This window comes from Rhipicephalus microplus, chromosome 5 (assembly GCF_043290135.1).
Source record: "Rhipicephalus microplus isolate Deutch F79 chromosome 5, USDA_Rmic, whole genome shotgun sequence".
Taxonomy (NCBI): Eukaryota; Metazoa; Arthropoda; class Arachnida; order Ixodida; family Ixodidae; genus Rhipicephalus; species Rhipicephalus microplus.
The window spans coordinates 84,815,527-84,959,705 of NC_134704.1; positions in this window are offsets into that span (position 1 = coordinate 84,815,527).

A 144,179-nucleotide genomic window follows, 5' to 3' on the forward strand; every position below is an offset into this window, starting at 1 on the left:
CGCGTAGGCTTTCGAGAACAGAGTACTGCTACGCCCACTGACACGACCATGGAAGCTAGAGCGCGTGCAGTGAAGTCCCTTGGCTTTCTCAAACAAAACGGCCAGCCTCTGTATAAAAACTCGAATGGTTACCGTTGGAAACAAGGATATCATTTTTTTCATTCAGAAAAGCGACTGTAATGACTATTTCCTGCCATTTCTTCCTGTAGCAGGAACTTATTCCTGTAGTTTTCAGCAACTTGGCTGGAATACATGAACATAAACTACGAAAATATAAAACAAGAGTGCGCTGAAATTAGAAAGGAAAACGCTGCTCTCAGGGCGTCCCAAGAGGCAATGCAATGTGAGATAGACCGTTTGAGAAAGTTGGTGCACAAAAATTCCACACGCCTAACTGCTCAGGATCAATACTCTCGAAACAAAAATATAGAAATTAAAGGGATCCCACGTACCCCTAATGAAAACCTTGTGCAATTGCTTGCCAAAGTTGGTGACGCCTTCGGGGAGCCAATAAGTGAACAAGACAAAAATATGCCACCGTTTACCAGCGAGGAGTGCCACTTCGCAAAGTAACACGGCACCAGACCCAGGTGTTGGAAAGAACAACGAGGTACGCCCTCATGCAAGCGCTGTTCCCGATCGGGGTAGCAAAGCAGGCAGTGATGCCCCCCTGAACGAAAACATCGTGGTTGTTTTCAATCGCCGAGCTAAGAGGGATGTCATCGTTAAGAAAGCAAGGAGGACTCGATTCACAGCTGAGGAACTGGGTTTCACAACTAAACAGTCTGTTTTAGTAAATGAGCACCTTTGTCCCCAACTGAAAAAATTGCTGGGTATGACGATTGCTCAGAAACGGGAAATGAACTGGCGCTTCGCGTGGGCAAGTGGTCGCAAAATATTTGCGCGTAAACGGAAACATCTCGTGCAGTTCAAATTACATGTGAAGCTGACTTGCACAAGATGCACGCGGCCACTTCAAGCAGCCGCGGGGCATCTAGCATGCCCTTAGGCTTATTTGATTAGCACTTTTCGTTTTTTCGGCGCGACCTTTTTTTTTTCTTTTTCTTTTTTTCCTTTTGTTAAGATGGCGATATTACCACGTGATGTCAATATACCTTACACTAGTGGATATTGCAGTATCATGCACTTAAATGCTCGCTCAACTCGCAACAAGCACGATGATATAACTACGTTTCTCGACGAATTCTCGTTTAAATTCGATATCATCATGATTTCTGAAACTTGGTACACGTGCAATGACGAGGTACTATGCTTGCCAACGTATAAATCGTTCTTTCTAAACAGGCTCTCTCGTCAAAGGGGAGGTGTTTTGCAACTAATTGCTGACCATTTAGTTTGCAGCCTTCTCTCAGACTTTTCAGCTATTACACCAGACTATGAGGCATTATCACTAGCATGTCACAAGTATGTATATGTGGTAGTTTATCGTCCACCTGACGGAAAAACAGAAGCGTTTTTTCAATTTCTTGAAAATCTGCTTACGTATGCGTGCACTAACAAGTTGCACATTATCATAGGGGGCGACTGCAACATAAACCTTTTACAGCAAACTGAAACCTCTGGTAACTTGCAACTACTACTTGATTCCTTTGCGTGTGCTAATATTATTACTGGACCTACACGTGTCACTTTAGATACTGAAAGCCTTATCGACTTACTTATTACAAATGACATAAGTGATTCAACCGTATCTGGAACTGTTATTGCCGATATTAGTGATCACTACCCTATATACATGTTTCAAAATCGCAACGAGTATCTTAATCGTGCAAAAGTATCAACTCCAGAATCATACAAATTACAGGAAATTAGTAACAAAACATTAGACACCTTTAGGTGTGAAATTGCGCAGATTTGCTGGGATCCTGTCTATAAATCAGTTAACGCTAATGAGGCGTATGAAATATTCATGTGCCTGTTAAGAAAAACTTACCATAAGTGTTTTAAATATAAAACTGTCGAAACCCTAAAGAAAGGTCGGAAACAATGAATGACGCGAGAATGTCTGGAAATGATTAAGAAGAAAAATCTACTGTACGCGAAATTCGTGAAAACAAGACACCATTAGGATCTTTCGGAATTCAAGCGGTATAGAAATTTTGTAACGAAGCAACTGAGAAAAACTAAGAATGATTACTATGAAGCTCTCTTCAAGAGGGTTAGCACTCGTGGCGACGTGCTTTGGCGAGAAATAAATAAGCTTCTAAATAGAAGTTGCTCTCGAGACAACGCACATGAGTTAAACATAGATAACAAGATAGTAAAGGGTCAAGAACTTGCTAATAAATTTAACGTGTACTTCACAACGCTGGTGTCCTCTGATTTATCAAACCCTTCTCGTGCCTGTAATAGTGATTACAGGGACTTTCTAGGTGTGCCAAACATGAGCACCGCATATTTTTTAAACACAACTCCTGAAGAAGTATTGTCTGTATTTATGTCACTAAAGAACACTACTGCTCGAGACATAGATGACCTACAAATTAGACCTATTAAAGCAGCACTTGATCTTTTGTTACCTGTTCTTACCCATCTGTTTAATATCTGCTTATCCACGGGAGTTTTCCCAGAAAAAATGAAGCATGCGAGAGTTAGTGTCTTATACAAATCTGGTGACCGAAATATCGTTTCTAATTATCGTCCGATCTCGATACTTCCTGTTATATCTGAAGGGCTAGAGAAAATCATATATCAACGTGTCATGTCTTTTTGTGAAAAGTACTCTATATTATCACCGCATCATTTTGCCTACCGACGGGGCATGTCCACGGAACTGGCTCTCCTCACACAAAAAGAACTCATACTTAACTCATTTGAAAAGAAACTGTTAACACTGGGTGTTTTTATAGACTATTCCAAAGCGTTCGATAGAATCAACCATGAAGTACTCTTTGCAAAATTGTGTCATTATGGTTTTCGGGGAACCCCACTTGACTTTCTGAAATCTTATTTATCACAAAGAAAGCAATCTGTAGTTATAAATGACAGCCAATCCTCCCTACTAACCATAACGTCAGGTGTACCTCAGGGCAGCATATTAGGGCCCCTACTGTTTAATATTTATATAAACGACATAACAAGTGTCAGCAAATATGTGGACTTTATAATTTATGCAGATGACACTAGTATACTTTTTCATGGTAATGATTTAGGTAAGCTTGCAGACTCAGCCAACAACATTCTTAACGACATCTTCATATGGAGTACTGCAAATTATTTAATGATCAACACAAAAAAATCCAAAGCTGTGGTATTCGCACCGGTTCAGAAGGCTGTCTGTCGTGGTTTGGATATATATCTTGGGCCCGAAAAAATTGAGGTTGTCAAAGACGTTTCATCATGAGGAGTAATTTTTAATGAAAATCTTAATTGGGACGAACACGGTAATAAAATAACTAGAAATATAGCTAGGACGTGTGGTGCTCTCTCTAAACTTCGACAGATACTTCCAGCAAACATTAAACTTTTACTCTATAATACGTTGTTTTCATCTCACATAAACTATTGTAGTCTAGTGTGGGCAGATACATCTAAAGCAAATTGGAACAAAATATTTTACTGCAGAAAAAAGCGATTCGTCATATTGCAAACGTACCATACGACGCACATACAAGTCATTTATTCAGAGAATATAGATTTTACCGATCGATCACATACACAGTTTCAACCTTATTATGAAATACAAACAAAGCTTGCTATCAAACAACGCTTGTTTTCTTAAACTGTGTAACCTCAGAAAAAATACACAATCCTATTATGACATTCGGAAAAGGCCTTCCTGGTTCGTTCCTTATTCGCGAACTAATCACGGTTTGAGAGGACTTGAACACTGTATTCCAGCTTGTTTTAACATGTTTGAAAATAAAAACATCGATTGTCCGGCTACAGTACTATATGTAAAAGAAACAACCTATAATAGTGCTCGTGTGTAACATGGCATCCTATGATGTTTGCTTTCTTTGACATTTTTTTCGTTGCTTTTTTTTACGAGTAAAACGTGCAACATTTCACTCGTCAGTGTTTCCCTTGTGCATTAAAACTTGTGCTTTTCGCATACCCAGTGTTGTAAACGTTGTATAATCATTTTGTAATACTTTGGTAGCCGTTTAGCAACGTGTGCATTGTTTCATGATTGAACGCACGCTGTTTTCTTTTGTTTTTTGTTCTTTTTCTCTCTTTGTGGTTTGCTTATCTTATGTAAACCTGAAACTGATGTAATTTTGATGCATTTTCTTTTTATTTCCTAGTTTCTTGAAGTTTTGAAAATCGACGTCAAATTGTTTTTTCATGTTTTGTGCTCTGCTGATTTTTTTGTAATGCCAAGTGAAAAGGGGTAGGAGCCTCGTCAAGCTGCTAACATAGCAGCTTTTTGCTCTTATCCTTGCGTTTTCTATTTCGCAACTCTGTGAAGAAAATGCTCAATAAAACTGAAACTGAAACTGAAACTGAAAACGACATTTGCACTATGAAGCTTTTTTCAACATCGAATACAAGCCTGCATCGAACTTCTATCATAATTTGTTTTTCAAGCTGAAAGGCATTTGGTGCTGCTCAAAATACCATTTTCTTTTTTTTTTGAACAAAGCAATGCAGGAAAGAAAATATGAAGAAAAGAGCGCCAGGGAGGTTAACCAGTCTGTAGGCAGCTGGTTTGCTACCCTGCCAACAAAGAGTGGTCACCAAACGCTAGGCATACATAGAAACCAAATCTTAACATTTTTTTTTCAAACACATGCACTAATGAAATTTTAAACCATCGCTTCTCCACTCCCGCTTCCGGCACATGTACGTTCGTGCACCAAGAAAATAAAATGCACGGGCTCAAATTTGAACCGCATACTTACGACAAATCGCAAAAAAAAAACACTGCAGAAATAGAACAAAAGCATGCGTGTAAATATTGAGGCAAAGAAAATATGTTGGCGGGTGAGCACGTGGCGGACGGAGGTTTCATTTATAATAGAGATTTCTTGTAATACGCATGGAGTTAGAGTTTGTGCCGGGTAAAAGATTGAAGCAATACCGCCGAGGATCAACAGAGAGACGCGCGCAATCCGGTATGGTAAGGCGATGCAATGAAACGCTTCTGTAGCATGACCTTCAGCGCCGTGAAAAAGAATAGGGGCGCTACAAACAGGGCAAATTTTTTAAGACAATGCAGGTTTTAAAAATGAAAACTCCTTGACGGTAAGACTTCCACCGTTATCAGACGCGTGGAAGAAATAATTCGGCGTCTCAATACTTTGCGGCAACTGAAATTGCGCTGTTGCGAATAATTGACAAAAGCTTCCTATCTTATTTAGCTTACCTATCACTGATTATAAGGCAGTTTATTTATTACAATGTAGTGCGCCGCAATTTGCTATGTAGTCTTCTCCTTAAGAATAAACAAACTGGCGCGCAAACCCAGATATTCGTAATCGAACAATAAGGTCAATTTGGAAACTGATCGCGCCCAGTGTGTACAAAACGCGACCGCTATACGTCATATACATGATACCGGCACTGCCCATGACAAGAAAGTAACGAAATTTGAATGAAGGTTCGTCGTGGCTATACCTCGCTGTTAAAAGCGGCAAATCATCTGACTTGACACGGCAGGTCGTCGTATGCCTTGACGTGTGGTGTTGGGCGCTGATCTGTTTCGTGGAGCTATCCACAAGAGTACCACGAAATCGAGCTTTTCTTTCCCTGTGAAGAATAATGTACTAGCACCTTTTGGATATCAGATGATTCTTGCGCCCATAAACACCACATATCACCGTCATCTGCCTGTGAAACATAAAACACAGGGCCGCCACTTCAGTGCTTCATTCTGTGGCAGCGGCTGAATAAGTTTTCGCGGCTATTTGCAGTTTCAGAAATAAATAAATAGCTCACATTCTACCTAGCAAATATGCTGTCTACTAACACGCTTTAGAATCTGTATGGAAAACCTCAAATGAATGTGCAATGCCTCACTGCAAGTGTCTTGGGGCAAAATATTGATTCGTTATGTCTACGATAATGATTTTATTATAGAGAGTGGTGGACTACGTCTCATTGCACAAACGTATAAACTATGTAACTAAAACATCAAAGCTGCAATAAAAATATAAAAACCATCACATGAACCGCTTTTCAAATTGCACGATATGTGACACCTACTACAAACGATCACTTGCAATGCCGAGTAGCACAAAACTGCAAAATAATCTTCAGGAAGATGAAGGAGCTATTTTATTCTGTGATCTTGCATGTTTGTGCCACGATTTGAAATAAATTAGTGTTGTTTTTCAGATCGATGTGTAGGTGGTGGTTGAGAGGTACTTTCATTAAAATCATTCATTATTTACGAATTCACCGCCTTGTGCGTTCGATCTCGGCGAGAAGTATAAAGCAACCAACATCACCGCTAATTTCACATGCGAACAAATATCATCGCTTTTCCTTCTTATGTAGCATGCTTAAGTGTATTCTGTACTTTTATTTCATCGTGTTTGCTGACAAGTTCCTTAACGAGCTAAGTCTGCTCTCTCGCTTTCTATCTCTTTCTCTTTCTTAATTTTTATTTTCAATTGTCATTTATTTTTCACAAAGAAGTGAGCAGCAGCCAGCAAGCTATATTTAAGGTCAATAACATTACCCTGTCATTTACTTTTATTTTGCTCTTCAGTTAAGGACAGCAACAACTACATACCACTAGCTCAAAAACTTAACCTGTCGACGGGAACTCGCAGAGAACCATACCACACCGAAGTCTCCAGAAATGAATGAGCTGTCCATCCAGGCTTTCAGTGTTTCGTGATCGGAACGCCCTCAACTACACCAAGAATAAAAAGAGGCAAGTTGTCTTACTGAAATGGGGTAGGTGCTTACTGAATTTTATTTGTGTAATTATTTTAATACAATCAAGGCTGCAGGGCAAGACAAAAGGCATTATACACTTAATAACCTTCTTCCTGAAGCTATTCCCCGGGCATGCTTTACTACACCAAAATAGCAGGAATGTTTAAATACCTACGATATGTACTTAACATCAGCTTCTTCAGTAGAGTCAACAGAGTGCGTCTAGTCCGCACAGGTGGACTGCCGAGTCACCGACTCAGGTGCCAGTTCAAGGTGATAACATACTTTAAACGTGGATGTTGGCGATGGATTCATGCGCAAACAAAGAGCCAATGCAGTTTTACGTGCACATGCAAAAAGATCGCTTCAGATTTCCTTCACCTACATATTCGCTGATGACTTATCCCACTGATTGCTGTACTTTCTCTTTATTTGTTTTCAGAGATTCAGAGATTGTATGGCTTAGCCAAAAGAAGTTACATCAAGGTGGAGATTACAATAGAAAAAATATATGCATCTTCACCAACAGTGCAAATCTGCTGACATGCTGATGTGACAATCAATGCCACTGAGCGATAGCCTTAACAAAAAGAAAAAAAATGACATACATATTTGTTCTGGCCCGGCTTTCCTGATTTCACAATAAATCACAAAAAAAAGATATAAGGGCTTGTTTTTCTTTGATAGAGACAACAATACCTGAACTAGCAAAAAAATCAAAGAAAGTTTGTGCGAATGTTTTTTCTCGTAATTATCATGCATATGTGAGGAATTCTTAGGGGGCGAGAAAGTAACTTGGTGCTGGTGGGGACCGAAACTGCGAGCTTCAAATATTCGAAGGTCGGGGGCTAAGACCCTGCGACCTGCAAGTTTTCCCATCCACAAGTTTACTTTATTCACATTCACATCATAATCAATGCAAATAGCATCGCCTATACTTTCGTTTACTTTTTGGTAATTTTAATTAACGCTGTACCTAATTCTGCACTGGTGGTAAGTGTGTGACAGTATATAGTTTGGTATGGAGAAAGACACACTGTTATTCAAACAATGTTTTGTATAAAAAAATTTGCAGTACACACACACTCGCATGCAAGTATAAGCGGTCAGCGTGTAATAACGAAAAAAAAAAACAATAAGAAAAATAAGGGATGAAAGGCACAATACATGGGACTCCCTATTCACAACTTCAGCTGGGCATACACGACAAAAGGCTTAACGCTGTCCGTAGCGGCTCGGAAAGGAAAATAAATGCGAACGCGGACCACGTCGCGCAAGATAAACGAGAACAAGCAGGCCGTTTGTCTTCTACAAGACGCTGCTTTGAGAATGAGGACAGAGCACCTCCTACGCACAGAACAGGGTACGCTGATTCGCGCTGGCCTGTCTCAGCCAGCTCTGTTGAGCGTACTAGAAATGTTTTCCGCCGTTTTAGTTTCGTATCATTGCAGTCGGAATGTTTCGATGGTGTTCAGTACGTTACTGCTATGGCATTGAAGCTTAGGGCGATGGAGCATCGTAATGAACAGATTAGGTTGGCTCGCGAGCGCTATAACTATTTCACGCTCAACCGGGAAGTGTATGGTGTTGTTGTCATTGGACAAGCAGTTTATTTTCTCGCCGACCTAGTCCTGGTTGGAGTTTAGCAAGAGAGATTTGTTGGGTTTTTCGCCAACTTTGAATTTTGGTGACCCCGAAAAGCATTTACCAACTCACACTACTTTGAACAAAACGCGGTTGCAACCATTTTATGGCGGTTTATGAATTGCAGTCAGCTTTTGCGAATACCACTTCCGTGTTCCACCCATGTATTTATCTCTAAAATGACAAGCCTACTTAGGTGTACATGTTTTTCAAACGATTAAATTTACACTGCAGCGCAAAACAGAACAAATTCATTTGGACGCCCGATTTCTCTGTCTTCACGGAGGTAGTGGATCTGTGAGACTCAAAAGATGTGTAAAATAATGTGCCAATTCATGGTAATGCCTGAGAGTGTACAAAAAGCAACTAATAACTAAAAAAAACGTGGGGTCCTGAAGTTTCACCATAAGGAGTTTAATTCGATAAAGTTGTCATGTCCCTGATGTGTACTTTAACCACTTTGCACATATTTCTTATTCTATGATGTTACTGGAGAAGTTTTAATTGTAACTGATAAACTAGAAAGTGCCAAGTGTCAGTGATGCTTTCGCCTAAGGCTGCATATTGTGTTATGTGTGGCATGTTTAACCCAAAAAATAATTATACGCGCGAAATGCTTTCGAACTTGCTATGCAGCCACGACGTGACCCTAGGGAAATACGCGGTTACACGCGTGCCTCTTGTAATGGGTGGCCGATATGCAAGCCATGAAATAGTCATGATAATTGCTTGTTCTGACTCCCATTCGCTAAGTACACGCTTGTACTACGCTATGATGGTAAGATATTTCATGTCGTATTGTGAAGCATGACTACAGGATGCGCGTGTTTGTAAAAGAAGCATCATTAACGTGAGAGCGTTAAAGAATTGTTTCGAAGAAATTCCAGCGTTGGTATCGGTGTCGGAATCATTGGTTGTGAGTGAAAAAGCATCAACTTATCCATCACCGAAAATTGGAAACGATGCAAATGAATTAAATAATGAAAATTCCCAGGTCTGAGTGACGATCGAACCCAATCCGTTAGCATAGCAAGCAGGGGTTTGACCACACAGCCATGCCTCTGCTTAGACATTAAGTGGAAACAGCTTTTTCTGCTTGGAAACGGGAGCTCTGTGGTCACCACATTAGGCTGGTATGAAGAAACATTGGCATGGGGCAGTATTAGAGTGTAATGAATAGGTCTAGTCACGGCATAGGTAACGCGAAAATTCTAGCTTGTGCTCATGACACGCTTTCCTGCAATCACATTTGGTGAATAGCCATACGTGATGAGTCGAAGTGTTTGGGTATACGCCACAGGTGCTTCATAGTTCATATCCACTCAGGAAAGGGCAGAACATACTTTGGTAATCTGATTAGGAGGACATAAAGAAAATGCGTTATTATCTGTATTGATCACACGAATAGAAAAAGAAAATCAGGATCACAAGAGATATCGAAGCTAGGTATTCGGCGTGGCTATCAAGTAGTCGGCCAAAAATTTACGGCAGGTCTCGAAACTGCATTCTAAAAAGACGCTATGCCAGATCCTTGTTGGTGTAACGTATATTATGGTTGCTGTGCTCGCTATCTTGTTTTATAAGCAGGTAACGACAATCGCTTATGTACTCCTGTGATACAGATGCCATAGGCTAAACGGCAATTTCGATTTCACTGGACAGGACGCACGTCTGTAGACTTACCCAGCCTTATAAGAAGATATCATCTCTCTACCTTACCATCGTCATTCATCACTCTTTCACTCCTCAGTCACCCTTCCCCAGTGTAGAGTAGCAGGCCAGAGCAAACAATAGCTCAGGGCGATCTCTCTACCTTTCTGTTAAAAATTCTCTCTCTCTCTTGATTGCAGCCTGGCTCCGCTTGTATAATACTACAAAAAACACGACAGATGTACTCCTGTCACTCAGCCCACTATATGCAAGGTTGCTCGACTCCCGGAGCAATACGCAAATGAATACCACACATGATATTCAGAAGTTGCACTGAAGCGTTACATGATCTCAATATAATACGAAGCATTCGTAAGTGTATTGCTGCAAAGCCGAGCAGCACGAAATGTGGATTGCACGATAGCATTACGATGAAACTAACGTCTGTGCTATAAAATGAGTGCGGATGTTACGACGGACAATGCGCTACCTTTGATAAGATAGATAGATAGATAGATAGATAGATAGATAGATAGATAGATAGATAGATAGATAGATAGATAGATAGATAGATAGATAGATAGATAGATAGATAGATAGATATGCGCCATATGTGCTTGCTGTATGCTTCGCATTTATTAGTCGCAAGAGGTGCACAATGACAGAATGCGCTCCATTGCGTTGCTGGAGGTGAGATAATGCCATCGTTGACACAGGCATCCCATCACCTTTATTGACGAAGTCTTTTCATTGGGCACCAACGCACTAACCAAGTAACAACATGAAGAAAGCGCGAATATTTACCAGCTGTAGACGCCTATTGTCAGCTCCTCGACAAAAAGGCCTACACACCAAATTTACTAAGAACTCACTGAGTTATACAAAGTGTGGTAAGTGTAGCAAACTTCATTAGCTCAGAAGCCTATATGTTGTATGCACGTGCTTACAAGAAACGAAACACCACAAGTTTGTCACGAAAGCAAAGTAAGAATAAAGGGGGACACAATCGTTTCCTCTACAGAAGCTTGCCTTCCATAGCATCCCGGAAATTTGCTTATGCTGCATTTCTATAGCAGCTGTGTTGGCTTGTCAGCGCTAATTGCAACGTGGCGTTAACGAACCATTGAGCAACTCCATCGAACACGCAATTCCGTAAACAGGGCGTCCTACCATATAAGAACACAGAAAAAGTTGATGGGGAACCTGTAAAAGACTGCGCTGAGTAACGGACAAGGGAAGCACAAAAGGCGGCAAAATTATCGCACAGGGCTTCCGTGCACAATGTCACCAAGAAAATTAAGTTTCGTCATCGCATGGTTGCGCAATATCCAGACCTATTTTTGTTTTCGTTCCTGCTTTGAACGCTTCTTTCGCATTAAGGAGCATGAATAAAAGTGCCTTACACAAAGTAAAAGCATTGACGGCCCAGGAAGGAAGAAAAGATTTCTGAACAGGAGTGTGATAGAGCGCAGATTTTTTTAGTGTCTCATGAAAGCTCGAGTATCCTTGCCCTGAGGAAATGTGCAAAGAAAAATTTGTTTGGGCAAACATTTTATTGGGTATGAGCTGGATTTAGTGTTGCCAATGTGGCACTGCCGTTATTAAAAAAAGTACAGCTGATGTCCTGAAAGATAGCGGACGAGAAACTCCTCAAAGTGCACGCCTAGTAACAATCACGTGTTTCTGAGGTTTACGCTGGGTCAAATAAAAGTTGTAGTTACATCATTTTTTACAGAGACCTGACCTTTAGTGAAGCCTTTCACTTTTCCATTAAAGACAATGTGTTTTTACTTGAGCTATCAGATAGTTACTTACACCTGTACCTATTCATCCTGAGCAAACATTTCAAAGCTAAGAATAACGTTTTACTACAGAACTTGACCATACCTATGCCTATTATACGTGAGAGAGGATATTGGAGTGTCCCCAGAGGCATTCTATGGTACTTTTTGGGGTGTATTTTTTCATTTCTGCCGAGTACAGCTAGCGAGTTGTGATAGTCTCTCATTCCACTCGAACCTTATACGTATCATCACGATTACGGCGATGCCTTCGGGAAGGCTGTTCTAAGTGTGCCTCTATAACTGGCATGGGAACAAAAGAAAGTTAGAGTTGCTTCACTAGCACAAAACAATGGGTGGAATAGCGACAAAATGTAGTGTTACGCGAAGTATGGCTGGCGACAAACTGCATTAGTGTCTGACCTGCCTTAACGAAATAATTGCGTTAATACAGAGTTTTAGAACTGGGGATACAAGGAGTTTGAGGGCGCAAGAAATTTTCGGGTCACCACCGCAGTTGGCACAGTAGTCATTTGGAGCAACTCCCCATTGTGCTAACTAACCTCTCAAGCCTAGACAGTGCATCTATCTTCACAGCCAAACTCGCGCGCCTTGTCAAATACGCGCCTGAAACGCGATCGCTTTCATTTTGTCGCCCTGGATTCTTTTTTTCACGCTGTGATCAGAGTGCCATTTTCACCATTTCACTTATCTGTTCTGCTCTGTTCTTTTCTGTTTTAACTGTTTTGCTGTGGAGAGGTTGAGGTGCCTATTGCCTCGGCTACTCCATATCACAAAGTTCTGCAGCGAAAAATAAAAGGATAATACAGAACGGTACCCAAAAATTAACAATACGGAAAAGAAAAAAAAAACTTAATAGCACACTGAAACCAGTTCAAATATCATGCCAATACACAGTTTTCTTCGCGCAGTTCACACAGTCATAACCTACTTACACGGACACCTTACTTATCAATGTCAGTATATACATGACCACATTTTACATAATACCCATCTCTGGCTGTCTGTCATAGCCGGTTGTCCAGTCTGGTCTCCACTAAAAAGTCTGTCAGGAAGATTTTTGCCTTTTTCTGTAGATGCATCTCAGGCCATGGTCCAAGTAGTTTCTTTATTGTGAGGGGCAGTTTGTCCAAACTTGCTAATTTGTTCTTTAATTTTTCTGTTTCATTCGCATATTTAACGCACTCCAAAAGAATATGGCGAACATTTTCTTCTGCATGACCACAATGGCATTCCGGTGAGTTGGATCGATTTATCTTGTGCAGGAAGCTGTTTGTGTATGCTACTTCCAATCTAAGTCGGTGGATCAATGTCTCTAGGTGTCGTGGGAGGTCTGTCGCTATGGAAAACTTTCTGTGCGGATCAACTTCATAAAGTACCGTTTCCTTTGATTTAGGGCTCTCAAACCGCTTCTCCATCGAACAATGGTTAGCTCCTTGCAATATAAAATGTCGAATATCCGCCCCAGACATAGGGATTGGGCCATCCCGTCCTTCCTTCAATGCTTTCTTCGCGAGGCTCTCAGCATCTTCGTTTTCCTTTATTCTAATGTGGCTGGGTATCCATTGGAATACGATGTTGTGACCCTGCGATGAGGCATATTTCACAGTTTCTGCGATACATTGTGCTATTTCACCATTTTTGTAAGGTGATCTCGGATTTCTGATTAGCTGAAGAGCAGGTTTGCTATCAGTGCATATCACCCATTTTCGTGGCTCGGGATTCTCGCAGATAAGCTTAACTGCTTCAAAGATAGCCACCAATTCTGCTGTCGTCGATGAAGATTTGTGCGATAATTTGTACATCTTCTTTTCCTGAATTTCGGGTATGAAGACCGCACAGGCTGATGCTTCTTCTGCGCATGATCCATCTGTATATACCTTCGTTTTTTCATTATGCATTACATGAAGCTGATGAAGTACCAACTGTGCCGCCACTAGAGGTGTCATGTCCGCTTTCTTCTCTATGCCGTCTATTTCACGAATAACGTTGAGAAGTGGCAGCGTCCAAGGTGGTTTTGAAGGTTATCATTGTTTAAATTCTGGTACTATTACTTGAAATGATTATATAGTATCCTGTAGTTTTGTTGCCGTCCTTTGTGTTAGTGCACCAGATAAAAAAATGACTTTCTTGTTGCATGAAAATTCTAAATAAATTTTGAGGTGTTTCTTTAGTTAGGAGTACTGCCAAAGGTGGCTCTCGAGCCTCCGCATACACTAAAGCACTGCAAGTTGACCGTGGTAAACCCAGACATACTCTCAAGCTCCTTGCCAATAACAAGTGAAGTCTCCTTTCTGTGGAGGCTGGAAGTCCGTGCAGCAGAGGGAGTGAGTAAGTTACGATGGGGCGTTTCCAGGCAACATGTAGTGCTAATAACGACTCTGTAGTACCACCCATTTGGCCCCGCAGAGAGGCCGGAGGATTCGAATGGCCTGATTCACTTTTTGTTCCAGAGACTGGACATGAGGCGACCATGTTAGTCTCCAGTCTAAAATTATTCCCAACAATTTATGAGCTTTACCATTTGAATAGGCTGATTTTGCAGAATAATCTGGAAATTTCTAGGTCTTTTTAAGGTAAACGGAAGTATGGCTGTTTTAGCCAGACTCAGTGCCATACCTCTTTTTTTAGAAAACGGTCTACATAATCCAATCCTTCTTGTAGAATTTGTTGTGCATCCAAAAACGATGGACCAGACGTCCATATACTTATATCATCAGGATATACTGAACATCTGATGTTAGGTGGAAGATTATACGGGAGCTGCGCCATGACTGCATTAAAGAGAGTAGGGCTTAGCACGCTGCCCTGTGGCACTCCTTGGTTGACGACATGTTCTGACGTTGGGCCCTCCTGCGTAACTACAAAAATTTTCCGCTGCTTCAGGAAGTCAGCGATTCAACGCAGTATCTTGCCCTTGAATCCCTGTAACGCCAGGCCTTCCAGAACGTAAACGTGACTCACTGTGTCGTATGCTCGGTGGACATCAAGGAATACAGCGACAGTGATGTTTCCTTGCGTTCGTTGGTTTTACACATCAGTGATCAAATCCAGAATGCAGTTCATTGTGCATCTACTTTTTCTGAAGCCGGCTATGCTTTCTGGTAGTAGTTTTTTCATGTCTCATAAAATTCGTTCATTGATCATTTTTCCATCGCTTTTGAAAAACAACTTGTCAAACTAACCGGCCTAAACGAGTCCAACTGCATAGGGCTCATCCCTGGCTTTAGCAACGGTACTACTTTTGATATCTTCCAACTTTCCGGAACTTTTTTTTTGCCAACTTTTAATATAGATGTCCAACAGGTGTAATTTTCCTTTCTTGCACAAATTAGCAAGAGCAGCGTATGTAACTCCATCTGTTCCTGGTGAACTTCTTCGTTTTACTGAAGACAGCACATATTGGAGCTCCTCTGGTGTGAAGCTGTCATCCAGATCTGATGAACTCATCGCAGAAAACTTTGTTACAACCGCCGAAGCTGACTCTGCTGAGTATTTATATTCGCTAGTTTGGGCGGTCTCTCAATTTCTCAGTATAAGATCACAAAATTCTTCGGCAATCACACGTTCGCTAACTCCTCGAGACAGCGCTACAGCCTGTAGTGGTCTCAAGTGGACTACTCCGTCGGCTGTCGGAGGGCACGTACCATGTTCCACAGTTGAGGCGCCGAGATAAATGGAGAAAGTGAGGCACATAAATATTGCCCCCTTTTGGTTGAAAGCTTCTGCAGTTGGTTATGCATTGCAGAATGTACTTTCTGTGTAACCTTGAAATCTTCTAAATTACCCAACCTGTGATATCTTCTTTGAGATCCGCGTTGTATTGCCCGAAGCCTCTCATACTCAGCGTCAACACCCGAATAGCCATCTGGAATGAGTTCTGCATGAGTTGCTTTTGTTAAATTTCTTTATCGTCAATGCACACGTTTCTGCGTCAGCACAAGGTTCAAGATTTTGTCTCTGTAGTTCTCGAAAGATTGCCCAATTTGTAATTCTTGTTGTGCGGTTATTTCTCGTTTTCTTCAACTTGGGGTGATATATGAATACTGGCAAGTGGTCACTTCCTCTTGTATCAGCGTCTGCAGTCCAGTCTGCTCCAGCCGCTAATTCAGAGGAGCACACAGTGATGTCTAGTACGCTGCAGTAGTTATGCCCTCGTAGAAACGTCAGAGAACCATCATTTAGTACAGTGTAACCATGGTCTTCACATATTTTCACTATAGCAGATCCCCATACACTACAACGCTCACTACCCCACAATTCATGGTGCGCGTTAAAATCACCACAAATAATTATGGGATCATGGTCAGATCTACACACTGCAGCCAACTCTGCGTATGAAACGTTTGCTTGAGGGTGCACGTAAACACTAACTACAGTTACAGTAAGGTTACCAAACTTCACCTTGCATCTAACGAATTCCGGCGCATCTGTTTTTGAAGTAGCCACAGGGTCGACGGAATATGGCGTCTCACACACAACATCACTCTGCTTTTTGCAGCAGGACGTTCTGCTTGGTACTCCACATAATTGGACAAGCGAAAGTTAGTGGATACTCTTGTTTCGGAAATACACAAAATTGGAAACGCATGCTGAGCGACGAATTTTCGAAAATCTCCACTCTTATTTTGCAAACCGTTGCAGTTCAACTGGAATATTGCACTTCTTTTGTACCAGTTAGATAGTCCGGTAGCCATGATTACGTCAAGAGAAGATGCTCAACATCTAGCAGCAATTTTACTTCTGGTAAAGAACCTGCTTGTGGCAGGGATTGTAGAATTGCTTTAAGAGCCGCAAAGATTATTGGCAAAATGACTTGATCGTTTGCGGCTGTCTCCGCCGAGATCGCATTTCTTGAAGAATGTTTCCTCAGCAAGCTGCTGTGACACTTCCCTTTGGTAGTCAGTGGCTCCTCGGCTGTGTCTGGCCCGGCAGAAAGTTCCACTTCAGCATGTTCCTGGGCCCGGACTTCTTTGCCAACGCGATGTTTTGGTGCTGAGCGCTTCAATACTTCCGAGTAAGAGTCGTGGCGCCACTGTTTTGCATTTCTTTGTGCCGCAGGAACATTTTCGACTATATCCGCATTGGGTGCTGGACCTCTTTGTATGTTATGGTACCCTTTTACAATTCTCTCTCTTTGTGCCGCTGATGCCAAATGGTTTCGAGAGCAGCCTGAAAACGACGCCGGATGTTGTTCAGCACAGTTGGCACACTTAGGTTGGCGCTTCGAGGTGCATTCTTTGTAATCATGTGCGCCCGCACATACCTTGCATCTCTTGGTTCTCCTGCAAGTCTTAGCCTTATGCCCATATCTCTTGCAGTTGTAACACCTTACCGCCGGCTCAATGTATTCCTCGACAGTGTGAACCGTAAAGCCGAGAGCAACTCTTTTTGGCAATGGCATGTTATGTCTAAACTGGAGTATTACATTACGTATGGGCTGCATTGTTGCACTTACATCTTCATTTCTTGCCCATCTCTTTTGTCGTGTGACTGAGATTACTCCAGCATCTTTACGACATTCCAGTAGGTCATAATCACTGTATTCGAATGAAACATCTCTTATCTTTGCTAGGGTCTTCATGTAAGACTGAGGTATCATCACATGTACAGGCAATCCAGCCAGACTCTTGATCAGCAGCAACTTGTTTGCCGAGTACAAAGACCGTACTCCAACACAAAAACTTCCGTCTCTGTTGATTCTTGATGATATTACTTTCTCATTGATAGCAGAGATTATCTCAGATGCTATGCTATTGGGATTCACCTTCCAGAAGGAGTCCTCGGCAGCGATTCGTCTGAACACCACCGGTATCGCCGTAGCTCGGTTCTTGTGATGGGTGACCACCGTGTAAGCTCCCTCGTCTTCCTTGGGTGCCTCTGTATCCATCTGTGTCATGTCATTAAGGGAATACGTCGATGGGGCGTCATCGTTGTCAACCTCTTCTTCCTCCTCTGTACGCATCTTCTTACACTGCGAGGCCTCGCTGTTTTCTGTATGGGACGTCTATATTGTTGCTGAGCCTGCAGCAACTTGAAGTCGAGCGGGATGGATAAGTGGTGCTCTGCTTGGCGCTAGCGGCATCTCGTTGTCCCCCATACCCGGGCTTTGCCAGGTATGAGGCACGGGCCCGCTAAGGGTCAATTCTGATCGTGATGCGTAGTGAAAATCCGACTCACCGATGTTTAGCTGCCACTCTGGAGACCGTCCACCCACCGCACACACCGTAAAAAGATCCCGAACTCAATATACTAACTGAATTAAGAGAGCGAAATGAAGCTACGGCCTTCTTCCATTCACTTCTTCTTCCTCGTTTCCTCGTTGCTCCCATTTCACTTATCCTTTGTAAAGAAACATTTTTCGGGCTTCATGACCTATTGTTGCGACTGTTCTTTTAAGTGACAATCTTGTTTAGTGTATTTAGAAGACGTAGTCGTTTTTTCTACGACCTTTGAACAGCAAATTGAGCGAGCGGATTGAAACGGTTCTTCTGGCTATTCGCACTGCCCTGTCTTTCTCTGAAACTGGAAAAGTGTTATTTTCGACATGAGGAACTCAAATTCCTTGGCCACATTGTCCACGGCAGTGGTGTGCGCCCCGATCCTGAGAAGGCTATGGCAGTTGCTTTCTTCCTGATACCGAGAACAAAGCAAGATGTACGCCGATTTCAGGGCCTTTGTGCTTATTACCACTGCTTCGTGCCGAATTTTTCGAAAATCACCGACCCTCTACAACAACTCGTCAAGGACGACGTTGCCTTCGTATGGGGCCCCAAATGATCTGGCGCTTTCCACGACCTTCAATAACGCCTATAAACGCCACCGATCCCAGGTCGCTTCGACACTGAAGCAGACACAGAAGTCCGCACTGACGTGAGTAACCTTGGCCTCAGAGCTGTTCCCGTGCAATATTAAGATGACGTGGAATGCGTCATCACCTACGCTAGCCACACGTTGTCATCGGCGGAGAAGAACTACTCGACGACTAAAAAAGAATGTCTGGCAGTTGTATGGAACATAACGAAATTCAGGCCCTACTTATACAGACGTGCCTTCCAAATCGTCAGTGACCACCACTCTCTCTGCTGGCTAGCGAATCTGAAAGATCCTTCGCGCCGTCTCGCACGATGGAGCCTTTGGTTAAAGGAGTTCGATATAACGATGGTTTACAAGTCTGAGCAGAAACACACCGACGCCGACTGTCTTGCTCGCGCACCCGTCGAGGTCGCTGCAGAAGACAAAAATGAAGACTTAAGCTACCTTGCTGTTCCCGCATCATTAAACGTGGCTGAGCAGCAACCGTAAGACATAGAACTACAACCACTGATTGAATACCTTGAGGGACGTCGCCTACAACCACCACGTCAGTTTGCGCGTGATTTGTCATCTCTCTGTATACTCCAAGACATCCTCTACAAGCGCACCTTTCAGCGAACGAAAACTGTTTACCTCTTCGTCGTTCCTGATGCTCTCCGCGGTGATATTTTGCGTGCTTGTCATAACGAGCCATCGTCAGGGCATCTCGGCTTCGTGCGTGTTCTGGCGCGGATCAAGGACGAATACTGCTGGCGGATAATTACGAAAACTGCCCCGCAGTACGTCAAGGCATGCACAGACTGCCAGCCCCACTAAAATCCAACGACGAAACCAGCCGGTCTGCTTCAGCCTTTACGACCCCCTCACGAACCTTTTGAAAAGGTCGGGATGGATTTACTTGGCCCATTTCCGAAGTATACGGCTGGTAACCACTGGATTCTGGTTGCCGCCAACTACTTGACGAGATACTGCGAAACACAAGCCACCCAGCAAGCAAGCGCTTCCAATGTGGCTGACTTTTTTTATCAAGAACACCGTTCTCAGCCACAGTACTCCCGCTGTCATCACAGATTGTGGCACTGCTTTTATGGCACTGTTGAACCAAGAGATCCTGTTGCTGGCTGGTACGACGTAACGAACAAAAACTGCGTACCACCCGCAGACTAACGAATTAACTGAACGCCTTAACAAAACGATTGCAGATATGCTTCGATGTATGTCGCCAAGAATCAGAAGAATTGGGATGAAATCTTCTCGTATATAACATTTACTGACAATACGGCCGTGCAGGAAACCACCGGCTTTGCTCCTTTCCGTTTGGTTTACGGCTGCGACGACAACACAATGCTTGATACCATGCTGCCAACTCTGCCGGACATGATTACCCCGGACGCAGATGTATTTGTTAAGCGTGCCGAAGACACCCGGCAGCTGGCGTGCTTTCGCATTTTATAGCGGCAAAATCAACATGCTTGCCGGTACAAGAGCCACCACAAAGCAGTAATACACGAATACGGTGACGTAGTCTGGGTTTGGATTCCTATACGTCCACGTAGACGCTTAGAAAAATTGTTATGTCCGTACTTCGGACCCTACCGAGTTGTTCATTGCCTCGGGGAAGGAAACTACGAAGTTGTCCCAGCAGACACGTCGCACCGTTCTCGTAGAACACGCTCCTCGGATGTGGTTCACGTCTCCAGGATGAAGCCTTACTAGTTGCGTTGACTGCAAGTCCAGGACTTGGTAATGTGGCACTTGCCTTCAAGACATTTGTACATTTCTTTCTCACGTCTTTTTTTTCATCTCGTTCTTTTCCTTTCAATAGACACAGACATTTTGACTACCTTCCATTGTTTCTCGGAGCCGCGGCATTCATGCGATGCTTCTTTTTTGGGGGGGAGAGGGTAATACCACGCTGTGTTGGTGGCAGTAGAGGAGAACAAAGAAGTGAATGGCTGCTGTGGCTGAGTAAACAGTCGCCCTCCTCTAGTTCCTGCCTATCGTTTCCTCTCGCGACAATATGTACAAGAAACCACACCCATACAGAGAACACACAAACAGATATAGTAAACACATACAGATTACATGCTCTAATGAGACACTGACAGGTCACCTGGCTATCGGAAACAGGCCAGGTGGATGACTATTCGAACACGTCTGTCAACTACGGACAGAAAGGGGCACGACCATTGTTGTAGAAATTCTTCCTCCCCAAGGAAGAACAATTCCTCCGACAGAAACGATAGAAGTTCAGAGTATAAGCGTTTCAGAATCGGAAACAAAGAGCGACGACGATGACCTGCGCAACAGCCTCGTACCTATTACGCCACAAACAAAAAGCTCCCGCAGCTGTTAGAAGGCGTGCAAAGCGACTACGCGAGAAGCGACCAAATGTGACAAAGCGATTACACCTAGGCTACGAAAACCAATGTTAACAGCTTTTCAAAACACCATCACAACGACATATTGCTGCAGCATATGGTGGTTAGACTCCTGTAACGGGCAGTTAGGACATTTGGAAGATGGGACCATGCCCCACTTCTCCAGAGTGCCCTGTGTTGGGAATACTCTCCATGCAAGACGCCACATGAAGTCACGGAGGCGAAAACGATGCCGTTATTGCGCTCTACGAGACATGTCTCGATCGTGCTAGACGGGCTGGAGGAACCAGAAGAGCCGCCGTTGTATCTACAAAGCGACTTTCGAGAATGTCCACATCGGGACAAACCTGCTGCGTTTGTCAACAAAATGCTACTGTCGTTGAGCAAAATGCAGGCACGGTAAGTATTCGCAGTACAAAATTAAGCCGTGTATCTGGTAGTAAATAGCGTATCTTGGTGCCTCAGAAATAGCAGGCCAGATCACGCGTGGGACACTGATCACCGTGCTACAACCGAAGTAAAAATCGTAGAGCAAGCAGCCGGCAGCGAACGGAGAAGGATAAAAAGGCGAATCCGCCGCAGTTTCTTGATTGCCCAAGTGCTGCTCGGCAAACAAGCTCTGTTCCACCTGACCAGAAAAATGAGACAATGAGGGATCGCAACCACCTAGGAATTCGTAATGGGGGCTGTACGACATGAGGTATGTACCATGCGCGGCCGCAAAACACTGTCTGTGCTAAATACCTTCTTTCGAGCATGGGTAAATCACACTCTTGTGCTTCCCGGACGTGTCGTTTTACATCTTCGACTACTGAATTCCACAAGGAGGCTGATATGCCGTAGCAAGTATAATCAAGCCTCAGAATGCTAATGGAGTCACTTTTTTGAAGACCGAAAAAGGGACTTAGGCAGGCGTCTGGGGAACAAATATATAAATATCGACATTTTGAAAATTATAGTGCAGCACCTGAAATCGTGCCATAAGCAGCAAAAAGTCGTAGGCTACGGGATAAACTGTCCTCATACTTTGAATACAACGTGTTGTCATCAGCAAATACTTTTACCGTCACGGTACCATTACCTGGAAAAGGAAGGCCTCGAACGTATGGATCAGCGATTAGCGAGCGAAGTAATGGTTCGAGGCTGCGTACAAACGTGCAGGGGATAAAGAACAACCCCGGTGAACACCAAGGGTAACAGAAAATGGCGCACTCTCTAAACCATCAAAAAACAACGTGCTGCGTATATTTCAGTATGCGTTTCTGAAATGCTCAATAAAGTTTTGGGAGAAGCCAAATTCTGCCACTATGCTAAATATAAAGCTATGTTCGAGGCGATCGAATGCCTTTTCCTGGTCAAGTAAAACAAAGAGTCCCCGAGGTGATCTCGCTAACGTGTACGCAGTTATGTCACCAGTAAAACCAAGACTCTCCGAGCTGATCTCGCTAACGTGTACGCAATTATGTCACACAGTAGCAAAGGAGATACTGTGGATTTCTCTTCCAGGAATAGACCACGCCTGCTGATGACCTATTAAAGAGGGCATCAGGCTTTTCAAACGCCGAGTGATAACTGCCACGAAAGTTTTATAATCAACGTTGAGGAGCGTTATTGGTCTCCACTCCTCTGGGCGAACCGACGATGGGTCATGTTTAGGTATTAAAACAATTCAACCATGGCGAAAGCTATAAGGAAAACCAAAGTTCTCAAAACAGCGTCAAATAACAGAAGTAAAAAGAGCACCAATATTGCCCCAAAATGTTAAATAAAACTTAACAGGCAACCCGTCCGGCCCGGGGGCCGAGCCATGCTTCACAGAAGACATTGCCTCTTTCACTTCGTCAGATGACGGACGCGTGCGAAGTTGTTCGGCTACTTGTGATGAAACTTGAGGGAGCCTATTTAACATTGTGGCTGTTTGGTTGTACCGCGATGGGATGACATTGTCGTGCGAGCCAAGTTGGCTAAGTGATCTAGGAAAACGGATTGATCACGTGCCGGCAGCAACGCAATTGGTAAGGATTTGGTGGCCTGAGTTCCTAATGGACTCGACGGGTTGAGATGCGAGCTTTTCGCAGAGCACAGAACCTCAGGGTGAGCACATAGATTACGTCTGAAACGCGAAGCAGCCACCGTCAATGACGACGCTGCAATGAGGCACTGAAAATGACCCCGTTAATCTTGCTGCCATTAGCGCATCAGGGGAGTTAGCCGATCAACCCGAAGAGCTATACGCAGCTTTGTGGCAGTGTCCACAAGTTCTTCGGACGTACGGCGTCTAAGGGCACGCCCTTTTACTGAGCAGTGTAAACGCCACTGTGTCTTGAGCGCGTCCCACACCTCCGGACCACATCCCAAAAGAGAGGCGCGCAAGATTTTAGGTAAACTGGAGGGGAACGCGCGTCGTGCAGAATGCGGGTATCAAGACTTCAAGGTCTCACAATCTAACCGACTAGACGACGTGCAACGCCGCGAAGTCCAGGCATACTGTGGTCCATGCACTAGTCTGCACGTATCTATCAAAGAGAAATGTTGGACCAGGCGACGCAGCTCCCACGCGTTCCAATCAGAGTGACCCCATCATGGACCTTGCACATCAGCTCGTGTGTCTAATACACAATTAAAATCTCCATTTAGTGGGACATGACGACCGTCTAGAAAATACACGTCCAGGTCACGGAAAAAATTGTTAGACATTGCTGCTTGAGCTGGCCCATAAATACACAAAAGGCACAGCTTGAAGGATAATCATATTATCTTTAGTGTAAACAGCCATCGATATGCATAGCGGCATTGCAACGCGAAATTGCTGCTTTTTACTGTATATGAACTGCGGCTTGCATTCGAATATTCCCGCACTGGATTTCTTTAAAAATGACGAGTCTGTAAAGCAATGGGCTACAGCAAATGGTGACTTTACTTTTACAGAATTTGAGAATTGGGGACCCAAGACACTGGGTTGCCAAGCTGCATTAGATAGGCTGCTCTAGCGTTCGGGTGATCAGCAGAGCTTGAGAGTAGGGTCAAACCATAGTTGGTCAAACATAGGCTACGTTGCGCCGAACGTACAGTGCACGACACGTGGTCAAAATGAACTTGTGTAAGACATACGGCACCGTGGCTCGCACAGCGTCTTCTTCATCACACTGGCGACCAAAGGCTCCTATAGCGGCCCACGTTGGTTTTCAATTTTTTGGCCTTGGATCAACACGAACACAAGAGCGCAAGATCGGCTTAGGTCCTGTGCATTCGCCCTGGCGGGTCGCAAACTCCTTGGGTTCCCAAGCTCTTTAGGTACCCATTTCACAAACTCAAGAATAATAATGACTGTTAGTGTTTAACGTTACAAAGAACGCCGTTTTGAAGGGTCCCGGAAATTTTGATCCCCTGGGGTTCTTTAAAGTGAAACTAAATCTAAGCACACGGGCCTCAAGCATTTTCACCTCCATCGACAATTTGGCCCCCGTGGCCGTGAATGCTCAATTTAGCCTTAAGATGGTATTCCTGCATAAGTATAACGGGACGATCATGTGGCCCACCAAGTAGCCATACCATAGCGCTGGCATAAAAGCTAACTGTACTGTACAGTCGGCACAATAAATAGCCACACCACAACGCCGGGGCAAGAAGTCTCAATGGTTTTCCTCCGCTGTAAATGAAAAAGGTTTGTCAGCTATATATAATCAGAAATGGCACTATGCAATACTATAATATAAAAGAAGAAGTATTAAAAACAGCTTCTAAAATGATGGTGCTTCGAAAGCATATGGCATGTCGAATGCGACTGAGTAAGCATACAACAACGACTCTTCCAAGAATTGAAGTGAAAAACGATTCGTGCTCAATGCGGTAATAAAAAGCTATAAATTAAATCTGTATACGAATCTCGTGATAGTTTTTTTCCTTATCTCAAATACCTGATTCATTTCATTCCATTAAATTGTTGAACCAGAATTATACTGCGTGATATTAGCACAAATTTAGGGCGAATGGAGAAGGCGGAATAGTCAACTACGCTCACTGATTGAGGTTTAGGTAAATAATAATGACGGAAGGAGGCACTTACCATTAACGCGTAGAAAATGTAGCATACGCACGTACAGATAGCCCCGGTTATTTGTATATCCTTGTCAAACGGTGGACATTGATGAATTCAGACGTGCCATTCCTCTGGTCCGGCGGCTGACACGCGAAAACCTTAGTTATTGGCCACAGCGCAGACCCCAACTTCCGGCGCAGTATATAGCATCTTCATAGAACTGAGACTTGCGTGGTATCGACAGCCTACCCCGTGGCAACAGCGATGATTCCCACGTGGCTGCTTTTGCTACTCGGAAGTAACCGCCTCAGGCTTTGTGCACTCTCGCCGTTGGCAGACCGCACACAGCCGATAGATGAGTTGCACGTCATCTCTACGCTTCTCCTGTGGCATCTTCTAAACAGGTTATTAAAGGTAACACGTGATAGCAGACCCGAAACCTTGTCTCGCATCCATCTTCGTATTGCTTCAGCGGTGCTACTGGACAGGTACGTGGGATGTGAATGCAGGTCTATCAGTCTTTACGACAAGATTGGTACAGTCTTCGCAGGAATCATGTGTTATTTCCAGTTAGGAACTACATTTCCACCGTGAACAATTTATTTGCCTCTAAACAACAATTGAGGAAGAAGGACTCTAACATGGCTGTGAAGGAATGGCATTTGATGTAGACCATAGAATACCCAGCCAGCTAAGAATTTTTTTTACCTGCAGTTTCTATCGCATGCGTGCATCGCTGATGTTTTACAGATATGTTTAAATGTTTTCTCTTTCAGTAGAGTTACCTGTGTTTACGCGAGTTCTGTGCGAGCTTAAGCTAAACGGAACATTTCCCGGTTGATTGTTATGAAGTGTACATTGCAATGAATTGTTCAGCTGTTGACAGAACAATAGCGCACATCTAATGAAGGCAAGAAAAATATGATGATGAGGATGACATATATTATCTTCTGGCATTAGAGCCATGGATGGCCAAAGAGCACCAGGGAAGAAAAAGTAAGTTGAAGGAATAATCAAATAGCCGAATCTTGCATATAGACTCACAATGGCAGCATAACATGCGCAAATATGTAACATTCTCGTATATAGAATGAAATATCGTAACGTGACGTTTGGTGCAAAGATTCATTAGTAACAAATGAACTGGGTACGACCAGTTTGGCCAAAAATACTGTACCCTGCATGCACAATTTTAAATAGACACTTTTCGCTACAATTCACCAGTTGAATCAATGAATTTTAGTCGACAGGCTTGGAAATTACGAGATTTCAATCACACACAGGGGTTAAAGCATTGTCTGTAGTCACTTTTCAATATTAATGAAGCCTAGGATTGTGTGTTATTGCTGAAACTACTTAGCAACTCACTGGCTCAAAAAGCAAAATAAAATTAGGGAACCCTAAAGCTTCGCATTTAGGAGTTGAACGCGACAGCGGTATTCTTTTCCTAGTACGTATTTCTAACGCTTAGTGAATGGAACTTTTTTGAATTTGCTGTGTACCCATTTACTTGGCCTTAAGGGCATAGGTGCAGTAGCATGTGTTCTTTTGTAGTGGGGTGCCGGCTTCCAACCACAAAGCTAATATGATAATCAAATCTTCTGACGCCCGTTGGCAATGGACGCTTTTACTACGCATTATTACTGCAGTATTTCATTGTGATATGTGAAGAATGTATACAGGACGCGTGTGTTTGTGAAGCATGAAAGCTACTTTCCCTGCATTTCCAAGCAGAGGAAGTTCTTTTCACTGTTTTCACAAGCAAAGGCGGGACCGTGGGGTAGAACATTCATTGCCTTTTTCAAGCACCTTACTCCACAAGAGACTTTTCAAAGCTCCAATTAATGCCATAGAGCCTTCTACCTTTCTCCGGCACATTAAAACGAATATTCTTCCCTCGGATGTTGCTACATTCATGTGCAGAAAATTTACTACTGAGAGCACAGAAAAAATGATTCCCTGACGTTCTACTGAAGTCTCCCTGGAGCGCAAGCAAGGAGGCTTCGCGTTCTCTGACGTGGCCGTCATGAGCTTCGTCTTGTGGCTCCGCAATTTGTTGTGCTTTTAGTTAACGATGGTACGCCTGTGAAAACACTAACACGTTACCACCTAGGTACGTCCATACGTGTCTTAGTGCCAGATATTACCATAAACTACAGTCCGCAGTCCTGCCATTTACCGACTGTGTATCGTGCCTTGTTGGTCTTCCATCCCTGTCCACATACTGCCTGCCTAGAATAGGTGTTGCTGAAGTAAAAGTGGTTGAATCAAATGCTGCCCTTTTGCACCAGGACATCGCCATGTTGTCATGAGTCACCGGTGGGAGAACATGGCCGCAGCGGCGTTGCCAGGTCATCTTTATGATTTTGTTTGGTGAGGGGGCCGCGGCTAGCTGCCCACTCGCGATCGGCTACAATGATGGCAGGTGGTACGCGTGTCCACTTGCCACAACTGCGTCATGGTTAAGACCAACTGGCATGTGACGATAGAATGTGTGGTTGCCAGCCTTTCTTGGCATGCGGTCCATGCTGGTTTTCGTGGGCAACGTGTCCGAGAGTTCGCGGCAGCCGGTTTACACGGGGGAATTTCGCGGCACTCTTAGTAGTAGCCGGCCTGCTCAGCCTTTGGCGTAGCCGCTGTGAAGCCGTCGCTTGCAATGGCCGTCGACGTGCCTTATGGCCAATATTGGAGCGTATGAAGCGTGAGATGCTCGCGTTGCTCTCCGAGGAGCTCTTCTTCTTCGGAGAGTGCAACTTTCTGCACCGTTGATCATGTCATTTCGTCAACGTTGAGCATGAACGGGTACAACTTGTTTTTCGGCCGACATGGTGCTAAGCCGTACCATCAGGTCAGAGTTGATGTGCTTGTCATCTTGCCCTTTTAAAATGTGTTTGCCACACTGATCACGCCCTGGTGATTCTACCACCAAGTTGATGTATACTAAAAAATATGTGCACCTATTCATTCAAACATTTGACCCATTTCGCAGATCATCAGTTGTGAGTTATATAGATTTGTTATTCTGTTTATCTGCTTTCTCCTGTTTACTGTATGAAAAATGTGATTTTTGGTGTTGTGGTGATGTTTTGTACAATTGTGAAAGTATAGATGTATTCGTGAGTTTTGTTTGTCACGCATACTAATGCTCTGCACATAGTTTAAATACATTTTGTAAACAGTGGCTGAGCATGAAAATCTTCTTATATAGACGCTGCCTTCGCCAGGCAACTAATAAGGTGAGCTGGGCGAAGTGTGCGTTCCCCACTTCTGCTATAACGGATAGCCCCAAGTACCAGAAATATTATAGCAGAGAATAGAAATTTATCTCGAGAGAACAAATAACTTTGAAATAGAAAATCACGGAACGCGAAGATTTAGAAAAAAAAATGTCACCTTTGGCAGCGAAACCCGTATCAGGCTCCAAACATTGAAAACAGCCAGATTAGCGGATAGACCTAGCGGAGTCATAGCGAAATTGACACACTCTCTTGCAGCAGTTAGTAACAAGACTAGCACGGGAACGAACTACGCAGTCACCCTCCCATGTCCTCCTTAAGATAGCGAACACGTAGTGCAACTATTACAAAGCCGAATGTAAGAGGCGCAGGCTTATGTGGTACCACTGTCTAAGAGCTTTAGTCAGATGCTAGCTGATTTCAAAGACCAAGTGTCCGCTGAGAGGCTAAACTTAAAAAGTTCGTGACGAGTAAAAAGGCAGCTAGATTACGTCTTTGATTTTATGGCAGGGATACATCGGGCAATAAACAAACGCCTGAGCACGATAACCATGAGCGGTGAACCATATAAGGCTGGCCGTGGTGGCACAGACAAACCTGGACAGCATGGGCGAAAATAATTCCCAAAGCACCGATTATAAAGGTCTGGCAGTGGATTTCTCGCACGTCTCACAAACGGGTGGCAGCACTACAGAATTACAGGAATTCGGCCCCGATCAAACCATGCGTGATATGCCTGCAGGAGATCCGACCTAATCCGGTAAAACTGCAGGGATATTACACGCCGCAAAATGCAGACTACGCGCGAGTGGCAACGTTGGCGAACAAATCAATCACGGCCAAGGCCAATTATATTGAGGAAATGCAGCTGAATTACCAAATAATCAACCTCCTGCCGCATAAAAGAGGAAAGGCAAAAACAGTAATAGTGAACATGTACAGTCCGCCTAAAGAAAAAGGCGAAAATTTCAAGGATCCTCTTTCAAAGGCTGTTAAGCTTGCGGGCTACGAAGATCGGCTGGTTGCTCTGGGAGATTTTAATGCATTCAGCACTGCTTGGAAATACGTACGAGACTCACACAAGGAAGTTGGTCGTGAGGCAATGGCCTCCGAACTAGGCCTAACTTTATTCACGCTCCCCACGACACCAACCCGACTGGGAAATAGCGTCAGAAGGGAAAGAGATCCTGACCTAACTTTTACGCTCAAGATCAAATACGCCTATGGTATGTATCGTTGCGCATACAATCAGACGAACACAGGAAGGAAAGAAGCGTTCACGCTTCTTTCTGTGTTTGTCTGATTGTATGTGCAACGATACATACCATAGCCATGCACCAACTCACCCAGCAAGAAGCTCTTGTAAAATACTCCACAAGAACATGGACAGAAACCTTGGCTGTGATTGCTATATCCTCAGCACCCCTTTATCTACACCGGGAGAAACGGCGTTGTCGAACTGGGAAATGTTCCAAAAACATGACCTTCCCGGTCATATGCCTGAGTGTATTGAGGGTCAGACTCAATTTACACGTCAGGCGCACGACGAAAACTCTTCGCGAATAGCGCAAACGGCCGAAACGCCAACAGTAGATCTGCATATTTTACACCTTTGGGAAAGCAGGTGGAGCCTACTGAAGCGGTGGAAGAGAAAGACTAAACCGGCACCTTCTCAAACGGGTACGCAAGTTTTCAGGGGAGGCAAATGAATATGTCCATACTTTAGCAGCAGAAAGTTTGGCCAAGTTGGTGAGCTCCTTATTGGGCACCTTGAGCACTGCGAGAAAATGGAAAATCCTCAAGAACATGCTGGAACCTAACAAGTCTAGTTCTACAATGCAAGGAATATTACAAGGAATAGCGAATGACTTAACGGGCTCTAATGGGGAGTGAATACGAGCAATAAAAGATAGGTACATGGAAAACATCCAAAGAACCGGAAATACAACCCAGTACACCGGAATGCCAAACATAAAATTAGACTACCCAGTGATAATGAATGAAGTATTCACAAAGATTCAGGCAGCTAAGCGAAACTCAGCCCCTGGAGCATACCAAATAACCAACGCAATGGTTCTAAATCTGAAAGGCAGCGTTATATGTAACTCCAGGTTATATGTAACGGATACCCATTGGTACATTTTGGTAAAGCTGCAGTATCATTTTTCAAAGCGCGTGGTTTCTAAGGTCAATTGGACGCCACCCGTAAAAATACAAGAAATCACATTGTTAAATATAAAATGCGGTGGGCAGTCAGGTGGTTTGCAGTGCGGAACTATCACTTTGGCAGGCTGTTCAAATAGGTCTCTGCTGTATAAAACCGGGAGACACGTATTATAAGTAAATGTTTTGGTCAAATATGATTTTTTTCACCTATTTACCCTTCAGTTACAGCAGGACACCCCTGTCACGAGAGATGGTGCGATGTGCCAATGTCCGCAAATCCTCGTCATGTACAAAAGTTGGCGATACATCAGCTCCCATGAAGATGAGAATTTTCGCTCCGTTAGTCAACGGTACTTCTAACTCAGCCACTGGCTCTACTGCAGGCTAGAACACACATTTGGAGGCTATAATTTCAGAGAAAGTGGGAACAAAGCTTTCTCACATATTTTTTATTTTTGGAGTAGAGGTAACACGAAATCACATTCGTCTAGAGCGCCCAGCCAGCTTTTCCAGCTGCCGTTTTCTGCAGAAGTATCCAAATACCGATGTCATGATGATGTAGAGGAGCCTGTGGCGAATGTGACATAGAAGCTGCGTCAACAACATTGTGGACAGCCAAACACTCTCCGCTGCTCTAGAGAAGTGTAATTCTATCTGCACTGCGCTTTCTCGTTTTGGAGCTACCAATGCCTCATTTTTGACGTCCAACAGCTAATAGCATGGTGTTGGCCAATAGCTGACATGAATGAGGAGTGGCGGTAGAATCAGTAGCACTTCTCACAAGGTGCCGTAGCGTGCGAGTGCCACGCTCAATAGTGCACTAACATCGCTCACTTGCTTCATCACGAGCTCTGGAGATTTCGACCATCTTTACTTATAGGAACAACTTTCTGTGGCAATGAAGGAAAGGCAATGAAGGGAAGGCGCGTGAAACAAATAAAAGAGAACAAAGGTATTTTCCACTGCATGCTGTTTATAAAGAGACGCTGTATGCAGCAAGGAGGTATTCGTATCTGTTGTTGCTCTCCCAAGAGTCAATTAGTATTTTTGGGAGTCTGAAAACGTCGCGCCTTCTACGTGCACCTCACAGTCAAAATGGCGCCTTCGTCTTCAGGTGAGCGCGCGTTGCCCTCCAGCTATTCCGATGACTTGCCGAAGGATCTTGTGTCGAATTTCACTCACAAATAGCTGCGTAAGCAGATGTATCAAAAAACGGCCCTAACACGGCCGTCATTCGACACTTGAGCCGAACCGGGCTACTTCGCAGAGGTGTACAGGGGCAGTAACTCCGCCCCCTTATAGCTTTCTATTCTTTGCCACAGAAAGTTGTCCCCGAAAATAGTGTTCTGCAACGTGCACTGACAAAGCACAACACAAGGGCCTCTACCAGATTGCCTCCGTCGAAATGCGACCACCGTGGCCAGCGCTCCATCTGTGAACTTTATGTCAGTAGCCGAGAGCCATAGTTGCTATTCCACAGTGGCGGACATAACCGAGTATTTGTTTCCTGCTTAGCTAAGTTGGGCACGTAACGTCAAAGTTTATCTCACATTTTCATCCCAGCACAGGGTTAAACAACGGGCATAAAGCGCAATGTTGTAATCCCCGGAATTGTCTGAAAACTGTGAGACGCACAAGTTCGGCGCGACCAATCTGCACAGTCAGCACGGGTATAAGGTCATTCGCGTGCACTGTCACTCGTCGGCCGCTGATTAACGAGCCGATGCCGGTTTCCTCACTAATTTTACCTCTGCGAGCGCGTGTGTGCGAGTGCGTAACCAGATGATTTCCCCAGAGTCAGTAGAAACTTGCGTTATCGCGGAATGACGCTTGACGTGCCCGTGAATCAGATGTGGAATAAGTAACGCTTCTTCCCTCCTTTTCTCTCTTTACCTCGATGTTGCATCATAATGGGCACTGATAGTAGTTCAGAACTCGCTTATGCAGCGTCATCACATTTTCATTCAAGCAGACCAGACTGTACCTAGTACCAACTTTTCAATAAGGTCATTTTGAGTGCGCATGCTACAGGAAGCAGTGATTGATAAACTTAGTGCTCCACGTGTACTTCGAAGAATGCCTGTTTAGGTCTCACTGACAGGAATGGTGATTTCTCGCCTTAACTTCTTTCCATTAAGTGTAAGTTTGTTAGGCTACAGTTATGGGAAAAATGTCACAGCATATTCACGGAGTGAATGATGATGAGTGGGGTGAAGCGCTGGGGGGTTTAACAGCTAAACTGTGAACCATCAGTGAATATCATCCACTACATCGTAAAAGACACGGCAAACACTGTATGTACTTATAGAAGAAATTTTATTATTCGTAAGGAATAACTATCCGTCGCTTCCGCTTCCCCTTCTTTATAACGGCTTTATGGTCGGTGGAGTTATGGTCGGTGGATGGGGCGTAGGGGGATGTTTGCAAGGACGAAGTAGTGGGAAGTTGGCGAAAGTGGAACTATAGGTGGTCACGTACGTACATTCAAGAGATGAACAGACCCACTCCTTTAAGAGCTTCGCCCCTAAAACAAGAAACAACGTCGCCATACTTTTCTTGAATTAGTTGTCTCTTTGATTGAAGGTAGAGATGGTCACTTAGCGTTACTCACTAGAAAGCATGAACGCACTACACATGGAAATATGCAACTGACAATGAGTTGACAACGCTTCGTATAAAATATGTTGACATTGCTTCGTAATACTACTTGTGCGTCCCATATTTTTTTGGCAACTCTTCTTAATGAAGACTGTAAATTGGTAAAATTTTAGAAATTTTGTAATGAAGCTTCAAATCAGCAGGATTTTTGAAGTTTTGTCTCCTGCTTTACTGATGTGAAATCAAGAAAAATGCTGTACCAGCTCCACCAGCTGGCACATTGTTCACTACGCAGTGTAACTCTGACATTTCCTTCGTGATACCAGCATTGTAATATTTACTGCTTAGAAAAAAATTAACAGTTGTTATGCCCACTATATTAGTTATATATATGTTCCCTTGGTTGTTATTCTTGTGATGACAACGACATTATGAATTTTCTTTCTGCATGAAAGTTGTAACTGACTCTCTAACACGAACGTTTTTTTTTAATTGCAGTCAACAACAACCCTCCATATTCCTCTCCTGATCTTTTTTCCTGAGACATTTGTGGTAGTGGCGTTTGCATCGACTGTCTCAAGCATCAGATAGAATACAAGAGCCATTTAAATCAGAAAAAGGTCACAGCAGACAATGAAACATTATTGGCTTGTTGTGTGAGAAGTTGGAGCGAAATTTACTGTGTTTCATGACGCTCTGCGCACCCGAGTTCCACTCAAGAAAAAGTGCTTCCGCTACTCGACAACAAAGCATATTTCATGTCTTTGAAGTTTCGCGTCATTTACTACCTAGAATAGGCTCGCTACAACTTTTCATCACCATTCGCCCGTAGGCAAAAATAAAATAAAAAAAGAGACTCAATGCAGCAAACGCAGCATTCTAGTGTCCTCCTTATGCGACTGCTCATGCGAACCGCGAGAACATTGAGGATACGAAATGCACGTTGCACACGAGTGTTTTTTCTTCACCATAGAAAGAGAAACGTTTTCCGCTAGTGTAAAATATTTGCCTTGACGTCGGAAAAGTTGACGGGAGATACAAGCAGGACTGTCGAAATGCCAGAACATTTCTTGGGCCTACTTCCTTACCGAGAACTCGCATTGCAATTACATCTTCGTACATACGCACACTGTTGATGTGTTCATCGATGTATATGCAAAGCATGACGCGGAATTCTGACGTCGTTTGCCTGAAAGTGAAAAAAAAACACGAAAGGACTTCTGGACGTGAATGTGTTTTATGCCAGGGTCCACCACGAATTAGGCGACGGATTTCTGTCAAAGAAATGACGTCGAAAAAAATCATCAATATCAGATTTTGTAGGAAATGAGATTGAAGGACGGTTTCGTAAATCACGAAGTGTGTTCGGCGAAAGCCTATGCCTACTAAGATGGGGCGGGGCCACTGAGAGGGGTCATAATCCGATGCATGCGGCTCCTTTCTTGCAAGGGTGGCCACATTATAGCCAAGCTACAGGGTTGATGCGTGCGCGTAACAGCAATCTGACTAACTCTTGACTGCTGCGAGGAGGCGTACGACGAAGACTCTAAATCATAATACTGGTTTCAGTCTTTTGTATAGTCGCCGTAACTGATTCACGTGTTTTAATCATTCACTCCTCCGTTAAGCAGCGGCGTTCGAATAACAGCGGCACGGATTTTTCAGATAATATTGATACGCAAGGTATTTTCCACAAGGTATCTCCCTGGCCGAAATTACTGCTCTACAAGACCATACGGTTGAACCCTTCAGAGTGGATGATTGCTGCACCTCAGACAATTAACCAACTCTAACACGTTCATCGGGCGTCGACGTTGACCACATGGTACCATCAGACCTCGCTCCTGATCAAGCGGAAGCCCTTCGTCACGTCCTGGAGTCCTATAGTGACATTTCCGACTTCGCCAGCACGGCTTTAAGCCGAACGAGTGTTGTTACTCATCGCATCGATACCGGTGACGCGAGTCCCATTCACCGACGTCCATACCATGTTTCCGCGTCCGAGCGCACAGTCATACAACAGGAAGTCAAAAAGATGCTTCCAAAAGACATAATCAAACCCTCTTGTAGCCCCTGGGCTTCTCCTGTCGTCCTGATCAGAAAGAAAGATGGAACATGGCGCTTTTGTGTAGCTTATAGGCATCTGAACAAAATTACGAAGAAAGATGTTTATCTGTTGCCTAGAATCGACGATGCCTTAGACTGCCTTTACAGTGCTACGTATTTTTCCGCTATCGACCTTCGATCTGGTTATTAGCAGACCGCTGTGGATGAGATGGACCGTGAGAAGACCGCATTCGTCACTCCTGACGGGCTTTATCACTTCAAAGTTATGCCCTTTGGTCTCTGCAATGCGCCGGTCACATTTGAAAGAATGATGGACTCATTGCTCCAAGGGTTTACATGGTCAACCTGCTTATGTTATTTAGACGACGTTATTGTTTTCTTGCCCACATTCGACTCCCATCTCAAGCGTTTATCGGCGATTCTTGAACTTTTTTGTCGAGCCGAACTTCAACTAAACTCGTCGAAATGCCACTTCGCTTGTTGTCAAATAACCGTACTTGGCCACATCGTCGATGCCGCAGGAGTCCACCCGGATCCCGAGAAAATTCGCACCGTCACGGACTTTCCTGTTCCGAACTCAACAAAGGACGTTCGCAGTTTGTTGGGCTTGTGCTCCTACTTTCGACGGATTGCTAAGGACTTCGCCATCATTGCACGCCCAATCATAAACCTCCTGAAGAAGGACACCCCGTTTTTCTGGGGCCCTGATCAAGCCTCATCTTTTTCCCAGTTCGCGACGCTCCTTACAGCACTGCCGATTTTAGCCCATTTCGATCCATCAGCTCCAACCAAGTTTCGCACTGACGCTAGTGGGCATGGCATCGGGGCACTGCTAATGCAACATCAACGCGGACATGACCGTGTTATAGCATATGCAAGCCACCTGCTATCTACAGCTGAGCGCCACTATTCAATCACGGAACGTGTCTCGCTCTTGTGTGGGCAGTCGCCAAGTTTCGCCCATACTTATATGGGCGTCCATTCCGGGTAGTCACTGACCACCACGCGCTCTGCTGGCTCGCCTCACTAAAGGATCCCACAGGACGCTTCGCTCGTTGGTACCTACGATTACAAGAATGCGCGTTCACCGTAACTTACAAAACAGGGCGGTCACATCAAGATGCTGGTTGTTTATCACGCTACCCTGTGGAAGAGGCTGCCCATATTGACACCTTTTCAGACCTTCTGTCTATGACGCAGCTACTCAATCTTGGCCACGAACAACGCCGGGATGCTTCCCTGCGAACCATCATTGACAAGCTTGAGTCAATGCTTCGCGATGCATCTCTACAAATGTTCCTGGTAAAAGACGGCATCCTGTATCGCCGTAACCTCGATCCATGTGGCCATGACTTGCTCCCCGTCATACGAGCACACCTTCGTGTGACTGTTCGCAACCAACTTCATGACGCTCCTTTGGCGGGCCGCTTGGGTGTCTCTCGTACATACGGCCGTGTACGTCGTCGTTGCTTTTGCCTGGTCTTGCCCGCACTGTTCGACGCTACGTCGCCGCTTGTGAGCCCTGCCAGCGGAGCAAAAAGCCATCTTTTCTACCAGCTGGATTCCTTGAGCCGATCGACGTTCCCATTCAAACTTTTTTTCGAGTTGGCCTCGACCTGCTTGGCCCTTTCCCGATCTCCAGCTCAGGCAACAAATGGATCGCTGTCGCCACTGACTATGCGACACGGTACGCTATCACACGAGCACTTGCGACGAGTTGCGCAACCGATGTGGCGGACTTTCTGGTATATGATATTATTTTATTACACGGAGCTCCACGCCAACTTCTCACTGACCAGGGCTTGACCTTCCTATCAGCTGTCGTTAAAGAAATCCTGCGCTCTTGCTCTGCCAGGAGAACCACCAGGGGGCGCCGACTAGTGCGGACGCGCTGCTTTCGGCTCCTGCTTTTTTCAATGTTTTGGTTGGTTTCTTTCGTCGAAACCGAGTATATTATGTGTTAAACGACGCAGCGTGTTGCGAGGACTTGACCAACACTGGCCTTTCTACGGTGGGTGACTTTTTCCTCTTTATGAGTGTGTGCAGCTCCGACCACGCCACGGCACAGCTAACCCTGACGCGGTAAGCCTAACCTCGGCGAGGCAGCGCAGATAGGCCTAGGCCTAACCCTGCGACCGCGGGTGCCTTAGTCCAAGATGGAGATCGTGGAGGGAGAAGAAATCTCTCAGGACGAAGCAAGCAGCCCCGGCTGGATGACGGCATATGGCCGCAAGAACAGCAAGGGAATGAGAATGGTGACTACTACCCGCGAACGCACCCCAACGCGTGCCGGACGAAAGGGCGGTGACCTCACCGCCGCCCCACGGAACGCGTACAACGCATCGTCGCCACCTCGAGGCTCCCTCAACTTCCGAGGGACACGTATCGCATCATCGTAAAACCGAGGGATGGTCTGAATGTGACTAAGGTCAGTCAAATACGTTTCGAGCAAGCCTTGGCCATAGCGGCGGCCCTGGCTCCAGCCGAAATTGAAGAGGATACCATTTGTTCCAATGGCACTCAAAACATTTATGTGGTGTGTACTCCTCATGAGAAGAATGCGTGCGCGTACGTAAAGGCGCAGCAAGTGCGATCGGGCGATTGCACGTACCGGGCCTCTGTGTACCCGGCTGCCCCCGATGACATGTGCAAAGGTGTCATAAGGGGTGTCGACGTGGATATCAGCGAGGCTCAGCTCCGAGCACAAATTGTGAACCACCGCAGCCCAGGAGCCATCGAGGTCAAAAGAATTATGAACACCACAGCTGTGGTAGTATTGTTCAAGGGTATGAGGGTGCCCAATTATGTGTCCTGTGGTGCGAGCATGTTTCGCTGCACACTATACAGGAGACACACAGAGGTCTGCTACGGCTGGGGAGGTTTGGGACACCGTGTTGACGTTTGCCCTAATCCAAACAGCAAGTGATGCCGCACGTGCGGACAGGAATCACCAACGGAGGATCATCATTGCACTCCAAAGTGTTCGCTATGCGGAGGTCCACATTCCACTGCAGACAGAGCATGCAAAGACAGATTTCAAGTCCCCTACATCGTCAGAAGATGACGCCAACGCCACCGGCGCTCCGAGAAGACGCAGATGGCCCTAGAAATGCAGTCCCGTGACTTCAGCGTCTCACCTAGCGTCTCCGGCACACCCAGGAGAGGCCGCTCCGTCACGCCAGCTGCGCAGCGGCCCAAGAGCCGCTCGCGTTTCAGAGGGCGTTCGGCGTCTAGGAGGAGAATCCAAAAGGAACTCACATGGGCGGATCGAGTCAAGGAGAAGACGACCAAGCCCAAAAAGGTAACGTGGCTGGCATCGCCGGAGCATGATGAAAAGAGTGAGATCGAACAGTTACATCAGCAGATTGCTAGTCTCAAAGCAGAGCTACACAAGCAGACAGCCGCGCAGGCCATTTCCAGCAGAGTCGAGGGCGCGAACGTGGCGGATTACGCCGTGCATAAAAGCATGCAGGAACCCAAAGTCGAGGTCAACAAGGCCAAGCGTAAGGCTCCACCTCCAAAGGATGAGAGAGACTTGGAGATGCAAGTGGAAAGCTCGCAGAACAAGATGCTAGAAGAGTTGTTTAGGATTTCCAAAGAAAACCAGTTAAGCATTAATCAACTCGCGCTGCGCATGGGAGCACTTGAGAGTAAAGTAGGAGCCATAGAAAATAAGGTAGTCGCACTTGAGAATAAAATGGCTATTAAGACCAGGCCAAAGGTTCGTACACAAGCGGCAGTTAATTATGATGCGGGGGCGACCCCGCAGGGTCAATAAAGCTAAAACTAGCAAAATGGCAGGCACTCAAAATAATCTAGTAATTTGGCATTGGAATTGCGCTAGCTTTCAAAGGCGCAAGACCTCACTGCAACAGTACGTTACGGCTCAGGCAGAAAGGCCCCAGGTAATTTTGCTACAGGAAACACTGTGCGACACACCCACCTTCGCTGGTTACAAATCGGTGGCGGCAAGGGGGGAGTCCAAGAGAGGTATAGCTACGCTGGTGAGCAAAAAGCTCGCATATGTTGTATATAACATTCAGCCAGGTCGTGGCAGAATGGAGGCGCTTTTCATTGAGGTTATTCCTAACAGGTGGCTTAAACAAAGCGTGTTCATTCTAAATGTTTACAGTCCACCATCCGATCAGGGACAGTCTTTTCACTCCCTGTTTACGAAGGCCGCTACAATCGCTAGGCAGTCACCGTTAGTAATCGCGGGAGACTTCAAAGCCCCACATAACGCATGGGGGTACAACAGGCAAACGGCTAAGGGCATAAATCTAGCGCGGGCAGTCGATGACCTAACGCTAACAGTCATCACCGATCCCCGGTTTCCCACGAGACTGGGCACGTCGGTGGCTAGAGACACAACCCCCGATCCTGCGTTTATCAAAAATTTACAGCAAACAACCTGGGATAACAAGCAAGAAAACCTGGGCAGCGATCCCTTCATTATTAGTGTTACCATTCAGGTCAGAGCCCCCAGGCCAGGGAGTTTAAAGTGACGGACTGGGATGCCTTCCGAAAGCTCAGAAACGAGGACACGGGCGAATACGACAGCTTCAGCGAACTCATTCAGACACTCAGAGCAGACGTTGAAAAGGCCACAAAAACTATTCAAACCGAGCTCGATGTCCCCAGGATGGATCGGCACCTCGCACATCTCTTGGAAGCCAAAGTTTCCATTTATAGACGATGGAAAACACAGAGGCTTAACCGACGGTTACGAAAGAAGGTTGCGGAACTTAATAGGGAGATTGAACAGTACTGCACCGAGTTAGCTCGGCTACAATGGGATGAGATCTGCTCAGCAGTCGATGGACGCATGCGTACAGGGGGCAAATGGAATCTTCTTAAACACATGCTATAGACGACACGCAAACCAAAGGCAATCAAAGACAGGCACTGTGCCGCCTGATTCACAGGCACAGACAAGAGGGTGGAACGGAAAAATGCTCTTAGACGAGGTAGCGAATAGATATCTCCCGCTAGGCGCAGGACGCTCAGAAGAGTATCCTGAAATAGGATGTGACACGGTAAAAGAGCTCGATGACCCCTTCGCGGAGTCTGAAATTAGGGCCGTCCTTCACAACTTGAATAGCAGGTCAGCCTCAGGACCAGACGGCATCTCAAACAGACTGTTAAGGAACCTGGATGATAGATCAATTGAGATGCTAACGAAAGAGGTCAACAAGACTTGGGAGAGTGGAAGCGTGCAGGCAAAGTGGACAGCGGCCTCGATTGTGCTTAATCCGAAACCGCGTAAGCCCTTAAATCTTGACAACCTAAGGCCGATATCGCTAACCTCCGGTGTAGGCAAGGTAGCGGAACATGCGATCCACAATAGGATATCGAACTACATAGAACGCAAGGAACTATTCCCATACAACATGATCGGCTTCAGACCTGGCCTTTCCACACAAGATGTAATGCTACTTCTTAAGAAGCACATTTTCGATAACAACACTAGGGATGTTAGGGGGATCTTAGCCCTTGATCTGACCAAGGCCTTTGACACCGTATCTCATCGCTTTGTCTTGCAGGCCACGGCCAGCGTAGGTCTCGGAGCAAAGTTTCAGGCCTTTGTTAGGTCAATACTGGTGAATAGAACGGCTACCATACGGATCACTCAACACACGTCAGACGAGTTCGCCTTAGGAGCCAGACGAACTCCCCAAGGGGCGGTCATCTCCCCCTTGTTATTCAGTATAGTCATGAAGGGCTTTTCGGAGAGGCTCAGATCCCTGCCCAATATAGGCCACTCGCTTTACGCGGACGATATCACGATCTGGTGCCCGGGAGGATCACTTGCAGAAGTAGAAAACGCGCTGCAATCAGCCCTAGACGAAACGGAGTCCTACCTAGAAGGCACAGGCCTCCAACTCTCTCCAAACAAATCAGAACTGTTACATTACAGGCCGGCCAGGCAATGCGTTAGGAGACTTCCACACCTCGACCAAATTCCCATCTCCCTTTTTGCAAGAAATGGGCAGCGCATTCCACGAGCAGATTCAATCAGAATCCTAAAACTACTGATTGACGCGAGAGAGTGTAACTCAAAAACCCTGACGCACATCACTGCCAAAACCGAAAGCATGCTGAGATTTGTTGCTAGAGTATCAGGACGCAGAAAGGGACTAAGTGAAGCTCTCCTACTTCGGATCCATCATGCCTTCTTGATGAGCCACATTAATTATGTAGCATCGGCGCTTACCTGGACTAGAACGGAAAAAAACATAAGCTAGACACTCTCATCCGTAAGAGCATCGAAAAGGTGCTAGGGTTACCAGTAACCACATGCTCTGACAAATTAAGACAACTCGGTGTGCACAGCGAGATTGATGAAGTGATCGAAGCGCAGGTCACCGCCCAGGTGGTCAGGCTCTCGTCAACCAGGGCAGGAAGACGCATCCTGGACGAGGCTGGCATGGCTCCCAGAATGCTTGCTGAACGGGAAATTACCTTATCCCGGGAGGTCCGGGAAACCTTTGTGGTCAAGCCCATTCCCTCGGAATATGCACCCGCAACACAATGTAGGGAGGCGAAAAGCCCGAGCACGGGCGATATTACAAAACGCCGCCGAGAATCGAGAATCGACTGTCTTTGTCGACGCGGCTCAGTACGGCAAGTTTAGCACATTCGCGCTGGCAGTCATTGACGGCAACGGGGAATTACGCTCCTCAGCCTCGGTCAGGTTAGCTACGAGCGCAGTTGCAGAACAGATCGCCATAGCCCTGGCCATGACCGACCGCTTACACACCACCGTGTTACAGACTCACGAGCGGCCATCAAAGCTTTTGAGTTGGGTAACATAGCGCGGGAGGCTGCCTCCATTCTAGAAAAAAGGAACAGACCCTGGCACTCACTCAATCTCATAGTTTTCCGCCCATATGGGTGCGGACGTTCATCAGCACTTACCTAAGCTCTACGAGCTTGCCCATGACCGTGCGTGAGATCTAACGCGCCGCGGCGGCATGGAGGCCTTATGGGGTCAGGATGAAACCCAGCATAACGATCCACTCCTTACGTTTAATGAAAACACATCTCACTATCCGCTAAGTAGAAGAGCTTATCCTCTTCCTCACCCGAAGTTAGATAGGTTTCAGTCAATTACACTTAGAATGTTCCAGACGGGCTCGTTCCCCTCGCAGAGCCTTCTTAGCCGTATCTCCACAGACGTTGACTCAAGTTGTCCGGAATGTAATGAAATTTATTGTTCCTTAGCGCACATGCTTTGGCAATGCCCCGCGTTATCTAATGGCCCTCTATTCAGCGAAGCCGACTGAGTAGAAGCTCTCTGGAACCCATCGCTTCAAGCACAAATCCAGGCAATCCAGAGGGCCTAAGAAAGAGCGGAACATCACGGTGTCCCAGCCCCGACTTGGACGCAGCCAGCGGCTTCCGCGGGTCCCCGATAAGGGTTCCCGCGAAAGTTCCTCATGATCAAGTAAAGTTCATTGTCTGTCTGTCTGTCTTGCTCTGCCAAGCACAAGTTTGCCACTTCGTACCATCCGCAAACGAACGGTCTTACGGAGCGCCTCAACCGCACCATAACCGACATGCTTTCTAAATACGTAGCGGCCTACCACTAGGACTGGGACGTTCATTTGCCATTTGTGACGTTCGCATATAATTCGTCACGTCACGACACTGCCATCTATTCACCATTTTATCTTCTATACGGCCGAGAACCCACCCTACCATTTGACACCTTGCTGCCCTCGGTCACGGAGTATGCCGGCGAAGCCATCGCGCGAGCCGACCACGCACGCCAACTCGCCCGCAGCCGTCTGCAGGCTTCACAGGAGCACCAAAGACAGCTCTACGATTCCCATTATTGAAACGTGCACTTTTCACCGGGTTCCCTTGTCCTCCTCTGGTCCCCCACTCGGCGTGTAGGGCTTTCTGAAAAACTGCTGTCATGCTACACTGGACCATACCGCGTCGTTCGCCAGGTGACTGACGTTACATACGAGATCGTTCTAGCCGATTCAACGTAATCGTCGTCACCTTCGAGTGACATCGTGCACATAGCTCGACTCAAGCCTTATCACCCTCCTTCAACCGCATCCGAGTTGCTCAAGCACCGAGACGGTGCTTCTACTGCCGGGGGGTTATGATAGGCCCCAGCCGGCACAGCCAGTCTGCAAGAAAGAGAAAAACGACGTTGGTGGCTGGTTGTTGATGAGCTGTCGACATCTTGTTCGCCGAGCAAGGTGCATCGTATTTAATTTAATAAATAAGTTACCCGAAACTGTATTAAAGCCTGGTTGGCAGTATGGTTGAATATATAAAAAAAATACCTTCACCATTACACAATCTTTAGCGTATATGGCTGCATTATCTACAATGGACAGCATGCCTAAACTATGCACGAGCATTTATTATGGTGAAATATCCTGAAACTTGCTATCAAGCAATTACGTGGCCTTAAGGAAATGGGCGCAAAAACACGTGTGCCTTTTATAGAAAGTGGCCAGCTTTAAGCCATGAAGGTTTTATGATAATCGCATGTTCTTGCGTGTGATGGTAATGTAACCACGCATAAATACTGCAATAGTACACGTTGTGTTGTGAAGCACGTATACAAGAAACGTGGCTTTGTAAAGCATTGAAGCTACTTTCATGGTATTTACAGACAGAAGAAATTACTTTCACTGCATTTCCAAGCAGGCATATGGCTGTTACATCGCAAAGATACAAGAAATGGTAAAAAAGCATTCAATGCTGTTTTTGCAGTTAAACTGTACTGCTTTCAATGCTGTGGTGTATCATAAAGCAAAGTGTTAAAGCGAGGTAAAAGCATACCTGTGTGTCTTGGGTGAAAACATTCTTCTTCAAGCTTCATGCTGATGTGTTGCCAGTTATGACGTGGATGTCTGCCAAACATTAATACGTTCCGTGGCCAGTTCTTTCTTTATCGGAAGCCATGAACAACCAAGAACGTTTTCCTTTTTTGTTGGGACGTGGTGTTTCTTGCGATGTCCTCTAAAGGGCATCAAAGAAAGATTTCCCATTAGACGCAAAGGGAATAAGGCAAGTAGCCATAAAAAACGAGGCTAGATTTCCGCATGGCATTGTCATGTTGTTACCTTCGCATAGTATTTGGAGGTCGCACATGGCCATACGTCATGCTGATGTTGATGCTCGACCAGCTTTAGAATTATTTCGAGAGTCCTTAACCTTACTTTTGCAAAAATTTGCAAACGTATATGACCGATTGGGTACCTCGCATATAATCACTACTGCGCATGAAAAAATTGCAAAAAAATTGGAGTCTTTAAAATTGAAGCACCGCAATAAAGAAAAAAGACGCGTCGCTGTAGGCTAAAATACTTGCCTGCCATGCAAACTATACCCGTGTTTGGTCCTCAATGTGATGAGAATTTTTTTCAAGTTTATTTTATTCACATCTTTTTCGATTTTTCGATCACGCAGAATGCGCTTTTTCGCTCACAACCAACGATGCCGACGCCGTTGACGATGGCGAAATTTGGCGAAACAAGATCTTTAATCCAGTCACTCCTGTTAATCATGTTAATCTTGAGGTGACACAGTGGGTTATGTCCTTCTGTGTATGTGTAAATAGAATGCCAGAAATGATCAGATTTATGATAAAATAGACTCATGATAAATTAAAGCAAGCGTGTACACAGAGATACACAAGACAGACGGACACACGGAGAAGCGCTTGTGTTGTTTTATTGTCTTCTCTCATGTCCATTATCAGGCCATCCTTCTTTTATCAGAAGTAGTGGTTTGATGAAACTTCATTCATCGTTCTCCTAATGTCCATGCATAGTAAGATTCTTCTTTAACTGGCGTCATGCTGCACAGGTCGGAAGCTGAGCCCGCACATTTGTGTTTAACATCGCTTCTTCGTATAGAGAATGAGCCATTTCAACATAAAAGCACATGCTTAACCATGTGCTCAAAATAATGAACTTAAGCAGGATGGAGCACTTGCGTTATCATTTACTGGTCGTGTTCCTGTTTCGTCTGCCCCCAAGACATACCATCCCTTCTTTTCACAGTCAGCCATACGACTGGAGCGCTTCGAGTCACTTGCACATGCACGTCGCTTATTGAAGTGCGATGTGATTAGTGTCGTTGTTCTCGCTGGCTGGATTCCTTGCCGAATGGTTGTGCCACCGTGATCTCCAACGGGAGCGCAGCTCTAGTCGACCGGCTCGCCCTCCACCATCTCCTGATGCCGTGAAGCTCTCGCTGAGTGGAACCTTGTCCTCGGGCTCCGTCGACCATGTCCCCATCTTTCTCTATCTTATCTTTACTACACACTCTATCCTTTTAAAAACGATAGTCTTTCTTCTGTCTTGAGGATATTCAACGCCAAAATATAGGTCTGTTTGTCCGTCTTTCTGTTTGTACGCTTGTTTGTTTGTCCGCCATAAGAATACACCAAACGGCACTGAAGGACACCTCAAACGGCCAACCCCATCCGCAGCACCCACCAATACTGCTCAAGTTTCAGCGTTAATACTTGTGTGATTGTGATTTTAAAAATCAAATATTGCTCATTTCTAAGGCACTATAAGAACACGTCGATATTTTGTTTGCGTGTCTTTATACTAGAGAAGGCACACATAAGTAATTCTAAGGACCGTACCGTTTATCACGCTGCGCTGACAATGCAACGCGATGCTCAATAAGGCACGTGTTTCCAACGCTTTGCTAAGACGACACGGTGGTGGCACCTGCCCGTCACTTTGCGTTCTTCACCTTATCGCCACCGAGCCAGGCCGCCATCTTTCTTCGTGGTCACGCACGCCTTCCTTCGTTTTCGAAGACAACTGCCAAATAGCGCTCGTGTCTAACGTGTCTCGATGTCTAACGTTCGCCTTAGCTGCACAGATCGAGACTCTCTAACACAGCGCTTCTAGAATACGGCTCACCAATTTCCTCGTGCAGAACATCAAACAAACGTTTTTTCACTCTCTTCACACGCAAAACAAGTTTGTGTTGCTTGCCACATTACAGCGTACTTGTCTTAAAGAAACAACCAGAAAACAGCCCATACATGTAGCGTTAACTGTTCCCAGCTAATCAATTACACTAAAGCGTAAATGTATTTTTATATTTATTTAATTTAGTTGAAAAAAACTGGACAGATTGCGGGAAAATGAGTGACATTGCTGTACTTGGCGGAACCCACGCACGTTTTCAAGAAATCCTTCACAGTAAACGATAACATTACTAACTCTCCCAGATCCGAAAAGACAGCAGTTCTCGAAATTTAGGGGAACAAAAATGTTGTCTTTCCACGAAATTTGCTGTGAAATATGCAGATACAGGGCCAATATTTCGGATATCATTTTATCTCCTTCTTTCGTGAGCCACTGTTGAGGTGTCGTACTCTAATGCAGACAGTAATGGGTTCACTTTTATCTTCTTTGCTCTTATTTAGGAGTCACTCCCCCCCCCCCCCTAGTGTTGTTGTTAAAGCGAAATTCTTCAGTATTTTCGAAAATGGTTTCTAGGACATACGTACATGCCATTTACCATCCGGGTATCTTTGAAAGGATTTCAAAGTGCTGGAAGGCTTATTAGGAACAAACGCTTCTCATAACAAACGCTTTTTACGTAAAGATGCTACTTGAAAGGATCCACCCTTAAATATCGACTTTTGTTTAGTCACTCGTAGGCACAATCATGCTTCTAAGTCAATCCTTTTCAAGTACATTCGGAGAAGTCTTCGTCCACTCTAAGTTGAAAATAGGTGCTCGAAACGAGTACTCGACGAAGTTCTGCATCTCAGGACCACCATACATCTTGATCCATTGTGTAGGTACATTGCTTTCTGATACACAAGCGCTTCTGCTAGAGCTAGGCTCACTTCTCAGCACCATGCGTTTTTATCGTGAAACAGTATTAAAGATTTTGATCTTGCCTTCCAAACGCATCTGAGTTGAGAGACCATTTGTAGAAATGGGAATGGGTCTCATATTCTAGCCTCCCTTCTGCCGAGCGTGACAGTGTTTGACTGCATGGGTCTTTTTGTGCCAGGTGTAGAAGAAAGCCGAAAACAAAAACGAGGCAGAAAAGTCGAAAAACCATCACCTTCATTTTTATCTCTCAGTTTATATTGACTGTATTTACGGCAGATTTCATCGTCACTGAAGAGATGACGATGAATGTCAAGAGTTAGATAATTAAGAGAAGGCAATTTTGAGGGATCGTTTTCGTTTGCTTGACAAAACTCTAAAGAATGCCGACAAAAAGCTAACGAAAATTCGTTGGTTTTATTAGCAATGACATAAAGCAAAATTTTTTCATTACGAGAATGATTGCTTGAGAACAGAAATTATACTCTGTAGGATTTTAAAATAATTCACCACTATAACCTTTACTAGCAGTGTTGAAACACGTAGACTGAAAAGTAATTGAACTCTTTCATATCCACAGAGGCAAGGAATGGTTCATCTTCATTCCAAGAGTGGTGACATAGTATCTTCTTAGCGTGGTGAGCGGGTAAATACGAGTAATATCGAATCACGTCAGGATACCGGTATGCTTCATACGGCTTACAAGAGAGTCAAAACTTCATGGAGTGCATAAAAATGTTGACAAAATGAGAAAAAGAAGAGTGTAATGGTTTATAGGTGGCACAACGTGCTTTAAAGGTTGAGGACGCTCGGGGCTCGCCTAAGCGTCCTCAGAGTAGAAGAGTAGAAGGCGATAGCGTATAGTCGGGCTCGGTGCGCAATGGCTTTGTAATTGCTGGCCTGCTTTGGTGTTTGGTGGATGCCCCAAGCCCCAACCGTGCCGCAAAAAACTAAGTTCAGTGTGCTAGTAACTAGGAACCGGGATCTAAAAAAATTCCCGTACTTTATGCTGTTCAAGTTTTGTGGTGCTTGCCACATTACAGAGTACTTGTGGTAAAGAAACAACCAGAAAACAGCCCATACATGTAGCGTTAACTGTTCCCAGCTAATCACATACACCACAGCGTATATGTATTTTTCTATTTGTTTAGTTTAGTTGAAGAAAACCGGACAGCTTGCGACAAAAGGAGTGACATTGCTGTACTTGGCGGAACTCACGCACGTTTTAAAGAAATCCTTCACAGTAAACGATAACATTACTAAATCTCCTTGATTCGAAAAGACAATAGTTCTCAAAAAATAGGTGAACAAAAATTTGTTGTTTTAGAGTAAACAATCTGAGAACGCCCTTTACGAAACAGCTTTCTTTGTCCTCTCGTCTTTTCGCAGCTCTTTCATAAGGCACACTGTCTCAGCACTCTCTGATTGTCTCTCGTAAAGATAGAGTTTCCCCAGGGCATTATCAAAAGGTCTAAGGTTTCATTTCACGCTTGCACCTCCACCATTTTTTGTTTATCGACTTGAAAAGCAGAAACGTGTGGTGTCAAGTTTTCCACAGTGGTGAAACAAAATTCTGCGGTAAATAGCATTCCTGAGGGTTCTCACTTGGCAGAAAGCTTTCTAGACACAGCACACGACTGAGAAAATGGACCACGTTAGAAGATCCCACCGTTTAGTTTGCCCAGTTTCTGGTTGTGTGAACGTACGCTTTATATGCGGTGATTATCGTTTCTATACTGTTTGCCTCAAGTTCTTTGAAAGTCTTAACGTGGGATATTATTTTTTCTGTGGAAGCGAAAAAGGTTTTAGTCAAGAAGCACGGTCTTCACTCTATCTTCTGTTTGTGGATGAACTTTCATGCCTATGCAATACAAACACAAAATTACGCAGTATTGGCTTATTATCTGTGAGACGGAGCAGTAGCACGTTTTGCTTATTGTCAATACCGCGAATGATGACATAAAAGAACGTTTTGTTAGAAGCCACACCGGTACCGGCAAGGTACCTATTAGCATGAAATAATGCGCTGGTTAAGGATGCTAGTTTTCGAGTTAAGTAATCTGATTACAGGATTTTTTATTGTTTTTATATCTTACAAGGAATTTCAAGACACATACAACTGTCGTAGTTTTAGTAAAATGGCCGTTTTCATTTTTCGAACCGCTACGTTGTATAAGAGACATTGTGATAATAAGAGACATAACACATGACAGACCACCTTGAAACCTACGCTTTAGCTGGAGGAATCTGTTATTATTGCGTCACTATTATCACAACGCTTCCGAGAAACACTGACACACTCCCCAGGTTTTTCGATAGCAGCAAATCAAATTTCTACATGACAAAAGATCAAAAACTACCCAAAACTTGCACAAAGCGGCATGTTTCGTCGAAGGAGACGTATCTTTCTAGCAGAGCGACAGCGTCGGAACGGTAGTGGATGGGAACCTGTGATTTGCTCGATCCCGCCGATGCTGAAAGTGCTTCAAAAGCGCAGGTTTCTCGTCCGCAAGGCGGGCAAGGATGTCGTGCGCAGGATGCCGGAGCGAAAAATGGCTGGTTGGATTTATAGCAAAAAATATGTCACCTCGTAGAAGGAAGCAACAAATGCCTCCTTTCATTAGCGTATCTTGCCCCGCCGCGGTGGTCTAGTGGCTAAGGTACTCGGCTGCTGACCCGCAGGTCGCGGGTTCGATTCCCGGCTGCGGCGGCTGCATTTCCGATGGAGGCGGAAATGTTGTAGGCCCGTGTGCTCAGATTTGGGCGCACGTTAAAGAACCCCAGGTGGTCGAAATTTCCGGAGCCCTCCACTACGGCGTCTCTCATAATCATATGGTGGTTTTGGGACGTTAAACCCCACAAATCAAATCAATCATTACCGTATCTTTCTGTTGTTATGCAGATGATAGTCTTTCTTGGGACACTGCGACGCAAAAATTTTGGTCTGTTGACTTCAGTGTTTGTTACCCGAAACGGCTAAATTCGAACCGCTTTCGCAGCGGCCACCAATATTGATCTGATTTTGACGTTATATTTGTGCCTACTTTTAAACAAAAAAAAGTATTGCGCGTATGTGTGAAGGGATTCTTCGTACTACAAAAGGCATACATATTTATAGCTAAGGAAGATAGTTCTTATTACGCTGTGCTGACAATACAATGCTATGCACGAAAATGTGGACGTTTCCTGTGCTTTGCTGAGACAATATACGGTGGTGACACTTACCCATCCTCTTGCATTCTAACAGTGCTGCGGAGTTACCACTCCGGAATCGTAATGCATCCGGAACCATTCCACATTATTGTGACCCTGGAATAGAATGGTGAGAAAGCTTGGAGGAATGGAATGGGAATTAAATTAAGCACATTTGTGACGGAATGGAATAGGAATGAAAATACGCCTTTTTGCAAAAATAGAGCACTTATTTATCGACGTGCTGTGTTTCAAGCTTCAACCATTAGTAAGTTAGACCTTCAAATTGAGCAATAAAGGAGTAACTGAAAAGGCTTGGCTCAATACAAGCATAGTGCATTTACAAGCAACGAACCTACTATACTTGTGTGCTTATATAAACTCTAATGCTCTGATTTTTTTCTTTATTCTTCGCGTAACCACGGCTATATGCCTTTGTATTCATCTTTCGAGACTATAAGATAGCAGTATGCCCCCCCCCCCCTCAGATGACTTTTGATTGCGTTCTCCCATTGTGGTGCCACAGCTGCATGCTGTCTCCCCATCTTTCACTTTGTCTTTGCTTCTGCCGCCATCCGTGACTCGGGTGCATATTCAAAGAAGTGCTTATCTAAGGTGTGATGCGTATTGACGCTGGTGCGATGCTTGCGTTTACTAAAAGCTTTTGAAACCAGCTTGCTCGAAGATTCACCACATATTACTCCCTTCCCCCTTCATCTTTTTTAGGGGGCGAAGCTCTTTATAGTCTAACATTGTAACTAGTCACGCGTAACCGAGAGAAGAAAATACGAGAAGGAAACGAAGGCGAAAGAACTGGATGACCATTTTTGGTCTCATTTCCTAGATGGCGAGGCTCTCCCACTACTCTCCGAATTGCCGCTACTCACCAATTAGACTGCTGCGCGCGCTTTGCAAACAAGTGCCTCTCTCAGTCTCGTGGATAGTCACCGCACGTGGTGGATCGTTCGTGTAGCATGAACGGAGCAGGGCAGCGGGCGCGTCGAAGACGCTCGCGCTCGGCTTTCTTGGCTCGCGTCTCGTCGGTGTTACCCGCGTGCACGGTGCAAGAATACTTTAGGTTAGCGAACTCCGGGGCTATCCGCTGCGCGATAATGTTCTGGTTCGCAAGGAGCCCGAGAAATGGTGCTACAAACTTTGCCCCGGCTTCCCCGCCCCGTCTCTCAATGTAGAAAGGCACCGTTACGTAAGAAACTAGCGGCGCTCTTTTATCGCCGCCACAAAAGTCTCGCCACACCGTCAACCTCCTTCCTTATCAGCCCCTCTTTCGTGGCGCCAATCTATGCGTGTCGCGTGGTTGTCACTTACGTTAACTCGGTTTTCTCTAATTTGGAAACCATCACTTACGTGCTGGATGTGCTTTGCAAAATTCGCCTGTAGCCTTCTACGGTCCTCAGTCTGGCGAGCCATCTATTGGCATACCGCAAACAATAAATAATCGGTCCCTCCCTACCAAACGCTAGCTCCACGGCGTTCGCTCACCTAGAGTATTCTTGCACCGTCTGCGTAGTGCGCAATCGAGTGCCTCTCTCAGTCTCCTGAATAGTCGCCGTACGTGGGCTAAGAACGGAGTAGAGCAGCGGGGGCGTTGAAGAAGCTTGCGCTCGGCTTCCTTGACTCCGCGGTGCCACCGCGGTGGACAATCGCGTTATATGGACTATCTAGAGTCCCAGCAAGTGAAGGAAGGAAGGAAAGAAGGAAGGAAGGAAAGAAGGAAGGAAAAAGGAAGGAAAGAAGGAACAAAAGGGAGAAGGCAGGGAGGTTAACCAGAAAGACATCCGGTTGGCTGCCCTACGATGGGGGACTGGGAAAGATACAAAAAGATGAGAAAGAGGGAAGAGAAGGAAGAGAAAAAAAGGCCCCGTATCTGCATGTTAATCTGCAAAAGTCGTCGATCTTGCGTGTGGAGAGAGTGAACAAAAACATTTATTTGATGTTCTCCGCAAAAAATTGATGAATGGTGTTCTGGAGACGCTGCGTTAGAGTGCCTCGAGTGTGCAGCAAAGGTGAACGAGCGCATTAGGTCACGTCATGGATGGATGGATGAATATGGCTGTACCCTTTAGATCGGGTGGTGGCTAGCGCCACCAAGCCGTAATACTTAATAAACCCAAAACTATATTAATTTTTTTTCCTTAAAAAGTGAGTTAGAGGATTCGTACTTTGCTGTGAGGAGTTTAATTTTTACTCGTGCCTTGACTTTAGCCACCAATCAGATGACCTCCTTCTAGTTAAGTCTACTTGCTTAAAGTCTATTTTGCCCTCCCGGTCCCTAAACCCCAGTGCTTTGAAAAACTCTGCGCCATCATCCTGAACTATAGGGTGAAGCCCTTTACAGAACATTATCAAGTGTTCGGCAGTTTGTTCTTCCTCTCCACACGCACTGCATACTGTGTCTACCCCTTCGTATTTGGCCCGATATGTCTTGGTTCGCAGTAATCCCGTCCTTGCCTCAAACAGTAGAGAACTACACCGAGTATGATCATAGATCCTTTCCTTGGCAATTTCCTGCTTAAAAGTTCGATAGATCTCTAGTGCGGACTTCTTAATCATGCCCATTTTTCACATGTCAGTCTCCGTTTCCTTCACTTTCTTCTTAACCAATAGTTCTTTTTGGTTTAGCCACCTGCTGTTTTCTAAGTATTTACCAGTGAACTTCCTGGTTCGCTTCCTCCATTTCGTATCGACATTCTTCATGTACAAGTAGCTGAAAACCTTCCTAGCCCAACGCTCCTCCTTCATTTCTCTCAATCGCTAAATTTTGAGCGAAATTGGTCGGCTCTGCGGATGGGGTCGGCCGTTTCAAATACCCTATGCCGTTAGGAGTGGACAATCAGACAAATGTACAGACAGACAGACAATTTTTTTTTTGCGTCGAAGGTCCCCAGGAAAGACTATCATCTTTAAAAAAGGAGAGACTGACAGTAATTTCACTGCAGCGTGTAGAACTCCACCGCATGTTAGAGGCGTTCACAGAAGCCCGTCTTTCTCAGGAAACACAGCAGGGCTTTCACTGCCTTGTGGGTGGTCAAGGGATGTGGACGTTGCTGTGTTAGCACCTATACAGAAACAGGCCAATCATCCAGTCTCCGCATTGCGTTGGCAAGTACTTGTCTGTCTGAGGAAAATCGAGGACAGTGGCACACAGAAGGTGTGCGATATATTTATTGGTGCTGCAAACATCGCATGCTGCACTATCAGTCATTCTGATTAACGTGGTATAAGCTTCGTGAAAGCAACTCTCAGCCAAAGTCGATAGTGAAGCGAAGCTTCACGTCAATGTAGGCCGGGTGGAGGCCGGAGTTGTAGAGAAGGGTCAAGCTCGTGCTGTCTTGTACGTCGTATGCTTGGTGTGTTCCACTCAATCAGTGTGAGAGTGCGGGCCAGTTGACGAATCTGCCTCACTGCATCCGTCCTTGAAAGCGGAATTGAAACGCTGTTTGTTTCTTCATGTGACGTGCGAGCAGCACAATTTGTAGAATCACTTCCGCTTACACCACACTGCCCAGGTAACCATCGAAAGACAATGTCGTGGCCTTTTTGTATTAAGATGTGGTGAAGTTTCACGGTTTGGTAGGTCAACTGGTTGTGGCATCCGCGTCGGAGAACTGACAGCAGGCACTGTAACACTGGTTTTGAGCCAGAAAACAGGGCCCATTCACTTGGTTTTTCTGCAGAGCCCAAACTTCTGCCATCGTGGACGTTGTCGCATGTGAAGTCTTAAAACACCAAGTTACTCTTGTGATGGTATGACTACTGCTCCACCTGAACAAGAAGACCTAGACGGCGTAGTCGAGCAATTCATGTAAAAGTGCACGTGGTTACTGTAGTTTTGTTCCAGTAGGAGTAGACTCACTTGTTTCAGGGCATGTGTCGGTAAGTTTGATTTTCTGCACATTCCTGGAATCATTAAGTGAACTCGCAGCCGGCTCAAGCTCCAAGGAGGAAGCAGTGACTTCGATGCAGGCGCGTACGTCTCAGTAAACGATGAACGATGCTTGCAGACAGTAGCACCGTATTTCGTGCGGGGCATTTCAGCAGCGAGGCTCACCAGGTGGTGGGAAGGGGACCTGACGTAATGCCTGAGGTGCATGCGCATTGTCTCGGTAATAATATGCGTATTTATTGAGTGATCTTGAGCGAGGGCAATGGTTTCAGCCGTTGAAGCACTGCGGGGTAACCCAAGGCATATATTAGGTGCTTGGTCTTGAATGCTCTGAATTGCACGTAGGTTGGACTTGCCAGTGTTAGACATTACAGGTAAGCTGCTGCAGAACGAGTTGGTGGTTTAACGCCACACACCCATTCCAGAAGGCATACAATACTGTGCGAGGTCTCGATTGATTGATTGATTTATTTATTTGTGTGGCTTAACGTCCCAAACTGTGCGAGTTCTCGTACACGGAATAGTCAGTACAATGTTCTTATGAAACTGCTGTGGAAGAGGCTAAAAACCTCTACATTTACTGTATGTATACCATCTGCTCGTATGTATGTGCGTTCGTGTCTGTGTTTGCGTGTGAGTTTGTGTGCATACGTGCCTGTGTGTCTGTTTGTTTGTGTGCCTGCGTATATACGGGTAAGTGAAAGTGTGTTTTAGTGTGTTTGTGAGGCAGAGGGTAATATCCCTTTCAATCGCGAAGGTTGTGTTTTGACAGCCGGCCCTCTCGTATAGCTGGACTTCTTCTTGAAGTCAGTGAACAACGCAGCAGTGTCGAGACAGTGTGAACACAGAAAATAATTTGCAATGTAAATTGTTTAGTGTTCTCTTCTCAGTGCAACGCTCTCAAGCTGTGAAAAGGACATGCATTCAACTTCATAAACTGCGTCCTATTCCTAAAGTAGCAGCTTTGTAAGTCATTTTTCATGCTAAGTACTCATGTTAAGGTTATAACGAATGTAGTGCACATACGTGGTTTTATTTCTCATCATCTTTAATGCTGCTCTGCGACTTTCTTTTTCTCTTTTGCGCAGCACAATATTTGTCAAAATACTACAAGCACGTATAGCCTAATTTTGTCGCAAGACTACTTCTTTTTGTTGACTTTTGAAGTCACCAGCGAAGGTATAGGAAACTTCAAAAATTATCATAAGGTTTTTTCTTCTCCTTCTTTGACGAGTTCTCATTATTTCTTTAGGATATAAGTATGGGATACATTATTCAAAGTTATTCAATGAGCTTGTTGCTTAGCAGAAGCAGTCAACTTCAGAACAGCAACAAAAGTCAAACGGTACAGCGCTTTTCTGCCTCTGAATATTTCAGCTCTTTTTTAGTCGTCGTTGTCACACCATAGAATTGCATGACTAGGCTGCAATGCTTCAGAACTCGAAAGTATCGGAGACCAATATCCTTGCTCCAAATGAAGCTTATTCAGGAAAGGCACATGGAGAGCCCAGACAAGAGAGCCTAAAGAGTGAACAATGCGAATGTGTCCCGCTGAGACACAAGATCCTCTTTCTCGCCTTAAAAGGAACAGTAACAATAGGAAGAAAAATAACTGTGCCTGCAGAAGGCAATGCTATACCAATGTGCAATATAAGGACTTCCCTGCCGAGATCTTGTCCTCCCAAGATAATGAACCCCTTGTCTCCAAGAACAGCAGCAAAGAATGAAAACGAGTGATACCATGACGGCAGTCACTTGGATTGGTCTAAGCTCACTTCATCGCACACTGTCTGAGCAGTGGGTGGGCTTTGAGAAAGCCAATCTTTTCTCAGACTATTCGTTTTTATCTTGTACTGTCACGTGGTCATGACGTTCATAAGGGCAGCAGTCGGCGAGTCAAGTACTAACGTTTTTATTTGGGTGAAGTTGTGCCCCGGAAATGAAAAATCAAAGTAAACCATCAATGCTAAAACTTAAAGTAACCGACAACTGCCCAGAACGTGAAGTGAGATGACTGGACGGATAGAAGTGTTTTCCCTCGCATTGGATCAAACCAAGCCTATTTTTTGTGAGGGGTAGAGTAATGATTTTATTTTTAATGGCAATAAAAAATTAGCGTGTGGCACCACCTGGTGGAAAAAAAACTTCAATTATCCATGCTGCCCTCTCACGTGACCGTAAACTTGCGTAGGGGATCAACAATTTTCCTTTTAGTAATGAAATATTGTTCACATTTTTCTAGTAAAAGGTATTTCTCCACAAATATACCTAAAGCCTGCGTTAGTAGTGCGCAATAAAATGGTGCTGCCTTCTCAGGACGTAATGATCCTAAGCTGGTCACCACGTTTTTAGCAACTTTTCTACGTGCTCAAAACCGTGCACATATCCAGTTTTTCTGGACAACAGCAGCTTGGTTTACGTGAACAACACCACGTGGTGTATCGACATTAAAGAATTCAGAAGTCCCACCATGACGTATGCAGTCACGTAGCAATGAACAAAATATAATAAAAAATGGCACACACACACACACACGCACACACACACACACACACACACATACATACACACACACACACACACGTCTTTTTTTACCTCAATGTTCCCTCATTTTCTTGAAGACTTGATAGCAGAAATTCCTGTTCACGTGTCTATGTACGCTCAACAACGTACTGTTACTAGACATTTGAACTGGTCGGCAGCACCTCACAATGATGGAAGTTTGCAGCAGCACAGTCATTTCTAGATCAACGAATTCATCGCGAAATTCTCTCTAATGACATTTGCGCTTACTTGGTTGTCTGCGCTAGCACATGCACTACAGTTGAAATACAATATAATGCAAACTGTAAAATCTGTGATTTATTTCGTCGTATGAAAGCTGTGGTAAATGGAAATTTCACACTACGAGCGACGTGTAATTGAAAACGTTTTTTTTTCGTTTGCACACGCTCTGCAGGAAGATTACTAATATGACAGCACAAAATGATTCCAATCATGCAAAAAAAATATTTGAACCAGCGACTGCGCCTTGGTGCTGTCCTAAATTGAAGATGTGGCACTTTATCAACCTCACTATGAATAATTCGCAGAAAAACAGAATTTCTAACCATGACGCTCAAGATAGACGGTGTTCTCTGAATACGAAGTTGTAGGAAATAATGTGCTACGTTACATCAAAAGTTTCGCAACCTTTAACTTTCATATATTGGGTTTTTCCTGCATATAAAAGAAAAGAAAACAGACAACGCACTTAACTCACGTCGATACAGAATGAAGAAGATAGAATAGCCATGTGGCATAACTAACACTGACCAGGCGATACCGAGGATTGAGTCGAAGGAAACATGCCTGTTGCAAATCTATGAAAACTATGCGACGCCTAACTAGAATCGCTCATATTGTGCGCAGATGAGGCTGAATATCTTAGATGCAAGAAACCGACAATTCTAGCGGCACCGATAGGTCACAACGCATTTTTTTCATTGTAACAGTGTCGATGTTGATCTGCACATGGATTTCGTCAACCCTGGCAGTGTATCGTACAGTGTATGCGGAATCGCGGAATCACAGGCGCTCATTGCGAGAACGCTTCTAGATTGATTTATATGGGGGGGGGGGGGTTAAAGTCCGAAAACCACCGTATGATTATGAGAGACGCCGTAGGGGAGGGCGAGGGCTCCAGAAATTTCGAACACATGTTGTTCTCTAACGTGCGCCCAAATCTCGGCACACGAGGCTAGAGCATTTTCGGCTCCATCAAAAGTGCAGCCACCGCAGCCGTGATTTAATTTTGTGACCTGGTGGTCAGCAGCCGAGTACCTTAGCCAATACAAGACCACAGCGGGGCAACGAGAACACTTCTTGATGCTGAGATAAGTTCTAGAACGATTTCATACGAACAAGAACCTGTGTTTACAAGCGGCATCTACAATGAAAGTAATAAATATGGCATGTGTCTCGCACTCTAACTTCTATTTCAACCTTCTCTCTCCGTTGCATGCAGTTCCTTCTCCTAAATTAAAATAGGAAAGGTTCACTATCGATCCAAACATTGCTTTCGCCGAGTGAAGTGGGTAACTAACCGATATCAATGAACTAGTATGTAATGATATGTAAATTGATTAGTGCAATCGTGAAGCACCGAGATATTAGATGGGTCTGTGCTTTGGCGGGTGATTATGCTAATGACAACGTCCCACTCGGCTGAAATGAGACGCCGCTTTATCGGCTTCTACCACAAGCAGTATCTGGTGGTTTGGCGAATGGATCGTTAGAAAGTACTCAGCGGTGGCAACGGCCACTGTTAGCCCCAAATCATGCGTTGGTCCTCTGCAGACAACGGAAGTGTCAGCCGGTAATCTAAAGCATGTTCTCTCGCGTTTATTTCATTAGGTCGAAAACTGATCGCCTGCTTCTGCATTTCATTTCCTAAACGTTCCGGTTTAACAAGGTTTTCTTGCAACGTAAGCGATAGAGAACACGTTTTCTGCCTGCGTCACACTTCTATATCGTACTCTATATGCTCGCCATGTAGTGGTACGGAGCTAGTATACACAGATCCCAAGTATCTGAAGTTTTACAGTCTTCATGGCATGGTGCAGAACACACGATATTCCACCGACCAGTTTTCTGCGTGCAAGTTTGCGCTCTGCTCGGCAACTGCGACAGCCATGGTTATACGTGGCGCCGGCTGATGTTCTCAAAACCAGTTTTATATGGGGATGCCTAATACTTAAATACTGACACTATGATAGCGTAAATCTTAAGAAGTCCCCATGCGTCAACGGGGTCTTTAGAGCCTATACTTTTTCTTGCGACTAGTAGCTGAAAATTTTTTGTCTCTTTCTCTTCCCTTTCCTCTCTCTCTAACATATACACTCCCCTTTCCCATTGCCTCAGGAGGAAGCAACAAAAAAGGGAGAAGGCAGGGAGGTTAACCAGAAAGACATCCGGTTGGCTACCCTACACTGGGGGATAAAGGAAGGGGACAAGAAAGACGAGAAAGAGGGAAGAGAGGGAAAAAAAGGGGGTGGGGGAGAGACTGACAGTAATTTCACTGCAGCGTGTAGAACTCTACCGCATGTCAGAGGCGTTCACACAAGCCTGTCTTTCTCAGGAAACGCAGCAGGGCTTTCACTGCCTTGTGGGCTGTCGAGGCATGTGTACGTTGCTGTAATAGCACCTGCACAGAAAGAGGCCGATCATCCAGTCGCCGCATTGCGTTGGCAAGTACTTGTCTCTCTGAGGCAAATCGAGGACAATGACACAGCAGGTGTTCGATGTTTTCGTCGGTGCCGCAAACATCGCACGCCGCACTGTCAGTAATTCTGATTAACGTGGTATATGCTTTCGTGAAAGCAACTCCCAGCCAAAGGCGATAGAGAAGCGAAGCTTCACGTCGATGTAGGCCGGGTGGAGGTCGGAGTTGTAGTGAAGGGTCGAGCTCGTGCAGTCGTGTACGTCGTATGCTTGGTGTGTTCCACTCAGTCAGTGTGAGACTGCGGGCCAGTTGACGAATCTGCCTCGCCGCATCCGCTCTTGAAAGCGGTATCGGAACACTGTTCGCTTCTTTATGTGACGTGCGAGCAGCATGATCTGCAGAATCATTGCCGCCTATACCACTATGCCCAGGTAACCACTGAAAGACGATGTCATGGCCTTTTTGTATTAACAGGTGGTGAAGTTTCACGGTTTGGTAGGTCAACTGGTCGTGGCATCCGCGTCGGAGAACTGATATCAGGCACTGTAACGCTGATTTTGAGTCAGAAAACACAGCCCATTTACCTGGTCTTTCTTCTGAATTGATGTGTTCCAGTGCATAGCGCAGAGCCTCGAGTTCTGCCGTCGTCGAACTTGTCACATGTGAAGTCTTAAAACACCGAGTTATCCCTTGTGATGGTATAACCACTGCTCCACCTGAACTAGACGGCGTAGTAGAGCCATCCGTGTAAATGTGCACGTGGTTACTGTAGTTTTCTTCCAGTAGGGATAGACTCAGTTGTTTTAGGGCATGTGTCGGTAAGTCCGATTTTCTCCTCATTCCTGGAATCATTAAGTGAACTCGCGGCCGGCTCAAGCTCCAAGGAGGAAGCAGTGGCTTTGATGCAGGTGCGTATGTCTCAGCAAACGATGAACGATGCTTGGAGACAATAGTGCCGTATGTCGTGCGGGGCCTTTCAGCAGCTAGGCTCGCCATGTGGTGAGAAGGGGTCCTGGCATAATGCCTGAGGTGCATGCGCATTGTCTCGGTAATAATATGCGTATTTATCGAGTGATCTTGAGCGATGGCAATAGTTTCAGCCGTTGAAGCACTGCGGGGTATTCCAAGGCATATCTTAAGTGCTTGTGCTTGAATGCTCTGAATTGCGCGCAGGTTGGTCTTGCCGGTGTTAGACATTGCAGGTAAGCTGTACCGTAAGAATCCGATAAACAGCACTCTGTACAGTTGTAGCATCGATGATATGGGCACTCCCCAATTTTTTCCTGCAAGGAATTTGAGCATGTGGCATGTTGCAATCAGCCGCTTCTTCACATAGTTCACGTGTGGAGTCCATGACAGGTTTCTATCTATTATGACTCTCAAGAACCTGTGGCTTCTGCTGAACGATATGTATTCTTCATTAATCGATATACTGTAAGCAGACATTGGTTTCCGCGTGAACGCTACCACTGCACATTTTCCGCAGGACACCTCGAGGCCTTGTTTACGAAGATAGCATGACGCCGTTGTAGCAGCCTTCTGAAGGCGGGCGCGAAGCTGAGGCCTTGTCACACCTGATGTCCAAATTCAGATGTCATCAGCATAGACAGAAAGTTGTACACTGCTAGGTAGCTGCTCGACTAGACCAATGAGAGTTAGGTTGAAAAGGGTAGGGCTTAGCACTCCTCCCTGAGGAACTCCTCGGCTGCTGTAATAATCAGGTGTTGGGCCATTCGCTGTCATCACGTAAAATGATCTCAGCTGTAAGTAGCTGCACACCCACATATATATCTTGCCACCAAGACCTACTGTTTCCAAAGCATCAAGGATGGCTTCATGGGTGACATTGTCGTAAGCCCCCTTAACGTCTAGAAACAGGGCGGCGCACAGTCTCTTACAGGCTTTCTGGTGTTGAACATATGTCACCAGATCAACAACGTTGTCGATTGACGAATGGCCGCGCCTGAATCCGGTCATGGATATTGGATAGATTTCGTAGTGCTCTAAATACCACTACATTCGTGTTAGAATCATTCGTTCCATCGTTTTCCCCACACAACTGGCAAGTGCGTTAGGACGGTATGAGGCAATATCCAAAGGAGATTTACCAGCCTTTAGAAGTGGAATGAGGCGACTTGACTTCCATGCCTGGGGAACAGTACCAGTCTGCCAGGAGTCGTTGTATAGGCGTAAGAGTGCCTTCCGAGCTTCGTCTCCAAGATTACAAAGGGCACGATAGGTAATGCCGTCAGGACCGGGTGCTGAAGAACGTCTGCACAGAGCCAGTGCCGCCTCTAGCTCATCCATAGAAAACTGGCATTCCATACGGGGATCACGTGAGGGCGGTGGGTTGTCAAAAGTTCCCGTTCTCGATACTGTGAAATGGGAATCACCGGCAATTCTTCTACAGAAAGATTCTGCGACGTCAATCTCTCTGCATCGAAGGTGAAGTGCCAGAGATGTAAACGGGTGTCGCTGACCCAAGGTTGTGCTAAGACCCCGGACAGTTCGCCATATCAGTGATAGGGGCTTTCGTGGATCCAACGACTCGCAAAAGTATGTCCAACGTCGCCTAGCCAGTTTATCCATGTGCCGCTGCATTTTCTTTTGAATGCGTCTAGCCAGCCTCAAATCATCCATGCACTTTGTCCGTCGGTACCTTCGTTCTGCACGACGGCGTATTGCGCGAAGTTTCTCAATTTCGATGTCGAAATCGGTGCGCTTGTGACTAGTCAAATGTGTATGCGTAGTATTCTGCAGGACATCCTTTATCGAGTCCTCTAGGTTATATGATGAGCCGTCAGTACAGCAGTCTTCCATTAACATTTTGAATTTCGGCCAATCGGTGTACTTGAGGCCTCTTGAGGACTTGGAGCTGGTGAAACCTTCTATACACAGGTAAGTTGGTATATGGTCGCTGCCCCGCGTTTCCAGATCCGAAAACCAGTGCACTTTCCTGATAAGTGAGCGAGAAACCAATGTAAGGTCCAGGCAGCTGCTATAGGCTGATCCGCGTAAATATGTAGGGCTTCCATCGTTACAAACGCAGAGTTCGTACTCCGAGGCTAAGGACACCAATTTTCTTCCTCTAGAGTGGTCCCTGGAGCTTCCCCATAGGAAATGGTGGGCATTGAAGTCGCCAGTGATCACCCATGGCCTTGGAGTCGATGTCAGAATACCGCGTAAGCGCTCGCAGTCAAGGCGGCTTGATGGAGATAAATAAGCTCCGATAATCGTGAAAGCAACCTTATCCTTCTTCACAGTAGGCACACATACTGATTCCCTTCATCAGGCGAGACTCTGTGGTGAACGTAAGTGAGGTCATGGCGCATGAATACAATAACTTTGCTGCATTCTCTGTGAGTGGAGGACATAAAGCACTCATATCCTGACAGCTTGATTGAAGCACACAGGTTGGGTTCACAAATCACAATAATGGGGAAGCGGTTCACAAATACAAATTGTCTAAAGTCAGACATGCGCGACTTCAGTCCTCTGGTGTTCCACTGAAAGACAGATGCATTCTTGACTTCCACTCGAAACGAAGTTGCCTCGCTGGCCATGGTTTTACCTTAGAGCTGCAAGCACTGGACTCAGGGTGTCCGGCACATGCAGTGCGGTCTGCGCAGCAGAAGTCTTCATATTACTCAGTAGGACACGCATGGTACTCATCAGCGATTGCAGCAAGCTTATCACTTGATCTTCATTCATCGCATCACTGGTTTGAGGGGTCGTCGAGGGCGGCGGGATTTGATGCAGCTCCGAAGTAGGTTGACGTCGTGGAAGAGAGGGCCACTGTTCGGAAGGCGCGACTGCTGTCCCTTTCTTCTGTTTGGCAGTATCCGTCTTCAGTGAGCTCGGTGTTTGTGGGTCAGCCTCTTTGATAGAGGATGACATCTCTCTATCGGTAGAGGCGTTTTTCCGTGATGGTCTTCGCCCACGACGCCGTCGTCGGCGTAGTGTAGCGGCAGCTTCCCTGTGCGTTGAATTGTCCCGCACCATACGCCTGAGTACCGCGTGCTCGTTTCGCACCCGCGGGCAATCTTTGGATGAGGCCTCATGAGCGCCGTGGCAGTTTGGACATCGTAGTATGGTGGCACTGCAGGCGTCTTTTGAGTGAGACTCAGCGCACCGCGGACACACAACTTTGTTCTCACAGACACCTTTTACGTGTCCCATCTTGAAGCACTTGTAGCATTGCAGTGGCTTCGGTATGTAAGGACGCACTGAGTGGCGAACATGGCCAACTTTGACATACGAGGGAAGGCTGTCTCCTTCGAACACAAGCCTCAAGCAGCGTGAGTTGCCGAGTCTGGTAATGTGCGTAATGCGGGTGCCTTCAGTCGCTGGCTTTATTAGTATTGGCAGGTCATTAGCTGAGATGGAAAGATCCACATCATAAATGACGCCAACAGCGCCATTACAACCTGTAGCGACCATTGGCCGAACTTTCACGTTGCCGATTTCTGTTATGTGCCGAAGGTTTTGCAGTGCGCTACGGTGCATAACGTCTACAGCAAGGACATTCTTTCGTGCATTGATCCTCACGTCTTTGATCTCATTCGGCGCGGTTTCCTCGAGAAGCACAGAAAGAACTTGCCTGTTGAGGAGTCGCAAGTTAGATGCAGGGTCTTCAGGCATAAACAGCATGGTGTGTGGCCACCGCTGTGGTGCAGTCTTAACGGTGGAAACACTTGCCGACGATGCCGTCCGCAGCAGTCTTCGTTTTGTAGATCGATTCATGACGACCGTGAAGTCATCATCCGATGACTCAAAGCCGTCCGAATACAAATCGGTTGCCTCACTGTCGGTGTCGCTCGACGCGTTGCTACGCTTCCTGGACGACGAAGTCCGGCGCGACGATTGCACGCCAGGAACATTCTCAGGTGTGTCCTGAAGCATCACCGCAAAGGAGGGAGCGGCAGCTCTCAGGATTTTCAGGAAAACAAATTGAAAACACTGAGACACGGGCACAAGCGTTCTGTGAGAGAATCACTTCGTCGTCGTCCCCCCCATTGCCTCAGTGTAGGGTAGCAAACCAGGCATGCGCCTGGGTAATCTACCTGCCTTCTCTCTTGTTGTTCATGTCCTAGTTGCATCCTTGCCCACTTTCGTTATTCGCCAAGATAGCAAGAGTGAACTCCTATCGAAGAGAATTATACGCATGCTTTTCTCGGCTTTCTTAGGTTTCAGCAGTTGATTATGGCCGAGGAATAATCGGAATTTAAAAAAATGAATATCGCGGAGCAACTTCTTCACTAATTTGCCCTCTTTAGAGCTCAGTAAATTGGAATTATGGCAGATAAGTAAGGAAAAGTGAAAGTAATGCGCACGAAACTAAAGTAACATTGTCACTATAGACATTGTTTAGTGCAACTGAAACAGCGTAAAAGTAAGCAGAGTACGAGCATAAGGCAACAACATAAACGCCAGACTGTCGTCTTGCTCTTCTTTCTGCATCTGGGTTCGTTTATATAAACTTAATTTGAGTTACGCTTATTATTCGAAACGTCATGGTGTGCCAAATCGCTCAGACAACTATTCTTGTAAAAGTCTCGACCTGTCCAGTTTTTCTGTACATTCAGCTCTCTTTTATTCACTGCATACATTTTGATGGCCTTCGTTTACTTAAAACTGAAGCTATTCTAAAGTTTTGTTGCTAGAGGATGTTTTTTTCCACGCAAATAATCTTGAGCAGTGTTCCCGTTGTGATTGATTTGCTGCTGCCTTTGACTACTGTAGTCATCGTGAACGAAGCTGAACGTTGGTCTTCGACAGCATGCTTACATCAGGCAAGCCACGCACTCCTTACGTAACCACAATTATTTTCAAAACTTAACTTTAATGTGCGCATTTATAGTCAGATTACCTGAACAAAGATTGAGAGTGCTTGTTTGTGATGTATTATATTTTGTTGATACAGTTTGCATTGCGTAGCCGCTGCCGTTCTCATCGATCATACCTCAATAACAGATGACAAGCTTTTACACGATTCTTTTTCACCCGAGCAATGACTAACGTAAATCTATTTATTCGTTTATTACCTCTATGGATAGGATGTGCAGTTATCCTCCCCACGCCGCATCTCCTTACTGATCTCTGCGCATCACCAAGTGAGGCCTGAAAAAGCGCCAGCTTTATTAGGCTGCATGACGATGCATTCATGGCAGCTACGAAAACGCATATTTAGGCTGACGAAAAAAAAAGCTCGTTGCAACATTGGTGCAATGAAGGCGCTCATATTAAACGCAAGAAAATCTCAACGATGAGTTTTCCTTTGTCCGAAATAAATTAAGTGCTGGACACATCGCAGAGATCTGCATTTGCCTCGTTTCGCATCATTTGCGCTGAAGAATATCATTCAGCTGGTCTTCTCATACATAGAGAACGTAGATTGCAGTTGTTCGTTTCAAAAGGAACATGCGCTTACGCATCATTTAAATCAAAACAGCTCCGCTACAGAACGTCTAAATTCAGAAGGACACAAAGAAAACAGTGAACTGTAACTGGGGCACACACTCACACAAAACATAAACAAAGCTTCTTGCGAAATATGCGACTCGCATTCATAAGCCTTTGCTTTGGGGCGCAAACTTCCCTATTTGCGATGCTCACAAATGAAATTCTGCCGAGAGGGACGATTTTCATTGTGATAAACCTGCGTTATGGTGCAGCATTTTCAGACAGAAGAAATGGATTCTGGAGAAAAAGACATCACTGGTTCTTTGCCGAAAAGCGAGCGTCGTACTTCTTTCTTCTGTGAGTAAACAGCAAAGCCATAACACTGAACATATGCGCATCTTGAATGTAAGCTTTGTAGCGTATTTGTGCTTGGAAGAGCCTTGTATCCCGACAGACGACAAAAAGCATAGAACGTCCCAGGCGCCTCATTTCTTAGGTTTGTCTCAACGAAACAACGCAGCAAGCCTGAAATTAGCACATTTTATAATGCTGTAAAATGAGGTGATATTTATTGACCATGTGCGGCGCCACGAAGTGGTTCAGGGAGTTTAACGTGTCAAGTTCAAAACCATAGAAAAACTCCGGAAGTCGCAAAGGCCAAGTCTGAGGTTACCTTAAAGCTCCAGCAGCCTCATTTGCTATATTTGGCACATCAGCAAGGCTCATGGAGCCTGGGTAGCTGTGTGTCTCATTACTACCATATTCCAGAAGAACTATTTGCATACGTGACTCGTCAGAGAAGTCGAAGAAGCTTCAACTGCAACGCCTCACATTACTATTATATTCTCGGAGAATCACTTGCATACATGAACTACCACGGCTGATATTGCTACCATAATCTAGAAGAATGATTTGCCTTACGGGAACCTACAAACCACTTCCAGAAACCTCAACTGTCATGCTTAACATTACTATCAAATACCACGCAAACTTCATTAGATAGATGAAAACATTTTAATAAATATATATAACCTCTGCATGCGGATGGAAACCCTGTAGCCTGGTTTCCTATGATTATTTCGGGGAACACCCAGGCTAGTTGAACCGAGGCCAGACGAACCTCGGCCATGCCTGACGCTAGGTCGGCAACCTAACTCATGAGTCGATTCACTCGGACTCACTCAGACTGAGATCGGGCCATGTGTCTGAGTGTGAGTGATGACGGATGAGTAACACTTGACGAGTCTGAGTGGGCCTTACGTGAAAAATATATTTCATGAGTGAATTTGAGTGAGATTCGCCGCTTATTCCCGATCCATGTGCCTGCCACGTCAAGAAGGTTCTAAGCCTACCCTAAAGATGTAGTAGGATCCACATATATGCGGTCTGTGGCGAAAGGCTGTGGCAAAGGGTATCCCAACCGACTAAACTGCTCCCTAGAGACGGTGTTTTCAGGAGGCTGACGTCGCGTGTTGTACTACAGTTGAGATCTGATGGCAGATAAAACGCTAAAACCGGCCCGAATACGCAGTGGCACTATTTCTTTTTTTTAAGGTCACCCGGTCAAGCGTTAGTGCGAGTTGTCTGGGCATCCTGATAACAAAAGAATATCAGCATATCCACAAGTCTATCGAAGGTAATGTATGCGTATGATATAGTGGGAAGTAAAGTATGCCGTTAATATTTTGTTCATAGTTGGTAGAAAAAATAAATACTGCAAGTTCCATTCACCAGTCTGCCGGATCAGGCTTACTGACGCCTTTGATAGATCGGTTCTCAACCATGCGCTTCATTCTGAGCGGCTTCGGCAGTGTGCGACATACAAAGTACACCTGAGGAATAAACGAGGTCACACGAGTGCCTAAAACGTGTATAGAAGGGGTGAAATGGGTGAATCTAAAGGTTGTATAAAATAGACTGGTCGCTGAGGTATATCATGACCTAAAATACAAAAGGTGTTCCGTAAAATGCTCTGTAAAGTATAGCTTAAGTCCACCAAGCAAGCCAGAAGTCAAAGGGGAGACCGAAGCTTGAAAAGTTGAAACCTTGAACAACCTTCAATTCTTTAGAATATTAGAAATACTTGAAACTTTTTTACAAACCTACATGTCAAATGATCGGCTCTAGCATTATTCCTTCCTCAAGGCTTTTTAAAAGCTTGGTTCTGCATTATTATACGCCCATCAACTACTTCAGCAAGTTACCCTTGGTGGCGTCAAAAGTCTGCATATGACACGACATTTAATTTTAAAGAAATATCTGCTCATATCTCAGCTTATCAATAAGGGTATTGATAAACGGTTGTAATAAATGCCTCTAATAAAGGCTTATCATAAACGCTGTATGCCTGTAACAAGTTTAAAGCGTTTTATCTATTTGCCTGCAAATACCTCCACCCCTTTTAGTTCTTTCAGTTGGCTTAGCAACTCGCTTCACGGTGGTTAAAAAAGTGATCGTGTCATCTTGAACTCTCATGAAGCTTGTCGGTAAGTCGGCTAGAAAAACACAAAATTGCATGCACTTGCTAATTTTGAAATTTGAAATTTCAAATTGCTTAATTCAAAATGATTAACATTTTTATAACAGGAGTTAAACCTTGTTATAATAAAACTCCCACGCGTGTGCAGGAAAGCACACCCGCATACGAAAAAACCCATGAGTTATTAGCTAGACCGTGTCCTCCCTTGTTTGTGTGTCACAAAAATCTGAAAATGAAAGCTATTCGGGGGGAAATCTATTTGCCAACACACCTTTTCGCATTCGGCAGACCTCGTCAACAGACGCTTAAATTTATATGGCAAAGCTTAGCCGTCAGTTTGCTTTTTTAATCAACGTCTGACGTACACCTAAGGCACTGAGACCGCAGATTGCTTGAACAAACATGCAATCTTGTGTAAACATACCATAGTGCGCAAATACTCAACTCCTTTCAGAATATCTTGAGGGCTAGCTATTGATAATTAATAAAGAGCAGGCAACGGTAGTTCGTGCATCGACTTATTATGGCAGAAGTTAAGCAGGAAATTAGGATTATTATATATGCAAATACAGAGACAAAATGTAGTCATTTATTGTTAAGAATCAAATAAAAATGCACCAAAGGACTCAAGGGCAGAAAGTGTTAACAGAACACTTAGATTGTTAATTTTGTGAGTTGTTAAAATTTTGTGAAATGTCTCCTAAATACGAATTGGAAAAGCCATTTGCGCGACCACGCAATTTTTAAATCATGCACACATTCATAGTGTTATAGTTGACTCATGGCGTCATCTTTCTTTGAACAATATCGTGAACCAAAAATAAAGTTCGTAAGTCAATGGAGATCATTGACGCTTAAACGAAACACAATTATTGACCGAAACGCAGTTCTGCACGCATACTGAGATGAAGTTCCTTATCATGCGTCGTTTTTCACTCCTTTCAGAGAACACCATTCACACGATAAGCGGTTATCTATTTTATTATCGCTTCGATGCACCCTAAACATTTTGTGAAATTCTCATGCGCGGATAAGCAGGTCGGTCTGCTTAGGTACGTCCAAGCGTGATTTCTCTCATTATCACCTTTGTGAATTCAAGTGGCCTCATGTGAAAACCCTTCTTGTAGATCGCTTCTTACTGTTTATTCAAATACTGGAGACCACGTTACGTCACTTTGAAGTCCTCTTAGCAGTGCACGACTTATATGAAATGTCAATAGGGAAATTTGTGGGAAGAGGCATGTATAAGCTTTTTTTAGTGAGTCTTTGATGGCTGCTATAAAAGATGAAATGGAGCTTATAAAAGATCTGCATAGATAGGCACAGGAATAAACCTCAACCACGGTGAGGTACTGAACAGCTTTTTGCAGTATTGATCTGTTATTATCAGCCTAGTGAAGGCGATCGCGTCACAAATCTACTGCCGCAGAAAGTACTAGTATCTTTCAAGTACGAGCGAAGTTACAGGGACTTCTCGCATCTTTAAACGCTTTCTTTAAACGCATTCTTTAAACGCTTTCTATGCTCGTTCATTCCAGCGAGTGCACCGATAGCTACACACAAGATGATGACAAGAGATTAAGAAGCACACATCCATACTTCAGAACGCAGCATTACCTTAGCCATTTTTTATTTGAGCCCGCAGATCACAATTAGTGTAATCTCGATTACGTTGATGTAATACTATAGTGTGCATAATTACAGCCCTATATAGAGAGCGATGTGGACACGTCACTTCATCTCTTGGTGGTCGCGATAAATATTCAGCTTACGGTGGTGAATTTCAGTAATGACAATTTATGGTGCTCAATTTCACTAATTGCGAAGTCTTTGTGGTTGCAGCGCATTATTAAAATAGTTTATGACACCGTTTGTCTAGAGCAAAGCACGTATTATTCACTTGCATTCGAACTTTATGCGCCGATTCCATGCTATCTGCAGTTCTTCATTGTTTGGCTACCAAGTTTGCAGGGGCCTCTACTGTACTGATTGTCAACATTTTCAAATCATTTTCAAAACAGTGTTGAGGGTCACTTTCAACACCAGGCACCTGTCACTCCACGCTAGATCACACCTGCATAAATGGCTCTGTTGGAGCTATACCCCGCAGCTTTGGTCTGTGGTGTCCGTGAAACAGAAATGGAGGGCATCATCATCTTTTTAATACTCAGTAACTGGCACGTAACTTATGGAGCCTCAGTATTAGCGATAATCTACACAGTTTTTTGTTAAAGTCGCGCAGCTGAGTTTCAAGCTCTGTTATTTTTTGCACTAGAAACCCATCGCTCTGTCACACCATCGCGTGCACTGGATGAAGTCATCATGGACATGAAATTCTGGCACATGCCAGAATGTCATGTTCATGATGACTTCGATCCAGTCACATGACATTCTGGCACATGCCAAAATGTCATGTGACTGGATCACAACGTTGGACTGGATTGCAACGTTGTATCTCAGTGTTGACACTCGCATGACCCGCACAACATAACCTTAACGCTGATTATTCTGCTTGATCAACACACAGTATATCACCAGAGGTTATCCACAGAATGTTCATAAAAAAAATTCACCGTAACTCTGTTGTGCGCATTACTTTTAAAAATGCAGACATGCCTCTGATATGACGCGAGCCGTAAAGGCAGGTGCCAGTATTCAGTAAACTCATCTTCAAACCTTTGTATACTACGAAGCCTAAGCAGGCAAGATGAATGCGTTCAGCGCATCAAACTTGGAGTTCTTAACAAAAGCTCTTCGATGCAGAATACTCAAGGGATGAACTCACGCTCTACTCTGAAGGCTTCTGAATTCTTCAAAAGGCTTGCAACACGCTCCATGAGACTACTTCTCATGTAAGAGGGACAGTGCCGGAATGCGTCGCAGCACTTGAAGGCAAGCTCGAGTTCGCAGTTTCAACACAGTTTAGGCTCTTGGCAGGGCGACATCATTTTGTTAGGTTGTCTCGGTGCATAATGTTATAATATCAGCAAACAACTTTCTCAAGTGTTACGATTATTACGAACATATTTACTGTGTCGACTGAAAAATACAACTAATTGCAACATCGTAAGCAAAATTGTATAGACTTACCACAGGATCAGTACATCCGGCAGCTTTTTGGTGAAGTCTACTAGAAAACGTGTTCCTTCATTGAGAGTTACCGATGCATGCTGCGCCTTTTTCTCCACGTTTCTATTCTACCTCGTCATTAAAATGGTGAGAAGCAGGTATACGTGCATTTTTAAATTGATAAATGGTTCTGTAGTTCCGCACATCGTACAGTAGTTCTGTTGTGTTTCGGCGCATTACTTTTAAACTGGAAGTATAATTTTTTCGTACTGCAGGCACTTTTGTATATCAGTCGGCCTGCACGTCTATCTATCTATCTATCTATCTATCTATCTATCTATCGAGCGGCCTACCTCTGGGTGCTCTCGAGATCACACTCTTGATTGATAGATATGTGGCGTTTAACCCAAAAAGAACCACCATATGATTATGAGAGACGCTGTAGTAGAGGGCTCTGGAGATTTCGACCGGCTGGGGTTCTTTAACCTGCCCCCAAATCTGAGCACACGGGCCTACAAACATTTCCGTCTCCATTAAAATCGCAGCCGCCGCAGCTGGGATTCGATCCCAGGACCTGCGAGTCAGCAGCCGTGTACATTAGCCACTAGACCACCACTGCGGGGGGTAAAACACCCTTAACTTGGGGTAAACCAATATTCGTGTAAGAGAGTAAGATAATTCCACGAGTATCGATCGCTGGTCATGACATGAATAATGTCACAATACCTCACATACGTCTTGAAACCTTTGCCGCCACACGTGTGGCACATACTCGCCCGAGAGTATGTGGCACAGGTGATTGCAAGTTTATATTTACCCAGGAACGGCGATAATTTGCATGAATAATTTTAATGCGTGATCGTTAAAAAAAAAAGATGACATCGGTAGCAGTGACTTGATAAATGCAAAGAATAAATGTCAGGCTTCCAGCAGGAATAGAACCCATGCATTCTGCGTGGCAATCAAGCAATAAAACACAGACGCTAGGAACTGCTTTTCAAATACACCTTAATGTTTGTGGAACGTCGATTTCGGTTGCGTTGCTGCATATCACATGCGATAATTATTAAATATATATATACTCGTACAATAACGCCATTGCGTCGAGTAACGTAATCTGTATTTGTACTGAAATCGTACGGTCATTTATTCATGTAGCAGTAGCGTGAAAGTTACAATACTCGTGAGCATAAGCACTACATATTAGCAAACCATTTCTTGTGTTACTAATACCCGTGATTCTGATGGCATTGTTACGCCACTGTAAGGAATTGGTTATATTAATATATGCGATTATTTAACATCTCTGTATGTAGAACAAATGTACGTATGTTTAGCGTCATTTCGTAAGGTTTCGCTATAGAAACAGTAAAAGGGCAGTTATCTTCCCTCTCGCTTTTTCGCATACCAACAATTCCCAACGTACGTCAGATCTTCCGAATTGTCTATAACGTTTTTTTACTATTATTTCCAAATACTCTTGGTTGTTATGGCCGCAACAGGGTGGGTAGAGTAAATGTTAACATAAAACAAAAGACAAGAACAACGTATTGTAATGAAAACAGAACATAAAAAATGCACAAAGGAAAAATATTTTTCTTAACACGCTGTTAATAAAAACGTACATACATATATTGTGATTGTGGTATAGTATGCAATATGAAGTAACTACACAATGTACTTTCAATTTTTGAACAACATGGCAATATATGTTCAATACTATAGCAACACTCAGTGTTCACGACGTATTTTTTAATGCACTTTTCAAAGCTTTCGATGCTTATCGAATTCCGTAACTGATTCCACTCTTTCATCGTTCGTGGAAAAAAGGAATACGCGAACACATCAAGTTTGCATTTTGGTACCGAAAACACAAATTGATTGCATGATCTGACATTGCTGGAGGGCATGGGAACAACATAAGGTTTACTTTCAATACTGAAATGTCCTTTTGATAACAAAAAAAAAAAAGAAATCTAAGTCGACCGACTTTCCGGCGTTGAGCCAGCGTAAGCGATTAAAGCAACCGAAGCTTTTCAGAAACGGAATTATTTCGTGAATAACGTGATAAAATTAGCCTTGCGGCTTTTCCCAGTATTTTTCGACTCGATTTATTAACGCCGACTGGAAGGGATCCCACACTGCACTGGCGTATTCTAACGTTGGCCTTACGTAGGTCAAATATGCAAACAGCTTAACAGATGGTGATGCTAGCTTTATTGTGTGACGAAGGAACCATCACTTTTTTTTTCTGCAGCTGCACAAATGCTGTTTACGTGGGGTTTCCAACTTAAGTCATTTGAAATGATTTGGTCTAGGTATTTTATCGAGTCAGCTTCGTTTAGAGTTGAAGAATTTATCTCATATTGACATTTATGTACATGTTTTTTCTGTTCGTAACTCTGAGCATAACTGATTTGGATTCATTGATTTTCACGTGCTATTTAGTGGCCCATCCTTCTACAGCTCTAAGAGCTTGCCTAAGTGACGCCTGATCATTCTGATTATTGATTACATGGTATATTAGGCAATCATCTGCGAACAACCTGACTGTTATGTCGTCACTTATGTCATTAGCAATATCATTTATGTAAATAAAGAAAGCAAGGTTCCCAAAACGGATCCCTGTGGTATGCCTGAACTTATGCTTAGCATATCCGATTTGTTGGCATTTATTTCGACGAATTGAGTCCTACCTGTGAAGTATGAATGGATTCATTCTACAACTTCATAATCTGCATTCATTTCCATTTGCTTATTCATTGAGTTGGTGAGCACAACCCAGATAAGAGCCTTCCATAAATCTAAACATATAGCGTCGATCTGTTTTCTCTTATTCAGTGCAGTCGAAAAGTCACAAATTGTTTCTACCAGTTGTGTAACAGTGTATAGGTTCCGTCGAAAGCCGCACTGGTTAAAAAAAATTGCCCTCCTGTTTTCAAGATAACAGTAAATTGACTTTGGTAATATGTGCTCTAGAAGCTTGCAGCGCACGCACGTCAATGAAATGAGCCGGTAGTTTTCTATGTCTTGCTTTCCACCTGATTTGTGTACTTTAACAGCTTTTGCAACTAGCCAATTATCTGGTGTTTGTTTCTGTACTAGCGATGCCTTAACTGTATTCTCAAGATAGTGGCCTACTCATTCTGAATACCTGCGGAAAAAGGCATTTGTTATACCATCAGGACCTATGGATTTCTTACATTTAATATTAGAGAAAAGTGCTACAATACCTTCATATGACACCTCTATCTCAGGCGTTTTGAAATGTAAGGGGATCGTAGCGCGAAGGGTGAAAAATCATTTGCAGAACTATCAGTAAACGAAGATTGGAAAAAAAGTAATTAAAACAAGATGCAATATGAGAGAATTCAGTCAAAAGTTCATCATTAACAACAATGTCTCTAGGACACTCGTTATCTAGTGACAAATGGTGCCAAAACGGTGTAGATCGTCCCTCATAAAACCAGTCAATGTAACATCATAGAAGGTTTTCTTAGCAGCAGTCAGCTTCGTGCGCAAGGCAGTGCTTAGTGCCGAAAGTTTATTGTGGTCTTTTCTTAACTTTTTTCCATTCACGGTTGATTTTTCATTTTAAATGTGTGATATCACGGATTATCAATGTATTCTCTTTATTTTTGTTTTTCTTTTTTTATTGCTACAAACCTGCGAATGAAGTGAAGTACGATGTTTTTAAAATCAGCCCACATTGCATTGACGTCATTTGTCTGACTGAAGTGATCTAAACATAGCAAAAGGTGATCAATAATGCTTGTGTCATCTGCTCTAACATTTCATGTCAGTCTGAAAGTTTCTTTAGGTTACTCTGCAATGTTGGCGTATGTTGAGCTTCTTCTTCACCGCAGACATGCAGGTTATTTCCCAGTGGTTACCGTAGACTAACATATTTATTTGACCTCAGCTACGGGCAACTTTCCGTGTTTACTTTTTCCTTCACTACGAGGCACTTTCTCTTACCAAGCAAAATAACGGTAAATACAAGCAACGTCTGCTACAGTGGTGCCATTCCTTAACATAACTTTAATGGAGAGCTCACCACTGTTCACTAACAAGCAGTCGCTGTCTTCGGATGACGTAGGTAGAACGTAAAGACCTTGTTTATGAAACTACTGTCTACATTGTGGCAAATCCAGGTTGTTGCGACACTCTTCTGCGTTAGCCGAGAACATCGCAGCGAAAAGGAGACTGAAAACTAGTTGGTATAGAGCGTCGAAAAGAATTGGCTGTATATATCTCACAGATAAAAAAAGAAAACCTATTTCAGCATCAGAAGCAACAAGATAGGAATTCTGTGTCAAGTCGAGTTACTGAAGTTTTTATCTTGAAAGATAACGGGTTCCATGTCAGGGTAGGCGTTAGGCGCGTTTGTTTGCTTGTGGTGTGTGTGTGTGTATGTGTGTGTGTGCGTGTGTTTGTGTGTTTGTGTGTGTGTGCGTGCGTGTGTGTGTGTGTGTGTGTGTGCGTGCCTGTGTGTGTGTGTGTGTGTGTGTGTGTGTGTGGACTGCGTCAAGGTAGTATGTTTTTCATTTTTCTGTTCATTTACAAAGGTTTTACCTAGGACTAGGGTACGAAGAAAAAGCGAAGTGTTAGCAGTCCAACATAAGATGACTGCAGTTACTCGGCCATGAGAGGGCTGTCTGGTGTCAGGAACAGTAAAAGGAACGCAAACTATGGTGACGTAGATAGTGAGTGAACTAAGCAGGCGTTCTGACATTATGAGAAAGCGAACGATAAGTGATTTAGCAAGTGAACCGAGCACCTCTACAGCTGCTTCTGATTTGCAGGCATTACTGATTTTCACGTCTAATAAAAGGACGAAAGTCGGCCCTTCATATGGGTGCAGTTACATGCCCATGGTATCTAGTGAGGCTTGATAAGGCCGGAGATAAATGAATGACAATATATAAGACCTCCAGTTATCGAAACAGATTGTGTACAAAAAGCGACTGAATTGCCTTTTTCATAGCCTCTCTAAGGGCATGTGACTTCCCTAGAGTCACAATTTTGCTTTGAACGGATGGTGAAGGTCTCTAGAAAAATCAGTCCCATCTTTTATCATTTATGAACTTCATAGAAAGGATACATATTGCACTATTACCACAACATTAATATTTCCTTTATCAGTGTCTTTTTTTAAGGAAGGCACAACAGCATGCTACATGGTGTCTGCAATGCAGTGCAACAGTGGCACAGTCTATAGAAGATGGCAGTAATGATTGCTGAAAGGGCACCCACCCATTGAAAATTGTCAATGTTCCACGTCTGGACAGGAATACACACAAAAGCTCTCTTGAACGCTCTTAAACTGCGATTGAACACACAATCCGAGTTTACTCATCCACGAAAAAAAATCACGCTATTTCCACGGACTGATTGATGATGAGTGGGGCGAAGCGTCCGCCAGTCCGCCCGTGCTTCCGTCCGCCCGTTCCTCTGTCTATCCATTCGTCTGTGCGTCCGTCCATTCATTCGTGCGTTCTTGCGGCCACCCGTCCATTCATTCGTGCAACTGTCTGTCCATCCATCCATCCGTCTATCTAGTGAACACGTCAGTACAGCTATCTCTAATATTTTCATCGTATATTTATTATAGAAGTGTCACCATTCAGCGGAAATTCCAAGGACTAAACTAGATGTGGCTATCTGAAACTATGAATACTATACTACTACTACTACTACTACTACTACTACTACCACTACAAACATCACGGATGCACGACTAACAGCATAAGGAGTTTCGCCCCTAAAATCAAAGCGCTCCCTAGCATAAGTTTAACATAATTTTTTGCTCGTTCACCAGAACATTACACCGACGCCATCTTTTTTATAACATCTGCATTGATTTATTCCACCAACAGCTATCACGTAGCGGTGATTCCTGGAACAAGGGCTACGTACTACATACATATAGGACGACCGACCCACGCCTTTAGGCGCTTCGCCCCTTGATAAACAAATTTCGCTTAGCTACTGGATGCTGGTCAAGGAGACTGAGGAGGAGCACGAGAAAAGAATTTCCTCACGAGAAACCTACAGTCACTTCTAGTTCAGCAAGCTTATTCGCTCAGTCTTATCAGTCGTATGCGGTGCAGTATTTCACTATCTCCTTGGTTTGTCTTTTGTAGTCTGTGGTTTTACTCATGCTGCTGCGTGTTGGCGAAAGGAAGTGTATGAATCAGAAATAAGAATGAAATGCACTGCCAAAGTTGTTATCGCGCATGGCTTGAAGCAGTCGTAAATTCGAACAGTCAGAACTTTTTGTCACACCGCAAGAGCGCGGACAGCATGCGTGTAGTGTTTATGTCTCTAAATCGCTAGCGTACCATAATTTTTTTAGGAAGGCGATGATACAGACTGGGGAAATCTATTATCGGCCTCATAAGTGGGGCTCACGGAGCAAGCTGCTTCGTGATCTGGCGAAGAGATTTTGTTCAATTGAAAAAAAAAAAGTACCTTTTTTTTCAGTATAATCACGCTTCATACGAGGAAAGCACGACATGCAGCGAGGCTTTTCTTGTCAACGAGAGGAGCGCCGACATCTTTTCATTCATCAGAGTGGCTGTGAAGGTTCGCCGACTTTTGAACAGGCGTGCGGGGCCTTCATTACTAACCCCACTTGAAGCTCCCACTGAGACCTGTTTCCTCGGTGACGCTGGGCGCTTCTCTTTCGAGAGCAGCAATTAGGCAAGAAGCGGTGGCACAACTCTCACGAACACGTGGAGCGCACACGCACCTATCCTAAAGCGAAGGCGACAACGTGGAGGGCTCTGCTGTTTCATCCGCCTTGAGGTCACTCTGGCTATGTTCTGTTTTTCTTCCTTATGCGCTAAGCTTTATGCACACTTCTTTTCATTTGGTGCCTTCGAGTGCAGTTTGTTTCTGTTTAGTCTTTCCTAACACTCATTTTCACAGCCTTCTAATTATTTGCCTTTAGTTAGTACTAGTTCACACACACATACACACACACACACACATATATATATATATATCTATATCTATATATATCTATATATATATATATATATATACATATATATATATATATATATATATATATATATATATATATATATATATATATATATATATATATATATATATATATATATATATATATATATATATATATATATATAGGTAGGCAGGCATGGTTGTTGAGTGGCCTAAGCGTTGCATATAGTCAAGTAGATCCTCCGTGAGCGGTCACAACGTGGTTTGTTTGGACGTTTCGGCCTAGAGTCTGGCCTTCATCCTGATGAAGGCCAGACTTTAGGCCCAAATGTCGAAATAAACCACGTTGTGACCGCTCACGGAGGATCTACTTGACTATATATATATATATATATATATATATATATATATATATATATATATATATATATATATATATATATACACACAGAAGAATACCTTCGGTTGCCGCAAGGTTATAAATATGAAACTAGATGCGCTTTAACATAACAACTGTTTATTCTGCTGACGTTTCGACGGGAACCCCTTTTTTTTCAAAGCATAATGCCTTGAAGGCATTAAAGATTCTCAGTTCTAGGGTATTTCTCCGTAGCAAATATAGTATGTCTCAGTCTCTCGTCAGGTGTTTCCTAACAACAGAAGGAGGAAAACAGGAGAAGACGTGAAACCAGCATTGCCTTTATTTTTCCCTTGAACCCACACTAGCAAACCTACCCATAACAGAGACGTATAGAATAACTAATGAAGCAAGATGGAGGGTTTTATACTGATTGACACGTACTCGCTTTTGTCATCGATAATGCTAGTTCTCTTCTGGCCAATGTGCTATCTATGGCACAGCAATGTCCCACTCCGTAAGAGCGATACTTCAGGGGCCGAACGAAGCTTCTAGTTCATAAGTGTTATTTGCCCCTGGCACTACGTGTCCACGACGAATGTGTCCAGTGGAAGAATCGGATGCTTAAAAAAACATTAGAGCATGAAACCAGACATTCACAAGAACAATAGATTCACGCGATGGGTTCTAAGATTGGATGAAATTTTCTCCTGCAGATATTTGCAGTGTGAGTAGGAACCGATGTTTGACACAATAACACGCTTACCGAGTACAGTTGGCCAGCGCAGAATTTCTGAGTACCTACTCCGATATGTTTTCTTTTTGTCATGTGTAATTTTTGAAAACCTATCATCAAACAATGCTATACAGCTAGGTGAAATTGGTATTATTCTGTCCGGGCGCAAGCACAGCTTCTCTTTTTGTTGTGCTGGCGCCGTGGTGTTTTGTAACATCCGTTTTATTTTACATTCACTGATCTGTCTTGGCTGTGTAGTGTGGTATATGATTGTTACAATTAGCTTCGTTGTAAATATATAAACATGAGTTTTACGTACGTAAATGCACAACCAAAGCCCTAAAGCAACGTTTTGCGTTTTTTTTCGCTCGCCCCACTGCGCTATTGTGAAATATCTGTGGCAGCCTGTTTAATGATATGATACGATCACACTTAGGTCACTGTAAAGCAGCAGTAGTGCCACCGCACTGCTCTGTCAACTTGTCCAACTGACTGTCCTGGCCACATCAGACACTTCCTGTAACTAAACAAATAAACGTACGAACTAGGGTTATGGGAATGGCAAGAGAGAGTGAGGAAGACAAGCATTTTTTTTTCATGTTCCTCAGCTTCTGTGCTTGGCCCCCCTTCATATGTTATTTTATGTGGTAAACTTGCCCTATACATGGCGTAATGGTACGCACTAGCCCACTTTCTTATAACAGTAGATGTGGATACTGAAGCTCACACTATTGACGCTCTTTTACCCACTCATGTCCTCTTATGAGTGGTGAAAAGCCCCTCAGCCAGTCTGCACGCTGAAAGCCTGGCTATAGCAGATCATCGTCCATCTATGTCGACTCCCACAAGCTTACCCTCACACCCTAGCATACCGAGCGTGGAAACCGATATGATCTTAGCGGAAACATTCACAGAGGCGACAACAGTGAAGATTCGATTGCGTCACCTCTATAGTTACCAGGACAAGGAATGTCTATTAGAACAGTTCTTCCCAAAACAGATTTTTCTGTAGAGTCTGCTCTGCCTCAAAGTCACTAATATTGAGGTGAAGCAAACGTCTCGCGATAAGCGACATAATTTGTATGCACACAGGTTACAAGCTCACAAATGAAAAAAAACAAAACGTACACAACGTGGCAATATATCGACGGAAAAAAATACTTCTCAGGCTGCCACAGTGCATAATTCAAGCATTCTCCTAATTTTACCGGAATTAGCCACGAATATATAACTCGACATTCTTAGTAAACTCTAGGTCGGGAGATAGGAAAACCTGCATAGCTATACCATTTTATGTTTCAGTAGTCACAGTGAGTACCAGTGATCTTGCCTAAAAATGTTTTATTGTTCTTTAGCAGCTTCGGCGAGTAGAAAGTTCCTGAAATGCTACTGCGCTTTCGGCGATCCAGGGGCCTTTCTGAACCTGTGTAGGCAGAACGCTCTTCCAACGTGTATGTGTGTGTGTGTGTGTGTGTGTGTGTGTGTGTGTGTGTGTGTGTGTGTGTGTGTGTGTGTGTGTGTGTGTGTGTGTGTGTGTGTGCGTGCGTGCGTGTTTTCGGCGTACATATGCAATTTTTCCCTCTCTCCTTAGACTTCTTCTTGTCCCTATTCTCCCACCTTTAGTGCTGTGTAGCAATCCGTATGCTATCATCTGGTTAACCTCTTGGCCTTGTTCTTCATCTCTCTCTCTCTCTTTTTTTCTTTTTTAGTGGCAGTGAACAATTGGATTCTGAGATTTTCTCACAATACTCTGCAGGCTGCGTAGCAACGTTTAAGATGTTGTGAACGCTCAATACCACTTGTCAGGTATCTGCACGACTGGGACAATACTGCCGTCTGTCTGGAAATTTATGAAACTGTTGGAGAACCACTTTAGCTTATTCAAAACCTGCTTGAATTATTCGCTTGGGATAAGTTGGCTAATTTATCACCCTCAATTAACTTTACTGAATGGTCTTGCGAGATTGTAGGATGAGAAAGAGGTCCCGCCTATGTGATGACCCAGAGCTCTTGAGTCATGACAGCTACTTCGGACCACTGGACTGCTCAAAGTTGATCTTCAAGGACAGAACTGGGCAAAACAGTTTTCTGGAGCACGCCCATCTAGGCCGCCTTCCAGCGCGTGCTTGATTAGACAATATTAGAAAACTAACTTTTAAAGCTACAAAGCAGTTCAAGTAATAACTTGAACAAGTAGAAGAATGGTTTGCAAAACGTCTGATTACATCATTTCTCACTCGCAACTTAATAAGTATTAGTGTCTTTCCGCTTACCCATTACGCTGATGAACCGCTAACCCGGAAGTTGCAGTTTCGTTCTTAACAGCGGAGGTCACAGTCGCAGTTGGATGGAAGCAAATGCTGGAGACCCAAACAGTGTGCGATGACGTCCCTCATAATTACTCCACGTACAACCCCACAACCTTTTTTTCACTGTTTCTGCTCACTACAAATGACCACAAAATACACAAATATATTACGTGACACCCTTGAACAAGCTCCTACACGAGCCGTGATTGCAAGGTATCCTAAGCTACCACGTACAAATTATGTTTCTCTCGGGACAGTTCTTGACAGTGACATGCAGAAGCAGTGATTATCGTTCGTGCTGCCGTTAGAAAACTTCGCATCAGCGCATAGATATCATTAATTAGCGTCACTGCGTTTTCGCCTTTGTGTGTGTGTGTGTGTGTGTGTGTGTGTGCGTGCGTGCATGTGTGTGTGTGCGTGTGTGCGTGTGTGTGTGTGTGTGCGTGCGTGCGTGCGTGTGTGTGTGTGTGTGTGTGTGTGTGTGTAGTTTCTTTGACAACACAGCAATGTTATTGTCAGCCTAATCAAAATCAAGAAGAATAAATGGGCATGAACACGGGTTACAGCACGTAGGCAATATAGCGTAATAGCGGAGAAGAGAGAGAATAAGGTTAATTGAAAAACAGGGAGGTTAACCAGAAGAAGATGTCCGGTTTGCTGTCCTGCACTGGGGAAATTGAGATGGCCATGAATAGGTAAGGAGAGAAAAGAAGGGAAAGGAGCTGGTAAAGAAAAAATATAGAAAACGCGCACACACTCAAGCATGGGAGTGTCAAAGTAGATTTGTGAGTCTGGTTTACTGCATAAACTTCAGCAGCGCCTTCGTCGCTTTCTGGTCGGAAGGTCGAACGTTCCCGCACTCCAAAATTTACTGTTTCGAAAGCAGCCTGTCGTCGAGCCACCTTAACGTTGCCTAAAGCTGTTGTGTAATAACTGAGCGGCTGAGCGGGCCAGCGTGCTCAGCGAATGAGCGCAACGCAAAGAGCGCATGCGAGGCAGCTAAGCGCGCCAGCGATCTTACGGAGGGAGCCGTTTGTCTTCTCATTTCGTCTCCCCTGCGAAGGGTGCGCAGTGAACTAGCGTGCGAACGTTCTCTAGGCAAAGTCTCTGCTCGATTGACAGTAGCTTCAACAGTGTTCAACAGTTGGCTCAGCAACGTGCTCCACTTCCTTCGCTGAAAGAAGTGAAGCATTCACTCAGCTATTGTTATTCTTCATTTTTGTCTTGCGCTCCGTTTGCCGCTCTGATACTCCACTGGGCCCACTGGCCCACTTGGCCACTCAGCCAATACACTTTAATAAAACCGCTCGTTATTAAACATAACAAGCTGAGTTGCAACGGACGACAAAACGTGCGAGACGAAGACAAAGTTTCGTTGGCGAGTGAGAATGAGAAGCCAGTGATTACAATGTGGCATGGGCGTCGGCAGCGGGGTGCGAAAGAGACAACGGCCTTCATCAAGACACACTAGCACTTGCCTTTCTAACATAAACTACATCAGCGCTCCGCTCCACCAGTCGCTATGCAACATAGGTTCACACCACTCAAGACATTAAAAAGGCAAGTAGGAAGCACAGGAGTTCGTGAATTATAGTGAAGCCCTTTAGAGCTTATATCAAGGGGTACATCTAGACAACAGGCAGAAAAAAAAACACCAACAGGGCAGATATGATGTTTTGGAGCTCGCAGGCGCACGCTGTGAAAGAAGTCTTGATATATTATATGAGTTCATTTTATTTACCCGAATTCAATTCCGACTGGGAGTTCATTTTATTTCAGCAGTATTGTGCGTGTGTCAGCGTCTCTCGCGTGACGTTGCATATCACAATGAAGGGCCATGCACCCAAATTACGCATAGTTTTTTAATCAGCATTTTTCTCACTCTACGTACGAGATCGAAGCAGAACGTACTTTTATTAGTGATCTGGTGCCAGTAAAATTGTTATAGAAAAGCGTTCGATATTTTTAATTTGTTTGCAAAATTGGTTTCAGCGTTGAGCACAGCATCATACTTAAACAAGTCCTGCTGCCAGAAATCAGGTACCGCGAAGCTACGGCGTTCACTTTGAGTGGCTGAAAATAAACAATGCATTGTGCATGCTTGCGATGGACACAATGTGAGTACTTTACAAATTCTGAGGTGTTTATTACTCGTTACATCTGCACAAAAGAAAACTTGAGCGTCAGTTTCGGTTTATATACAACCATAGCGCCGGTAGCATTGTTCAATTACCTGCCGTAGTGTAGAATGATAATACTTTATCACACTGTAGTATTGATTGTGCGCGCGTTTTTCTATCTACCACATTCCATCCGCGTTCCTGCATGGCCATTGTTGCCTTCGTCTTCGTGTGGCATCAGTTTCAGTGGCGTCCATGGAAACCTTAGGGCTTACTCTTTAATCCTAACAGCTCCATGGTAGGTGGGTAGGCAGGTATGTAGGTAGGAAGGTAGGTAGGTAGGTAGGTAGGTAGGTAGGTTGGTAGGTAGCAACATAGCAGCGTGTCGTTTTTTAATAGATTTACCACAGCCTGTTGACAACTCTGTTGTCAGAGGTGATAAAAAAAGAAAAACGCAGACACTGCAGTGTTAAGGATTGCCACAACAAAGAAGCAGATGTCAGCGTCATATTGTATCGCTTCCCATCGAGAAAGTGCGAAGCAACTCTGAGGCAGAAGTGGATCATCGCTGTTCGGCACGTCAAGTAAGTATCACCCTTGAGAATTTTAGGGACGAAGCTCCTTATAGCGGCACCCGTTAGTCCCTCGTAGTCGTAGTCACAGTCGTGGTGTGTAACCAGTCTTACGCTTTGACCTCCAAACTGGTGCCGGTGGAATATTTCACCCGTGCGTTGTTGAACAATAAAAAAAATTCGCAGCGTGCACGTTAACCAAGAGCCGAATTCTTCTCTCATTCTCCATTAGCAGCCATTGGCATGTTCCAGAAGAAAACGTTAGTAGAAGTAGAAATGTTAAAAGCCGACATCTGCTGTCTCTCATTCCCAGTAGCAGCCATTGTTTACCTCTAAGGTAGTGCCTGGTGAGATTTCTCCTGTGCGTGATTAAACAATAAAAAATTTTTGTTCAAAACGCCTTTGATTGATGAAATAAAAAAAACGAAAGACCCAGATGTTTTCTAAAACAAAACGAAAAGACGCCAGATGTTTCTAAAGCAAAACGAAAAGAAGGCGCCAGCTGCTTAACAAAAGACGCCAGGTGTTTTCTAAAGCAATGGTTCTATAATCAAAACCATATCGATACAGGTTTGTAGTTGCCAACGCTCGTTGTCGTCGGTGTGTGCTCGTATGGATAAGGATGCCGAAAGGCGGGCGCGCAGGACAGCAGCGGCGCTCGCTCGCAGACAGGGCACTAAAGTGAGAGCACACGAGGCAGAAGCGCGCCAGGAAGCTGTGCAATGTCGCCGCCAAGATCCTGATGTACGACAACAAGAGGCCACATCAGCAAGGCAGCGTTGGTAAGATCCAGCCGTAAGTGAAAAAGAAGCTGCAGAGGCATATCAGCGTCGGCAAGATCCTACCGTACGGGAACGAGAGGCCACATGAGCAAGGCAGCGTCGGCAAGATCCTGCTGTACGGGAACAAGAAGCAACATCAGCAAGACAGCGTCGGCAAGATCCCGTCGTACGTGAAGAAAAAGCTGCAGCGGCACGTCAGCGTCGGCAAGATCCTTCCGTACGGGAACGAGAGGCCGAGGCAGCAGGTCAACGTCACGAAGCAGATCTTGAAAACGTTCGACAATGGGGAGTGGCGAGAAAGCGCGCATATCGCCAGGTGAATCGACGGAAGACAATTTCCCGGTATTACCTCCAGGAGCTTCACCCAATCTCATCATCATTCACCTCGTGGATCAGCCATCAATTTTTGTGTTAAAGACATGAGAACCGAAAAATAACGGGAAGCATCCGTTCAACGCACGGTATCGTTACAACTGCCCACAAGCGTGTGTTAAAACACGCACAGTGGTTGTCACTCTTGAAACCTTGAAACCCAACGTCGTAAGAGCTTGGACGCATGGCGCATTTTGCCACGCATAGATTTGTCAACGTGCGGCCCCGTCGCGGTGGTCTAGTGACTAAGGTACTGGGCTGCTGACCCGCAGGTTGCGGGATCAAATCCTGGTGACGGTCGCTGCATTCCCGATGGAGGCGGAAATGTTGTAGGCCCGTGTGCTCAGATTTGGGTGCACGTTAAAGAACCCCAGGTAGTACAATTTCTGAACCCTCCACTATGGCATCTCTCATATTCATATAGTGAATTTGGGACGTTAAACCCCACATATCAGATCAAATCAATCAGGTAAAAACTTTATTATTTTTTGTAAAAAAAGGGGCAATGGGACAGAGATGAGGAGAGGTTGCTACACTCGGTAGTCCTCCGCAAACCTCTCTGGCCAATCCAGGATGGCCTCCTGGACATCGGGTTTCAAGCTGCGCAAGGCAGCCTCCCACTGCTCCTTATTACTGACTACTTTTCGAAGGGAGGGTGGGGGGGGTGCATAGGGCTCCCCCACATCATACGATTAGGATTTACTTTCCGTGCGTAGCAATATTTACCAGAGGAAGACGGGTAAAGAGAAGGGTGCCTGAGGTGAAGAATGTAGCGGGAGGGAAAGGTGCGAGTCTGCAGCTGCGGCCACACTACTTCGCTCCTTCGTGGGGATTTCGAGATTAGCGGCGGTAAGGTTGAACGGCCGAGACGGTAGTGAATGTCGTGCAATGTATGAAGGTGATCCCGTGCAGCAAACGGTACTGTTGTCGAAACGGAGCTTGGCTCTTCCAGCGCCTGCGCCCGGAACGTAAATATTCGGGCACTGGCGTGAGCCGGCACGTTACCGGCAAGGCCCACGTGCGTGGGAGCCCATATTAAAGCAGTGTCTTGTTGTGGGGAATGGCCATGAGGACGGAGAGGTCTGTTTTAGACATCCAACCCGCTCCGAAATTGTAGATGGCAGTTTTTGAATCGCTAATAATAAGTGAATAACTTGTAACTGTAACAGGAGCTCATTGTTTCTTGCGCGCTTTGACATCCCACTTGCAGACATAGAATCCTCTCCTAATGTGTGCGGCACAAAATCTGTCTAAAAAGTAGGATCCGCATGCGGTAGAAAAACCAGCCACCATGTTGAACAACATTCTAGTAGATAAAAAATTGAGTCGCATCTTGAGTGGAAGCAGCCGCAACCAGGCTAGGTGGGTGACGTTTGGAAGTGTATACGCCAGTTCCCGTCTCCTGATTTCCGGTATGCTCGTCATCTCTCTCTCGACGTTGCGATCGCCGCTCCGGTGTTATTTATGTCAATGCGAACTCATCAACGGTGAGGCCCGCGGGATGGTTTTCAGTTCGCGAACAGTAAGTATCGAGTACTGTAAATTGTTAACCCTTTCTTAGGGGCGAAGCTATTTAAGCTGTGGGTCATGTGTCCCCGATGTATGTTAGTAGTAGTAGTAGCAGTGGTAGGGTAGTAGTACTTAGCCACCTCTAGTTTAGTCCTTGAAATGTCCACTGGATGGCGGTACTTGTGCAGTATCAATTTTTGTGAAAGGTAACACGGGAGCGCGCGGCCTGCGCGCTCCGGCGGCTGCTGGCCGCGCGTTCAAGCGGAAGCGACAGCAACCACAGTCTCTTTTCGCGTCATCTCGCAGCTAGCGTAACAACTATTCATTGCTGATGTTGAACCAGCGGCAAGATTTTGACCCCCTCCCTTTTCAAGACGATTAGCGAGAGCTGGCCTTGAAGGCAAGGGGGTTGTGCAAGCTTGCCGTTCTAAATCAGCAATGAATGCTTGTTTTGCTCGCCGCGAGATGACTCGAAAAAAGACTGCGGTTGCTACCACTCCCGCGTGAACGTGCTACTAGAGGCCGCCGGAGCGCGCAGGCCACGCATCACCGTGTTCCTTTCCATGAACATTGACACTGTAAATGATCAATATGGTATGAAAATATGCGAAATGGTGGTACTTGGAGTGTTCACTAGGTGGACGGACATAGAGCCAGACAAACAGATAGACGAACGGATAGACAGACAGACAGATGGACAAACGGACGAACACACGCGGACGGAAGCACAGAAAGATGAACGGACGCATGGATGGACGCATGGACGGTCGAACGGACGGACAGATGCACGCACGTACAGACGCACGGACGGACGCAAGCAAGAACGAACGGACGGGCGGAAGCACGGACGGACTGACGGATGCTTCGCATTACTTATCATCATTCACACTGCCGATATGCTGTGAGTTTTTTTCTAAACGCCCTGCAAAAGTTTATTTCTAGAACTGTGTATGGCAAGTATTAACGTAAATGCACTCGGCATTGGTGTAATGAGCGGTCTTCTTTGCCTTTGTTATAAGTTACGCCGTTTCCAAGCTCACGTACCATTAGCTGCATTGTGAGAGACGTCTTCGCAGCCGCAGAGCCGAGCCCACGCGCAAGATTTTCTCCGGAGACCTCCCTGCCCGAGAGTTTCCTAAATATATTTAGAGGGCACACTGGGGCTGCGATCACTCAATAATCATGGGAATTACGGGTATGACTTGGATTTTCGAAATCTGTGTGCTTGCAGGTAGCGAACGCACTTGTAGCTTAATTCACTGCTATGTTTAAGTTTTGTTTCGAAGGAAAGAACTAACCACTTTTCACTTCGTGACTCGATTTGAAGTAGTAAGCCTAAAAAATTAAGGAGGAGAAGTGTGACTACCGAAGGATTGCCGACCGTCGTTTCGTGACAAAGCAGCTTCAAGCCACGCGAAGCCAGAACAGGCGTCAAGTACGAAGAGTAGGCAAATCCATGTCATATTCATTATTCCCATGCTCGCTGATGCGCTGTGCGTTGCAGCTCCCATGGACACTAAGCAACAGTGTTCCTCCAGTGTACTTTAAGAAAACTATATGCTCCTCGCAGAGTTGGCTCATGATGACAGAAGCTTGAAATAATGCGGCGTTTCGGCGTCAATGTGATGGTTCCGGGAGCTCGATAGTTTCTTCAGCGGCACTTTGGCTTCAATGCGACGTCTGTGACTACCTGTGGTTCGACAACAACCACTGTGGTTAACACATTGCGAAATGCATTTCACCAATCATTACATTCTTTCATGACTGGGATCACGTAAGACACAATGTACGGCATGTGAAAATCAACACTGTGGTAAATTACAGCGAAAGGTGTGCCTAATCTCATTCATAAGCACGAGCATGTGACAAGTAGTTGTGAAACGCTTCAGTGGCACTTCGTGTTGGACCCACTGCTAAACATCGGGGTTGCACGTTTCAGTGTCTGCTGGTTAACGGAGTGCTTGGGTGGTGATTTTTTTTCATTCACCTGTAGACGACACAAGGAGCGCGTGGCAACGTAAAACTACCTTACTGAAGTTTGGGCACAAAGCCGCTGTAAAAAGAGGTGGCTGGCGTCTGCATTCACTTCGACTTGAAATGGCGCTCCCCTAGACATAAAATTTCCTAAAATTAACTTGAGGAAACTCTGGCGATGCGGTCGTTCTGACACCACGGGAATGACGGGTAGTACACGGATTTGCCTAGTCTTCGTTCTTGCGCGCATCGAATGCAACTGTAGCTTTGTTTATTAAAGAGCTTCGGTTTCGTTTTAAACAAAAAAGACCATTTTTAACTTTATTATTTGACTTGAATTGGTGAGCCTAAAAAGGTAGAGGTGCCGAGGCATAACTGCGACGGAGGAGGAGGAGGAAGGGAAGAAATAAAAGGCAGGGAGGTCAACCAGACGCACGTCCCGTTTGCTACCCTGCACTGGGGGAAGGAATGAGGGAATTAAAGAAGAAGAAAGAGAGAAGTGAAGGGCAACGTGTGTGTAGATGTGACCTTGTCCATTGCACCCGAAACTTCTGCTAAACTTCTTGTGGTGGCAAAGCGGATTTGCGCCACATGGAGCCAAATAGAGCCGAAAGAACAAAGATTAGACCAATCCGTGTGCTACCCGCATTTTTTCCCGTGCCGTCTTAAGCAGCGTGCGTTTCAGCTCCCGGCTTAGACACTAGCACCAGGATCCCCTGTGGCTTACATATAGAAAACTCTGGGCACCTAGGCGAAATGTGTCCCTACCCTGCTCTCGGGGAAAGCGACACGCAAAGCTGGGCGACACTAACTGTGAGGTACTGTCATTCAGACTAAAGCCACTGGAACGGGAAAAGTACCGCGTTCGTTTTCTCTCGCCGCCGCACGCTCTCGACGGACTTCACCACGTGAAGAGCCCAGTTCACTCACCTCGCTAGTGTCGTGGTGCGCTCGCGGACATTCGAATTTATGGATATATGCTGAAATGAATACGACGAAATATATCTGTATGACGAATAGGAATCATAGGTGGTAGCATGAAAATCATGGCATACATTTTATGTACAACAATATTTACAAGGCACGCTCATGGTGGGTTCACAGCCGATTGTATTCTTTGGTTTTTCCAAAAACTGGTAATTTTTCTCTTCACTGTAACATGAACATCCGTCAAAGTATGAAACATGACAGGCGTGGGGTGAATTTTATGTGTAGCATGATTTGCATGCCACGCTCATGCTATGCACAAGACTGGTTCACTTTTCTTGATACTCACCGAATTTGTAATGAGTGAGGCAATCGTACGATGAACACCAATGGCAAGTGCTAACATGAAAATCCTGACACGCGTCTCAATGTTGGCGTGATTTACATGCCACACTTTTGCCAAGATCACGTCAACAGAAACGAAAATTGTGCATGGTTATTATGTAAGCGATAATTTGCATGCCGGGCTTATGCACTCGCAGGCGGATTGCTATCTTGATATAGACCAATATTGATATTGCGGGACATTACTGAATGAAATGCATACAAGATAAGATGTAACAAGAAACTACTACACCTTTGTTGTCACTACCTCTCATTCATGTTTGTCCTACAGCTACCTCCCGCAATACCAATCTTGATATACAGGGTGTCCCAGGTAACTTCAGCCAGAGTTTAAAAATATGCCAGCTCACGCAATTACGACGCGACCAGATGCACGTTGCTCATCAGTGCTTGCAGTTAGTCAGATTAGTTTTTGTGTTGTCAAATATTGTTTAATTAGATATTTTAATTAACTAATTTTCGAAGGAACGAAGATGAATAAAGAATTTAATGAAAATGTTGTAGATCGGTTAGCAAAACGTCCTAACAAATAGTTCTGAACCATGTATTTGTTAAGTATTAGTGTTTTTCTGCTAATTACAAATGCCTGCGAAATACAAAAAACTACCACGTGACCAACCCGCTCGCGCTTCAGTGCGAACGATGATTCTAGTGCTCCCTAACGTTCCAAGTACGATCAACACGCTTTCCTCGCACCGGTTCATGTCAGTGATAAGCAGTCACAGCAGTTATCATTTTTGTGGCCGATAGCAAAACGTGTTCATCGTAAAGCCACCACCACCGTTGCGGCCTGCCGAGACAGCACAATGGGTCAAATGCTATGGTCGTTCGTACGCACAACGTTAGGGAGCACTGGAATCATTGTGCGTACTAGCACGAGAGCGGGTTTGTCAAGAGATATTTTTTTGTATTTTGCGCATATTTGTAATTAGCAAAAGAACACTAATACCTGACAGTTACAAAGTTCAATACTGGCTTATCGAATGTTTTGCAAAACGATCTACAATTTTCTCAATGAAACTTTTTATCCATCTTTGTTTGTTGCAAAGTTAGTTAAATAAACAGATATAATAATCAACATTTGACAACACCAAAAACAGTCTCATTAACTACAAGCAACGGCAAGCAACATGCAGTTGGTCACATCGTAATTGAGTGTGCTGGCATATTTTTAAAATCCGGCTAAAAATACCTGGTACATAGTGTATAACAAGCTAGTGAAACGACCGCGAGCATACATTTGCAGCTTTTGTCTGTGGCGTGATCCTAATTTTTATTGCGCGAAATTTCTACGATGGTCATACGTTGCACATTGGATCGCAATGGAGCCACACTAGGGTGAAAATTTCGAGTGATAGGTTCAGTTCCAGAGCTTGTAGAAAAGGGTAATAAAGAAATGCGATCAGCCAGCCGTACCGTTTTGCGCCCCTGAGCGAGCATGCTGTGAGGTCTTGCGTATCGTGATATAAATGGCTATTTCATGTTTCAGAAAAACTGTCAGTGTCCAGTTCTTCCCCTTTTTTACAGCGTCATTCATAAGCTGTGTGATATATCACGGTAGCTCCTAAAATATGAAGGAGTTTTCAAGGATTACCGCGTTTTCGCCTGTACATCAAAACAACATTAAAAAGAAGTGACAGTCGCTATGGGCCCATTCTACAGACGTAATATGCATGCGAGAAATTCTTTGAGCTGAAGTATCGGATGGCAGAAGCGTTGGGATAAATGTTTTGCGAAGGTGGAACCACCTTGATTAGAATTGGGCCAGGGCAGACAGATGGGATAAAATGTTTATTTTGTGCGCCTTATACCACGGGAAAACCTTTGGGGTGGAGGAGGTACAACAAATGAATGTGCAAACTGTCCGGGCTTGGTGTGCCATTCCAGGCTACTCCACTGGCAGATGGAAACCCATGTGGTCGCGTACATCCATGTAAACAGGCACCTGTGCAGGAGAATGGCAGAGGCGTAGACTGCGGTAGAAGTATACTGCTAGAGAAGTGAGCTTTAGCAAAGGCTAGAGCGGTAAATGTAAGATGTAAATGAGAACGTTTCGTTGAACGCGCTGGCCGAACACGCAGAAGCAACAGGCCACGACATAGACGAGAATAGGGTTAAATTAACGAAGTAAAAAGAAAAGAACAGTACTTCAGGGTTATACTTTGGCTCTCTAACGATTAAGACAACGTCGCAAATTCTTGAATGCATTGGCGCCAACTTCCCTCACATGGTAGGTACTGACGACGTGCTAGAATCGAACACTAAAAGACACACTGAAGCACAGGTAGGACATGCACGAGAGTGAACTAACTACTGTTTATTCGATGGAAATGTGACAAACATATATAGGGTGAAAGAAAAAAAAGCGTAAACCTGCACACTGGCCACCACAACGAAGCAACCATCTGCGCGACATTAAATCTGGTCTTGTCACCTATTTAAAATATCAACCTTAAAAATCCTATTCTCTGTTGGACAAATGAATAGATGGCGCACTAACACACCTTTCTTCACTGAGCCTGCGCCTCATGAAAGCTTCTATGATTTCTCTTTACCTTGTGCCTTTGGATCTTGATAAAACAATGACGTTTTCGAAATTCGGCTTACAATGACACTGCATGCAATGGGAAGCTAAGTTACCGGGGTGACTAATGTGCTTCCAGTTGTTATCATGCTCACGTAAAGATGAATTAAGACACCTACCAGTTTGCCCAACGTACCGATTTCCGCATGGCAAAGGAGTACCATATACAACATTTTCTTTACATGTTACAAACTTGTTGACATGCTTAGCAGAACATGTATGGTTGTTCTTGTAGTTGCCGCTTACTTGGTGACAAAGTGAAATTAATTTGTGAGCTGCCGTGAAGGTCATGGGTAGGTCATGCTTGCTTACAATTTTTTCAGTCCATGCGAAATGCCGTGGACGTAGGGCATAACAATAGGCCTCTCTTTTGACTTCTCTTTTAGTACTACGTTCGTTTTATACGTGATTCCGACGGTTTTCAACGGCCTCTCAGCCAAGGCAGTGATCAAGGCTTCAGGGTACTCGCTGTCCCTGAGTTTATCAACTTGCTTCACTAAAGTTCGTGCAACTGTCTGGTCACACGACTTTTGACAGCTGTTTAACATGCGCGAACACGCGACACTTCTTTTCACAAGCTTGGAGCGACCCAAGCTTGTGAAAAGAAGCCCAACAAACTCTTGAATGAACAAACTATTGCCCAACAAACTCTTGAATGTGCCACTGGTATGCGGAAGGCTACCTACTACTACTACTACATACCTCAGAGGAAGTGCAGACCTACGCCTTAAAGAGCTTCGCCCCTACAAAAAAATATAGAGGTGACAGTGACACAGTCAGGGGCAGTGACAGTAGTAACGCGTAAGCAGTGCACTGTAACACGCTGCCGGTAACATTTACTGCAACTTTACGGATTGTGTAGTCCGCGGAATTCCGCACACATGAACTCAGAGCAACACAACGCTGTTCAAAAAATGAAACCCCGCGAAGTCACGGTAAAAGCAACGCATCCAACCACCACCTTTACTTCGCCAGAGTAAAGCAAGATCACGTGATCCAACCCTGCACGTCACAGTGATTGCAGCGACCACACCTGTTTAGGGATGGGCCTCGTGCCAAATATGGCCGCGGGTTGGGTGGTCACGGTGTCTTCCCTGTTCCAGTGACAGGTTCCGACAGATATGTAGAGCCATATCGTGGCATTGTACAAAACGTCAGCTGGTGGCAAATTTCGCAAGTACTAACGGTTTTGCTTGCATGGATGGATGGATGAGTGGATAAATGGATAGATGGATGGATGGATGGATGGATGGATGGATGGATGGATGGATGGATGGATGGATGGATGGATGGATGGATGGATGAATGGATGGATGAATGGATGGATGGATGGATGGACGGACGGACGGACGGACGGACGGATGGATGGATGGATGGATGGATGGATGGATGGATGGATGGATGGATGGATGGATGGATGAATTAATGGATGACAACTTTATTTTTACGCCAGATTAGCAGGTCCCCTACTGCTTCTCCTTTGCATCCCTGGCACACAGGCCTAGGTGACGAAGGCCGGTACCTCGGCGATTAGAAGCAGGTGTAGAGCTTCTGACTACTCGCAGTTTCTTCCGCCAGGCGGATGTCTTGTTGCTGTGAAGCAGAGTTCTCGCTCCGCAGCAGGGCTTCCAAGGCGTCTCTATACAATATATATTTAATTTAGCGCCTGGGAAGCAATCCCACTACCGTATAATGTGGTCGGGGGTACCTGTCACCCCACAGTGCTTGCATCTATTGCTTTGCCTGATGTTTTCGTGAACTTGATATGCCCCGACCGGGTTTGCAAAACTGCCAGCTTGCATGGGTCGCCATGCGACAGCCTCCCTATTGTTCAGGCTTTTATCTGGTGATGGCACCACTCTACGCAGTAGCTGATAATTTTTCAGGATGTCAGTGTAACATTGTGGCGGCTCTTCCAGGTTCGGGCAGTTGGGCGACTTCACAGTCACCCTGTAGCTCGGGCTAAATCGTGGGCGCCCCGTTGCCAGGAACGAACGTGTGTGCTGGGGTCCAAGTTAGGCAACTATTTCTGTTTAGTGGTCTACTGGACCTAACCCTTGCCACTTCAGGCAATATTCGACCTTTACTGAAATTCTGGATGGCCGCTTTGCTATCGCTGGTTATAAAATTAGCTCCCGTTGCAACGCAAAGCCAGAGCTATTGCGAGTTCTGCAGCCGTTTCTGTGCTGCGGCTTCTAATGATGCCGGCTGATATAGGGGCCCGTTGGCCGTCGACTATTGAAGCGACCGCTGCACACAATTTGCCACTTCTCGTGTCCACGTACGCAACCGACTTGTGTCCAATGATCCAAACCACTTTATTAGAGTTTCTACTCTTGTTTCCTTCCTCTCTTCGCATAATTTTAGATGCTTGTTTCGAGGCAGGGGGAAATTATAAATTTTCTCGGCAGCACTTGGGGATGTTCGATTTGCATCGGCATCCCCTATGGGTTTGCAGACCTACCATATCGAGGTTATAATGATGCCGAGCCGACTGCCTGTAGTCAGTTGGCTTAGTCGATTGAGCTGTGAAATTCCGATAGCCTTCACTCTTTCGTCTCGGTTATATATTGTGCACTCCCGTTTTGGCTTCTTGATTACATGAGCTATAGTCGTTGACAAGCTAAAGATAAGAAGAAAGTGTACCGCTGTCCATTTGTTATATACGCGTCCAACTGCAGCTGCTCTTTACAATGACGTCGCAGTAATGATGAACCAATGACAAATTCAGCATGGAGCCGTTCGCGACGAGTGGCGATGTGCCACTTGCGAGATCTGCAGGCGTCACGTCGGTTTTCCTAGGGTGTTTTCTTAATAAAAGAATGGCAGCGTATTGACGGGGTGAATGATGGAGTGTGGCGCGAAGCATCCGTCAGTTCATTCATTCTTGGTTCCGTCCGTCCATGCGTCTGTCTGTGTGACCGTCCGTGCGTCCACCCGACCGTCTGTGCGTGCGTCTGTTTGTGCGTCCGCACGTCCACCTGTGCGTCCGTCCCTGCCTTCGCCCATGCATCCGCCCCTGCGTCCGTCCATGCGTCCATCGGTCGGTGCAGCCATCCGTGAGTCCATCCATGAATCTGTCTGTGTCTCCATCTGTCCATATATTCAACACTTCAAGTACCACCATCTCGCATTTTTTTCATCACATATTCTCGATATAGGAGCACCGCCATCCAGCGGACATTCCAAGAACTAAACGAGAGGTGGCACATACACACTTTTTTACGGCTCGCGCTTCGTGTCTACTTCCCATCTTTAACCACCTCGAGTTAATGATATATACTAGTTGACTGTATTCATGGCACTACAGCCCAACGCTCGCTAAACCTTTCTAAAACCAAGGAGGTTACGCCCAGCGAGTATAACGTAGCAACACTTGTCAGATAGTGCTCAATGTACATGCCAATGGCTGCTAATTGGGAATGAGAGACAGGAGAATTCAGCTTTTAGTTAACGGGCACACTGCAAATTTTTCATAGTTCAACAACGCACACAAGAAATCTCCCCTCGGCACCACCTTGCCGGTCAAAACGTAAGACTAGTTACACACTGCTACGACTACGACTACTACGAGGGACGAACGGGTGCTGCTTTAAGGAGCTTCGCTTCTAAAAGATTCTGTTTCATCAGGTCGCACTCAGAACTATTCTCACCGGCCGTCATTTTTTGCTTACGTTTGATTTTGTATATAGCGCTCGAAGTGCACCGAAGCTACAGAGCTTCATTGCGTTCCATTGTTTCGGAAGCGTGAAGCTGCAACACGGCGCCTTTCTCAGCGTCACTCGGATGCACCAAGCATGTATCACCTCAGGATAACAACTATCGACGATTGTCGTCGCGGTTATTTGTGGGCATTAAGGTGAAGGTGAAGTCCGATTGTGCATGGCTGTGCTTTGTGGAATGTGCGCGTCTGTGATTTACCACTCGGACAAGCCATGATATCGGCGTTTCTCATGTGTGAGCGTGTTAGTACGGTGAAGTAAAATGATCTTTAGTTGGTCCCGGAAAACTGGTCAGACACCCCCCTAAGAGGGGTCCACCGCTGTTGCTGGCCACGTCCACGCCGGGGCTGGAAGACCGTGACCCTCCGCCCGTTCGCAGGCCTCCTGGATTGCCGAGTATTGGACTGAAAGTTCGGGGCTTTTAAGAGCTCTTTCCCAGTCACCTTCTGTGCTGAACTTTGCGCCATGTAACGCCGGGCACTGCCAGAACATGTGAGCGAGTGTGCAGTTATGTGCCTCACAACTAGGGCTTCCTGGAGTTACGCCATCAGCAAAGTGGCTGGATGTGCTACGAAATGGGAATCTTTCCGAGTGGTAGTGCTTCCCGACGCGACCAGGCCCACCAAGCTCTCCTTACATTTATGAATCAAACCGACCTGGCCCCTCGTTTATAAACGGCCTCTCTCTTTTTTTTTTACTCATAGTCGTCAAAGTCTTCGTCATTTTTTTTCTCTCTTCCTCATCTTCTTTCCTTTTTCTCTCGTCTAATCTTTGTTTCTTCTGTTTCTTCCCTCCTCCCGAAAGACTGAGCAGGCATTGTGCCCCTCCAGGTGGCAGTTGGCAGCTTGTTTTCTTCCTCTTTCCTTAGCATCTTTGTGTATCTGTGTATGCAAATAATAATAATAATAATAATAATAATAATAATAATAATAATATTAATAATAATAATAATAATAATAATAATAATAATAATATAATAATAATAATGGGATCTAACCTGCCTGTAGCATCCGAAGAACCGACGACTGTGGCCGAGTGTGCTTAGAATGCGGAAGCGGGTACCTCCGCCTAGACAACTGATGATGGGACGTCACTTCGTTAAAGATGCCAAGTGGATCTTTAAAGTTATCCGCGAACCCACCTCCGTGCCAGCCCAGACCGCCATGGCACGAGATTTCTCTCGCGTGGTTATGGGAAGTTCGTTGGCGTTGGGAAGGGTCGGATGCACCTCTGAGCCCATGTGGGCCGGAAACCAGGTGATTATGTGGTAGCCTACTACACCCCTGGAATTTCAAAATGGCAGCATATTCACGGAGTGAATGATGGCGAGTGGGGTGAAGAATTCGTCCGTCCATTCGTTCTTGCTTCCCTTCGTCCATGCGTCCGTCAGTGTGACCGTCCATACGTCCATCAGCCCGTCCATGCGTGCGTCTGTTCGTGCGTCCGTCTCTGCGTTCGTTCATGCAGCCGCCCCTGCGTCCGTTCATGCGTCCATTCATGCATCTGTCTATGTGTCCGTTCGTCCATCTATTCAACACTCCAAGTACCACCATCTCGCATCTTTTCATCATATAGAAGCACCGCCATATAGAAGCACCGCCATCCAGCGGACATTCGAAGGACTAAACGAGGGGTGGCACATGCACACTTTCTTACGGCTTGCGCTTCGGGTCCACTTCCCACCTTTAACCTCCTCGAGTTCATTGTATATACTAGTTCACTGTATTCATGGTACTGCGGCCGAACGCTCGCTAAACCTTTCGAAAACCAAGGAGGTTACGCCCAGCGAGTATGACGTAGCAAACTTTTTCAGTCATATAGTACTCAATGTACATGCCAATGGCTGCTAATGGGAAAATAGAGGCGGAGAATTCGGCTTTTACTTTCTTACGGCTTGCGCTTCGTATCTACTTCTCATTTTTAACCATCTCGAGTTCATTCATGGTATATACAAGTTCATTGTATTCATGGCACTGCGGCTCAACGCTCGATACCCAGCGAGTATAACGTAGCAACCCTTTCTTGTCAGATAGTGCTCAATGTACATGCCAATGGCTGCTAATGGTGATCGCAGCCTGCGCGTTAACTAAAAGCCGAATGCTCCTGCCTCTCATTCCCCATTAGCAGCCATGGACATGTACATTGAGCACTATTTTTGATTGTTCAACAACGCACAGAAGAAGTCTCTCACCAGCATCACCTTGAAGGACAAAATGTTATACTTGTTACAGACTACGAGGGATGAACGAATGCCGCTCTAAGAAGCTTCGCCCCTAAAATAGCGGCAGCCTTCCTAGAGATTAGCCCCGAGGCAAAAGCCTGGGTAGCAGCCCTGGAGTCAGTAAATATCTCTAGACGCGAAGCGTCCATCATCGCCAAGGCTATCGCTACCTGCTCTGCTACGGAGGCAGACGCTTTCCTCACAGAATCTGAGTTGATTACGCTATCGCGATGATCAACGACCACAGCTGCAAAACGATCAAAGCGGCCATACTGCGCCGCATCGACGAAAGCTACACTGCCCGTCGACCTAGCCACGAAATCAGGGAAAGACTTGGCCCGTGCCTTTCGCCGGCCAACATTTAACTGTGGATGAACCTTACGCGGGAAGGGCGCCACATAGTACGTGACCTTCATTGCTTGTGATAAGAAGATCTTCTGCTCCTCCCCTGCCGTATGATAATATCCCAGCGACTGTAGTAGACGCTGCCCAGCTTTCGTGGAGGAGAGCCGCGTGACCTGAGCTAGTGTTTGTGCCTCGGTCACCTCCATGAGGGTGTTGTGCATGCCACGACTCATGAGCCGGTTCGTGCTGGTGCTCATAGGTAGACCCAGTACCCTTTTGATGCTTTTACGCTTTAAAGTGTCGAGTTTATCTTTATTGCGTTTAGACCAAATCAGCGAGGATGCCACGTAATTAATGTGGCTGATGAGGAATGGTTGTCGCAACGTGGGAATCCTGGTGATATTTTGTGATGAGCGCTGTACTGTGCACCCATATAAGTAATGCAAATGTCAACAAGGCATGAGAAAAAAAGGAACGAATAAAACCACCTAGCGCAACACATGTGTGTAACGCAAGCACTTTTGCATTGCAGGAAGAACGTAAACAAACCAGCTGAGAAAGTATGCGGTGATGTACGCATCATAAACCAAATTGTGGCCGTCCGATGTGCGTATGTGATAAATTTACATATGTACATTGGCACAGATGCTCCATCATAACGTAATCAATTTCCACCGGCTTAAAATTATGTGCCAGGTTGAAATAGCCGTTGTGTAAGCGCTTGTCCCAGGGTCAGTAGACGAACGCCTTGCAAACAAAAGGTGGTTCAAAGCTCTTCAAACGGCAATATAGCGTGAACTATATATACACGAGTAATCACGATCAGTTGCATCGATTATGTTTGTTACTGAACCAACGCCACTAAAGGAATTATCAAAAATAACATATTTCATTTTTAAGGCTTTGCACCATACTTAGTGATATTTCAGTACAAATGCTTACTTTAGTGTGTTCAACGTGTTTATTGTCTTTTTTTTGTCTTTATTTTATACAAATACTACGTAGTGATAACTAATTTATGTTAGAAGCCCGTGAAAGAAAACATCAAGGATGCATTGCACTCCCACGTGAAAGCAGTCTAGCACGCAATTCACTCGCATTAACTGGACAGAGAAAACCTTCTTGCCTGCTCAGGCAGAGTTTCGCACAGACACATTCATAGATAGTAGTGGCCCGTGTCCCAGCAAAATGAGTCCCTCTTGGACAAAAATTAATATTCAAGGACGGGCGGGGTCACGGCAACACCATGGGTGCAAGTTGCCGGAGGAAGCAAAAAAAATCACCTACAGCATTTTTCACCCCCAGTTTAACCACGTACATCGCCATAGCATTTTTTAAGGACAGCGTAGGCAATGACCCCCTTTGTTCAAAAGTATATGTGCGCTATGTGCATTTATTTCGATGAACCAAGACAGTGAATGAAACATTGGCGTTTACCTTCAATTCATTGACAAGCACGATGACGCAAGACGCACATTCGGTACTTACAAAATCACAAGAATCAAAGTTCACGAAGTCAATTTTGGATCCCTTCTCTATTTTTAGCTCCGGTTCCTAATTGCCATAGTTACAAAATCCACGAAAAAAATTCGCATCAAAAGTTTCATAAAACAACAAAAAACTGCAAACGGCCTCAAGAAATGAGTTTAAAATCAAAAAAGAACGATTCCTTTCTTTTCAAGACTATTAAAAACGTGGTAATGTTTGGTTTTGTACAACCATAATTACCACACAGAAACGTCGCCTTTGAAAGATGTACATTGCTTCTTGATAGACTCCGGAAAGAGCATGGTGGGGGTTACGATTTCAACAACATATATATTGCTAGGCTTGTGCTGAACTCCATGCCTTGTCAAGTTCAGTTATCGAGGTTAGGTTTTTTTATTTCAATACCAATAAACTATTTCAAGATAATAGTTGTGTGCATGAAAACTATTCCCACTGCTTCGGAACTACTTCTATTGGAGCGCCGAGGCATGGGAAATAAAGATAATGCGTTCTCGTGGGTGGAGCTTATATTTTTCTTATATTTTTCGCTGTCAATAATGAGATATCATACACTTTCTGTGATACATTTCTTCAACCAGTCGCATTGGTCCTTGTCTTGTGGCGTGAGATAATGCGCTAGCGATATCATCCATGATCTTTGGACTTGCCATATGCCAAGCGCCAGTTTCATGGTCCAAAGAGGAGCTGCGGCAGTACCAGGAATGCCGGCGCGCGTATAAGTGCGCGTGTGGATGTCGCCAAGAGTCAATGCGCCAATGGAATGCAAAACTTTATTACAAATAGTTTTTTTCCGGTGAAGGTGGAGCCCTCAGTCTAGGGCCCCTGTGGCCTTTGCCATCTTGCAAGCTCTGTCGATCAGCTTGAGCTGTTCTTCAGGCTTAGAGCAGGACAGCGCAGCCTCCCACTGCTCCGGTGTTGGAGTACAATTTCTTGGCACTACCTGTGTGTGTTGGCAGGTCCATGTCACGTGGTAAAGTGTGGGGTATTCTCTGCATAGCGGGCATTTGTTGGTGTATATTCCCGGATAGATTTTACTGAGAAGACTGAGATTGGGGCACATATTAGTCTGCAGCTGTCTCCAGGCAACCGACTGCTCTCTGTTGAGGTCTTTGTGGGGAGGGGGGTATATCCTCCTCAGGGCTCTTTAGTGTTCTAAAATTGCTCCATAGCGTCTAGTAACTGTGGCTGGTTCCTCGTCGTTGTGCGCCCCCCGGTCGGCGTATTCTCGGGCAATGGCTTCGGCACGCTGGTTCCCTGTCACAGTTTCATGGCCTGGTGTCTACGTAATGGAGCAGCTCGAGAAGATGATTTTTCTTCCCTTGAGTATGCGGGTGGCAGCACTGGACATGCGTCCACTGCTGTACCGTCGACACGCTTCTTGCGAGTCAGTAACTATTTCTGTAGTAGACTCTTCGCTCTGGTGTGTGACGGCGAGCGCGATCGCTACTTCCTCCGCCTCGAGGATGTTGTTGCTTTTGATCGAAGCGCTGTTGACTTCCCTAAGTTGGTGATCAGCAACGCTTACAACTGTCCCGGAGTTCTCTCTGTGTGTGGTCGCGTCAACGTACAATACGTCGGTTCTCGCCTTGAAATTTTTTTCTTGTGCTTCTGATCTGACTTTTCTTAGAGCCTTATAGATTTCTGGATGCATGTTTCGAGGCATTGGGCTGACTTCAATGATCTGGCGAATGTCCTGTGGTATGCTCGCCGTGTTGTTCATTTCTCCGCAAGCATCCCTCATGCCCAATGTCTTCGACGTATGCCTGCCCGTAGCATTGAACAGTAATCTCATTTTCTGCGCAACAAGATGCGCCTCGATGTGTTTTTGCACTGTGCTGTTTATCCCGAGTTTAAGGAATTTCTCTGTCGAGGTGCTGACAGGTAGACCAAGGACGCCCTTGTAGGCTGTTCTGAGGATTGCCTCTAATTGTTCTTTTTCCTGTGGAAGTGGTGTTTGGTAGGAGACACTGTATACAATCATACTAACAACGAAAGCCTGTACAAGCCTACAAGTGTCCTCCTCCTTCATACCTCGTCTTTTGTTAGAGATTCTGGTGACCATTTTCGTGATTTGCGCTGTAGTGTTTGACAGCTGTGTGATGGTGTGGCCTATACAAAAGTTGCTTTGTATCCACATGCCAAGAATCCTAATTCAGGACACTTGTGGAATCTTCTTCCCCCCCCCCCATATAGACGTCTATGGTGTTTTGCAGATCGTATCCTCGTCTGTAGACTCTCAGGACTTCTGATTTTTCCGGAGAGCAGACGAGGCCACTCAATGCGCCATGGATAGATGGATGAAAAAACTTTATTTCGTCAGAAAGCAACTGAGGATGATTCCGTGTTAGATGGCCATCAACCCAAAGTTGGCGGCGACCTGTGTGGCCCACTTCACGACCCTTAACTGGACGACTGGGTCTGAGCTGGTCAACACGGCCTCCCAGTGCTCAAGAAAGGGATCACGCATAATATCCAACGGCGGCGGCACTATGCTACATTCCCAAAGTATGTGATCATATGTTGCCACAGCCTGACACCATTTGCATCGCGGCTAAATCTCCTCCGGGTACATTTTGTTCAACACGTAAGGGTTGGGAAAAGATTGCGTCTGCAGTTTTCTCAGGATGCATTCCTGCGCCTTAGTCAACCGCTTGTGCGGGGGCAGATAAAACCTCCGCTCTAGTTTGTAATGATTCGTTATGTCATGAAAGGACACCAGCCCATCTCTCGCGGACCTCCCCGGAACTGGCGGCTCACCTACCCGGCTGACGAAACCTCGAGCATTCAGGTGTGCCGCCTCGTTCCCAGGGTTCCCAGAGTGTGCTGGTACCCAGACAATTTCTATTTCTCTCATTTCTCGTCCCGTGGCCCTATGCAGAAATTGTGCAGCGGTCGCCGATATTCTGCCCCTCGCCAGATTTCGGATGGCTGTCTTTGAATCACTGAAAATCAAATCTGACTGCGAATTAGTTATAGCTAGCGCTATTGCCGCTTCCTCTGCAGTTTCCGAGGAGCGGGTTTTGACCGATCCAGAAGCGATCAAGCGCCCCCGCCTGTCCACCACCACAATCACAAAAGCGTCTTTGTCCTTATATTCCGCAACATCTGTATAGACTGCCGCTTTGTACTCGCCGTACTCAACGTGTAAAGCTCTGGCTCTTGCCTGCCTGCGCTGCGTATGGTGAATCGGATGCATATTTTTGGGCAAATGTTTTGTGTACAGGGCCTTATGTAACTCTCGCCGCATCTGAATTTTAGTGTCCCCAGTGGGAGCCTCTGCTCCAATGCCAATCCTTTCCAATATAATCGTGCCCGCTTTGGTTGTCGAAAGCCTAGCGTGCTGCATCACCAGATGCGCCTCCCATAATTCATCCAGGGTGTTGTGTACCCCTACTTTTAACAGCCTTTCTGTAGGCGCGTTGTTAGGCAACCTAAGCGCTGCCTTGTAAGCTTGCCGGATCATAGCCTCGACCTTACCTTTTTCTGCGGTATCCAATTTCATATAAGGTGTCGCGTAAGTAATCCTGCTGAGCACAAACGCCTGTACCAGCTTACAGAGTTCTTTTTCTTTAACCCCGCTCTTACGGTTAGCGATTCTTCTGATTAGCCTGACAGTAGCATTGACCGTGGTCTTAAGTTTTTCAAAGGCCACCCTATTCTTTCTGTTAGTTTGCAGATATAGGCCAAGAATTCTAATCGTTTGAGCTTCAGCTACCGGCCTACCCCCTACCTTTACCTCTAACGGCGGTGGGGGAATATAGTGTCTTGCATGTAGCCCTCTGGGTTTGTCCCGAACCACAAAGAGCTCGGACTTTGGCTGAGAGCATGAAAGTCCCGCCTCCCCTGCCAACTCTTCAACAATATTAACTGCCTGTTGCAGTGTTTCTTCCAGATGCGCGTCACTACCCCTGGTTACCCATAGAGTAATATCATCAGCTTAAAATGTGTGTTTGAGTCCCGGTATCTCCTCCAGCCTCGGCGGTATTTTAATGAAGGCGATGTTAAACAGGAACGGTGACAAAACTAAACCCTGCGGCGTCCCTTTGCCTCCCAACGCGAATGAGTTCGATTTGATATCTCCTATTGAAATTTCTGCGGTTCGGCCCTCCAAGAATGATCTGATGTAGCGAAATGTCCTGACCCCTGGGCCCATTTTTGATAGGTTATTCAATATTGCCTCATGCGAGACATTGTCGAAAGCTTTATTCAGGTCAAGCCTCAATACAGCTTTGGTGCCCGTGCCATGCCCCTGATTGACTACGTCATGTTTTAACTGTATCATGACATCCTGTGTGGACGAATTGGCCCTGAAACCTATCATAGTTGGGGGAAAGATGGCCTTGTCCTCTGCATAATTCTGAAGCCTGTTGAGAACCACGTGCTCCATCAATTTGCCCACGCATGATGTCAGCGATATGAGGCGCAGGTTTTCCAAGCAGAGTTTCTTGCCTGGCTTCGGAATAAATATAATCCTAGCATGCTTCCATTGTGCTGGGATCTCCTCGGCCACCCAATACTCATTTATCAAGTCAGTGATCGCCCCGACCGATTTGAAATCTAGGTTTCTCAGCATTTTATTAGTAACTCCATCCGGACCTGCGGCAGACGTAGTACGCAGCTGCCCCATGGCAAACTCCACCTCCGCAATTGTGAACTCTTCATCTAGGTCTGAGTTTTCCACCCCAGAGTAGTGTGGTAAGCAACCGTCTACTCCATCAGTTATGTACCGATTCCGGAGTTCCTGTATAAACTCTCCAATTGTGCCTTCATATTGATGCATTAACCGAGTCATTTGCCCCCGTTGCGCCGATTTTGTTGCTGCCGGATCCAAAAGATGCCTTAACAGCTGCCATGTCTTTTTGCATCCAAACGGTCCATTCATGCGGTCACAAATCTGGCCCCACTGCATGGCTTGCAACTCAATTGTATAGTTTTCGATTTTACGTTCTAACTTGGCAGTCCTTCTGCGAAGGACGCCATTATGTTTTTGCTTCTTCCACCTTCTCAAGAGACTCGCGTGCGCTTCCCACATGTGTAATAGTCTCGAGTCAGCGGTAAACTCCTGCTGCTCGACTGGCACTTCTACCGTGGTATTACTTACATCCTCCTTGAGCGCCTGTACCCATGCATCTAGGTCATTAATTTTTCCGTTTACAGTGTCTGCTCTGTTTTTCCTAAATCTGTCCCAATCTGTAATTCTATGCCCCCTCCCTTTGTCTTTATGCTTCGCAGCGCTAAACGTCGTGGAAAGGATATAGTGATCACTTCCTAGCGCTTGTCCCGTGTTAATCCACTTTGCATTACTGGTGCCTCTAAAAAACGTAAGGTCTGGGGAGGTATCCATGCTTACGCTGTTGCCTATCCTCGTATGATCTTGTGGATTGTTTAACAGCGTCCATCGCAGATGCCCGGCAACTTGCCAAAGCCGATTGCCCTTTGGGCTGGCTTGAATATAACCCCACTCCGGGTGAGGCGCATTGAAATCTCCTACCACTATAAGCGGAGCGCGAGCTGGTAACCGTTGAGTTTGAATCAGGAGTTGTGGCAAGCCCAATCCTTTATCTTTAGGAGAACTATACACATTAAGTAAAAATAGACTCTTCTCATACTTTCGTTTAGGCGAAATCTCGAGCAAGACATAGTCTTCCCTGCTGCTATCTACTGAATGCTGAATGGCAGTGATGTTGCGATGGACTAGCATGGCTGTGAAGACGCGTGATACGCCCCTTGAATCAATTCCTGGCACTGTAAATGCCTTAAATCCAGGTAATTTTACGGAACCACTAGCCTCTTGTAAGGCTATTATGTCTGGTTTACTGTCCAGATTTTGTACGTGCAACTGCAGGTTACCCCGCTTTTGACGAAAGCCCCTGCAGTTCCACTGCCAAACCTCAATTTGCTGGCGAGGCGCCATGATGAGGCACCAGGTTGACTAATGGAACTTGGCCACCCACGGGAGGCAGTCTTGCCTCCAATAGAGTATGAAGCTGCTGAAACATGCCCATGACCTGGGTTTGGGAATCCTTAAATTCAGTGGAGAGCATGCCGAGACGCTCCTCTATTGTGTCTAATCTGGCTTCGATCTTTTCGACTCGAGCCTCCAACCTATCCTGTCTTTTCCCTTGTTTGCCTACTTTATCCGCAAGTGTTGTTACATCCGACTTAAGACTAATGACCTTAAAAACAGGCTGTGGCATGTCTACTGGTGACGTTTCGGCTAATCATTTTGCGTTAGCTACCTCATTTCCCGGCAGTGGTCTCTTCACTGTCCCCCGATTCCCCACTTCCATAGCTGCACTCTCCTGTACGCGAGCAGATGCCTCTTGCGTCGCTTTCTGTAGGCCTTGCACTGCTGGTGCTGTGTCCCCTGCCGTTGGTCGTTTCTAAGTGCGCGTTCCATCTCTGCAATTCTGTTTTCCATTCTTTTAATCAAGTCTCCCTGTCACTGAACCAGCGCTGCTAACTCCCTCTCTCGAGCGGTTTCGTTCTGGGAGGTCGTGCTTGACAAGCTCACCTTTTTGTTGGTGTCGGTGCGCAGCTGTTGGTACTGGATGCTCGTCCACCATCTTGGCCGCCCCCGCGCCCTGGCAATGGCGGGAAGGAACTCGACCGGTCCCTGTTTTTGCTTCTGCCTTCTTTAACCCTCGGTGACCGCTCCGTGGCCCTCGAGGAACGCTTATCATTGCCAGCTTCGCTCTCTCTTTCGATGCTCTGCTGCCGGCCTGTCGGTGGCTTGCGAGCCAGGCGAAACTTGCAGTTCCGGCTCCCTGTGTGATGCGCACCATGGCACACGATGCAGACCGGCGTGCACGTAGGTGGCTCTCTTTTTGGCGGGGCAGGATGGTCCTTCCCGCAACGGTGACATAGGTTGTCCTTCGGACGAAAGCAAACGTCCGCTCGATGTCCAACTCGTCTGCAGTTGTAGCAGGTCTCGACTAAATTTCTGTACGGGATCACAGCGTACAGACAGTTCCAATAAGTAATCTGCCGGGGTATGCGTTTTCCCCCGAACGTAATCTGAATCGCCTTTGACTTTTGCAGAGGTCTCGCGTCCAGAATGTCTATGCCTTCATTCTTCTTCAGGAATCCCGCCCGAACTTCTTCCACTGGGCATCCATCATAAGCATTATAAATCACTCCCCGCACGGAGTTCTCCAACGGCGCCACGAACGCCGAAACCGGCAGGTCACGATCACCCAGCTTGAGCGTCTTCACAGTCGCATATGCCCCACTGCGATTTATGCACGGTGTGCTCACCGTCAACGTGTTGTTTGTGCCATTAACCCGCACAATGTCTTCTTTCGCGGCAATCGCACTCGTTAGACGCGCTGCTGCTCTCAGTGCACATCCGAGTTCTCTCGCTGTCACAACACTCAAGTCCCAGTTCTGGGGCCTGTACACAATCTTGAAATCCGTGGCTGGCAACTTGAGAAACGGTCCACGTTTCTTTCATACCGGCGCTTTCCCCCGCTTGACTTGCTGCGCTCCGTGCGTCTTGCGCCCGTCGCTGCCGGCCTGCGTCTCGCAAGGCTTATTCTTGGCGTTGTCGCCATGCTGAGTCTTCTTAAATTGGTCCTGTGCTGAAGGCACAGGAGCCCACTCTCCCGCTTCAAAATCTTCGGGTGTTATAGTCTCCCCTTTGACGTAGTACTCCATCTTCAGCCCAACAAGGCCCACAATCACCAGACGCAAACCATACGCCCGGCGACGTGGCCCAGGCTTGGCCTAGGAGATAGGCCTAGCCTTGCCCCCGCGGGGTTGATAGGAAAATCTCGGAAACTCCGAAAACGGGGACAAACTTGCCTAAACGAGTGGTGTCCGTAGGTACAGGGCAACCTCCTGCAGACGAGCCCACTGACAGCAAGTCCAGAAAAAAGCGCGTCCGCCGATAGTCGGTCACCGGGCCGGAGCTCATGCGAAACACGTCCGCACAGCGTCTCACTCCAGCCGCCTCTCACTCAATGCGCCAAAGATTGCCGAGCAGGCGAAGCGAAACGCAAGCGCGACGCCTCACCGTCGGAACGCTTTCCCCGATTTTCGGGTATTCTGAATTCAGATTCTGTTGGAAAGGCTCAAACATTTTGTTTCACCGATCCGTGCTTTGTTTCAGTACCCATTGAATAAAAAAATGATGCTTTTGATAGTAATACTTTCACTGCAATTCAAATATTTAGATAACGTTTGTTGTTCGGTTTTTCAATTTTCAAGTGAACTAATACTTTGCCTAGCACGTCTTTTGCGGTTATACAGGTTGGTCTTGATGTTTTAAAAACCGTTCGTTTGCGTAGCAAAAATCAGTCATGCGATGGTTTACCTGACTTCGTGGCTACTGAGAACACATACGGGGACGGCTCTATGCTCTCCCATAGTACTGTACCAAGTACTCAAAATTGTGTGCTCAAAATCGTTAACCACGTTTTCTAAACACTTCGTGGCTTTTGTGATAAGCGAGTTGACTGACGCCAAAGCAAAATTTGGCTAACTAGCGCAATTATTATAATTTGTCAATGATGCTTCATTCTTTTGACTAAATTAAGCAAATTAATCAAAAATAATTGTGCTTGGCCGCATGCTACGCATCGAGGCACCCTACTCAGGGTGATAAACTGCCAGTGTATCGGTTCTGAATGCTTATCCTTTCTTATATAAACTTAAATAGCACAGAATAGGGCACAATGCTTACGCACACATGACTCCAGATTTCACTATCACTTTTCGTGAGGTTAAGGTGTTTTGCAATTTTAATCCCAGAGGGCAGAGTTAAGCTGCACAAAGAAAAATGGCAAATCGCAAGAACGAAGGTAACGAGTGCCAGTGGCAATTGTAATAGAATAAACCAAAGAAAACGTGCATGTTTGTCGTTATACTTTGAAGAAATGCCAAATTGTAAATTTCAATAGCTATAGATACGCGTGTAAGCTTCAGGCTGACATTTATAATTTTTTGGGTTAGATAATCTTTTGAAATGTCTAAGTGCTTGGCGGGGTGATAAAAGCAGCCCTATGGTCACCTATATGGTCTTGTCCAGCCTTTGGAATAACTGAAGCCCCACCGCGGTGGTCGAGTGGCTAAGGTAGTCGGCTGCTGATCTACAGGTAACAGGATCGAATCCCGGCTGTAGTGGCTGCATTTCTGATGAAGGCGGAAATCTTGTAGGCCTGTGTGCTCAGATTTGGGCGCACGTTAAATAATCCCAGGTGGTCGAAATTTCCGGAGCCCTCCACTACGGCGTTTCTCATAATCATATGGTGGTTTTGGGACGTTAAACCCCACATATCAATCGTAAATATACTTCGAGGGTACAGAAAAGGCACAGTATCATTGACTGCACCTACCCTTTCAATAACGAGAAATTTTGAAGTTTTTATTCCTTTTTACTTCCCTTGCATTCGATAAGTACCCGATCACTTTTTTCCATAACTGAGATGTGATGATCAGAAACACGTTCTTTTCAGCCTCAACCTCAAGCTTTCCTTTCAGTTATTTCAACATCATACCTCTTCACGACATACTTGCTTGAAGCTGCTTCCGGACAGCCAGAAAATATAAAGCCTAAAACGGGAATGGACAAATGGCCATTTATACCAAATGGCCAGACGAGGACTGCGTACTGCTTCCACTCGACAGTTAGGCTCATCTGGGAAAGTGCTTTTCCATTGTTCGTACCTTTTATTATTAAAAGCTTTCTTTGTCATCATCCTTCTCCTCCACACCCTCCCCCTAAAATCTGCGTGAATCACGTACACTTCGATGCCGTCTTTCATATATGGTACTCACGCAAAAAGCTTTTCTCCCCTATAAAATGTATCAGCAGTTGCTTCAAAATTGTTGCTCCAGTTTGATTTCATTATTCATGAATTAGAAATAGGCGTTTACACTCATGTTGCTTTCTCCTAATGTGTACTGAAGAAGTTCAATAAAGGCTTAGTACTAGATATACCAATTTTTTTTAGTTTAAGCAATCTCCTCAATAAATATTTTAAGAATATCCAAAAATACCATAGAGGCATTTCACCAATAGGTGAAATCAAAAGTTCATTGACAACTACAAAACAATCCGGAAGGTTTGTTCACAATCAATGCAAAAAAGAAAGGTTACACACGAATAAGTTTCATGTGGTGTCGCGCTTGGTTGGTACAAACACAACCGAATCATTCATCCCAACGGTCGCACTTATGATTTTTAGATGCGGAGCATCTAATACTCGAGGCTTGTAGTGCGGCGCCGTCCGCAAGCTTCCTCCTCCTTCTTCCACCATCTGTGCATCCCTTCCTCCTCTACACACTGCGCGCGCTTCACTCCTTCACCATCTGTGCAGCCTTCCTCCTCTACACACGGCGTGCACTTCTCCTCTTCACGAACATTCGCTAGCTGTGTAATGTAGCGCATGCGCCGTCACGCTTCGAGAACATCGGCAGCTGACGCGCGCACATGCACCGTCGCGCTTCGAGAACATCGGCAGCTGACGCGCGCGCATGCGCCGTTGCGCTTCTCCCCCTTCTGGAACATTCGACAGCTGACAGTGCATGCGCCGTCGCGCTGTATATATACTCAAGGTCGGTGCTCGCTCGCTCAGTTGCCGCTCGTCGGTTGGTTTGTACGGCGCGTCGACGTCCGAGGTCGCAATGATCGACGTCCCTTCGACCAGCGCCGGCCAAAGTGTTGGCGGAACCGCAACCAAGTCGTCGTCCGAAGACAAGGCAGCGCGGAGAAGAGCTCGCGACGCCGAACGTAAACGTCGGCGTCGAGCGGAAGATGCTCAACTTAGAGAACGTGAAGCCGCTGAGAGACATCAGGGTCGAGCAGCAGCACCGGATTCGGCCGCTTTGAAACGTAAGCGTCGACAAGAGGACCCGGACTTTCGAAAACGGGATACGTGTCGTACGTGTTCACTCATTTAACACCCCTCCTACAACCACGTTAACCAATTTAGCCAGCGACCCAAGTAAGTCGCAATTTAACACCCCATTTCACAACCACGTTAACCAATTTAGCCATCGACCCAAGTAAGTCGCACTTTAACACCCCGTTAACCAATTATATGCTCCGCATCCTCCTCAGTGTTCCCCCGAGGGAAGCTGCGGGCAATTTTTTTTGATAATTTTTGTCAACTCAGAACATTTATTAAATATTTTCTTAACAAACTTCGGCGACCTTGAGCGTATCTATCTATCTATCTATCTATCTATCTATCTATCTATCTATCTATCTATCTATCTATCTATCTATCTATCTATCTATCTATCTATCTATCTATCTATCTATCTATCTATCTATCTATCTATCTAGCCGCCTAGGACTTTTAGCTCTCGTCGCTGTTTCAATAATGGTATCAATACCAAACTTGGTATTGCATACCATCACTGTGTGAGGAACACATTTGACTTGTCATATTATCAAAATCATGACACATGTGTCATGAATGTTATAATTTACATGTCATGGTCCTGCAGCTCTTGCGGTGGTTTCGTTTACATCGCATGTTGCAAAAGTGGTATGGTGTGGCATGATTGCATGGCGAACAGAAGCGAAATATTCTAACATGAAAATTATGACATGCGTGTCATGTAACAACATTGCTACATGCCACGCTCATGATGTGCTAACGACCATTTCGCTACTGTCACATATACCAAATTCGGTATTACGATACGTGAATGGATAACGAATGTATGATACTGGTGCAAACATGATAAACATGAGATGCGTGTCATGTAACAGCATGAATACATGCCACGCTCATGATGCGCTTGCGGCCGTTTCGCTAGTTTCACATATGCCAAACTTCGTATTACGTGACGGCAATCGATGACGAAAGTATGTGACTGGTGAAAACGTGATAATCGTGAGATGCGTGTCATGTGAGAACATCCGTACATACCAGAGTCAGGGCGCCAATACATTTCGACGTGACGTGGCGCGCGTGCTCACTAGCGCTCATTTTGTCGCGTCACGCCGGCTTGGACACGCCATGCGTCGGTCCTGCGATATACTCGTAGGTGCGCGCCGCGCTGTGTTGCTTTGACGCATGCGCGTTTCAGGGCCGCCAGCGCCTCCCGCCTCGAAAAAAATGGAGACGCAGCGTTGTCTGGGTAACGCATTGGCGCGAAATGCAGCATGTCGCATTTCGCACCAGGTGCCGTCGAGCAGCGCAAACGGACGCTGGTCGCGCCTGGCGTCAGACTATGGAGTGCTTGCGTTTTGCTAATGTTGCGTCGCTGTGCCCATCGTGCGCACGCGTCACGCTACATTGGAGTATATTGGGGCCTTCATGATGCGCTCAGGGCCGTTTTGTTAGCTCCACATATGCCAAATTTGGTGTTACGTAACGTCAATGAATGACGAAATGTATGGCTGGTGCAAACATGATAATCTTCAAACGCGTGTCATGTAAGAACACGACAACATACCACGCTTATAGCGTGCTCGCGGCCGTATCGCTTGCGCCACATATACTAAATTTTGTATCACGTGATGTGAATAGATGACGAACGTAAACGACCCATTCAAACATGATAGTCATGACAGGGAAGTCATGTACGACATGATTTAGGTCCACCTCGTAACGTTGTGCTGATTTTAAAGTAACGTATGAAATTTTTCATTCGTGCTCGCATATCCTCGATTCCAACTGTACGTGGGATCTGCCAATTTTTTTCTTTACTCGCTCAGATTTTGACACAGAAAAAGATTGCCAGATCCCACTGCGAATTTTTTTTATCACTTGTATTTTTTTCACAAAAAGCACATGAAAGCTTTACCATCTTCTACTGCGGGGTTAAAACATTACGCTGGCACTTTAAAAACCTAAAAGGAATAAAAAAGGCAAGACCACAAGCGCGTCTAATTTTGCGTCTCAATCAGTGGTGATGGAGGAGGGGGGCTTCAACCTTCCTTGTCGACGCTTTTTATTTTGCATGTGCACACACACACACACAATATACAAACTCAATAATCATCGTATTATTATTATTATTATTAATATTATTATTATTATTATTATTTGGAGTTTTACGTCCCAAAACCACGATAATACTATTAGAGACACCGTAGTAGAAGGCTCTATAAACTTTGATCATATGGTGTTTTTCAACGTCTGGTGACATTGCACAGTAGACTGGCCTCGACTATTTCACCTCCATGAAAATGCAACTGTCACGCGCACAAAAAATATGTAAAGCGAACGCAAACCACGATACGACCCTTTGAAAAATTCTGCTTGATCTGAAATGAGTGTCTTTTTATTGGTGTGTCTGTTAAAATTTGCCTCCTCTTTGTCTATGAATTAGAGTTGAAATCCGAGGTCACAGAGTTTAAACAAAAGATAAACGCTATAAACGTGTAAAAAAACTTGCTAATCAGCTAATTTCAATCATACACATGATTCATTCCTTTTTTGCCAAAACGTTCCGCCACATCTCGTGAAGCAGTTTGACGATTCGGACAGTCAAACACTTGCGATGACCGTGATGATGCTTATTTATTTTTTGTTATCGACGACAAGAGTAGTGCACCGAGCTTATCGATCGAATCATCGAATAAAGGGAGGTTGCAAACTGTATTACCAACAAATGTGGGAATTCATAGTTCTCTTTCATAACAGAGTACTTAAAGGAGTGGTGACACTAAATTTCGAGGCTATACCAATCCTGTTGTGCGCTTCCTCTGTATACAAGGACTATCCACACGATAAGGCAGACACAACAAACCCACAGAATATAGTTTTTCTTCACATTTAAATGTGTAGCTGAATGGTCACTCTCGCGATCTAGGCAAATCGCTTGCGCAGCAACACTGACGTTTCAAAATAGGAGAAGCAATGGCAGTTGCGTGACGTCACACCAGATTTGTAGTGATGTGAGAGACTTCCGCCATCTCCGTAACACATTTTGTAAACAAAGAGATAACTAGCATGCCTGCTGTTACGAGTGCGCTGGCGTCCCTTGATTGATTTGATTGATTGATTTGTGGGACTTAACGTCCCAAAACCACTAATTGATTATGAGAGATGCCGTAGTGGAGGGCTCCGGAAATTTTGACCACCTGGGGTTCTTTAACGTGCACCCGAATCTGAGTACACGGGCCTACAACATTTCCGCCTCCACCGGAAATGCAGCCGCCACAGCTAGGATTTCATCCCGTGACCTGCGGGTCAGCAGCGGAGTACCTTAGCCACTAGACCACCATGGCGGGGCATCGCTGGCGTCCCTTGCAGAGACACTGTGCGTACGCCAAGCACTCTAGCCCTTTCAACCCTGGATTTTTAATTTTGATCGGATACACTTTTCGTGTGCGTTTTTCTCGTATTTAGGACCTCAGAAGACCACAAACAAAAAATTGAGCCACTGCTACAAATATTTTTGTATTAATTAACACGGCATCAAATTAGGTGATTAAGGCCCAGTGATTGGGAAATGAGAAATTGGCTACTTTTATCCTGCCAATAAATGGTGTACACAAAATGGAAACCAACGTCTTACTTTTCAGCCCAATGCTCACTGAAACAGCTTCGGTACGTCGTCGCGAAAATGGCGCTTACCTGCCTAAACTTACGCGCCTCGGCTTCACTGAAGACCTCGGTCGCGCTTCTTCTTCTTTGTGGCTGCAACCTCCACAAACGTGCTGCAATATTGGTGTCATTTGTAGTGGGGATCATTGATGAACTATGCCCCCAAGAATGAGCAGTATACGTTACGTTTCCGAGATACTAGGGTAAATGTTGTGCGGTGGTGTCAATTGACACCGCCAGGGCCGAAAGCGCTAGTGCTTTCGGAAAGACACTCGACGCGTCGTTCAGAGACGCTGCGCGCTTCCAACAGCGGGGCTGTCTCATCCTCTATCAGCATCTCGGCGCCTATTCCAAACTCAAATGAACACGAGAGGGCGCTGCGAAGTTGCAGTATAGAAAATTTACGGAGGTCACCGCGCCCACTGTCGCTAACACAAATAGTGAGTTTTCTGCAGGGTTATTGCAGTTCGCGCCGCTTTGTAGAAGGGGATCGGGCCGTTGACGCGGAGCCCCTTATTTTAGTCGGCACCAGTGGTCGCGCGAGCGCGAGCGGCGTTCTTGAAATGGTCGCGTTGTGTGTGTAATGCACATGGCGCACCACGTCTCAGCAAAATTTGTTTACATACTTCGGGCACCGCAGCGACATGTAGTCACTGAATACAATGGTCCTTTAATAAGTTCGAGGTAACAAGTCAACACTCGTGCCTCATCTCGAAAGAAGAAATCTGCTTGGCTATTCTTTTTTTTTCGTCACGAACGGCACCATCGTACCGGGCTTCTACCGTATACGACTGGTGCTTGGACTGTTTGGACCTCAGTACGCAGCTTCTCTATAATGCCGCTAGGTGCCGTATGAATTGCTGGAGTAGCGAATAAAAGGCCGGTGCGTAGAGAGCCGGCGGCTTCCTCGTCCACGTTATGTGCATACGTTGTAAACATTAACGCTTTGTTTCCTTTTTAATACCTTTTGCCTTGGCACTGCCTCGATGCTACTGCAGCTGGCCATGGCGACTGTCAGTGCGTCTGTTTTGGTGGCGCTTGGGGGGGGGGGGGGGCACGTGTGTATGAAAGCAAACAAAACTCAACACGATGTGCTTCACAGCCTTGTGTGCTCACGTGACCAAGCCACCTAAGCATCGACGTCAGTGCGCGATTCGGCACTGCGAAACCGAAAGTGAAAATGGTCCACATAAGTGGAGCAATAATAAATTATTTAGTGAAAATACATCAACCTTCGTGTGTGTATCATGCTTCCTGGAGCTGAAGGAAACGCTTACAGCAAACAACACCCATGCCACAAATTTGGTGGTGTCACCCCTTTAGGTGTATTCGCGAAGAATGCCCTCGAACATTTTAATGAATTGAGAAGCGCTTCTATTTGGGTCACTATTTAATTCATAAAATCTGTAAGGGTGGCATCCTAATGATCTTAATGTTACAATTACTAGTCTGTGGTGATTTAGTTGTTATGAGGTTCAGTTGCTTACCCGAAGTTAGCGAGGTTTAATCACTGCCGCGTTAGCGACATTTTAATGCAGGCGAAGTGATAGATATCCGTGTACCAAATTGTAGCTGGCCGTTAAAAAACAGTAGATGGTCGAAATTTGCGCAGCCTTTTACTACGGTGTCCCTCAATATCACGTCATCTTTTCGGGCCGAACATAATTCTCTCTTCTCTTTCATGTACTGTTTTACACCCGCTAAGTCTCCCCATAAATTAAGCTATCTAGCCCCAAGTAAGCACTTTAATTGAGAAGCCCAATTAGTAAGTTAAAACTACGTGTGGTAACCATGCGACAATACACAAAGCGAACACGTGTCTTCTTACATCCCCTTTTCCGCTACAAGGCTTTATTATTTGACTAGTTAGCGAAAAAAAAAACAACTTCGGACCACCATCGAGTAGAATGCCACTAAGGCTCTTTACGAAATTCAGTACATTTAATGTTGCGAACTTCAAGTGAGAAATCCCTAGTGAGTGCCTACAAACACAAATGTGATTGCTAACTATGTGAAAAGAGCCTCCACACGCCTGATTGTGGTGTACATTGAATTACTGATGCGCGATGCTCTTCCCCGATTCGTGACGAATGGGACAAGATCAATGACGTAGAAGGTATCATCTGACTACTCTCTCTGTGTTGCTTACAAAGAAAGGTGAAATTTTACAGCCTGCAAAAAAAATGCTCTTACACAAATGCACATGCGTGCGCATAATACCGATTGCCTGGGCACCCCCCCCCCCCAGCCTCCCCCTTTCTTCTTATAAAGAAAAGGGACTTGAGAAAGCAACATTACCCGCTTCCTGTAAAACATTGATTTCCACTTACAGCTCACCTATCCACCATTTGGGTGGTCATATACTCATTCACTAAACCTGAGTGCTAATTGTGTAGTCCAAAATTTTCTGGAAAATCAAACAAACGTGTATGTGCGCAACCTTATTCACCGGTTAACACCATACGGCGTCATTTGAATTTATTTTATTATTTTTATTTTTTTACAAAATACTCAGGCCTATTTAAGGGCCCCAGCAGGAGGGGCAAGATCATAACATTGCACACAAGTGTAAAACAGCAAGAACAATAAAAAGATACATCATATACAAAAGATACAAAAAGGTAGACAGTTCCAGTCGTCTATGGTTCGAGAAAAGAACGAGTATTTGAACATGTTTGTTCTGGTGAAATACGGTGTTAATGAATGAGTTTGTCGATGCCGGGTTTGTCTTGTCGTAAGCGGTTTCAGATACAAATCACGGTTTACTGACATCTTGTTGTTATTCAAAAGAAAACAAATATGAGCGAGTGAGTTTGACGACGTTTTTCAAGTGTGGGTATACTGTTTTCTTTCATAAGGTTTGTGGGGGAATCAGTTCTTCGGCACTTGGAGTAAATAATACGTACCGCCCGGCCTTGGATTAGTTCGGGAGCCTCAATGTTTCTTTTTGTGTATGGACCGCAGACGATTGAGGCATATTCCAATGAGGGGCGTATAACAGTCAAAAAAGTTAGTTTTTTTACAGTAGAAGGAGCATGCTTTAGTTTGTGTCTCAAAAGACCAAGTTTACGAAAAGACGAGAATTGATACATGTGAAGCTTGTGTACGCTGCTTTTGAACTAATGCATCAAATCGTTGCAAAAAAATCTTGTAAACCTTCAATGACATATGATGCCTCCTTTCATCCCTCATCTAATATGGCGATAAGGAGTCAAGGGGGGTGATCATAAATACTTGCCCTCCAGCCGCTCCCCGCTCCTTCCTGCTGAAGTCGTCATTCCGGTGCGTACGCAAGCTTCGAATAAGTCGCGTTTCCCAGAAGGCGCACTGTTCTCAGAACGAATAATTTCTGCGGCTGCTTCTTGATTAATTTTCGTTTTTATACGTGGTGCTTATGAATGCCTGGTGACCCAAGACTGTTAAGAACTAACGAAATGCTCAGGTGAAAAATCGGCCCCGTATCTGCGTGTAAATCTGCAAATGTCGTCGAAAGACGATAGTCTTGTGTGTGAGGAGAGTGAACAAAACATTTATTTAATGTTCTGCACAAGAAAATAGTGAATGGTGCTCTGGAGGTGCTGTGCTAGTGTGCCTCGAGCATGCACAGGAGGCGAACGAGCGCATCAAGTCACGTCACACGTGAGATATGAGCGCCGTCGGGCAGTTGTCTTCGAAAACAAAGCGCATGGCTCTGAGACGTGTCGTAAGTGATAAGGTGTAGAACGCAAGGCGTCATCACCGTCTTATTTTAGCAAAGCGTTAGTAACACTCTTCTTTTCGTGCAAGCGTTGCATGGTCAACGCAGCGTGATATGCGCTACGGTCCTTAAAATTACTTTTGTATGCATTTTCTGTTAAGGACGCACATGCAGAATATATACATGTTGTTATGTTGCCTCAGACATGCGCAATGATTGCTTTTTAATCGACCATTTCACAAGTATGAACGCTGAATCTTGAGCAACATTGGTGGGCGCTGCGGACGGGGTCGGCCGTTTCAAGTATCCAATGCTGTTAAGAGTGGACAAACGAAAAAATGTACAAACAGACAGACAGACCAAAATTTTTGCGTCGAAGGTCCCCAAGAAAGACTATCGTCTTTTATAAATGCGCGATGTCTGAACCAAGCGAGCACCCAGCGTACTGCTTGAACACCCCCTCCTTGTGAACTTGAGACTTCAATTAGGCAAGAGTAGTGTCTACTTTATAAGATTAGCCGTATTCACCGAGCTAAATACACATTCCCGAGGCCTCAGTCACGGCAAGTGCTGGTCTGCTATTATTTACGCACTACCCCGCAACGATCCAGTCCACCGCTTTCAGTTCGTCTACTTCGAATCTTTCCTGGATACCATGATCGGAGCACCGAAACCTTATCGCTCGGCTGCAGCAAGAACATAAGGAGCGATGGTACCTTGTGGAGCCAAGTGGGAATTCCCGAGCAGAAATTCCGACTTGCCCTCTCTGCCTACTATGCACCAAGCATTTTTTTATTCGTTTATTTATAAGCCAGTAGAGCAACGCTACACCGATTTCAGATCTATTCGTGGTAGAGAGGACCTCTAAAGGAGCGGAATCGGAAATTCAAAGGATCACCTTTAGTGTTACTACCCGTGAAGGTTCCCGGCTACACTGTTAGTGACATTGTGCTACGCTCAAGAATTCCTTGAGTATATTTAGTTATATTTATTTGTTTATTTGTATACTAGCACAACCTAAAACACAGAAGGTGTTACAGATTGGGTGGGCAAATAATGAACAAGACAAAAATTATAATAACAGAGAAGTAATCACAAGAAAGGGAATTTATTAGGAAAAGAAAGAAAAGAAACAAGACAAACAACAATAAAAATGGTGTACAGTTACACTATAAATTTTTGCAAAACTGTTGACTTGTACAGCCCTTGGTACTTAATGGCAGCAGTGTAGGGGAGAAGGTGGTTCCAATCCTTGCTTGTCTTAGAAAAGAAATATTGCATAAAAGTTGTTGCTGAGGCAGAAAATAATGGCTACATTATTCGAGTGGTCAGCACGGGACGAGAAGTTAGGAGGTTCTGAGACTAATTTCTATCTACGTACTTGTATTACGGAAGAAAAGTTTATAAAAATCGACAGACGCGGAGCAATTCTTCTAGTGAGCAGATGTGGGAGTTGAAAAACAAGAATGTAGAAACCCAATAGACAAGCACACAGACCTTTGTTCTTTCCATGCATGCCTTCGCGTCCTGAACTCATCATACGCCCGTTCATTTATATATTTGCAAAATATTTTGTTCACTTTATTTATCTTGCTGTAGTTATAGCATTACCTTCTTGGATGTGAAAAGCGAGAAAGTGGACCAGAAAGTTTACGAACGCGTTTGTTGCCAAGCAAGATCAGAAAAGCAGATGTGCGGAGTGGTAAGTGTTGTCTTGGTTTTTGAATCATGTCGATAATGAGTTTTCTTTCAGTTACTCGAAACGCTTTCTAGAACTCTACGATCTCCATAAATACCTATATGGTTATTGAACAACCAGTTTCCGTGTTGTTATAATTTTGTTAACGCAAGAAACAACACAAAGAACTAAAAAAAATAAGGCCACTTCACGTACGCGGGGCAGGCGAGGGAGGAAAGGGGTGATTTATTTTTCCCTTCTACCTTATAGAGAACATGCCTGTTTGTGTGTACCGCAATACTGAAACCAGAATGAATCGCTGATTGGCTGAGATAATTTAAAGCTTCGACGCTTTGGATAAGTAAGTAATGAGACCCAAAAAAATACGCCTGAGCGTATTTGTAATGGTAAAAGAATGCTGCAGCATAATGTATAGAAAAAGCACAGATAAGCTTGTGACAACAAACACTCTGCTTTTGTTTAGCGAACCGTAATCTTTCAACTCGCATCATTCCTGCCGTCGCCGCTTCGCAACGTCGAGCCGCCACATTTTTCATGGGCCCTCAAACGCTTCTTAGAGATGATTACGCTTCAGAGCTGGTGCAGCGGATTGTAGACTCCTGCACCTTGGGTTTATCTAGCGTGCCTTTTCCAACTGACTTATTCCCACGGTGCGGCGCACTGCGTTCGCGGAATGCCTTAGCCGGCACGAATGCCATTATGAATTGGAAAATCCGGACGAGTAAAAAAAAAAGTGCGTTCATGTGGCTGAGACCATGCATTCTGCAGTCTCTAGTCAGCCCAGCTCTTTTTAACATCTATTCGCCGTTATTCAACGCAAAAGATTTTTTGGCGTACTGCAGACGCTTTGAGCGTTTCTATCTATCTATCTATCTATCTATCTATCTATCTATCTATCTATCTATCTATCTATCTATCTATCTATCTATCTATCTATCTATCTATCTATCTATCTATCTATCTATCTATCTATCTATCTATCTATCTATCTATCTATCTATCTATCTATCTATCTATCTATCTATCTATCTATCTATCTATCTATCTATCTATCTATCTACCTATCTATCTATCTATCTATCTATCTATCTATCTATCTATCTATCTATCTATCTATCTATCTATCTATCTATCTATCTATCCATCTATCTATCTATCTATCTATCTATCTGTCCCCGCCTACGCCTTGGTCCTCCCATGATGACCCCCTTAACTTGAGGTACACCAAAATTAGTACGAGAGAGTAAAATGATTTGACAAATACGAACCGCTGGTCATGAGAATAATAATGTCGTAATCTTATTGCGTACGTCGTCAAACACTTTCTAAAAATAGCGGCACATACGCGGGGAAAGGTATGTGCCAAAGGTGATAGACATTTTATGTCTACCCAAAAAAGGCAAGAACACACAAGGGTAACTTTAACGCTTGAGTGTTAAGAAAAAGCTACAACAGTAGGTGTTGACCGGACGAATACAAACAAGCAATGCCAGGGCCCAGCAGAAATCAAACCCTAGCATAGTGCGTGGCCACGAAGCATTCTACCAAAGAGCCACACCAGGCCTCGGATATTCTATTCAAATAGACCGTAATGTTCGTGTAACGTCAATTGTGGTTGCAGTACTGGCACGTACTTACTGGCTATGCAAATTTATAAGCCTTGCATATGCACTCCCATGATGCAGCCATTATGTCAGGTTAACGTAAATTGTAGTTAGGCGCCATCTGCTGAAGTTGATTATTGAAGCAGTGTTAAGGGCTACCATGATGGCGTGCACCAGCTCTGACACCAGCGCTTCATATCAGCTTATCGCTTCTGGTGTTGCCAATACCCACGTTGCTGTTGGCAACTGTAAACATCTGTATTATAAAACATACGCGCATGTTTAGCGTATTTGTCTGCGTGATTGTGTAAATATAGTTAGCACCACTTCATATCGTCACACTTAATAAAAAAAATCACATTCACCTTCCATCCACATGCTTCGCGTTAGATCGATTCCCAAGGTACGTGGGATCTGCGGAGAGAGAGAGAGAGAGAGAAATAAATAAAAGAAATAGACACGGAGGTTAACATAAAAAACTCGTTTGCTACCCTGTACAGTGGTGGGGAAATAAGCGTCGGAAAGAGGATAGAAGAAGACAGTGATAAAATAAATGAAGAAAAAAAAACATTCACACTTAAGTAAGGCGTCCCGATCAAAGTCGTTCGGAGAGACAGGTTGAACGCAGGAAGCGCAGAAGCGCCTTCACAGCCTTTTTCTGCGACATTTGTTCCTGGCGGTAGCGCAGGGTTCTTTCTTTCGAAAGAGTCTGGTTGTCCAGGTGGTCCAGTGCATTGCATAGTGACTGCATCTGCGAGCAGTACTGTGGGAATTCGAACAGAATTTGTCAAGCTGCTTCGTCACTGCCGCAATGGTTACATGCAGCAGTGTCGGCCATTCCTATGCGGAAAGCGTATGCACTGGTAATTGCGACACCCAACCATAACCTGCAGAGCATAGTAGCATCTCGTCAGCGAAGTTCTGGAGGAATTCGAAGACTGAGAGTTGTGTCCAAGACATATAATTGTGCGCGCATGAAACGTGGCTCGTTCAATTGCAACGTGGTGCGCTCGCGAGCAAATATGCGGAATTTTCGTGCAGCGTCAGCTCTGGAGTGCGCAATGGATATTTGATTGCTTTCAGTGAGAGCAGAACGGCCAGCTCGATCGGCCCGTTTATTGCCTATTATACCACACTGACTCAAATTAGTATTCCAAATTATTTCAGATTCAATTCTGGAAAGTTACAGAAAAACGAAGCGAAGCTAAAGGCGATTCAGCCTGACGTGGCTTGGCTACGGGAAATTTCACAACGCTCAAAAAATAGTGCTACATTGAATAATAATTATCAAAATACATAGAGCAGCAAAATAACAGAACACATCAGTAGCACAAACTTTTACAAAAGCGGCTACATAGACACACAAAATCAGACATTACATAAAAATAATTTCTGTGGTGCTTACACGTTTATGATGGCTTTCTGATAGGTTGCATGTATTGCTGCAGCAAATACACGTTCTTGGGTAGACTGTTGCCCTGATATTTATCACTTCAGTCTGAATAGCAGGATTTCTCAATGCCTATGGCACCTACGCAATTATTATGCCCACTATTTCTACGACGCATCCCGGACATAAAGGCTCGTTTAAGAACAGCTACACGGTTAAAATGTACCCCCAACCCAGTCTACGGAGAAATCTGCCAAAAAGTGTGGATAAGTTAAGCCTAAACAAAAAAAAACAGAAATTTTAGGGCTCATTTTTGCTTGGTTTGACACAATATAAATAAGAACCAACAGATAACACTGCGAAGGAAAGTATAAGGAATATTATTGGTAGTAAATGTAGTGTAAATGTGAAGAGTAAAAGTTGATAAGATGATAACTTGCCGTGGCTAAGGACCAAACCTGTGACATTCGAATAACACGTCCGGTGCTCCACCACCTGAGCTACCACGGCGGTGAAGTCTTCCCGAAGTTAAGACAATCTTTTCGCCATAAGTGGAAGTAAACTTATAATAATACATTTTTTATCCAAACAACTGCTGTGAATACTCTTTCTTTTTGTTATACTCCGGACGTATATATATCAGGATAGTGTGCCGGAAATTATTCTGGATTACTGAAATTGATGACATACTACCCTTTAGGTAGGATAGCTCCCCATTACCTGACGAGAGTTTTAGTTACAATGTTCTATTCATAAATGTCAGTCTGAATGTTTCCATAATATCTAAATGCTAATGCACAGAATAATGCAGCCGCTGATAAAAACATTGTTTCAAAGGTGCAGCAAAAGCATAAAGTTGTCTGCGGTCTCTGTGAAAAAAAAAACACAAGTGTCCTGAACAAAAAGCAACTCGGCTGTGGATTCTGCTCGTCCACGGATGTGAAGTTGATGTTGACCTGCCTCAGTCCTAAATATCCGTTCCATTCACAGGCGACCAAAGGAAACATTGACATGAAGAGAAGGCAATAGCTACAAGCCAACTCTGGCTCACCTGCTTAGGCGCACGTTTACTGCAATAATGGTTTCATTCGGCATCATACAAATGGCTTGCAAATACATTAGCTCAAGCAAAAGGAAACAGCAATGTCGAGCATGGAGGCATCAGAGGCTGATAGTGAGGTACCATTGTGGTTTACACAGTCTAACAACGATGTGTAAATTAATGAAAATGATACAATTAGAAGCCAAGTGTTCTGTTTCTTTCATTGTGTTTTGCAGTGCGGATTCACGTATTAGAACTCCTATTTACATCATGTTCGCGTGGGCTTCTCAAAAATGAGATAAAAAGATGGTGAACAGATTAAACGCCGGCGTTTACTTGCAAGTAGTCACGAAGTTGAAGCGGATAAAGTGCTGAAGCATGAAAACGTTATGCCTATCGAGAGCCCGGCAAGTTTGTTCTTCATGTCCAAAATGTTTTTTTATTGTTATGTTTCGGCCATGCGACTATCTTTCGTCAATCAAGAACAGATTCCAAGGCTGATTCCACGGCAGAAACATAACGTTCTTTTTATATTTTTCTACATAATTATGTTCTCGCCATGACACCTAAAACTTGTTGGTCTAACCAGTTATACCAGTAGGGAAAAAATCGCTTTACTGGGAAAAATTATATCAACTTTCATCCTTCCGGACTACTCTCCTGTGGAGAAAAATAGCAAATACAGACACATTGGCAGAGTGCATGTAGAATTCATGTATTCAAGCGCAGGAAACCAGATCACGAACGCATGAATAAAAAAAACGTACACGTGTGGTGGCAATTAGCATAATTGCTGCCACACAACAATCCAGTAACCGTAACCAGCAGGCATAACGGGGTTCTGCTTATGCATCGAATTGAACGCAAAGTGTTGGCGGCGGCGTTGAACCGCTACGCTAATGAGGGCGCCCACACGTAAAGCCATTTTCAGAGATAGCAGGTGGCCGTAATGCTGTGATCGAAGGGGAAAAAATAGAGCAAAAGCTCAAGAGATACAAATAAGAAGTCAAGCAGGTTCGGCATACGGAGGACAAAAGAGGGTGGGTGGGGTGCAGAGAAAAAACACTTCTTTGCTTAGATATGACGGAAAAAGAAAAAAGACGACGCAGTTGGTGGCGAAAGAAATGGTTTCTTTTTATCTCGGCTGGTAGCCACTATCCCTCAGCTTGCTCCTCCATGCCAGCCACTGTAAGGTCGTTGTATGTGCTTTGCTTGATCTATAGAATTTACCTTTTTTCCTTGCTGCAGAAGACACGTACTCGGTTGTTCTTTCGGCCAAATAGTTGAACCGAGGCTTAGGCCTGTGTGCTGCCAAAGGACACTATTATCAACCCCGGTACGTGCAGACCCGGAGTCCTGTAGACTCTTTTCATCCTGCACTATATGTATACGGCACCGTCAAGTAGACCAGATTCGTGAAAACAATCATGGAAGGTCCGTCCGAGAGCGAAAGAAAGCCGTTGTTGCACTCTGCTTCTATTACTCTGCCGCAATCGAGTTCTAAAGAGAAGCCCACCCCGGATTACGACGTCAATAGTGACAGACGCCATGTGCCCATAGTTGGAGTGTTATATTTTTTTCCTACTGTTGGTTACATAGAGTGCAGGCGGAAGTCCTTTTTTTTCCGACCCAGTCTTGAGTTCTTACTTATTTTCGCTGCTATCGGCCTTGGCATTCGTCTAGCGGAGCTCTTACAAGCTTGGTCTCTCGACTGGGCAGTGTTCGACGCTGCGTGCCAGTTTGTAGACCACCAAACCCCCTTTTTGATGAGTGAGTGATGATGAGTGAGTGAAGCAGTAGGATTGTTCAGTCTTATCGTAAATGACTCGAGACATTGTAAAAGATATAATATTATGTGGAGTTTAACGCCCCAAAACCACTATATGATTATGAGAGACGCCGTAGTGGAGGGCTCCGGAGGGCACCACCTGGGGTTCTTTAACGTGCGCCCAAATCTGAGCACATGGACCTACAGCATTTCCGCCTTCATCGAAAATGCAGCCGCCGCAGCCGGGATTCGATCCCGCGACCTGCGGATCAGCAGCCGAGTATCTTAGCCACTATACCACCACGACAAGGCCATTGTAAAAGATCGACAAAGCGGATATACAATATTTATTGGTCGTACATGGTATGCTCTGTTGAGTTGTGAATTTCGTTTCGCCTTCATTAGCAGTGCTTTCTGGTATCGAATCTAACCTGAAGTTGCAAACACGAGGTCTGTGCATGTCCTCCTGGTGGTTGCTGGTTGTTTTCAGTCATACGAAATGCATCGTAGAACATATCGACACGTCATAAAGTTCACAAGCCATACATTGTACGTGGTCATCACATTCATTGTGTTGACTACTCGGCCATTCTTGAAGCACACGAGTGTTTTAATAAAAGAGAAATTCACTTATACGAAATGAAACACATGCCACACAGGCTTACTCAAATACCACACAGGTTGCAGTACGCCACACAGGCCACAAACTGCACGTGAGTCTCTCTCTACGTCGTCGACTTTCGTCACTATTTAGTGAAAGCAGTTCAATGCAATTCAAAAACATTAGCAATTTTTCGGAATTGAGTGTTTTCACAGCTATATAAAGTTTTACATTTTAAGTTTATACGTTTCGAATGTTAACATTCGACAGATGTCTGTCTGGTTAGGTATAAAAACTGGGAAACTGGGAAAACTGGGAACCGCTCCCTCGGAACCCTTCTCCCAGTGTATACATAGGAAATGCACTCCACGGCAGAACAGAGAGAGAAAGAGAGTGAGAGAAAGAGTCAATAACCGTCCCGCGAGTGCTTTGAAGACGCCGCTAGTAGTCTCACTCCCCACCTGAGGAAGGAACCAAGTCAGTTTTGAAACGTCAGATTTCCTCTCGAACTTTTGGCTGGACTTTAAATCGTTTCCCAGTTATACGTTATTGTTTCCACACTTAACTTTCGTGTGCGTGTTTATGAATTCTCAATGTCAAGTTATGACAGTAGTGCTAAAAATACGGCGCTGTATCATTCATCAGAATAAATGGTGCCTTGTGCGTTATTGGTATCGACAGCGTCCCTGAAAGAAAACATGAGTCCTCAAGTACACTACGGTAAAGAAGAACTAAAGGAAAGCTGAAATGAAGACTGTCCACATTTCCGGCTCTCTAATAGCCAGTGTATAAAAAGCAATCTCTATGCACGTCACTAGTCTGCAGAGATGAGTAAGAACTACCAACCATCAGTAGCCTTGTGCCAATATAAGCCACAGTTTTCGGTAAGAGAGAGAAATACAAACATCCTGAGCATACAGGTGTTCCCTTTAACAGTGGGCCCATCTTTATAAGCGCCATCAGTTAGCGAAAAGCCGAAAAACAACCGGTCTCATCAGACGGAAAGGCAATTTGAGGCCCTGGCGAGACTCATTTCTAGGCCCCACCTCGCATAATCGCATAACTCGCATAATTCACGGGGCACTAAAGAGGCAGAGGCGGGCGGCAAGTATACACGCCTGGGCCTTTTGCTCTCGTGATCAGCAATTGGGGGGCATGCGCGAGTGGTGTGAGATTACCGACTAGTATTTTCTTTTGGGGTGCTACACAAGTGTTCGCAGTTTTTCGAGCTCCCTCTTCCGCACCGGCCCCAATAGTATTCGGGCCCAGACGTATACGATACCTAGGTGTACATTTAACACGTGTTCCTTTTCCTTTTTTTTTCTCTCGCAAAATTTTTTTTTCGGACCTGTGTCATGTTTCTCTCTCGGTTTTCGTATTCATTCTGTTTCTTTTTCGTTTTTATTGCTCTAGGCCCTCACCACTCTCTATCTTTCTAATTCAACGAAGTGCACTTTGCAGCGTGACGTTTTGCCAAGGAACCTCAATGTTTCTGTTGCTTCCGCGCACTTGTTTTTCTACCCTTGCAGGGCAACGCTGTACGAGAGCTTCAGTGCCCCGGAATCAGGTCGACACGTGCCTAATTAGACGGTGTTCTGCAAAGGGTGAAACGTGATGAAGGAACCTGTTTGAATCTTACTTATTGATTCATTTGTGGGGTTTAACGTCCCAAAACCACTATATGATTATGAGAATCTTACTGATTTTTAGTTCGCGTACGTGTGTTTCTGCGCATGGTGACATCTATTTTTTTCCACTTATTTTGTCAAAGGAACCCAGTAGAAATAAAGTCAACGCATGGCGCTGAAAGGTACCACGGTAGTTATTGTTTTTCTGGTCTAAGGAAAGAGTGACGTTGTAGGGGCTGGAAATGCTACCGCAGTAGCTGAAAAGCCCCACTTGATACAAAGCAAGGAACATACGCAATGGTATACACAATTTCAATTCTCAACTTACTGTTTACACATACCATTTTTCGGTGAAAAAGCTCCGCCGATGGGAGTTGATGTTCGTGAGAACACACCATGCAAAACTTATAAAGCAGCATATGGCCTGAATTCACAATTCCTTGTTGAAGTGTGACAGCTTGGGCTAGTTGGTATGACATGATGATAGTTATAGCGCGAAAGCAGAACGATGACAAAGAGACAACAAGGACACGAAGGACATGAGCGCTAACTTTCCACTTGGAAGTTAGCGCTCGTGTCCTTAGTGTCCTTCTTGTCTTTGTCTCGTCCTTCTGATTTCGCGCTATAACTATCGTCCTTGTTGAAGTAATGTTGAAATGTCTTATTCATTATTTTCCGAATGAGGGCATACATATAAATGCCCAGACGGTGGCTAAGGTACTCGACTGCTGACCCGTAGGTCGCGGGATCAAATAGCGGCTGTGGAGGCTGCATTTTCAATGGAGGCGTAAACGCTGTAGGCCCGTGCGCTTACATCGGCGTGCACGTTAAGGAGCCCCGCCGCGGTGGTCTAGTGGCTAAGGTACTCGGCTGCTGACCCGCAGGTCGCGGGTTCGATTCCCGGCTGCGGCGGCTGCATTTCCGATGGAGGCGGAAATGTTGTAGGCCCGTGTACTCAGATTTGGGTGCACGTTAAAGAACCCCAGGTGGTCAAAATTTCCGGAGCCCTCCACTACGGCGTCTCTCATAATCAAATGGTGGTTTTGGGACGTTAAACCCCACAAATCAATCAATCACGTTAAGGAACCCCAGGTGGTCGAAATTTCCAGAGCCCTCTACGACGGCGTCTTTCGTAATCTCGTGGTGATGTTGAGGCGTTAAACAACACATTATCAATCGATAATTGAAGCCATACCTATAAATAAACGCGCCACGCGCCCACATTCACAGCCATTGTCTGATTTGAGTATCGTAAGCTGCACAGTCACCAAGGACACCCCCAGACGTTGCCATGTGTCCACCCAAGCGTTCGTGATCACACTTAAACGGGCCCTGAAACACTTTCTTCAAGTAACCATAGAATGGGTTCACTAGAAAAGCTTATTTCCTCGCGAATTTAATGCCGCAAAAAATTAAGAATCCATCTAGTACGAGCGAAGTTACAAAGATTTGTCATACGCTGCAGTCGCATTTTCTTCTCTCGTACCAACGAACGCGCCGGAAGATAGGCAGGGAGGGATGGCATGGGCAAATAAATACTTCACGCGCATCTCGCGACCTTGAGCACTATTTTGTTTTCTTTTAGGGACGACAGAAGAGAGATGAAAAATCTACGTGCGACAGATCTCCGTAAGTAATTTCTTTGCGGACTGTAAACAAGATCTCACGCCCCCCTCGTTCCAAAGGCGAGCATCCTGGGCACGCACACGCTGGCAAACAGCCAGCCACGGTGAGGCAGCGAGCGCAAATGCTGCGCCACACATTGATATTAGAGGAAGAGGGGGGGGGGGGGCTATGCGACGAAGCTCAGCCCACCTGAAGAGAAACCCTTAACACATTTATGTGTGAGGGTGAAAAAAAAATGAGAGGGTTACTACTGTCACTATGCGAATCTTTATGCGCTTTCGGCCGGCGTCCCCATAGCATTTCCAAATCTTGTTCTGGCGGCACTTTTGCACCGCGCGTGTGTTCTGAGTGCCCGGCAAGACTGGCAATCGGTACACATGGGGTGAATGAGCGTAAGTTGGAACAAGATTCTAGCCCTACGCTGACGCCGGCTTACAGCACAAATTCTGCCTTGTCACAGCCAAAGCACGCCGCAGTTCGACTGAGTCGAAAGCAACGCTTTCCGCTGTTCGCGTTTCTTTCAATCGCAATAGTACATACATGATGAAGCTGCTTCCGTAGTCTGCAGGGCACGTGCTGCAGACATTCCAGACTGTCGATCCAGGTATCCTCGACGTTTCAAACGACATCAGCATAAACATTCAGCACAGGAACAGCGCGAAACATGCTTACAGCCGGACTCGAGTTGTGAAGTTTCGCGTTTGATTTTCAGAGCCTCTGCTCACCTGGCAGCTCAGAGTGTTATCTCGCCACGCTTGCAATAGACGGCGCCACGCGCTTTTAAAATATGGCATCAAGCACTGAGCTTGCTGTGTTCTGTCTATAGTCAGACGCAAGAAGTGACCGGTGCGACCAGCATCCGTCGGCGGCACCCAGCGGCAACCAGCGCGAAATCAACATGCTGCATATCGCGCCGATGACGTTACGCATCTCTACCGAGACAGCACTGCATCTGCATCGCTACGTGATGGAGGAACGCCGGGCGCACTCAAACGCGCATGCGTCAAAGCAACGCAGTGCGGCTTGCTCCTGCGAGTATATACCGGCGCCTGGCATGGCAACGTCAGCGTGACACGAGAAAATGAACGACGGCGAGCACGCGCACCGCGTCACGTCGAAGTGTATTGGCGGCTTGAGTGTGGTATGCAGTCATGTTCTTATGTGACACGCAGCTCATGATTATCATGTCTACACCAGTCATATACTTCCGTCATTCATTGACACGACGTGATACCAAATTTAGCATACGTGAAGCCAGCGAAACGGCCGCGAGCGCATCATGAATGTCACTAGTAGTCATGTTGTCACGTGACACGCATGTATGATTATCATGTTTGGACGTGTCATTTACCTATGTCATCCATTAGCATCACGTAATACCAATCGATGATTGATTGATATGTGGGGTTTAACGTTCCAAAACCACCATATGATTATGAGAGACGCCGTACTGGAGGGCTCCGGAAATTTCGACCACTTGGGGTTCTTTAACGTGCACACAAATCAGAGCACACGGCTCTACAACATTTCCACCTACATCGAAAATGCAGCCGGGATTCAAGCCCGCGACCTGCGGGTCAACAGCCGAGTACCTTAGCCACTAGACCATCACGGCGGGGCCACGTAATAACAAATTTTATACATATGAAGATAGACAAACGGCGGCGAGCGCATCATGAGCGTAGCATGTAGTCATATTGTTACAGGATACGCCTCTCATGAGTATCATGTTAGCAACAGTCACATACGTTCGTCATACATTCACGTCCCGTAATACCAAACTTGGTGTATGTAAAGCTAGTGAAATGGCCGTGAGCACATCATAAGCGTGACATGTAATCATGTTGTTAAGTGAGATGGACCTGATGAGTATCATGTTTGCACCAGTCACATAGCTTCGCCATCCGTTGGCGTGCCATAATACCAAATTTGGTAAATGTGAAGCTAGCGAAACGGCCGCGAGCACATCATAAGCGTGGCATGTAGTCATGTTGTTGCATGACACGCATTCCATGATCATCATGCTTGCACCAGTCACATACCTTCATTATCCATTGATGTCCAGTAATGTCGAATTTGGTGTATGTGAAGCTAGCGAAACGGCCGCGAGCACATCGTGAGCGCTACATGTTGTCATGTTGTTACATTGCACGCTTGTCATGATTTTTATCTTAGGGTCTGTCGCTTGTGTTCGCCATACCATACCACTTTTGCAACTTGTCATGTGAGCAAAACCACCGCAATAGCAGCAAGACCAAGAAATGTAAATGATGATATTCATCATTTACATTTCTTGGTCAGTCTTGCTCGAAAATCTTGTATATTTACATCTCCAGTTCATGCACGAATAAATTCTGATTCAACAAACAGACGAGGACAAGAAATGCGTACGACACGCTAGTGCTACACAGCTCATGTACACTTCATGCACTTTTCATAGGGCTGGCTACCAGAGTGGTTTCGAAGCTGACAGTTCACCATGGGGCTGTTTAGGTATGACTAGCTGGCTTTTGTTATTCAATACACGTCGTCCTATTCAGGACTGCTGCCTCTAAATACAATAAATTTAATGTGCCTTGAACGCCATAACATTCAGAAAAGGCGATAGCTTCTGTGGTTTTTGAAGCTGTCCAAAAACCTCTGTACGAAATAAGCTGGTTTACAGATTTTGATGAGATCTTTTTGCATAAAGGTACGCAACCACGTGTAGTCATCAATGAACAAACTTCACAAAGAGAAGTCTAAACATTTTACAGTCTACGTTCCACACATGAAGATTGCCGTATAATACTGCTCTTCCTTATATTCACTGCGTGTTTGGCACCGTTAGAATAACAGCAATAAAGAATACCGTGAATAAAGAATGCCGTCAAAGCGTCTATCTCTGGTGAAAGCCACTCTTCAGTTCAGCCGCTTCGCATTCAGAATATTGCTTCACTCCCTGTTTTCACAACCCAAAGTGTAGGAATGCAAGTCAGAAAGGGTGTAAATTGTGAAGCCGACAAATGCAAAGCGATCGTCACGTTAAAGCGGGTGCGGAAGAAACTGAAGTTTCGGCGGAGAAGTCGATGAAACAGGATATTGCATGCCCATGTGATCCTCCACATTCCTCATTTCAGAGCGCGCAGCTGCACACGTTCTCAGGAGCGAGCTCTTATTCACGGAAATGGGTCTGCCAGCCTAGCAACGCCGATGTTTCCCGGAACGTTGCGTCAACTACCAATCAAGTAGGAAGGCGTGTCATTCTCATAATAGCTTGCATGTTTTTTCTGCCGGAGAGATAGCGAGTCAGATTTTGTTCCCATCCCCATGTGTATTCAAGCTTGGCAACAAAAAAAAAAGAACAAGAAAAGCAGCAGCAACAACAATAGCCACAAACAACAACAAACAGCAACAACAGCAGCAAACAGCGACAACTTTACCAGGAACAGCAATAGCATTAACGGTGATACCAAGCATTAGAGCGCACGTCCATAGAACACTCGTTGGTTTCAGACAATCGAGGCTTAGCGAGAGACAGAGAGAGAAGGATAGTATGAGAGAAAGAGAGGTTCTCTAGTTCTTAAACTGAAATTTATAAGGAGCACTTTGAGAAAGTTCACACAGGACGATGCCTCGTATGAGATCCAAATATTGACGAACAGGTCACACCGTTGTGCCGTCCCGGGAACGCTTTTGGGCTTGCAGAAAAGGGTCGCCTCAAGCTGCAGAATCCTTCTTATTTGCATCCTACTCTGCTTCAATTATGCGTGAAACCTATGCGGCGCATAATTGCCTCTGCATACAAAATGTATGAGGAACCCGCGTTCAGCTGTGCAAACGATGTACTGCCTTTAAGCGGGTGTTTATTTCAGTTGGTGTACCCACTTTCATGAGATTGTCGAATTCTTAGTCATTCATTAGTCATTTTGGAGGAGAGACAGATGCAATATCTTGCAAAGGAAGTAACCTTGTTCCAGCATTTTCGGGCTCCGTGCACGAACTAAGTTAAGCAGCACGTGAATGAATAGTATGATCTTACGACAAATAAAACACAGTTCACTTGTCAAAAGAGTGAGTGATTGTCTCGAGTGCTGCAGGCGAAGTTTGAAGCTTGAAGTTTGTTGCGACATAGGTACCGGATATAAATAAACAGCAAGGATGATGGGATAAAGGCTGTGCATAGGCCACTTGAGTGGTCCCACCTCCGCGAACAACAACAGCAGCAACATGATGAGAAATTCCACTTGTTTCAGTATTGAAATAGAAACGCACAGAGCAAACTGAGAAAAATCAAGAAGCATACTTTCCAAAGAATTACAGAAGCAAGTTTAAAGTTGAAGTAAAACGTTTTTATAAACGTGACATGCGTTTTTATTGCAAATTTTATGTTGGGTTTGTGTTAAGAGAAGACAGTAGGAAATGATAGTATAATAGTAGGAAAGTTACAATAAATAATAATAATATGTGGGGTTTTACATCCTAAAGGGAAAATATGGCTATGAGGCACGCCGTCGTGGAGAGGTTCTCTAATCACGTGTTCCTTAACGTGCAGTAACATCGCACACTACACGGTTCGTTATCATCTCTTTCTTCAAAATGTGACTGCCACCACCAGCACTCAAATTGCGACCTTTCTCTCGCCATCTGAGCACCATAACCACTATGACACCGAGTCGGAGAGTCTATAGATTACACGACATCAAGCTATCCTGCAACGGCTTTTGTTGTGTCCGGTTCGTTCAGGTCTTTCACGTAGTTACCGTTGCGTCTGTACTACACAAGTTGTGAACGAATGGTTAACTTACAGTTACCTCTGTATTCAAACCCATGGTTTTATTTGGCACGTTTCTGCTAAACAGTCATCATTGATTCGATGCTGTTCGCGAAAATGTAAAATTTTATACCACATTGTCATTTCTATATGTTTCTTTGCCGTAGATACAAACAGTATATAGCAGTGAACTCAGATAGTAAATAAAATTTAATGGCCACCTTAACCTTTACTATAGGCACATAGTTATCGGAAGGTCCCGACGCGTTCAACTGCACCATTCTGTTTCTAGAGTCCAAGTACTTGCGAAATCTGTTTTGGTGGTTTTCACTACGTTTCACTAACATTATCCTTTCCCCTGTCCTCCGCATATCTGGGCGCAGCCTGCGGCTCATTCTGGCAATAATCATGGCAGAAGCCACACATTTTCAAAAGAATACCGAATGAAGTATTCGTTATACCTCATATTCAATGTTAACAATGACGTTCGTTTGTCCAGCGCGCTTTTCACCAGTGAACAAAAGTACTGCAAGAGCAACTATTTTTATGCGTTGCGATAACTAATAAAACTATTTGCCAGGAGCACTGTGAGAACTTTGCTATAATGAAGCCACACAAAATTACATGCATTTTCAATTTTCTTTCGTGCAATGACCCCTCAAAACAAGCACCCACACAAACCGCACTCATGAAAAGTTTACATCTTTCATAAAGTGATGATTGGCTTTCAGCTAACTCACCTTACACTTTTGTTACAATGAATTATGTTACCATGCGGTGAGGTGATGAAAGAAGCTTAATGGCTGAAGTTCATTTGAATGATCTTCGAGAAATTTTAATTAGTGAACAGCGCATACTTCGTACTGAGAAACGGCTCCAATTTTTGCCATTTTTTACTTGACTGAGACATTACGAACTGCATAAGTTTCCGCACATCTTTCAGCTGGCGACAAAGCATTATTTCATTTTGATTTTCAAACCTGCAACCTTTGCTAAAAGAAAGAGTATATATTTATTGTGTTTTAGAATTCTTATCTTTCCTTTCAATATAGGTTGGTGGTTCCTGGCCGTTTGGTGAAGGCTGCGAACAAAATATATAGGTACAAATTAGATCCATCAATAGCGGAGAGCTTCGTATCCGTAAAAGTAGCACTCTACATAATATTGCTGCTGGGCAGTGTGAAATGGTGAGGACGAATGGAACTATAGTGATAAATTATGATTGATTGATTTATGTGTGGGGTTTAACGTCCCAAAACTACTATATGATTATGAGAGACGCCGTAGTGGAGGGCTCCGGAAATTTAGACCACCTGGGGTTCTTTAACGTGCACCCAAATCTGAGCACACGGGCCTACAACATTTCCGCCTCCATCGGAAATGCAGCCGCCGCAGCCGGGATTCGAACCCGCGCCCTGCGGGTCAGCAGCCGAGTACCTTAGCCACTAGACCACCGCGGCGGGGCGATAAATTATGATTAACAGGCAAGAAAAACAAGCTGGTAGTTCGCACTCGACGTCGTGGGTACCTGGTGTCATGCGTTCCGTGACTTGTCCGTGTTAAAAAGTACACCTTTGTAGATGACTGAACAACAACTATGCCATCTTAGAGTTTTCGTTGAGAGGACCAAAAGTATACCCCACAACCGTAGTACCATGTCATCGGGAAACAAAGCCATGTATATAAATGCGTATCGGCCGACGATAACGGCGAAGTCTCCGATCGTCCAGACCGACTTACAGCTGATAGAATCACTGACACACTGAAGTTGAAAAAGAAGGCCTTTGGAATTTTTTAAATAAAGCGGGATTCCTTCGGTATTTCAACGTGACACTCTCATCAGCTCCCACTGTGTGGGAGGTTGCTTAGAGTTGAAATTGCAGTAAAATTGAAAGCTATCATTCTAGAGGAAAAAGTGTTCAAGTTACTAACGAGATCAAAAGGAGGCGGGAAGGTGTACGGACTCGGGGATCCAATTCGGCCTATTGCCTGACGTCCGTCTAGGCACTACGCGACGTCATCAAGTTAACAAACGATGCTGGGAGTGCAGCGGGCAAGCGGACTACGAATGCTTAGCGAGCCCGTGGCACAATCTGAGCGTGAAATGGTCCGCGTTGGCTTGTGTCGGCGTCGGCGATTTATCTCCACCGCGGCATTAAACTATAGCCTCACGGTGGCGAAAGTGGCTGGGCTGATTAATACAAGGCGCCGGAGTGAAGATTAGACTCAACTCAGCGTGACTGAGTTATGTACCCTTCGAGGAAACAGCCAGAAGCCGTCTGGGAACTGGTAAGCGTACACCGGCCCCAACAAATATTCGTAGTGCCGTGATCGCAAGAGATCATGAACATATTTTTATTGCATCCACGGCTGTTTGTGCGGGCGTGTGTGCATGAAATGGGGGAAATAGTCAAAACCCCAAGTGTTTGCGGAGGTGGTTACAGTGACTCAAAGAGTCAAGACCTTGATTTTTCTCTGTATGTTAGTGTGGATTCTACCTTCAGATGTGTTCTTCAGGGGGAGGGGTTGGAGGGAAAAAGGGAGAGGTGGGAGCAATCGTTATGATGCGGAATTAACTGCGAACGTCTGTATCGGCAGGAAAGGACACATTGCAGTAACACTAAGAAGTAGCAAGCTGTAGTTACAATGCTCGTTTGCAAGGCTGCCTAAAGCTTGATTGATTGATTGATATGTGGGGTTTAACGTCCCAAATTCATTATATGATTTTAAAAGACGCTGTAGTGGAGGGTTCCGGAAATTTTGACCACCTGGGTTTCTTTAACGTGCACCCGAATCTGAGCACACGGGCCTACAACATTTCCGCCTGCACCGGAAATGCAGCCACCGCAGCCGGAGTCCAAATCTTCATAATGCGTTGTGAAACCTATGCTAGCTATAGACGCGCCCTTTTACATGTAGTCGATGTGATGGAAATGTTTGCGTGGAGAAAAGAGCTGATCCTAGGTGTTCCGACTGCTTAGTGTATATGCTTAACAAATGGGGTCTGTAAAACAGTGCGCAGCGCATGGGATCAGTTGGTGATTCACGCACGCAGTTTAGGCAATGACAATGAAGGTTTTCGGCTCAGCATGTCAGCAGGTGCGTTTGTAAAGCGCGGTTCAGAAATGCAGCTGTAATGAATAAACACAAAGACGATCATACCCGTATGATTATTGATGCAGAAAAAATGGCACAGTAACCTAACAACTACGTGAGCAAACCATCGGTTGCTTTCCAAAGAACTTTAAACGTGGCAAATCACGAATGTGGCTAAAGAATCCGCTACTCTGCCTCGTGCTTCGAGTGCAGCAATTATCTAGCGCGCAGTATACATCAATCTGTGAAATAATTTCTTTTTCAACCAAATTTGCAGTACACTCATAATAAAAAAATTCATGCGCTGACTGTTTATGTAGGAAGACACACAGTGGCACTGCGCATTGGTTCCTCATGCGAAAACCATTTTCTTAGTGCCCCACCCGAAGACGTGATTAGTAATTTAGCACAATTGCGCTGAACTGAAGAAATGGAACTATAGAGAAGTTTTGAGGACACGCATATGTTAATGCTTGATTCTTTTTGGTCAGTGCAACAACAATAATATTTAGAAACCGACTAGCTGAAGTGGGTTCAACCCTCGCTCAAGGTAATATTAAAAGCCGAGAGCTATTATGAGCCATATATTCTGTTAAAATACTGCATCATGAGCTCCTCGCGTGCTGAGCTTCTTTAAAAAGTTTGTCGTTATGTTGTCGGAAAAAAAAAACGCCGTTCATTTCACTGTTCTCAATGCAGCCCACCGCCCGACGTAGCTTGCCGTTCAGAACTCAGGTCACTCTGAATGGCCTATTGCGTGCAGCGCAAGCTGTGGACTGGTGCTGACGGGGGTCGCTAATTCACTACCTCCAACCTTTCTGGGCCAATTTTCATCAACTCATCAGCTGACTCTAGCAGGGAACAGAGGTTCATATGCATCGCAGTATTGTAAACTCGGTTTCGCTCGAAATGAACATTCAAAGCCTCTAATTTCACTTTAGTTCAGTTGAACAGCCGCTCTAAGTAACTCCTTTCACGTAGGCATGCTTTTCTCTGCGCTAACGCACTACGTCGAGTGCTATTTAGTACCGCTTGAAAAGGCAATTGGTCCGCACCACCAGTCTGCCTGATTGCTACGTGAAACAAATTTTGATCCGTTCGTAGCCTTGCCACTAAAGTTCATTACCTTTAACGTTAATCGCTCATTTCAAATCCATAGTTTGTGTATTACGTGCGACGTGCGAGGTTACAAGTATGCCCCCAAGGAAGTCACGTGCAAATGACGTTTTGAATAATCAGGCTTGGCTGCTGTATGGGTAGGTGCCCGTTATTGTCTACCTGCTACCGAAATCACATAAATGATTGCCTAGATAACAAACCCGCGTAAAATTTATTCCTTTTGAAACTTCTGACGCTTATACAACAGAGTAAAACTAGGTCTTAGATATAGCAAGAATTATTATTACATCTTGCACATTGTCGACGCTAACAGCGTGCATATATTTCTGCATACTTCTTTTTACGTGCTTACGCCTTCAGTAACATGCTTTTTCGCAAGCTTATTTATTATTAGATTTATTTTTACCTATCGCAGCCCAGTGGTGAATGATGGCAGTCACATTCTTCTTAAGATTGTACATAAATAAAGATGAGATTATAATGATGACCATAACGAAACGGATAATGATAGGAACTCAAAGATGTAGGATATACCATGAAAAAGTCATACCTTAAGCATAGTACCTGTTCGTTCTGCGCAACATCAAAGAGATTGGTGATAATATAGCCAAAGCCTCCGCGGTTTGCTCAGGCAGCGCGCCATTGCTACGGTGTCAGCGAGAGCAACATCTGGTGGATCACGTCTGACGATTCCGAATAAAGTTCTTCGAAAATGATATGCCTTTCATTGTCACCAGATTGGGATTTGCCACAATGTCTCATTGAGCAGTCTACAAATTTCATCTGTCGGTCTAACCCCTCTAAGTGTACTGATTAACACCCCCTATTTTGTTCATTAAATGCATAGCTTCACTCACTAAATGGCGATCTATTGTGGTCAGGTTCAGTATTTCATTCGCTGCTTACGTTTCGGCATTGCTTGGCAATGACCCTGAGAACATAAACACTGCATGTATTGACTGGGGCTCTGTTTACAAACAATAAAATAAAACGCATGACATTGCCCTTTGCTGGAAGTGTAAAATCAAACTTCCTAGTGTGGCTCACATTTAGTTATACGGCACACCAATAACTACTTGTGGAAAGTAGTTATTGCACCTAGTTTTGCACTGAGCGCGTTGTAAATGTGTGAATTACGGCCAACAGTGCGCCGCTCCTTGGTGCACTATCGCGCTGACGGGTGGGAAATCGTTGCGGCATGCTTCCCGCTATTGTGCGCGCACCATTCCCGGCTGTCGCTGGCATTACGAGGGTTAGTTAGTGAAGCCAATCCTGTGTGCGAATGACGACGTCAACACAGACGAGGCGCGAGCCAGGGAAGCCTACCGCAAGCGTTGGTGGTGGAAGACCAGCGACACCGACGATGCGCATATCAAGAACATCGATCGCATTCGAGGATACAGATGGCGCGTGGGTAACATCGACCACACGTGAGCCAAGGAAGCCAAGCGCAAGCGTATTTAACGCGTCCCGCCTCCCGTATCCTAGCGTTGTAAACAAACGTTTACTCGAGTAAACGCTGCACCGAGTTTCGCTTCAAACCGTTCTTCCAGCACCCGCGTCGACGCCCGTTTCAACCGGGTCAACGCCATGCGCACCGCTGCTGCTTCGCATCCCGTCGGGGTTCCTTTCGTAGAGATGGTTCATTTTGAAAATTGGCCTTTATGGGCACCAAAAAAACATTTGGGCACAAACCTCAAGAATAGACATTTATACGCACTATAAACACTATAAAAGCCCTTCTAAACCTCTAATTCGTTTTATATATTGTGTTGACACAATAAAAATGTAAAGAAGAGAATAGGCATTTGGCTATATTCCGGTTATTGTCATACTAGTTTTATCGTTCGTTTTGTTTCTTGTGTTCACCCATTGCGTTGTGTGTACATTTGATCTTGCACTGTGCGTGAAGGCCGTCCGGCTTGAGCCAAAAGGTTAGCTTGCAGTATTTCAAATGAAAGAATAATCAAACAAAGAATAAAATAAATACATAAATAAATAATAAATAAAAGCACGAATATGGTCACAATATTGCCATACGAAAATGAAGAAGGCGCACTATGCGACTACTTCGACATAGTTGACCGAATACTAAGAACAAGTATAACCAAACAACAAAGACACCGGCAGTTTGTGTTTATTTAGCGTCAAGAAAAGCCCAAATTACATCAGGAACTCGACTAATCTCATATTTCATGCTGGATAGCACGCGTCGCTTTCACTGATCAGGTTTCGGCAGCCCGCGCTATATCTATCTCGTTTCTGGAACGGGAAGTCTGCCCCGTGCCTCAACGGCAACCACGCCCAGGCTCTGTGGATAAATGATGCAGGAACTTCAGGGTGTCCACTGGCTGTATACATAGGAATACAAGCATCTCGGGGCACGCAATCATTCCCTGTGTGTATTAGGCATCTCTGCAAATAGCGCACAGCAGCACTCCTGGGCGTGTCCCATGGAATTACGGATAGTGAGGACTACGGGACCGGAGTGGTCATGATGTGCTACGCGAAAATGCGTCAGTAACCATTTGTTTTCGTGGTCTGTTCTGGATATCTGTCTCGGAGGACCTGAAGAAAAAGATAACGATTCGTGAATTATGCTTTGCCTATCTCTGGCCAGACGCCACAGACACTAGTATGGCCCGTAATATACACCACTGTTTCCACAAAGCCCATGCGTACGCACTAAAACTCGCAGAATATGCCCAAACCTGTGCTTTCGCAAGAGCTCTTTGCTGTGGCTTAACCATAAACACAGGTGGCTAGTTGGTTTTGGCCATATCTGTGGAACGCAATGCTGGCGAACGAAGGCGTATAAATTGACTCCAACAACGTCAGAACTGGCGTTCCTGGTGTCTTCCTACTTGTCCATGTTCTTATTGGCGAGTATGTTTTTCCTTCCTTCGTGTCATATAGCCTTACTGTTGGCTGGTTGCCAGAAGTTTGAGAACTTCTTACGAGAAGGTTCTACGTTGCAGCTTTGAGTGAACTTGAATAGTTCAAAAGGATAAGATATAAAGGTCGAAGGCAGGCCTGCGTTTAGATATAGATAGATATATAGATAGATAGATAGACAGATAGATAGATAGATAGATAGATAGACAGATAGATAGATAGATAGATAGATAGATAGATAGATAGATAGATAGATAGATAGATAGATAGATAGATAGATAGATAGATAGATAGATAGATAGATAGATCAAATGCGAGTTGCGTGTTTCTTAAATGCGGCAGGCATGTGCGATCACCTTTGCCTAAGTGTGGTGCTGACTCTAGCGGATCAGCATAATAATTTAGGCTATTTATGAAGATTCGCTATGGTCTATAATTTTCAAGAATACTATCACCACCTGTTGCGGCAAATGCTGAGACTGCACATTTTTTCTACAAATAATGTTATGTAGCTTTAGAATCGAGACGTAGCATTGCTTCGCTCATTGGTTTCTTGCGTACAAGGAACCAATGAAAAAAAAACACTATCGGTTTATGTTACTACGTAATGTGCCCCTGGAGACGCTGATATTTATTGCGTGAACGAGAAGTGCAGGCACATTTCTGTTTTCAAGCCCTGACCTGACCAACGCTTAGAGGAAGACAAGAAGACATTGATGAGCCTGTGTGTTCCTTTTTTCAACTATGCCTACACCTTAAGCAGCTTCACCTGTAAAAATAGAGTTTTATACAATAACACCTAGAGGGGAATCTGGCACTAGTGTCTATGAGCTCCTTCAGCGGCGCTTGTACCCCCATGGAAATTATGGGAAGTACAGGCTTCGGATCTGCTTCAGATGGATCACGTTCTTGAGATTCATGACGCTTGTCTGCGGAGTGTAAAACAAAGTGATATGAAGTTATGTCTGACTGAAACTTGCTTCAATTTTTTGAACGCAAACTTTATTGCAAAATGGTTTTGTGACTAGGCGGTAGAAGCAAAACCTGGACAAGTTTAACCATCCGTGTATGCAATGCTCTGACACTGCGTTTCAGATTTGACGTCAAGATGTAATGAATTATTTTTACAACATTTATTTCAAAACAAACATCCCTGTTTTGTTCCCGAAAGTACACAATACCTATTTATGAAAGTAACAGCACAGTATTAAGTGAGAAACACCTAACGTTTCGTCTGCTGCGATGCCAGGTGCATCTGTTCAAGTGGTCTGCCCCCAACGCGCCTTTCGTTCTGTTGTGAAGTCGAGTCAGAAGAGTATGGCGGTGCGTCTACTTCGCGTCGCCGTCATTTTGCAGTTGATTTCAACGAGTTTTGGCAAGACGCACTAACAACAAACGTGAACTCGATGTAATATCCTGCACTTGCATCAGATGCTACATCTATGCGCAAAGGTGAGTGAATGAGGCTTTGCTTACTTGTGGCGCAAAAAAAAAAAACACGAGAGAAAGGCAAGCGCTTGTCATTTTCTCGTGTTTTTTTGTGTCACAAGCTCGTTAAGAATGAACCAACTCACCCAACAAGTCACTCTGCTTCGCTTAAACTGTCAAGCACGGCTTATACTGCTCTAGCGTTGCAGTAAGTTAAGAGGCCTAGAGTTTTCAGCTTTTTTGAACAACAAAGGCGCAGCTTCAGTCCTTTGAACCCGCTCCACTACCCACTCTACGCGAAGAATGAAACTGACACTGTAGAAAAAGATCCGTAGACAGTTCGCTGGCTAACGTGATCCAATCCATAGCCTGTACTTCCCATGATTCTCCCACGGGTACACGATCGCAGCGCCAGAATCCTCTCTAGGCATTGTTGTATGAAACTCTATGGGTGTTGGCTTGTCCCGCGTTCTCGTAGCCACCTCCTCCAGTTTTCGGAGTGTTCATTAGATAGAGCTGGGGGTACTCTAGTGATATAATTGTTAACTAGATGGCGCTCACTGCGT